The sequence below is a fragment of the Lagenorhynchus albirostris genome, chromosome 21, assembly GCF_949774975.1.
Source record: "Lagenorhynchus albirostris chromosome 21, mLagAlb1.1, whole genome shotgun sequence".
NCBI lineage: Eukaryota > Metazoa > Chordata > Mammalia > Artiodactyla > Delphinidae > Lagenorhynchus > Lagenorhynchus albirostris.
In genome coordinates this window covers 29,911,195-30,055,373 of record NC_083115.1, presented here as the reverse complement: position 1 = coordinate 30,055,373, position 144,179 = coordinate 29,911,195, and the positions used below count along the sequence as shown (strand labels likewise).

Below are 144,179 nucleotides of genomic sequence, written 5' to 3'. Positions count from 1 at the left end.
ATTGATTTTCTGGTCCTCTTCTTGACATGTTAATTGGCCAAACACTAATACTACTGACATGATTGTTATTATGCCATAGTGTATCTGGAAATACAAACTTCTCAGAAAATACTTTTTAATTTCCTTGCTAAGTTCCTCTTTGCACATTTTTAACCTATTACTCATACTCATGGAAGGAGCAATAACTCCACTGATGAAGCAAACGTCACTCACTGCTATTACTGCTTCATCATGTATCTTCAGACAACTGATTCTGACTTCGGCATTTAGAGCCTCATATGAATAAGACGATAGCCAATAGCCAAGATACAGTTGGAAAACGGTCAGTCTTGAAAGCAGAATGAGAAATGCTCCTATCAGCACTCTGAACTGATGGATGCAAATAACATGTCTTTAAGGCTGTTCACTCTAGTCCTAAGTACTAAGTAGTTCTCTCACTGATCTTGGTTTAGAAGTTTTCCAAATGGGTGCTATTTAGCCCATTCTCTTTATCCATTTTTTTTTTAAATCAAACAGACAGCTGAAATATTTAGGCTTTCCCTCTAAATAATTTCCTCCACTTTTTTCTGTTTTTTCTGGAGTTATTTCCAGTTTTCCAGGGTCCCTGTGGTCTTCCAATATATGTTGCTCACAATGGACAGCATATCCTCTGAGTATCCAGTAAGGCCAGGCAATAAGAAATCGTCCTTGGCATAAAATTTGTTAAAATTATAATATTGTGGCAGAAACATTCCAAAATTAATGATTGCAGTTTGTTTGTTACATCTTATAGATCTGAACTGGAATTATCCTTTTTTAATGATGTCATCACATTTTTATTGGGGGGATAAGGAGGGAAATGACTTGTCTCACGTGAATATAATTTTGCAGAGGACATTTCTCTGGGAAGGAAAAGGGGGAAAGTATCTGCAGCATCCCTACTTTGTCTGGGCACTGTTAATCAATACTCATTGCTTTTTGACTCTGTATATCAACACTCACAGTTGTTATTACAGGTCCATAATCCCTTAGAGTGAAACCCCTCAGGCTACATATGTCTCAGAATTCAGAAATCTTCAAGTTTTAGGGTCTGAGGTATCTCCCAGTAATCCACAATATTAATACTACCTCAGTGAAATGTATAAATTCCTACACAGAGCGAAATAAGGAAAAACTATCAATAACCTCATGTCAGTTCTGGTCAGGTTTGCTGACAATGGATTCAGGTCAGGCCAGGTTTCTGCTGCCAAATAAGAAAAAAAAATTTTCTGTGGTGTTTGGGTTTCAGAATTGCAAATAAGGGATAGTGCACCTGTATCAACCCAACTTTAGGAGGAGGAACTTGGCATCTCGAGTGGTTGACGCCAGTCAGGGGTACAGAAGTTAAACACAGGCCTGTCTTGACCCAAGGACCTTTGCTGTGTTGCTGCTGAGCCTAAGCTGGGGTAAACGATGCAGAAACACTCTCTAAGAATAACTGCACAATTAGATGCTCCAAGGGGCGCGAAAAATAAAAGCCTTCAACGATTATCCATCACTGAATCAGCATTTTAAACACGTGTGAACAAGTTTTCCACTGGGATCACCAATCACAACACCACGGGGAAGGTTATTTTTCCAAGCTTTAGAAGTGGATTTATATTCAATAAAAGGAAAGCTTATGTGCTCTCCTTAACTCATCTAATTTCAAATTAGCTCAAGTGGCTCTCAAGAGGTTGCTCTGACACTGAAAGTTTGCAGCTACATCAGATTTGAAGGACCCATGAAGCTATTATTTTTCATGCCAATCCACGTGGGCTATTAATTAATTATAGTTTATGTTCACATCTATTCCCAAGCTACAAAAAAAGGTCTCACCTTTTTCAAGCCTACAAGAGTGTGTAGGCTATTAACAGGTATTAACTGGATACCACTGGTGTGATGACAGTGCAGCTTTGCCTGGGCAAGAAAAGCTGGCAGAAGTACTGCAAATACTCTGGGATGTTACTCAGCCAGAACTTTGACAAGGGTTTTTAGAAAAACATGATGTTATCCTGAATACCAGATGCTGCATGCTAAAACTTTTGGACCAAGTAATCCTTTATTGGAAGGCCAAATATTGTCCCCAAGTGTTGCAATCAGCCACAATTTTCTACACTAACTACTCTACCTTAGGTGAACTTCCCATGATTATGCCACAAACAAAGAAACAAAATAATTCTAGTGGAATGCTTTAAGCTGGAAATAAGTGACATGATTATTACTGTATTCAGTGAAAGCTTAGGTGCAATTCATGCCATATGTTCTAAGAAGTGGGTTCTTAATCACTGTCATTCTCAGTTATGGGAAGCCATAACTTGGTTTCAAGATAACCCTTCAAAACAAAATTTTACATTATGGTCAGATTAATTAAAGATTTGGCAAGCAAATTTTTATCACATCCACAAATTTGATATAACTATTAGTATATAGTATATTAGAATACTATTAGTATTCTAATAATTGTAAGAACAAGTTTTAATCAACTATTTCTAAAGCTTCACTAACAAATTTTGGAAACTCAAGAAATAAAGCGGTTAGAAATGTAACACTGTGTAACATTGTGACCAACATTCAGAAAGGTAGAGTCATTACACACTTTAAAAGATGTCAAGCATATCACGCCTAATTTCCTTTTTTTTTAAATATAGAAAGTCGCAATTGGCAACTACGCAAAGGTAACCTAAAACTGAATTTATCTACATGAGAGAATTGTTAAATAAAAAGACGTAAGGGCTTCCCTGGTGGCTCAGTGGTTGGGAGTCCGCCTGCCGATGCAGGGACACGGGTTCGTGCCCCGGTCCAGGAAGATCCCACAGGCCGCGGAGCGGCTGGGCCCATGAGCCATGGCCGCTGAGCCTGCGCGTCCGGAGCCTGTGCTCCGCAACCGGAGAGGCCACAACATTGAGAGGCCCGTGTACCGCAAAAAAAAAAAAAAAAAAAAAAAAATGATGTAAAGCAGTTAATAATTTAGATTCTACTTTTGATCCCTTTTCGAGCCATTTGTGATATACTCCTTATGCTGGACTAAAATTGTAACGCTTTGGTATATTTAAGCATGAAAAATTCCACAGTGGGTTTGAAATGAAAATAAACAATCCTTTCCTTATATTGGTGATTCAAGCTTCTAAAATGATATCATTCTTGAGATTCAGTGGATTTTTTTTTTTAATGTGCTGGCAAAATTACCTTAGTCACAAATCACTGGCCGCATTCTCTCATGAACAATGTAATGGTATCCATACTACTCAGCATAGTTTTCCTTTGACTCCTCTTCTAATAGCTGGAATAATTTATATTTCTAGTGTTTTTAAACAATGCCTGATATTCTCCACAAAGTTGCTCAGTATCTAACGTAATGTTTTCATGGCCATTTATGGATACTTACATAAATACCTGTAGTCTGTTTAGAACACTTTCTCACTAAGTAATAATAATTCCATTTATAATAGCACAAAATTAGCATTCACAGGGAAATTATTTCACTGGCTTTAGATATGGACGCCCCTCACACTGCTCACGTGTATAGCTGAGATAGAAAATACATAATTATACTGTCCATTATGATAATTACTCAGGCATAGGAAATGAAATCTATCCAGAAAAGACATCAAAATACACAAAAAGAAATTGGAAAATCACAACGGTCTTTTTGTTTGCTTGTTTGTATCTGGCTAAAGATAAAAATAAAGAGAACTGAATCAAATAAAAATGGATTAACTATACTTGCATTTCATTTCCTTTCAGTTTAATCATGATATACAACAACTGGCTAGCCCAGAAAAGGGAGAACCTCAGCATGCAGTAAAATATTTTCAAAGCAGAATGAGATAAAGATTTGTTGTTGTTCTTTACTGAACCATATCCTTAATTACAAGAACAAATTAGATAAGATGGGACATGTAGAAAGGAGGAAGAGTTAGCTCCTTTTTAATACCATTCCAGTAGCTTGTGACATGTTTACACATACTCTTCCAAAGTATGTATAAATTCATAAAATGGTTTTGCCCTCTGTGTTTGTTCTGACTCATTATTTATTGAAACAGTAACCTTAAAGCCTCCAATATCAAAGATCCAAGGCCCAGGTTGTAGAGCAGATGAGCATTATGCATTAGCAATCGTTTTGGAATAACAAGCAGAATAGTTGTATATTAGTCAAGGTTCTCCAGGGAAACAGAACCAATAGGATAAATTCCCATACTGATTTATTATAGGAATTGGCTCACATGTTATGGAGGCTGAGAAATCCCAGGATCTGCTGGCTGCAGCTGAAGACCTAAGGAAGCCAGGGCTGTAATTCAGCCTGAGCCTCGAGGCCTGAGAACCAGGCATTCCTTTGTTTGAGGGCCATAGACGATGGACTTCCCAGCTCAAAGACAGAGAGAGAATTTGCTCTTCCTCTAACCTTTTTGTTCTACTGGGGTCCTCAATTGGTTGCATGATGTCCACCCACCCTGGTGAGGGCAGATCTTCCTTACTCATTCTACTGATTCAAATGCTAATATCTTCTGGAAACACCCTCACAGACACACCTTGAAATAATGTTTTACCAGCTGCAATGGGCACCCCTTAGCCCAGTCAAGTTGACACACAAAATTAATCATCACAGCTGTAAGAAAAAAAAAAACTGTTTGGAAACTTCTCTATTTGAAGACTTGATTATTGTAGAGAAGAAAGAGGAATTCCTATTATTCAGGTATTTACGTCTTGGCAAGTTAACATGGAGCCAGTATCCAGTCCTTGGTTTCACAGGATGAGAACCTGATTACTTAAGTTACTCTGGTTCAATAGGAGGAGGTGATCCAGTGGCTGGAAAACCTATTTATACTATTCAGACAATCTCACTGGAAAGAGAAGATAGAGATCAGAAGGTCAATTTGTTAATTTTCCAAGGGAAATTTACAGAGACAGAATAGCTCTAATTAACCAATTATACATCAGAATATCATTTCCTTAATCAATGTGTCTCTATAACCCTAGAGCCCTAAATTAATGTATTCGATTTCTCTAACTTACTTAAGGTTGGACAACACATTTTACTTCTTTATTAATGGCTGAAACACCTGGAAATGAATCAAACATCTTTGTTCATAGGATTCACCAAACCCAAATTACTCTTTCCCACCTAGTTGACTCCCTTGAATGGGACATATGCTTGTTGAGTAAGATATCTGACACAATAGTCTGTGCTTAATTTAAATGATTTCTACCTTGGGCCTTCTCCCACAGTTTAATTCAAATAAACTAAATATATGTTTATTGCAACTCCACTGTGCGCAGCAAATGAATATAATCTGGTGTGTTTCTTAAATGTGATCACGTGGAAAGAGCAGGGAGCTTCGAAAAGAGACTTTCCAGGCTGTTTCTGCCCATCAGTGTCCATCAGACATTGAGTAACTGACCTGGCCGCTACGTCTCTTTTGTCAGCTTTGCATTGCATAGTTACATATTATGTATGTTACAGATTTAAGAATCAAGTCACATGAGACAAGTGTATACAAATGCTTTCTAAAATATGTCTGTGTCCTATACTACAAAGCTACAGTAATCAAGACAGTATGGTAGTGGCACAAAAACAGAAATATACATCAATGGTCACATTATTTTTGATAAAGGAGGCTAGAATACACAATGGAGAAAAGACAGCCTCTTCAATAAGTGGTGCTGGGAAAACTGGACACCTACATGTGAAAGAAAGAAATTAGAATACTCCGTAACCCCATACACAAAAATAAACTCAAAATGGATTAAAGACCTAAATGTAAGGCCAGACATTATAAAAGTCTTAGAGGAAAACACAGGCAGAACACTCTATGACATAAATCACAGCAAGATCCTTTTTGACCTGTGTTCTAGGGAAATGGAAATAAAAACAAAAATAAACAAATGGGACCTAATGAAACTTAAAAGCTTTTTCACAGCAAAGGAAACCATAAACAAGACAAAAAGACAACTCTCAGAATGGGAGAAAATATTTGCAAATGAAGCAACTGATAAAGGATTAATCTCCAAAACATACAAGCAACTCATGCAGCTCAATATCAAAAAAAACAAACAACCCAACCCAAAAATGGGCAGAAGACCTAAATAGACATTTCTCCAAAGAAGATATACAGACTGCCAACAAACACATGAAAGGATGCTCAACATCACTAATCATTAAAGAAATACAAATCAAAACTACAATGAGGTATCACCTCACACCAGTCAGAATGGCCATTATCAAAATATCTACAAACAATAAATGCTGGAGAGGGTGTGGAGAAAAGGGAACCCTCTTGCACTGTTGGTGGGAATGTAAATTGATACAGCCACTATGGAGAACAGTATGGAGGTTCCTTAAAAAACTAAAAATAGAACTACCATATGACCCAGTAAGCCCACTACTGGGCATATACCCTGAGAAAACCATAATTCAAGAAGAGCCATGTACCACAATGTTCATTGCAGATCTATTTACAATAGCCAGGACATGGAAGCAACCTAAGTGTCCATTGACAGATGAATGGATAAAGATGTGGCACATATATACAATGCAATACCACTCAGTTATGAAAAGAAACGAAACTGAGTTCTTTGTAGTGAGGTGGATGGACCTAGACACTGTCATACAGAGTGAAGTAAGTCAGAAAGAGAAAAACAAATACCATATGCAACACATATATATGGAATCTAAGAAAAAACAAAAAAAGGTTCTGGAGAATGTAGGCACAGGACAGGAATAAAGACGCAGACGTAGAGAATGGACATGAGGACACGGGGAGTGGGAAGGGTAAGCTGAGACAAAGTGAGAGAGTGGCATGGACATATATACACTACCAAATGTAAAATAGCTAGTGGGAATCAGCTGCATAGCACAGGGAGCTCAGCTCGGTGCTTTGTGACCACCTAGAGGGGTGGGATAAGGAGGGTGGGAGGGAGTTGCAAGAGGGAGGAGTTATGGGGATATATGTATATGTATAGCTGATTCACTCTGTTATACAGCAGAAACTAACATACCATTTTAAAGCAATTCTACTCCAATAAAAATGTTAAAATATATATATATAATGTCTGTGTCAATGAAAGATACTGTAAGAAAAAACACTGGCAGAGCTTGATCGGAACACCTATCTAAGGGACTCCAGGCATCTCCCAGAGTCAGCTTTTTCTTGATGTCCTGAGCCCCTCCTTGGAATGGTCATAGGAGATGGAGCTCTGCTAATCACACAACATGCAGCCAGCTGTGCTCCACAGTGGGAAGTCATCAAAACATGAGACCAGGGAATTAGAGGCTCGTTCCTAATAATAAACTAGGAGAGTAGAAAAAGTAGAAAATGATTTCAATTTCTTTGTTGATAAATTATGAGCCCTGTATTAGTTTGCTAGGGCTGCCATAACAGAATACCACAGACTGGGTGGCATAAACAACAGAAATGTATTTTCTCATAGTTCTGGAGGTTGGAAGTCCAAGATTAAGGTGATAGCAAGTTCAGTTTCTCCCGAGGCCTCTCTCCCTGGCTTGCAGATGGCTATCTTCTCACTGTACCCTGACATAGCCTTTTCTTTGTGTATGTGCTTCCCTGGATCTCTTTCTCTTTTTACAAGGACACCCATCGTATTGGATTAGACCAATATGGTTTGGCTTAGTTACCTCTTTAAAGATCTGACCTCTAAATGCAGTCACACTGGGAAGGGGAGCTTCAACATGCGGATTTTGTGGGGACAAATTTCAGTTCATAACGAGGACTTTATACAAATAAAGTGGCGATGGGAAGAAAGGGAAATAACATCTGAAAGACATTTCTGAGATAGAATCAAAAGCATCATTTGATCAACTGAATGTATGAAGTGGGAAGAATGAGAAAGAAGTTAAAAAGGCTTCTCTGGGCATTTGGTCCATGCCAGACATTTTGCTACTGTGCTGGAGATACACGGATGAACATAAGAGACACAATCCCTGAATTCAAAGAACAGATGCTCATTTTGAAGTAGCAAAATGAAATCCTATATTCTAGTACTACCTTAGTACTACCTTAGCTACTTTGCTTTATGCTTAAGCTTCAAACTATATAAATCCAAAGATTTATCTTTGAGAGAATGTAGGCATTGGGATTTGTTAGATCTGATTTTAAATCATGAATTTATAATTCACCAGTTTTGTAATCTTGTAGCAGTTAATCTATCTGAACCTCAGTTTCTTCACATGCAACATGTGAAAAATTATATCCACCTTACATGGCCGATACAAGAATAAAATGAAATGATGTATAGAAGGTGTATAGCCCATGGCCAGGTCTGCAACAGACATTCTATAAATACTGTTGGTAGAAAATTTAGGTAACCGTCAAAAAATAAAACTAAAGTTTGTTTGTTTTCCTGGTGGGAGAAGGAAGAGAGAGAGACAGGGAGCGGGGGTGTGACAGATGAGAATAGAAGCTAGAAGAAAGGTGAATGGGAGCAAAAGAAGCTTTGTTTTCTTCAGTTATGATTAGGATAGGTCCTTTCCTTCTCCTCAGATTTCTCTGCAGCCCAGAGACCCCAACCAGGATTCAGTGCAGTGGTTCCCAACATTTTTTTCATATGAAGATTCCTTAACATCAAAAAAGGATCCAGACACTATGGCACTGATTTTATCTTTAGTAATTATTGCTTAAGAAATACATAATAATGCAAATTTATTCTAAAGCCAATAGTACCTAAAATAAATTTGTATTTTATTTATCATATTGAAAAATACTCATAAAGATATCATTATAATATTTAATTTAAAGATATGTATGTGCGGATATGAACCTCTTTGAAATAAGTCTACAGAACTCCGAAGGTCCGTGGCCCATAAATTTGTATCTGCCAGCCATTGGTAGATCACAAATTCCAAAATCAGCAGATGTCTGCTACTAACCTAGTAAACTTGATCAGGTAATTCAGTTAACCTCTTAGAGACTCCACTGAAATATCACTGATATTACCTGCTGTACCTCTATCATTAAGCAATTGTGAAGTACAAATGGGATCAAGCATTAAAAAGTTCACAAGGAAAAGTCTGGTTCTTTTTCATTACCACAATGGAAGCCATAGAAGCTATGGAAAGAGAAACTGTCATGAAAATGTGAAATTATACTAGTAGTAGTGGCAGTAGGAGCAATCTTCCAGGGAGGTGACCAAGTTATTTTTCTACACTCCAGTCCTGTTTAGGACCTACACCCTGCATGGCATATGTGAACACTCGAAAATTCATGTGTTCTTCAGCTATCAAATGGAAAACAAATTCTTAAATTAGTGAAAAATTTCTATCATACTATGTGATATTTTTTACTAGGGGAAATCACACAGTAATACTGGTTAAATGAAGTTTGATATAGACTTTCTCACCTTCTTATAGAAAAATAAAACCCATTAATGTTTTCTAGAGGAAAGATCACCTGACGATGTGGAGTCACCACTGATGCTGCCCTTTTGGTAGCGTCAGGAAAACCACCCAACATTCGGTGATGGCAAAGGATGCAAAGGAATAGATGCAAGAAATAAATTTAGAGGACTGATTAGAATGAATGAATGAATCTACTTGAAACGGGAGTTCCACTTGCATTTACACATAAGTTAATGACCCGTAAGTAGTTCATGCACTTTCAAGGAGTTGAAGAACATAAAGAAGAGAGATTCAGGAGATCTGGAGTTTGATGAGAAGCCACAGAAAAATAAACAAGCCTTATTTTTTATTATAAATTCTACCCTAAGTAAAATGATTTATATTTTGGATAAAAGTATTCTCCAAGCACAAAATCAATGCTCAGTAAGGCACAGCCTTGTAAAACTTTCCAATAATGAAGACTATTATTCAAAAGTTAGTGGCTTTTCAAATTAAAGGATCTAAAGCAGCTACAGAAGCTATTTGAAACTGTCTACAGGAAGCACCAGAAAATTAAAAAGGCTATAAACTATTAGACACCTTATAACAGAAGATCAAGAGAAAGAGGCAGCCTGACGGATCCCAGGGAGAGATAAGAAGACCAGGGAAGGATTCCCAGCAAGGCAGCAGAATTGGGGGGAAGAGGGGGAGGCAGTGATAAGGCTGCAGGGGAGGAGGAAAGGGAAGACTCCATATATGCAAACATCTCTCTCAATCCCTTTACCTGCTCCATCCACAGCCCAAGATGCCACATCCAAGTAAATTTCATCTCTGATTTGCCTACTTTCCAGCTTGCTATTATGGTTTGCTTACAACACGTCATCAAATGTTATCTTTTCAGTCAATCTCGAGAGCTTCATTTTCTAAAGATTTGCTCAGTATTTTCCTCAGAGACACATTTCCAGACAGCCTGTTTCTCATTAGCTGGAATAAACAGGAGTGTGTTTACAGCACAGCACCAGACTTAAAAGAATTCTCCTTTCCTGGGGAAGCTGGTCAGGGAATTAGCAGTGCTATCACCTAAAGGAGTGAACTTCAGTGCTCAGCTGTGACGTAAAATAGAATATTGATTCATTGAAATGGTCTTTAGAAAGCAAATTGCGTAGCTCTGTGACATAAAAATAGAGTTCTGTTTCGAACACAATTTTAAGCAGTTCTAACATATAAAAATCTATTTATGCCAAACAGACATGATATGTAGTGATTATAAAATATTTCACTTGTGCTCAGCAAATAGTGACGGCCCACTGTGGGCAACAGGGAGAATAGGAAGATGAGTGAGACCTTCTTAAATAGTTTACAGTCTAGTAACTAATCTAACTTAACTGTATGAATAAAACCCTTAGAAATCACTCTTTAATACCATGGGCTTGCTTAGAAAAAAATGTTAGTTAAGTCAATTACAAATAATAGGGATTTTCCCATGGAAGTCAATAACAGTATCAAAAGATGTCATTGAAAATATTTGCAAATACGTTGATGAAAGAGAGTATCTGCACATATGTTTACCACTGTAAACTACTTCTCAAATGTCTTGGCTAGCAAAATCCATAATCAAAAGCAAGAGCAAACCCACTCATACTTACACAATCACACTGTATTTTCTGACCTATCTTCCCATCCGGAAGGTAGTTTCACTATCATGGTGGTCCCATTCTACCAAGACCCATCAGTGCAGTGAGAGTGAGACATTTAGACAAAAGATAACGTAGATAATTTACACATAAGTAATTGTGAATGTTGTATTTGATAAAGAGCCAGTAGAATATTATTCAGAATTGCATACATAGATTTTGCTCTCTCTGGGTTTACATGTAACTATTTAACGTAATACTCCTACAACAGCAGTAGTAAGTATAGAATATTAGAAATAAGTATGTAATGCAGTTCCTTTAAATAAAAAACATATACAGGGGATTTTTTTTAAATGTCACTTTATTATTGACTGTGTTTAATATTAAGCAAAACTCTAGTCCCAGATGTTTTCATCAATATTCTGGGACACTTCTGCTTCAGTTACTAAAAGATGGTATTGAACTAGTACAAAAAGAGAATATTCAGTTTAAGAACATCATTTATCTCCAAAACAGCTCGTTAATTACTTAAGACTACAGGCTATCCCTAGATAGTCATATGACATTTAACTTTGTTATTCTCATTACTACAGTATAAATTAAATTTCAAATCAAACAGCTATTTGTCTTCATAAAATTATTTTTTTAAAGGAATTTACTAGTATTTCTTTTCTTGGTAAGAAAAAGTAAATCCAAATCCAAAATCTTATAACTATAACCTGCTTCTTGATGTGTCAATAAGTTTCTTTGTGGGATACAAAATACACATGTTTTTAGAGAGGACCGAATGTGTTGTAAAAAAAAAAAAAAATTGTTGTGGCTGTTTGGTGTAAAGAGAAAGGCTTATCTGGTGACTAAAATATTTTATACTAATTATTATAATCCTTACTTCTTCTAACTATTGAGAAAAATATATTATGAATCTACACTATTAATAAATTTCTACTTCAAACAGCGGCAATTGTGTCTCAAGATAGAAAAAAAATTCTGCAAAATATTATGACATATTCTCAAGAGGGTGTAAAGAGACTAGAGAAATACAAGTGAGAAAGGAAAGATAAACAGAGTAATCTGTTCCATTAGAATGGAGCTAAAACACAGTCAGCGCAATGAACTTGAGATATGATCATCTGGAAGTCACCCAGCATAAATTGCTCAGAGTACTGTGGTGAAGATGCAGGACAGTGTCTACTGGCTAAAACTCAAGTGACCACCCATTTGGAATGTAGCTTTTGAGCAGAGCCACTAGAAGATGACAAGGTCTGATCAACACTGCAGAGGAAGGTGTTTTGGAGGAGGCACAGACACACGCATTTTGTGAATGTTTGTCAAACGGAGTCCTTTGTTCAGAAGTTGGAAAGAAATTTTTTGCTAAAAGAAACTTTGAGGAAGTTATGGTACAGAACTGGCTAGTCTGGCAACTACCACAAAGAGCAAATTAAACGGATCCAACTTCAGTCATTCACAATTTTCCCTGCACTTAACCAACAATAAGGTCATTATTTTACAATAATTTATTCAGAATTACTTAAACCTACTTCTTTTTCACAATATACCTCAAACTGATTCAAAGCACAACAGGAAACTCTCACTTCCTTGAATTTTAGCAGAATGATATTTGGAAAAGCAGTTTGTTTTTCGAAAGTTATTTGTAGGAAAATGTCAAATAGTGAGGAGGAGACTGTGGGCACCTTGGACCTAGAAAGAAGACGGAACGCCTGAAGCCAAGGTTTTTCTTCCGAGCAGAATACTGTAGGTTTTTCTTTCTCTTTAATTTGAGTTAAAATTCACATAACTTAAATTCACCATTTTAACATGTACCATTTCAGTAGCTTGTAGTATATTCAAAATGTTGTGCAGCCATCACCACTATCCAATTCCGGATAACTTCCGTCACCCGAAAAAGAAACCACGTATCCATTAGGCTGCCATTCCCCATCCCCTCTTCTCTCCGGCCCCGCGCAACTACTTTTGTCTCTGGACTTCCCTATCTCTGCATTTGCCCATTCTGGATGTTTCATGTTTCTGAAAAAGTCTTAACTTCTCCTTCAATTTAAAAGGATAATTTTACCAGATAGAGAATTCTTTGTTGACAGTTTTTTCTTTCAGTACTTTGAATATGTCATTCCATTGCCTTCTGACCTCATGGTTTCCGAGGCAACATCAGATGTTATTCTCTTATTGAGGATTTCTCCCCTTCATGTGATAGGTTGCTTCTCTTTGCTGTTTTCAGGATTCTGTCTTTGGTTTTTGACAGTTTGAGTATGATGTGTCTTTGTTTTTCATCATTACCTCTTCAAATATTCATTCTGCCCCCCTTCTCTCCTCTTCTGGGACTCCCATTATACCTATGTCAATAGGCTTGATGGTATCTCACAAGTTTTTTAGACTCTATTAATTTTTCTTCATTCTTTTTATATTACTGTTACTCAAACTAGACAATCTCAACTGACCTATTGTCAGGCTCACTGATTCTTTCCTCTGCATGCTCACTGCTGCTGTTGAACCCTTCTGGTGAGTTTTTCATTTCAATGATTGTATTTTCAACTCCAGGGTTTCTATTTGGTTCCTTTTTATAAAAATTTTTATCTCTTCATTGATATTCTCTATGTGGTGAAACCTAATTCTCATGATCTTCTTTAGTTCTTTGGCCATGGTGTCCTTTATCTATGAGCAAATTCAAAATAGGGGATTTAAAGTCTTTATGTATTAAGTTCAATATGTGGGCTTCCACAGAGACAGTTTCTATTAATTGCTGTGTATTGGTTACACTTTCTTGTTTCTCTGTATGCCTCGTAATGTTTTTTGAAAACCGGATATTTAAAACATTATGAAATGACAACTCTGAAAATCTATTTTCTCCCTTTCCCAGGGTTTGTTTTCTACTACTTACTATTTGTTTGTTCGTTCGGTTATTTTTCTGAACTTATTTTGTAAAAATCTGTATTCTTTGTCATATTTAGCCACTGAAGTCTCTCTTCTGTTAGCTTAGTGTCAGCTAGTGATTGGATGGTGCTTGTAGACCCACTCTGTGTTTGGGACATGACTTTAATGCTCAGCTAGTCTGAACTCTGCATTAGTCTTCACTTCCTGCTTGTGCAGAACTTGAAGGTCAGCCTCAGGTGAGAGCTTAGGACCTCCTCAGGTCTCCCCTGAGTAAGTGCACAGCCCTAGGCACACACATGACCTTGTAGATCCCCAGGAATATGTCAAAGATTTTTAAAGTTCTTATTCCCCCAAATATCTCATTCCCCAGACTTTGCTCCTAAGCTCTTTCTTGCCCCAACTTTCATCCACTGCCCCAGGCAGCAGCAACTAATACATTGATTGTAAATGATTTTGACAAACATTGCCCTTTTAGCCAGGCACCACACAAATCAAAACAAACAAAAACAATCCTTTGCAAATGAGATCCATTCTCCTCCCTCCAGAACTGGCATCTGTACAGGGAATGTGGGTTGTTATCCTCAAGGCCACTGCCAAGGTGGTGAGTAGGAAATGGGACCTGACTGAATTAAAACACAATGCTCTGTGTTCTTACTGAGATTCAGTTTTGGTTTTTTTGTTTTTATTATTATTATTATTTAAGCATTTCACTGGTTGCTGCTCTTGGTTAGATTCCAGATTTCTGAGAATGCTGATCTTGACAGTTTTTGCCAGGATTTTGTTACTTTTATGGAGGGATGGACTTCTGAATTCCCTACTGCACTATTTTCTCTGACATACTTTAAGCAAATTCCCTACACATTTCTGAACAAATTAAAGATTTCTGTGAGCTAGTTAAGGTTCTTTTTTTTTCTTTCTTTTTTTTTTGGATAACATTATATTATTTCATTTACTTGTTTTTTAAGTCAAGTGAGGATGTTGAAATAATTTTATAGAACACTTTACAGAAAATAGCAATGTGTAGGGCAATTTACCTCTTTTTTCTAAAATCAGTCACCGACATATTCTGAAAATTAAAAATATATGACAAAGTAAATAATTCTAGCATGAATGTATGTAAGGTATGCAATAGACTCTTGTCTCAAAAACATGCCAAAGATAACTGGCCCAATTATATTCCCAACCAGATTGCTGACTACAGTAGTTCATTGTGAACAATCTTTTATGGATAGAAAATAAATGTAACATGTTGGTATGAAAATATAAAAGTGATTTTCAAGCCAATTTTAGAATTCCAGTAATTCAGTTCCTGTTTTTCCATTATCTCATTATATAGTATGCTATAAAATTGTTAATAATGAAGAAGTTAAAACTATGATCAGACCCAGTATTATAGGTATTTTTTTTCATTTTTTCAAAATTGTGCATTGTGATACTTCCATAAGTGGTTCTCTGCCTTTGTGTTTTTGGTTCACATCTTTGATTAAAAGCATTTTTGGCAAAGGTTTACATACATTTTGGTAAAGAATCTGACAAAATTAAAAACACTAAAATCAGAAGAACGTACACTAAGTGACTTTCCTAATGGCTAAAACAACTATTTCATTGTGTTTGCACTACGCACTTGGTGCACTGTAGTTTGTAGAAGTGTCTATTGACCCAGTAATAATGATCTATTATCTTCTATGATCTTCTATACTCATGAAGGAAAATGTTTACACTTTCTAGTAAGAGTTACTTTTTCTTTCTGGGAGCCTGAAGGGGAACGGTCAACTTAAATTAACTATGTCTCATACCCGTAGCTAGATACGACTTGGTCTAGAGATTGTTATAGGACCTGAAATTTCTCTTTCTCTTGATATTCTCCTGGCTAAATATCACACTACAATTATATACATATAATTTGTATATATATAATTTTTATAATAGAAAACATATTCTATGCATCATATGCATCAAGACGCATGTGTTGTTGCCTTTGGCAGAGGGTATCCCTGAAAAGCATCATCTCCTGGCTTATTTCGTGCCTGTAGAACAGGCAGAATTTGGCATTTTCCCCAAGTCCTGGGCCTGCTTTCTAGAGCTCTAACAAATACCCATGTGCCTTTGACATCTTGTTTCAAGTCTGGAAATTCCTTAATTACACAGAAATTGGCCTTCTTCTCTTGTTTCTTTTCAGACTAAGCTACTATACCACAGTTTTACCAGAATTTGGGCTCCACACACTTAATCTGGGAATACCTTCTTGACTGTAAGTTTAATTTGTAATCTGCTTATGCCTAAAAGGAGAGAACATCTTGGGGCCTTAACAGATACTACAAGCAATTGGGAGTGGAAGCACTTACTTAATATATTCTCTGAACATTATGAACTCTACTTTGTTTTTTATTACTGGGAAAGAAACAGGAATATTGCTCTCTCCCAACAGACATTCACATTCAATAATGAGCACTCACACACCATGGCACTCCCACCACACATCCTTTAGAAAGAGGAAGGATGTAGGGTGGCATCACAGAATGAAGAAAATCCTGTAAAGTCATTTTCTCACTCAGGCGATAACCCTATGTTTGATTCCCACTCTAGACCTCTAATCTATCTATATGCCATAAATCTAAGCCCCTAGATTATGTTTCCTCCTTTGTATAAGGGTATATTTTACCTTCTATTATTTTGGTTAATTTATATTGAACAAAGTACACCTAATTCTGAAAGATATTATTTCTCTGAGATTAAGCTGTTCCTAAAAGTTCAAGGCAGTTACTCTCCAATAGACTTTCCCTCTAGTTGTAGCCTTTACAAGACAGTAATTATCTTTAGCTGAATCAACATACGATACTGTACACAGGATACCCATAGATGACATTGACAAATCTAATGCCTACCAAAAAAAGACATATTCTACAGGTGTTCTACTTATTACATGGAATCCTGTAGATAAGTTACTTAGCTTTCTATGTCTCAGGCTAATCATCTGCAAAATGGGGTGGTGCGGTGGCAGAGAATGTTCATTATCTAGCCCAGCACTTGTATCCCCTTGCTTCTCAGTAACAGAAAAACAGTTTTATTTGGATTAGTCATGCACCCAAATACAGACCACCGTTCCAAGCCTCTTGGCAACAACTGGCTTCTCAAACATCACTAACATAAAAATCAAAGATAGATAGAGCAGTGTTGAGTCCACTGCTTACATGGTAAGGGAGAATACCACCTCAGTAAGCTTTGGCAGGGAGAAGTGAAAGTTTGATTCAAGGCAGATCTTTCAAAGCAGGGGTTTGATTACGATTGGGTACGAATCAAGACGCAACAGTCCAGGATTGGTGAAAACAATAAGACTAGGGTTTTTAAGGAGAAGGATCCAAAGAATCTTAACGGGCAATTTGTCTCTTGATGCTTTCCACTGAAGAACTGAATGGTCTTTAGGAAAGTTCCTATAGAAACAATCAAACCATTTGTTCAGGGAGTTCTAAGAGAGCAAAAAAAAGCTAATGAAGACAATGGAATAGGAAAAATCACGTTCACATAGTCAGCAAAGTGTGATTTCCATTGTCATTGTCCAAGCTGAGTGTGTGAGTAGATTTGATTCTCACTCCCTTGTGACCAGCTGTGGTGCTGTAACTACTCTTTTGTAAATCAGAGGCACTCATAAGTGCTGTATGGCCCTTTGGAGAATTGTCTTTAAATGGAGAAGTCACTGCATCTTCTGACCTGATGCCTAGAATGCAGCTGTGATGTCTGAAACTGGAACAGCCATCGTGGTCTGTATGGTGAAGCACAGTGGAAAGAACGTGTTCTCTACACTATAGTTACTCACTCTCCCAGTTCTGGACCACTTACGGTTCCCGGTGAACGTGAGGTTCTTGATGTCTCATCGCAGAAAGAATTCAGTGAGAGACAAAGTGATAGGTAAGAAGTAGATTTATTTAGAGAGAAACACACTCCACAGAGTGTGGGCCATTTGAGAAGGGGAAAGAGCCCCGAAACATGGCGTGGTTAGTTTTTGCGGGCTGGGTAATTTCATACGCTAATGAGTGGGAGGATTATTCCAATTATTTCGGGGAAGGGGTGGAGATTTCCAGGAATTGGACCATTGCCCACTTTTTGGCCTTTTAGGGTTAGCCTCAGAACTGTCATGGCGCTGGTGTGTCATTTAGCATGCTAATGTATTAAAATGAGTGTGTAATGAGGCTCAAGGTCTACTGGAAGTCGGATCTTCTGCCATCTTGGACCCAGTTGGTTCTAACCAGTCTTTTGTCATATCCTATGGCTATGTCATTCTTTTAAAGGTTGTGCCCCGCCCCCTTCCCTCCTGTTTCACTACCTCTGCACATTTTCTACATGAAAAAATAAACTGTTACATGTTTAGGTCATCCTTGTTGCAGTTGTTGTTGTTATTAGTTTTGTTTTAATTTTCCGATATATACCGCAAACACGACCCTGATACAGGGGTGGTAACATACTTCTATCGCAGGACTGTTGTGATGACTAACAGATAGACACATGTGGAACACTTAGAGCGGCACCTACTTTTCAATAAGTGTAATACTATTGTATTACCTAGTTCCCTCCTTAGTTTCAGAATGCAGGAGTTAGGAAACAAGCTAGAATTCACTACTAAGAAACCTAGAAAAAAAAGTAGAAGTCAGAAAGAGAGGCGATTATTAACAGAAATAAGAAAAGACAAGTAAAATATCGAACCCATTTCTTCAGAAACTCAGAGACTTTTAATTCTATAGTACCATAATAAAGAATTTAACTGACCTTTGTCCCCAGTTCCTAGGAGGATGCCTTAAACTCTTGGAATTTTCCAAGTGAGTGGAGTGTCTTTGTTATTCATGCTGGGTCTCTCAACCCATACCCTAAGGCCATACTTGATAGTTGAGGCTAACAAGATGACTCAAGACAGACGCCTAGATAGTTCAGGCTAATGAGATGACTCATGAAGGGAGAGCCAGAAAGATCAACCCTGTGGTTAGAAGGTTGGGCCATCACAGCTGTGATATCAACCTAATAGGGGAGGGGAGGAAGGCTGGAAACTCTTATTTGGCCAATTCCATCACTCATGCCTATGTAATGAAGCCCCAGTAAGAACTGTGGGCAGTAAGCTTAGGTGAGCTTCCCTGGTTGGCATCCTCTCGAGTACTGTCACCAATTGACAGGAGGTAATGCCCCCCGGGGCTCCACAGAGAGATGATGAGGCGGCTTCATGTCTACCTACTCCTCAGCCCCCAGATCTCACCCTGTGATTCTCTCCCTTTGGCTGGTTCTGGTTTGTATCCTTTTGCTCTAATAAAACTATAATGGTAAGTACAGCACTTCCCTAAGTTCTGTGAGTCATTCTAGCGAATCTTCAAATGTACAAGGTAGTGGAAACCTCCAAATTGGTTGCCATCTTGTCACAAGTGAAGATGGCCTGGTAGCTGCTGGTGTCTGAAGTGAGAGCAGCTTTGTAGAGATGACTGGGTCCTTAACCTGTGAAGTACGGCTCAGCTCCAGGTAGCTGGTGTCAGAAGTCACTGCAAAGACAGAAGCCGAACTGTCTCTGTCAGCCTTTGGGAAGCAGGGGTTTTGCTCTGGGCTTGAACCCTTCCTGTCCTCAGCCCCACTCTGCCCAGCTGCCCCTGCACCATGTGCATGTCTTCATCTATCGGGTATTACGGAGTCACAACTCCCTAAAATCCAAGAAACTGGGAGTCTTCTTAAATTTTACCTCACACCATGGGTCCATGCCAGGAAACTTGATCGTGTGGGTGGGGTCCGATTCGTAGGCAAGGGGTCCTTTAAACCTAACAGGCAATCTAGGGAGCAAGCAGCAGGGTGTGAGGTCTGAGCTGCAGACTAAGTCAGACCAAAGGCAGCAGCTCCAGAACTACGATGGGGTTTTCCAACTGCTCCATTATCCCAGGCTCAGAGGATGGTCAGTGGTACCCAGAGTCCTCAAAACCACCTGGTGGAATTCATACACTCTCTCCCTTCCTGGGTTTCAGATGGTGCCACTCCGCATCTTTCCTGATCCTAAATTTCTCACTCATCGGCTCAACTGTCCCCAAAGCTGACCCACCACTCTCTATACTACACTCAGAATTTTGGGTTAACCTACTCTAAACTCTGTTCTGATCACAATCACATCACCTCAGCCAGAGTTAGGGCTAAAACAGAATCAGTAAGATTCAAGTGTACCACTTGGATGACTTCTAGACATCCTGAAGTTGAATGTTTTTATCTGGTTTTTACTAACACTTATAAAGCTCCTACTATGTGTCAGGCACTATAATAAGTGATTTACAGTTAATTAATAACAGCATTAGATTTAGTTTCACAATAATCATTCCCAATTTACAGATGAGACAACAGGGGCACAAAGATGGTTAAATACTTGTTGAATGTGACCCAGCCGGCAAATGGCAGCATAGGAATTCAAACCCAAGCTTCCAAGCCCCAGATTTCCAAATGCTTTGTTCTGCTGTGTAATCATCCTAGACTTTGATAGGACTTTTTTAAGGCAAAGCATTGGGGTCTATTAGTTATTTTGATAAGAGTAACATACTTTGTATATCCTTTGACAATCTTTACACTTATACAAGATATTTTTACACAGTAGTTTTACAGTTTTATAAACTATATCGTTATTATGCCAAGTAAAATGATGTTTTACTTGATAGAGCATTATTAAATATTTTCATGTTGAAAACATTTATAACAGCACACTAGCATTCCACATGATCACTGATCAACAGTGTTTGGTGTCTGAGTCTGTATCTTTGAAGGAATAAGCAAATTTTTTTTTCTTATGGGATTTATTTGGTAAGAAATCATAAAACTATAAGTGAGTTCTTAAAACCATATTTTTTTCTTATTTTTACATTACATGTATATTCCTATATGTTCCTATACTGAAATATAACCTATGTATAAATGTATCACTGTTTCTCAAGCTCACCTTACTTTTTTGGTCCCTTAAAACTTCTCACTCATTCTATTATTACTGCAAGAATAATATCAATACCTAGGTTTAAAAGTTAAATCTTGCCCCATAAAACCTTTTTTATGATTACCTCAGCCTTCAGTGTATGTCCTCCTATAACATTATGTTCTGTCCATTTACTTTGACTTTAAGGGAGGTACCAAAACTCTATTTTGAAATTTAATTTGTCAGTTAAATTTTTATATTTTTGTCACTATTTTTGTTGACGTCTGCGTTATATTGCAAATTTCTGACGTCAGAGACTTTATTGTAGAGCTTCCCTTTTCCCAAACCAACACTGCATTTTGTTCATAGTAGATACTTAATCAATGACGTGAGAGGAAAGAAGCTACCTTTATCAAGGACCAACCTTGCATCTGGTACCATTAGGCACCGAGTATATGCCATTTGATTTAAAAAAATCCCTGCTGTCACGCAGCTTACATTTTAGTGGCGAGGGACAGTTAGTGATCTTTGTGTTAATCCTATAATTGAAACTGAATTTGCAGCTAGGAAGCGCAGGTGGTGTCACCATGAGATCCAGGTTTGGTTTAGCCGACGTGGCCCTAGATGGCCACCAGGAGGACTAGAGAAGTACAACAGGAGAAGGCACCAGACACGCAGGAACCCTACAAAGAGAGCTCTACAACCAGCCAAGGCAGGCGTGGGCCTCGTGCAGCTCATGAGTGGCGGAACGAGTTCAGGAGTCCGGGGCCTGGTCACTGGGAGGGAGAGTGGTGGGCAAGGAGTCTGGAAGGTACTGGGTCAGATCAGAGGGCTCTGGGGATCAGGGAAGGGGTTAAACTTCTTCTAAGTGTGATGGAGTATTTTAAACAAGCCAATACCAATCTCATTTTCCTTTTTAAAAGCACCTTGGCTACAATGTGAAGAAAGTTTATAGGTGGTTCTCTTAGACCTTTTGGGCTGCTATCACAAAATGCCCCTGCCTGAGTGAGTGGCTTATGAACAAGTTCTGTAGGTTGGGAAGTCCAAGATCAAGGTGCAGACACACCGTCTGGTGAGGGACACCTTCCTGGTTCACAACTGGCTTCTCCTCTCCATGTTCTCACGTGGAGGAAGAGTCCAGAGATCTACATGGGGTCTCTTTCGTAAGAACACTCATCCCATCCATGAGGGCTCCATCCTCATGACCTAATCACCTCCCAAAGGCCCCGCCTCCCAATACCATCACCGTGGGGAATAGAATCCCAACATATGTCTTTTGAGGGCATACACACATTCAGTGCACACCAGTGGTCATTTAAACTGGCCTCAAAGGGTAACGTTTTCCCTCCACTTTCTCAAGAGAGAAAACAAATAACATCCTTAAATTCACAGCACCAGTGACAGGCAGAGCTCTGATTCAAGTTCAGGGATGTTTACTCCAAAGCGTCTGATCGCTGATGAAAGAGGTCTTAATGTTCTCTTAAATCAATTGCTCACTCCATGTGATCATTCAGCTTTAAGGGAAAGATGGAGTTTTTACCTTCAGTCGCATTGAAAATGTTCTTCATCCACACTGTGTAGACAGACACAGGATTCAGGGAAACACGCAGCTCAGTGAAGTGTGAGCTCCAGGCTGGCTGGCTGACTCTTTCAGAAGCCTCCCGGCACGTACCTGGCAGCTGGGGAACCAGGAGCCCCCAGTCTATGGCCACCAGTCAGTAAGGAGACGCTTGCTTATCCCTTGATCGGATATTTAACTATAAGCAAAAGTGAGTCGAACCTAAATTTCAATGGAACATCTCTAATGCCCCTAAATGTTTAAGGAAAGACTGCCTTTCCTATTTTTATTCTGGAAACATCTTTCCGTATTCCCATTTAACATGGCTGTCTTGTGACAGTTCCTATAGATAAAATATCAGTGAGTTTGTCACTAAAATTGTGTGCCTTCTGCCACCTGGGAGGAAGGCATTCGGTGCATGCTCTAACTTCTGAACACAATTACTGCGACACTGATATATTCAGGACTGTTGTATTTGTATCACTAAAGAGTCACTTTAAAATATGATTTTCTTTTTAAGAGACTCTCAGGCAAAATGGGAAGTAAAGATGCTTAGGAAAAAGAGAGCTAAGTGTCTAGAAAACAAGACTAGCCTTCCTCACTTAACCTTTGGTTAAAGAATTGAGCTGAGATGTTTCAGTGCTGACAGTTTTAGAGAATTCCACTTTTTCTTTGCCTTTACAAACTTGAGGAGCAAAGACCACCGGGATTTCTGCTCTTTCTTTGTCTTATGGTTCCACTGTTTTACTACGCATGTGGGAAATGACCTAATGTGAATATAACAGGTAAATCCAGCACCCCTAACCTTGATCGTGGTTCGGGGGAAATGTCCTAAATTCTATCCTGGAGCCATCAGATAAAATGCACCCTTATGACTGACCTCAGGTGACATTTTATCCGTTCCTTCAGTGTACGTTAAGTGTGAAAAGTAAAATACAACAGGCATTTAGAAGGCAGGCACAACACATTCACATATTTTGCTGTTTGAATTATCCCATGGCATGGGTACTGATGGCAGGTACAATGCTTCCAAACACTTATGGCAACATTTAGGGGCCAACATTAAAACTATTCCTGCTTTAGCAGTCCAGTGGTTGCTTTTAAAGACAAGGTGTAGTAGATGCTTTTGTTTAAATTCATTTTCTTTGAGGTAAAGTCCCATTTCTTACTTTAGAATATTTATTTAAAATCAGTAAGAAAAACCAAATGTCAAACTTAATACTCAATCTTTTTGAATAGAAACGTCATGCCCACATATGGACTATAAAGTGTATACTATATTGTGCATAGTTTCCAAGCACAGACTGTCAACAACATTTTTTTAATATATTGCAGGTAAAAGAACATTAGTAGGTAAATAAATTTTCTATGTCATTCCCTAATCATTAATAAAATTTATCCTTAAACCTGATATAGACTTTATTATTAATTACATTTGTCAGCTCAAGTTTGAATTCATTTTGTCTATGTAAATGAAAAAGTACATCTGGTCTTTTTCTTTAGCACGTCCAATTGGGTCAAGTATGCTCGCTCTTCTTGCATAAACTCATAATAAACATCACGGTCCCACACAAGGATAAAACCCATTTTATGAGAACATGTGCACAACACTTATGTCCTGCTTCATGACATGGAAGACCAAAACAATCACATTTCTTTCACTAACGAAAATAATGTGACTGCACTTTCTAAGATAATTCCACTAACTTGGGCGTGTTCCTCATATAATTCAGACATTGTTGCTCCTGAATTAGAAGCGTTATTAGAATTCAGGAACACCACCTTGATGCTGAAGGACATTATGGAACCATCAGATGCTGGTTGGTGACTTTGGAACAGGTACTGCCACACTAAAGATCCAAAGATGGTCATTAGCCAAGTCCAGCTTTAGGTACTACTATTCACAGCAGGGAAGCCTCAGAGAGCCATCCTGGCATTGCCATGGAAACCTGGTGCACAGGGAAGTACTGGTTCCACATTCCTCAGAAGAAAGATCCGTAGGAAGAGTCACCATTGCATGTATCGAGTATTGCATGTGGCTCCCCCTCAGTGCTGTGCAATTACGGTCATCTCACTGCTAATCTAGCAAGACCTTTTGAAGGTAACCCTGGGAGAAGAGAGGTAAGCAGGTCTCCTTGCTCTGCCCCCTTCCAAAGTTATACTCAGTTATGATCACACTATACTTTTAGATATCTGGACTCCTACCTTTATATTTTTTGAAAACCATTTGTGCATGGCTGTTAGACACAAAGAGTGCTCTTAACGTCAGGCAAGTGGATTAAGACTGGACCCAGAGAGATTTCTGGCTTCAGGAATATTGATTACACAATTGGTGCTTCCCTACAACAATCTAGGTTTTGACCTTTTGCCTACTTGCCAAGTTCAACCCCTCTCTATCAGGCTAGAATCTCCCATGAGAAAAATCATAGCGTCCTTTCCTGCCTACTAATCTCTGTGGGGATTTCCTCGAAAGGAAATAGGATCTTGATTGCTTTTTTCCACGGGCAGTTCCTTGCTCTTTTGCAAAGTTTCCCAGCTCTTTCCCAGTAAATCTTGAGTTGCTCTGTAATCCAAGGAGTGGAACAGCCAGCAATCTCTGTCAACACCCAAAGTTTGTTCCTTTGGACTGACTGATTACAGCTATAACAACAATAATAAAATAACTTTTAAATAAAGTGACTTTATATTAAATTTTTTCAATGAAATACCAGCTGAAAACCAAATATGACTTTCAGAAAATCTACTCCTATTCCTTTATCATCTGTGTGTTGCCAAGAACATTTCAGAAGAAACTCTTCCCTAACTAATTCTACATTCATACTCTTTGTTTTTCCTTAAATAAGCACTTTAACCGTAACTGAAACTGTCAGGGGGAAGCAATGAGGTCAATTTAAAAATTAACATGAATTTCTAACATAAATGTCAACCTTTAAAATTTGAAAATGTCTGTAACTTCATATTTTGTTTTTTATTTATTTTTGGCTGCGTTGGGTCTTCGTTGCTGTGGGGGCTTTCCCTAGTTGCGGCGAGCGGGGGCTACTCTTCGTTGCGGCACGCGAGCTTCTCATTGCAGTGGCTTCTCTCGTTGCAGAGCACAGGTTCTAGGCGCGCAGGCTTCAGCAGTTGTGGCATGTGGGCTCTAGAGCGCAGGCTCAGTAGTTGTGGTGCACGGGCTTAGTTGCTCCGCGGCATGTGGGATCTTCCCGGACCAGGGATCGAACCTGTGTCCCCTGCACTGACAGGCGGATTCTTAACCACTGCACCACCAGGGAAGTCCCCAAAAATGTCTATAACTTTGGCTCAACATTTGTAATTTTATATAGAAAACAGTTTCTTTAAATTTTATCTATTTCAGGGTATGTATCTAGATTCTAAATTTTTATTAGAAAAGATTTCTTATTTGGAGATTTCCTTTTTAATGGAAATAACTCTGCAAATTTAAAGCTTTCTAATTCTAATATTGTCTACTTTCACCATTGCTGAGGCCATTTTGATAGTTCAGTCAATGAAAACAAAATCAAACCATTCAGGCAAAAAACAATTTGAAAGATGGTGCTGACAGACATAATCATACTAAATTTTTAAGAATCTATGACTTTTCTTTTCCATGTAAGTTTAGATGTTTCTCAAAATGTTTTCAAAGAATAAACAAACATGAAATACTCTTAGACTATGAGGAGATATAGTAATTTCAATGTTTACTAAAAATAAGTATGAAAAAAATTTTAAGTTTATCATTACAGATAAAATATTTACCCTTTCCTAGAACATCAGGGTAGCCTCCTAAGGGTGGGGTCAGAATTGCTTCTGGATCTGCTTCTCAGAGGGCCAGTATTCATAGCCCCCTTATCTCCTGGCAGTCCAGTTAGGAGTCATATTTTCCTTTTAAAGCAAAAAATTACAGAAGACCTAAAATTACATGTTATTTCCAGGAAAAATAGGTCCTATCGCCCTGCATTCATCCTTCTGAGTGAAACTTCCTTCGCTGTTTCTAGGATCCCCGTCTCTCCCTCCTTCTAAAGCATCAGTGGGATGCTTTCAGTGAATCACAGACACTTTCTGGCATGGTCCTTCTGAAAAAATGGGGCAAGGCTAGAATCTCACAAATTCAGTCTCTTGTGAGGCTCCCTGATACATCTGTTTTCCTTTGTATATTGCGAATCACTGTTAATTTCATTTCTAAAAATGTTTCTAAAAGTTGTTCTGCTTTAAAATAATGCCTGTGAAAACCTGATACAGGTAATGGAGAGATAATAAAATGTTTCCAGCATGAGGACAACAGGATCTAGCTTTCTAATTTACAAAGAGTGTGTTCACGGCAGCCTGGAAAGTGGTTTGCCATCTGGACCCACAACAGCCAGTACCGATGTTATCTGTAATAGTCTACAGGTCAGAACCTGAACCAAGACACTGACTACGGATGAGCAGAACACAGGAGAAATTCGAGAGAGATTTCTAAAGTAGAAGTGCCAGAATTTGGTGACTGATTTGGTCACTTCATTTAAAAGTTATCTTATTGTTTTTGTTGTAGCTGAAATCAACCAGCCCAAAACCAAACTTTTGGTGTTGGCAAAGGTTCCTGGCTACCCTACTCCTTGGTACCCAGAGCAACTCGAGATTTGCTGGGAAAGAGCTGGGAAACTTCACAAAAGAGCAAGGAACTGCCTGTGAAAGAAGCAATCAAGACCCTATTTCCAGAGGGAAACAGTTCTGGGTGTACTCTGATGCTTTTGCAAAAATGTTCCTATAAAAGGGTTTCATCTTCAAGGAATTCATGGAAAAGACTCTGACAAGTACAGATTTCTGGTAACTGACTATACTGCTGACCTGAATGAATAAGCATTTTCAGAACTCTAGTGGAAAACTGATGAATTCATAAAAGTGCTAACAAAAGATCAAGATGAAAAAAAAATTAATTACATGGGACTGAGTGAACTGATGAGGATGATTATAAGTTTTGTGACTTTCTGTTTGAATAATGAAAAAAACAATCCCACAAGGACTCAGAGGCAAAAAATATACAAATCAATATTCACTGCAAGTAAAGAAGCTGTTACCGTGGAGGATTCCTGGACTGTATGTCAACATTATGACATAGTATGAGTGTATTTCGTGTTTGGTACTTGCAATCATTGTTGCTTTTGTTGTGGTCATCCAAAATAAATAAATAAAAATGAAAAATAAAAATAGAAAAAAAAAAGACCCTATTTCCTCTTAGCTTAGAGGAAATCCCCACAGAGATTAGTAGGCAGGAAAGATGACTCAGATTTCCTCATGGGAGATCCCAGCCTGAAAAACAGGGAGTTGAAACTAGCCATGAGGTACAAGACCAGGGGTGAGGGGATAAAGTTGTCAAAGGATAACTCCTAATTTTCTATTTGGGGAGCCTGATAGGAAAGACATTAAACCAGGGAGAAAATGCAAGACGAGGAGGCAACAACGACTGGAGAAATCAAGTAGGAGACAGAACTATGTGAGCTAAAGAGATAAGACAGGACTGGAAATGTTGACACTTGAGCTAGCAGGGTACGTGATATTTAAAACGTTGGGGCAGATGAAATCACCCTGGAAGGGTGTACAGAGGCATGTGGCAGCTTGAGAGGAAGCTGAGCTAATCCTGGCATGTAGAGATGTCTGAGCACCTTTGAAGTAAAACAGTGTGGACAGGTCTATTAGGGGTCTGATAGTAAAGAGGAAACAAGACAACACAGGCAAAGCACCCATTCTGAGGGAATGCCACATTATGAGAGGCAATTTTTAGTCCTGCAAGACATCTGTTCCTCAGACCATCCTCAGACCTGGCTCTTTGAACTTGGACCACCCATGCTCAGTAAATACATGCGATGAGGCAGAAGACAGGGACTAAAGGGAGGAAATGGAGGGTTTGAGGGGCTGTGTTCTCAACGTGGCCAAAGAGCAAAGACAAGCGACTGGCCAAGATGGGAGGCTGTGGTCTGAGAGAAGCATTATCAAAGTGCACGACTTCAGAGGTGTAACAGTTTCCCTGAACATAGAGTCCAAAATGTAGCCCTCAGGGAGAATGATGCAAGCGGAAGAGAGATGAAATGAGTTTGATTTGAAGAGATCAAGCAACTGAAAATTGGAATGTCAGTTGCTCACCCACATAAACATTGAAACCTTGTAACTACTTCAGAGTTAGAGTAAGAGAAGAAACTGTGAACTGGGTTATGGGAGCCACCAGCTTCACATGGCTATTGAATACTTGAAATGTCGCCAGTCCTAGTTGAGATATGCTGTAACTGTAAACTACACACCAGACGCTGAAGACCTAGTATAATAAAAAGGCTATAAAATAAGCATCCAATTAATAATTTTATATTGATTTCAGGTGGAAATGAGAATATTTTGGATGAGTTGAGTCAAAATATATTATTAAAATTAATTTCACCTACTTCTTTTACTTTTTTAATAAGATGGCTGTGTGAAAATCTAAAATTACCTTTGTGGCTTTCATTATATTTCTAAGGACAAGGGTTGACCTAGAAATTTAAATGGTTTCAGGTAAGCATTCTATCCCTTCTTATTACTGACTGCTGATACATGAAAAAGCGAGGGCTAGTTTATTTACAAAGTTTTGATATGTAGTCTTATGATTTAGTAAGAAAATATAAAGTTATTAAAAGTAGATGAGGGCTGGCTACAACAGAATATTGGGGATAAATTTCAGGCCCACTCCTTCCCAGATTCTGGGTTTGGATTGGGGTAGGATTATAAAAATCAGATAGTGAAACTACAATTAACATTATTCTACTGATTTCTGTTCCTGCTTCTACAGCTCCAAATAAGTTCCTACTTAGATTCTTCCTTTCCTAGGAAGAGGACGTCAACCTAGGTCATACATCATGTTACAGATAATTTTAATATTGAGATTTAAATTAAAAAACCTAAATTTTTCAATACTATATATTACTAAGTATACAGCCCCCAGTTAATCGATGCAATAGAATTCCTGTGTCTGATTTGAGATGTGAGCTGATTTGTAAGTTGCAACCTCCAATACGACCAGTGTTTTTAAAACAACTCCCACAACTATTATAGAAAGTGTTCCCTTTTTAATCACACAAACTTGTTTTTTCTTTACCTGCCCTCTTCCATATTAAAAACAAAAGTACAGTTTCTAAAGATAATAATTTCATAGAATATTTTCTTAGAAGCAGCACTTTTTTTTTTTTTTTACTTTTAGACATAATTCCTCTTTAGAGATCAATATTGATAAAGTAAGACACGGTAAAAATCTAAAGTGACATATAGCATTAGTTTGGGAGCAGGCCAAGGAGGACCACTGGCCAAAGAGAAAACAGTAATAGCGACATAACATGCAGCTAAGGGAAAGCTGGGCCAATACGACCTAATTTACTTCATCGCTGCAGGAGGCAGGCCAAATATTTGTCGATGAGCTTGAGAGCAGACAGACAAAAGGGAGAAAGGTAATCTGATGAAATATTCAGAGTGACCAAAAGAATAAACCAGTTACTTTGGCAAGCTATGTCTTTTTTGCAGGAGTGAGCCTGAGGAAAACTTCCGGCTGCGGTTCTCTAAAAGGAACATAGTATGTGATATGGTTTATTGAGTCCAAGAGGAAATTTAGTTTTTAAAAAATCTGTAATTGGGCTTCCCTGGTGGCGCGGTGGTTGAGAGTCCAGCTGCTGATGCAGGGGACACGGGTTCGTGCCCCGGTCCGGGAGGATCCCACATGCCGCGGAGCGGCTGGGCCCGTGAGCCATGGCCGCTGAGCCTGTGCATCCGGAGCCATGCTCCGCAAAGGGAGAGGCAACAACAGTGAGAGGCCCGCATACCGCAAAAAAAAAAAAAAAAAAAAAATCTGTAATGGAATCTCTATATTTTTGTGTACAAACACACACACACACACACACACACACACACACACGAGTCCCCCTTAATCTTTTTCTTACCCTTACCTGGCTCCACAGATAATTCTCTGATTGTCCAGTTTTCCCTATTACGTACTAGAGTCGGGCCAGTCCTACCACAGCTTTTCCCATTAAAAGTTAACTTTCTAAGCTAATTTTTCAGCACCCTGATCTCTCTAAGTAACAAACCTGAAAAACTGAGTATTTCCTGGAAGCAATAAGTGATAATAGGTTAATAGGTTACGTCTCCTGAAAACTGTATGTAATTTAATGGCTTTTGTTTATATGCAACACCAGAGATGTTTAACTTTCCTTTATTTAGCAGAAAATGGTATTTTTCCCCCAAAGAAAGCGTAAGTGGAGCTCTAATATATCAGAGGGCACAGAAGGAGCTGCCCAGGGTGAAGCTTGGAGCTACCTGCCTCAGCGATGCCTTTGACCTTTCAGTGGCTGCTGGGGACCCGCAGCAGGACGCCAGCATCTACAGGGCATGGTTTCAACACCACTGCCTTCAACAAAATGGATGCCAAATTCCTATAACGGTAGTGGGGACATTCGGGGCTTATTAACCCCTCAATTCCCTCCACCTAGAGAGCAGCTACTCTGCCACTGATTAGAAGCACCCCTAACTCCCATGTGGCAAAAAGTGTCTCAGAAATATAAAGTCAATACGATCACCAGGAGGTATCATGTTGGTAAGGATACATAAGGATGACGGAGAGGAAATAGGGTTGGTGCTGCACAGGACAGCCAGGCAACCCTACGCCAAGAGCTCAGAGGATTCTCAAGGGGCAGTATTTAAGAAACAGCTAACGTGGTATCAGTCACCCAAGGAATCTGGTTAAAATGCAGATTTAGACTGAGTGGGTCTGGGGTGGGGCACTGGACCTCAAATTTCTAACAAGGTCCTTGGTGATGCTCAGGCTCTTGGTTGGAAGACCACCCTTTGACTAGCAAGGCTCTAGGGAACCTCCTGGTAATACCTTATCTGGCGGTAAGAAGTTCATTGAAACATACTCTTACGATACGATCCATCAATCATACTTCCTGGTATTTACCCAAAGGAGTTGAAAACGTGTCCACACAAAATCTGCACACAGATCTTCATAGCAGCTTTATTCATAATTGCCAAAACTGGGAAGGAACTAAGATGTCCTTCAGTAGGTGAATGGATACATAAACTGGGGTCCATCCAGACAATGGAATATTATTCAGTGCCAAAAAAAAGTGAGCTATCAAGCCATGAAGATGTAGAGGCACCTTAAATACGTACCACTAAGTGAAAGAAGCCAGCCTGAAAAGGCTACATGTTGTATGCTTCCAGTTATATGACATTCTGGAAAAGCAAAGCTATGAAGATAGTAAAAAGCTCAGTGGTCGCCAGGCGCAGGGAGAGGAGAAGGATGAATAGGCAGAGCGCACAGGGTTTTTAAGTCAGTGAAAATACTCTGTATGGCATTACAATGATGGACATACGCCATTATAAATTCGTCTAAACCCAGAAAGTATACAACATTGAAAGTGAACCCTAATAAACTATGGACTCTGGGTAATTATGATGTGTCAGTTGGGTTCACCTTTAGTAAAAAATGCACCACTCTGATGAATGATGTTACTAATGGGGGAGACTATGCATGTGTAGAGGCAGGATGTATACGGGGAATCTCTGTACCTTCCTCTCAATTTTATTACGTACCTAAAAATGCTATAAAAAGAAAGTATTTTTTAAAAAGAAAAAGTTGATTATAGACTACTGCAACCCATATAGGCAGAACCAAAAAGGGCTCAGAATTTGCAGGACTAAAAGTTCAGGTCATACTCTCTGGTAACAAATCCTGACCAGCTGGGGTGCTACCTGAGGGCAAAACAAATATAAAATGCAGAGAAAAGGAGGAAGTGACAAATAATGATCACGACTCACAATGTGCTGCAGAAATGAGGACCCATTAATTTTTTCTGGTACTGTTATATGCCAATTTATTTTTGATTCCATCTTGTGTCTAAGGTGGGTCATTGGCAGGTAACTTTACAATTTAGTCTATAAATTCTAAAGTATCAAACAGTGATTGTGGCTGAAGCATTAGAAATCAAAACCATACAACATACTCTCAAATTTTGCAAACTGGAATTATAGATTCATTTGACATGACCTTTAATAGAATCAGACACTGGGCAGCAATCATTATGAATTGTGAGGAACAAGAAAGTCAGTGTAATCTAATTCACTTTTATAATAGAATGAAACCCCCAGAGGGCTTGGGTGATGGTGATAAATTTCATAATTCTTGACATAACCATTCACAATGGTTATATTCCTGTATCATATACTAGTCTCTACAAAATGGAAAAAAAATATAATAAAAAGTTTACTCCAGAACTTTCCCAAGGGTCAGATTAGCTTTATGAAATATTGGGTGAAGCAAAGATGGATTTGTATTTAATATGTATGTGGTCTCTTCTGGACTATCTCAACATAATAATTGTGAACAGTTAATCCTTAGATTATTAATTTTATTTTTTATCGTTATTATTGAGATTTTTATTTCAAATCACTAGTAACGAAACAGCTTCGTGAAACAAAGCAGAAAAACACCCAGTGAATAAATTTAGGGGAAAAGGACCATTAATGTTCCCTTGTGCTGATTTTGAGAATAGCTTTCTCAAACGGTATACCTTTTCAGAAATACCTTTCTCATGATCTAATTACTGAATGGTGTTAGAAAAGTCTGAGATAGTCACTATTTACATTTTCTCTTACTTTTTAATTACAGAAAATATCATACACATACAAAGAGAACAGTATAATGAAATGCCACCTTCCAGTACTCAGCTTCAATAATTATAAAAGTCCTTTCTTACATCTATACCTGATTGACTTCCTACTTCTCACTCAATAACATTAACAATAATAATTATAATGACAATTACTTTACGGGTATGAATAAGGACTATTCATATTATTATTATAGGTCTAATTTGGGTATAAGATATACAAAAAGGCTTTGGAATCTCAGCAGTAAAATTTTGACAAATGGTTACAGCTATGCAACCCAAACCCATCAAGATATGGAAAATTTCCATCTCCCTTTATAATGTATTCACATTATAAATCCCTCAATATGTTACAGTTATTGCTTTGCCTAAGAAAATAAAATATGGGTGTGTATTTACAGATTTTTAATTTTTAAAAAATATTTAACTACATATTCACACTTTTGGTGATTTTCATTCCTTCCTACAGAGCCAAGTTCTACCTGTTGTGTAATTTCCTTCTAGCCTAACAAGCTTCCATTAGCATTTCTTACAGTGTAGGTTTGTTTCATTTTGCCTTTCGAGAGCAGATACTCCTCCAGTTTCTGTCTGATTTTGGCAACTTTCTCACTGACTTCAAATAGTCGGAAGTTTTGGGGGAGGAAGGGAATGAGACAGATTTTATCATTGTTATCTGTAGCTGGCTTAGTCCACCGTTACCAGAAGCTAAAACCCCTCACTGTTTATATTTTAACACACTAAATGGTAGTCCCGTTCATTCATTAAAGACACACTCATTAGAACTTAAAAATGTGCTATACATTAACAAAGGCAAAGCTTATTCCAGGAATTCCAAGTGATTTAATATCTTAGAAGATAGAACATGCTGGAGAGCAGTCTATGGAAAAACAGCTACACAAATACGCATGCATTTTAGCTCGTAGGTGATAAGGAGCTGTTGACGGGATTTAAGCAAAAAAGAAACATAAGCAGATATGAATTTTTGAAAGACCAATAGTATGGATGAAGAAATTTATAGAGTAAAACCTGTGGGTAAAAAGACAAGCTGGAATGGAATTCATGTGGGAGAAGAGGAAAATCAGAGACAGGAGGTAGAACCTGGGGACTCGTTGGTTACTGAGAGTAAGTAAAAGTGATTTGATGACGGGTGCTGATCCCAAATCTGATCATTAAAATTAAGTTCTGAGTATTTCTTTTTCTAAGTTTTACTGATACAACTGTCTGAACACGTAGTACATGTTCCCTGATATTTATAACAAGAGCTCCTGTCATCCGCTGGGTGCAGAGGATACTAAGCAAACAGGGACACAGATATACCATATGATCAGAAGCCCAGTATCTCAGACTTTAGGAATTATTTCCCAGAGTAGTGGTTCTTAATCAAGGCTGTACAAAAATGCCAAAGGAGTATTGTTTTTGAATTTTTTAATTTTATTTTATTTTTTTAACCATGCCATGAGGCATGCGGGATCTTAGTTCCCTGACCAAGGATCGAACCTGCACCCCCCTGCAGTGGAAGCACAGAGTCTTAACCACTGAACTGCCAGGGAAGTCCCTCAGGGGAGTATTTTAAAGAACCTGATATTCAGTCCCCACCCCCAGAGACTCTGATGGAACTGGTCTGGGGTTCAGCATGGGTATTGGGATTTTAAAATTAGTGATTCTCAAACTTTACTGTACGTCAGATTCACCTGTAAGACTTGTTAAAGATTGCTAGGCACCGCTCCCTGAGTTTCTGATTTAGCAGGCTTCTGGAGCAGGGCTGAGAGTTTCCACTTCTAACAAGTTTTCAGGTGATACTGTCACTGTTGGTCTGAGGGCTGTACTTTGAAATCCACTGTCCTAGAGAGACTTAAAAGTCCCAATAGACAGTTAAAATTAAATAATGACATAGGTGCTGTACTATTAGAAATAAAAATTGCTTTGGCTGATAAGACAATAGTCTGACCAGTTTTGAATTCACTTGTAAAAGTTTAAGCGATATAAGCCATAAGGACAAAAACAATACAGGCCCAATAAAGATACAGAAGGATCAGCTAAATAATAATAAATTCAAGAGACCATAATTAAGAAGAAGTTGAATGTAAGCTATCCAGGCGATTAAGAGTGAGTTGAGTAAACTTTCTTTAAAAGAGTGTTACTTGGAAATAAGATCATACCTAACATTTTTCTAGATTCCACATATATGCATTAATATACGATATTTGTTTCTGATTTGCTTTGCTCTACAGTACAAACTAACATAACATTGGAAAGCAACGAGACTCCAATAAAAATTAAATAAAAAAACAAACAACAACAAAAAAGTGTTACTTGGTGATCTTATCTTCTACGAGGGCAATTCAAGGTGAAATTTATTTTACGATGCAGATGAATGATTTAGACAAATGTAAGAAATCATTCTTCCCAAGGGTGGTGATGAAAAAAAGCTTACCAAAGTTGCTTCTGAGGCAGGGTATTTATGTATCTCAATTCTAGAATGATTTGAATATAGATTTTCCCCAGAATCCGTGCATGTGACATCTGCAGTTTCCACCTGTACTTTTGTCCACTGCTTGTTCTTTCATTCTATCTACATGAATTTAGGAGCTCAGATTATATAGAGAAAAGAAGTGAGAAGGCACAAGCTAAAAAAATTAATTCAAAATTATGAAACTCATGCCGTATTTTTCTGCCAATCAATAATTTTAAAGGAATTTTCTTTTGCCACCTTGACTTTTGCTTTAACTAGTTTACAGACATTCAGAACTATTAACACCTTCTTAGATACGATCATCATTTTTAAACATGACAACATTAGGTGAATTTCTCTCAGAATAAATGTTATTTTACTAAACAATAGATTACTGTAGAAAAAATTATTCATGTATGCTGTCAACTCTAAAGGACCTATTCAATGCAAATAGCAAGTGATGTTATCTATAGCACTTTACAGTGTTCTTTCAGAAAAGAGGCATTTCCTGTTATTTCTTTCGCAGCTTATCTGTATCCTAAAGTGTAATAACTATGGATGAAATCATTCCACTTCTAAAACAACTATATATTTATGTGCATGCCATTTTGTTATAATGAAATTCCCATAAATATCTTGTTTTCTTTAAAACCAAAACCTCAAAAATAACCTGTGAAAAAACGGATGGTTAAATATATTCTGTCATGAACTTAAGGTTGTATTTAAACACAAAGAGCCATTTGGCTGACTATGAATAATGATCATTGATAAAGTAATTCACTCGTCTATGTGACATTTATTTCACATACTCTTTATTTCCTCTTTAGTCCTTCTTCATTATATTTTCCTAAGCTTATTATCCTGTTAATTGTTTTTAATTTATATACTGTTTAAATATTACAAACTGACATAAATTCTGCAGGAAAAAAGTGAGAAAAATAGATAATAGATGGATAGATGGATGTCTATCCAGATGGATGGCCATACAGAGACAGATAAGAGATGATGAGTTACAGAAGAGAGAAGGAAAGAGGGAAGATAGGAAGGAGGGAGGGAGGGAAGAGGAAGGATGGAAGGAAAGAAGGAATTTCTATTAATAATTTTGGGTAATAAAGTCTTTGGATTGGATTCAAGAAATGTCATTTAAAACATTACAGTTGTCCCTCAGTATCCAAGGGAGATTGATTCCAGGACGTCCGTGGATAGCAAAATCCATGGAGGCTCAAGTCCCTTAGATAAAATAGCTTAGTATTTGCACATAACCTATGTACACCTTCGCATATACTTTATTTTTTTAGTAAAGTTAGATTTTAATTCCAAACACTTTTAGACATTTGCATTCCCATATCATCTTTTTCCCTCAACTTAGCTTTTTTTTAAAGTTTTTATTGGGGTATAATTGATTTACAATGTTGTGTTAGTTTCAGGTGTACAGCAAAGTGAATCTGTTATACAAATACGTATACCCAGTCTTTTTTAGATTCTTTTCCCCGATAGGCCATTACAGAGTATTGAGTAGAGTTCCCTGTGCTATACAGTACAGGGTCCTTATTAGTTATCTATTGTATATATAGTAGTGTGTATGTGTCAATCCTAATCTCCCAATTTATCCCTCCTCCCCTTAACCCCTGGTAACCGTAAGTTTATTTTCTACATCTGTAACTCTATTTTGGTTTTACAGATAAGTTCATTTGTAGCCTTTTTTTAGATTCCACATATAAGCAATATCATATGGTATTTGACTTTCTCTGACTTCATTCAGTATGAGAATCTCTAGGTCCATCCATGTTGCCGCAAATGGCATTATTTTTTTTTCCCATGGCTCAGTAATATTCCATTGAATGTATCTCTACATTGTATACAGTCGACCCTTGAACAGCAGAGGTTGGGGCACTGACCCTCAGAGCAGCCCTATAACTTTACGGTCAGCCCTCCCTATCTGAGGTTCCTCCGTATCTGAGGTTCCTCATTCTCAGATTCAACAAGCCACTGATCGTGTGGTGTACGAGTGTAATATGAGTGATCCTACTGTACTTCTATTTTATCCTGAATGTTTGTCCATGAAATTCCATATTTCTTGAAAACACAATTTTAATGCATACATAATATTTAATTAGAGACGAAGGTAGCAAAATTTGACCTCAGTTCCCCCTCTGGCTACCCCTGAACTCTCTCTTCTCTTTCCTCCACACATTTTCCACAACATTTTCTATACTCACTGTCTCTATCTCCTTGTTTCCCTTTGTCTTTTCAACCTACTGAAATAAGCCTTATGCTTCCAACATTACACCAAAATGCGTCCATCAGGTCAGCAGTGTTCTAGTGCGTGCTCTTGAGAGCCCATCTTACTTACTCTCTTGGCAGGATTTGACACTGCTGGTGGATACCTCTATGTTAATACACTCTCTTTTCTTGGCCTCTGTGACAACCCCGTCTCCTAGCTTTCCTTCTAATTCACAGGTCACTCCTCGAGCTCCTTTGCAGGCTCATCCTCTTCTTCTTGACTTTTTACGATCGTGTCCACCGAGGCTCGGTCTCAGAGTTTTCCATTCTCACCTAATACTTTCTCTGGAAGGGATCACTTTTCACTCTGACAGCTCTAATTATCAAACACTGATTGCTCAGAAATGTATATTTTGAGCCCCAGGCTTCTCTTCTGGGATCTAGTCTTGTATATTGGCTAAGTATTCAACATTTCCACGTGGATGAATCACTGGTGACTGAAACTCCACGTATCCGACATGGAACTTAAAATCTTCCTGCGTACACCTGGTCCTTCCTCTTCAGCTTTTAGATCTTGCTGCGTGACATCATCACCAATCCAATGGTAAGAGCCAGAACCTGAGGTTTAGCTCTAAAACTTTCTTGTTGCTCATTCTTCTGTCCAATAAAACCAAAGTATTGTAAACTTTACCTCTCTTGAATCAGTCCAGCTACTTCCATTTCTATGCACTATCCTAGTTAGACTTATGTCCTTTCTTGACCAAACTCTCATTATTGTATCCTGACTCTTATTTGCTCATAAACTCTTCCATTCCATTTTCAGCACTGTAGTAAGGGTATTAATTTAAAAGCAGAAGTCTAATGATATCACTACATCATCATGAATTCCTCCAGGGCATTATGGGGTCTGGCTGAGAACTAAGTCATCAGCTGTCAGCTGGAAAGTTAATGAGTCCATGCAATTCAAGCAAACTGCAGGTGTAACACTCCTATTGGTACAAGGGGTTTCAAAAGAATAGCAGTAGACAAAGAGAGTTAGCTCCTAACATATGCCAAGCTCAGAGTATACTGAAGGTAGACTATCAGGCAAGTAAAAGTCAGGAGATACTTTTCTTCCTTCTATCCCCATACCTCTCTCCTTTTTTCCTTTCCCTTACCTTCCCTTGACATCAACGCATCAAAACCTTCAGCTAGCAAGGAGGCTGAGGAGTAGCAACCGTAACCACCCCCTTCCTGCCATTGGTAGTGAGGCGGCAACAGGATCAGTAGTGGAAGAAGGCTGCAAGTTTAACAAATATAGGAACTCTTTTTTTTTGCGGTACGCGGGCCTGTCACTGTTGTGGCCTCTCCCGTTGCGGAGCACAGGCTCAGCGGCCATGGCTCACGGGCCCAGCCGCTCCACGGCATGTGGGATCTTCCCGGACCGGGGCACGAACCCGTGTCCCCTGCATCGGCAGGCGGACTCTCAATCACTGCGCCATCAGCGAAGCCCAGGAACTCTTTTTATAGATATTATTAAGAAACTGAATTACAGCAATAAACTACAAAATTCAGACTGTTTCTATGTCTAGAAGGAACTGGAAGCCTTTTTATTATCTAAAAATGAGCCGAAAACTCTTTGAGCCCGCCTTAATTTTCATGCAACGGGCAGGAGTAAGTGTAAGCACGTACCCGTGGAAAAAATAGGGATTTCTAATTATACACTGTGACTCTTTCTTGTTCAATGCACCAGTTTGAGCAAGTAAAATATGCAGAACTCTGTAATGTAATGACCAGTGAGAATGAGAAATCAAGGGCTGAGGGCATGAAGCCTGAAGCTCTAGCTCCTATCTTGTGAGCAATAGGACAACCTTGAGATAGAAGCCTTGAGACAGACAGCAAAAAGCAGAAAGACAGAGTGGCTCTGACCTTAGTGAAAATGCAGCCACCACACATCAACCCTGTACCTCCCACCTACGGACTCATATTACATAAGGAAAGAATAGATCTCTGTCACTTTTTAAGCAGATTGAATATATGTACCAGTATTCCCAGGACAACTGAGGTTTATGTCTATTGTTACAGTGTAATTATTATCAGAGCCCCTTTTTACCCTCAAACGTTTTTTGGATAAAATATAGCACACAAGAGAGAGATTAAGGATACATGAAGCAAAAATTGATGCAACTGCGAAAGAGATATGGACAAACCCAGCGGGAGGTATCAATGCTCCTCTCTCAATAATTGATAGAACATGTAGACCCAAAGTCAGAAGGGATACAGAACTGAATAACACTATCAGTCAACTTGACTGAATTGACACTTATAGAAAATTCCACCCTACCATGGAAGAATATAGATGCATTCTTTTCAAGTGCATGTTGAACATTTACCAAAGTTGATCACATTCTGAGCCAGAAAATAAGGCTTAATAAATTTAAAAAGATTCAAGCCATACCATGTTTTCTGTTCACAATGTAAATTAGACATAACAGAAAGAACTCTAGAACATCGGAAAATATTTGGAACTTACGAAACACAATTATAAGTAACCTATTTGTCAAAGAAGAAATCAAAAGGCAAATTAGAAGGTCCTTTTCACTGCCTGAAAATAAAAGCACAACATATCAAAATGTGTGGTAAGCTGCTAAAGCAGTACTTAGAAATTTATAGAACTAAAACTTTATATTATGAAAGACAAAAAGTCTCAAATCAGTGACATCTTTTAGTTTAGGAAATTTTTAAAAAATACACTAAACCCAACCTAGACAGAAGAAAATAATGAAGAGTAGTATCAATGGAAGAGAACTTAAAAATTGAGAGAAATCAAGGAAATAAAGTTGGTTCTCTGAGACGATCAATGAAACTGATTAGTCTCTAGCCAGACTGATCAGGAAAGAGAGAGGGAAGGCGCAAGCTATTAATATCTCAGGAATGAGCCCCATCATGATGGACCACACAGATTTATTAAAAAGGAAGAAGGTAATATGAAAACTGTTATGCCAATGAATGTGTGACAACTTAAATGAAAGAAATCCTTGAAAGGTAAAAACTACCAAAACTCATTCAAGAAGAAATCATTAATCTGAAGAGACCTGCATCCACTAAAGAAACTGAATTTACAGTTAAAAATTTTACTACAAAGAACACTTGAGGTCCAGATGGCTTCAATTGTGAATTCTACCAAACATTTAAGAAAGAAAGAATACCAATTCTATACAAACTCCGGGGGTTATTCCAGCAACAGAAGGTTAGTTTAACACTCAAAAACCAATCAATGTAACTCACCATACTAAGCAACTAAAAAAGAAAAACCATCTGATCATCTCATGAAAGCTTTTTTGTTTGTTTGTTTTTGTTTTTGTTTTTGCGATACGCGGGCCTCTCACTGTTGTGGCCTCTCCCGCTGCGGAGCACAGGCTCCGGACGCGCAGGCTCAGCGGCCATGGCTCACGGGCCCAGCCGCTCCGCGGCATGTGGGATCCTCCCGGACCGGGGCACGAACCGTGTTCCCTGCATCAGCAGGCGGACTCTCAACCACTGCGCCACCAGGGAAGCCCATCTCATGAAAACTTTTGTCTTTTTGTCATACAAAGATCTGTATATGAATGTTCATATAAACTTTGTTTGTAATAGCCAAAAATAGGAATGCAAATGTTTATCAACAGATGAATGGATAAATACAATACGGTATCTCTGTCCATACTATGGAATACTGATCAGCAATAAAAGGAATGAACTTCACATGTCCTCAGCAACATGGATGAATCACAAAATAATCATGCTGAAAAGAAGAGAGGTCAGACCCAAAAGAGTACATACTGTGTGGTTTCATTTACATGCAATTCTAGAAAACGCACGCTTATCTATCTGATAGAAAACAGATCAATGGTTGCCTGGAGATGAGAAAGCAGAAGGCAGTGACACACAGAAACCTTTGAAAGTGATGAATAGGTCCACAATCTTGATCGTGGTGATTATTTCATGGGTGTGCGCATATGTCAAAATGTATCAAATTCCACAGTTTAGATATGTTCAGTTTATGGTATGTCACTTATATCTCAGAAGAAAGCTGTTAAAATAATGAATCAATCAATCAATAAATGGATAGATGGATAAATAAATAAATAAGTTTTTGTTTCAAATTCCTTGCTCACTTTTAATGACATTCAACAAACCACTGCGCTAACGTTACAAGGAAGACCATGATGAGTGAGATCCAGTCCCTACATTCAAGCTGGTTACAGTTAAATGCAAGGGCTAAGGCAGAGGCAAATATAATTTTATCAGACTGTGATTTAGAGAAAGGGGTGGAGAGGGAGGACGGGAAGGAGGAGAAGAAGGAAAGAAGAAAGAGAAAGAGTCGAAAAAGAAGAAGGAACGGTGCTTTGGTCAATCAGAGAAACAAGAGACTCACTCACCGTTCAAGCTTTTACTAAATGTTTATAATTTTCCAGGCACTATGCCCATCATTGAGAAAATACCTTTAAGAAGTAAGCATCCGAGGAGAGAAACGTACATGTAGATCATGGAATACACACCAAAGATGAAGATTTATATTAGAGTGCTCTAGTGACAAAAGGAGAAAAGAATTCACTCTGATGGATTAGAAAGAAATATTTCACCGTGACCTTAAAAAAAAAGTATTTCAATGAATCTCAAAACTGGAAAGAATCTGGGGGCTTCCCTGGTGGCGCAGTGGTTGAGAGTCCGCCTGCCGATGCAGGGGACGCGGGTTCATGCCCCGGTTCGGGAAGATCCCACATGCCGAGGAGCGGCTGGGCCCGTGAGCCATGGCCGCCGAGCCTGCGCGTCTGGAGCCTGTGCTCCGCAACGGGAGAGGCCACAACAGTGAGAGGCCTAAGTACGGCAAAAAAAAAAAAAAAAAAAAGGAAAGAATCGTTCCTCCTATGGAAATAGCTAAAAAATTCCCAGACGTGAGACAGTTTATCTGGTGTGATTGGAGAATGAGAATTCTTCAAGCAGTGCTGGCAAACAGGACACATAAAAGGAAAGTAATAGGAAACTAAGCTAAAAGGTGGGGCTGTGATGATATTGTGAAAGAAACTGCATCCCATAGGAGGCAGTTTGGAACCAATTCTATAAGCACACGGACACTGAAAAGCAGTAGCATGACCACCTATTGTTCCAATCAGTTATGAGATGGGCCACAAGTAGTTTGTTAATTATAATGATTATACGACTCATGTTTGTAAATTATATGCTTTTAAAAAGTCACTCAAAATTTTCACTCTCATAACATCACACTCATGAACTGGTTTTCCACTATTCTTTCTTGAGTGTGAGTGTAGGATGTACGATCACAATTGGGGAGTGGTGGAATTTCAATAATCCTTTAATAATCACAGGAAAGTGTCAAAAAAGTGATTTATAAAACAGGTGTATTATGGCAGGAAAGTTACATATGTATATATACATAGAAAGAGAAGAATCATTGACACAAACCATGGAAGGTAAGTTCAAAATCAGATGAAAAATTCTAGAATGCCTGAGGAAAGGATGAATAGATGGAATAAACACAAGAAAAGCCAACACACATGAAAATAGAGGTTAAATGTCAGTACCTGTATACAATAAATCCTAGAAAAATATAAGGGGAAAATGTAAGCATTTGCGTAAGTTATCTGAAGACATGTGGTCCATAATTTCACAGATGTCTCACACACAAACACCCATAAACAAACATAAACTCAGACTGAAAGATCCCAAAGCATGCCAGAGGTGATAAATAAATCACTCTGGACATACTACAGTAAAACTTCATATCAAAGACAAAGGAAGCACTCTAAAAGTTCCCAACAAGAAATGGCAGATCATGAAACCAGGAAAAGCACCAAATCAACATTCTTCAGGAGGCAGTAGGGGGCAGTGCTCGATCTCCTAGATGCTGCGTCGAGTACTTAGAATCTGGCAAACGCTGGCTCTAGCTCTAAAATTAAACAAGACATCTAACTTCCCCATAGCTCAGTTTCCTCATTTATATAATAAAGATAATAATGATTTCTATGTCATAAGATTGTTGGAAGTACTAAATACATTAGAATATGTGAAACCCGTAAAAATACATTAGTAGTCACTATATGGCTATAAATGATTATTTTTCTCAGATTTCTTGGTAGCATTATTTGATGGAGGAATACCACAGGATAGCATTTGAAAGGTGCTTAAGAAAAGATAGTCCATGTTAGAATTTTATATCTATTTGAATAATCATTTAAATACAAGGATGAAAAAATATAAGAAAGAAATCAAGATAAATATATCAGACGTGACATTAATAACTTACAATTATATATGAATTTGTAACTATTCATGCTCTATCCAAAGTTTATTGAGGGACTGTTAAATGCCAAGTATTATTTTAAATTGTTTACATATATGAACTAATATACTATTCGCATAAGCCCCATGTGGAGAAGAGAGGTTCACCAAGGGTCACGCAGGGTAAATCTGATAGGCAATCAAGTTACCGCCGTAGTAAGCCTTCTTTGTAAGATCTGTAAATGTGAGACAGGTCTTAAATACAAACCATCTGTTCCTTGTTCCCTTTCTGAGTCTTTCCTCCATGAAAGTTTGTTTATAGACGTTATCTCTGAGAAATGCTCCTTGAGTATGGTTTCAGTGGTTGCAGAAACTCTGTTTCTAAGGAGTTTTTAATTTTGGTTACCTGTCCTGTTGTGTTCTCTTCCACAAAAAGAGCCAATCTGTCGTTGAGTCCAATTATGGATAAAACCAAATACTTCCTAACAAAGGATTGCCACTAGCTGGTTGGCCCTCACAGGGAAATGTGTGCAAAACAGAGAACTTTACTGTTTGTTTGTTTGTTTGTTTTGGACAAAACATGCACACATTTCTCCCAGTATGTGAGTTATAGCAAGGAATGACTACAGAGAGAGGAAATAATATTAAAGTTAGAGACCTTGACTTTTCACTGGTTAAGAAATAACAGTGGTTGGTTAACTACCCAGAACCTCAAGGCTACAATCATGTAAGAAAATAGCTAAGGAAAAACAGCTTAAAAAAAAAAGCATGCAGATGCAAGCATAGCCACAGTCATCTAAATCTAGTTCTGTAGGTCTGGAGTGGAAGCTGGTCATGTCCTACAACCACCACCTTGACACAAAGCCCTGCGGTGCAAGCTCTTTCCATCTGAAGACCATCTGCTTCTAAAAAATTCTTAAGAATCCCTAATTTTAAATGTCCTAAAGGGATGTCAATTCTGTTGTCAGTGGGTTAAACCCCGTGTCTTTTTTAGCTAGGACACATGAATATAGGTTTTCACTTTCTGGAGTCTAACTGCGTTCTAGTGGTCAAAATTACCCTACAGTTCCTTTCCATTGTGGGTCCTAGGCCTTTTTTTTTTTTTTTTTAATGGTGTCTTTTCCAGATGACAAAGTCTCTGTTTTTTAGGGCATGTAGAGGCCACTTGGGAGAATGTGAAGGAAATGCAACTCATACTTCCTCGTGATAAGACTGGTTTTATTGCTTGCAGGAATCCCTTACAGTGTTTTGCCACATCTGCAAGGTAGACCCCCAAACTTGGGGGAGAAATACACAGCCTTAAAGGAAGACCTGTGATGTGTTTTTATGACGCGAGTCAACGAGTACACATTTGAGCTTAAAAATACCACTGACTTTCTCTGCTTTTCATGAGGATTGGAAGTGATAGGGACAATACGATTTCTGGGTAAACAGCGAGGATTTGCAAAGTTCTCCAGTAAGTATCCCAGTAAAATGAGTGCCTCTAATGGTGGAGAGATAGGTTGGAATTCTCCAGTTTGGAAACACAAAGTCAAGTTAACATTTTTGCTACCGTCCGAACCACACCTTTCCAGCAAAAAAAAGTTTTGTTCCACCTTGAAAATTAGCACATATTGAGTAGGACGTTCAAACTCCATAACAAGGTGTAATTGTAGAACCCATCTGTAGGTGTTCAAAGGTATCCTGAGACTTGAGTTCTCATCCATGTCCCATCTTTACAGTTTTGCCGGGGTTAATCTGGTGCAGGTGAGACATGCAAACAGCGATAGCTTCAGCAACCTTAATGCAATCTTCTCAACGACACTGAGAAAGTACAGTGATCAATGTGTCCTCCTCGGGGTTTGGCATAAAACTCTTGCAACATTCCAGCTGAAGGCTTCTGGTGACACCAAGCAGTCACTCTGAAGATGACAGAGATTATCCTCATGTGATGTTTCTCGATAACTCTTTTCATCCTCCAAAACAGGTTGTGTCGCAAAGAACACTCTTCAGTTAGTCTTTGGGATTTGAAGGGTAAATGGGAAATTTGAGTGCTTGATACTACACTGGAGGAGTTTCCATTGATTTCTCTTTTTTTCCCCTTTTGTTTTGCTCATCAAAGTTTTGGAGGTCTGGCAATAGGACTATTTTCCATTCCAGCTTTCGCTTGTCTATTAAATCCCCTATTTCTGACTTAAGGCCACTCAGAGAAAATGGGGAAAGAGCTGTGGTCACATCATCTCCAAGACCTACACCTGAATGTTTTCTGAATGCGTTAAAGAGCCTATCCTGAAAGTCTCCAACGCATTCATCTTTTTGTTTGCTTGTTTTGGAGCATGTCCTCCGAAAACGCTGTCTAATAATTTATAGTTTTCTAAATTCCTCTGGTTTTATTATGGAATTTGAGGATTCTAAAGTCACACTCAGGGTATTCACAGTGCCTTTTCCATTCAGTTTTATTGCACATGTGGTTCCTAATAACATATAAATGACTTGATGTAGATCTGGGAGCCTGGAATTACATGTTCCTAGAACTATTGCAAATTGCTCTCTAAATTTCTGCCGACCCGGCTAGGCTTTTGGAAAGTCTTTGAAAACCACTTTCAGGTCAGACCATGACCAGAGCTTAAATTCCACCATAAGGGGCTTGTTCTGATCTGGGTAACTTTCAGAGCCAATTCAGCTTTTAGAGTTTCTGGCTGGCCACAAGGAAAGGGAAGCTAGTCGGAAAGAGTATAGGGGCAAGGGATAAGAGAGGGCCACGGCATAGAAGAAGAGGGGTAGTAAAATTAAAGTTTTTATAACAGATTCAAGTTATGATTTGGGTGGATCTAAAAGAGAGATAGCCTTTTGCATTTTTCATTTGTCTCTTCCACAGACTAGAGAGGCAACTGTGGAATCTGAATTTCTCTTGCAAGCTTCCTTAAACAATTTAAAAAAAATACAGGTCACTGAATGTTCAGAGATCTACTCCATGTCCACTCTAAGGCACTGCTCAAAGGAACCATTCTGTTCTCATGAAAAGTTTCCCCGAATGGCCACTGAAATGCTATATAACTGTTGGGAAAATTATGCCTTTTAGAAAGAGGCTCACATGTATTAGAATGTACCTATATGTACAGGGCAGGAACCTGGCCTGTAGGAGACAGGAACTTGGGTTTAGTCTGAGACAAACCCATGACAGTCCGGCAACAGTCGGTCCAATCAGTGGTTTGCTCACCTTATGTCCTGGGCTCTCCAACCTAGTGGCTAGGCAATCTCCAAAGGCAAACCTGACAAGTCTTAAGCTCTTGGAAGGTTTGGACATGAACTTCCTGCTATCAACTACCAACAGAAAATAATGAAGAGTAGTGACAAAAAGCAACGTTGTAGTAATGAGGCAGCTTTCGACCAAGGATACACTGTTTTCAAAACTGATCAAAGAATCAAAGCATTCCTGAAAGGGATTCTTAGGGGACACAATACACTTAGCGTTTGGTAGCCTGATGAACAGAAATTGGAACTGAGAGCCACTGTGAGACTTACCCCCTCACTGTAGGCCTCCGTGGTTTCCCATGTTTCTGAATTGAAGGTCTTAGGCTTCAGCAGCAAGGGAAGTGTCAATAGGATCTTGGTAGGACGTCCAGGTTGTTGAACTTCCCAAAATATCACCAGCAAACCTTTGAACAAACAAAAGTCACAGTTAGTATAACTTACTGCAGTACGAGAGAATACTGTTTTGACAGAGTCTAAGCCGTGTTTCAAGAGAGTTAAGTTAGAAGTAGAATAATTGTAGGACTCTGGGATCTGGACTTGAGTAGGTTAAAGTGGGTCTGCAAAAGTGGAGAACTGTGTAGGACTGGGCGAAGTTCATGATGTAGTAGTTTAAGACTGGCTGACACAGGGGAGTGAGGGTCTTGATGGACAAAATGTCATTGACAAGCAGGTTGTTTGTCACAGTGAGATTACTATCTTCAATATACAGATTTGTGGGCATTTCCTGAAGCAAACAGTGGACTTAATTATTAGTTTACAATCTTATCTTTCCCAGGCTAAAGCTTCCTAGAAGGAACAACTAAATCACATTGACTTTAAGTCTGCATCATTTTATCTAAGTCATGATCACAGATGGTCTCAATTCTCAAAGACTAAGATTTTAATATTACAGAAAGTAGAATTTCAAATAAAATCATCAGAAGTTACAAAAATGGACATTATACACTAGTAAAAGGAAAATTATATCAAAAAGATACAGTCATCATGAACCTCCCGGACTTAGCAATATAGAATCAAATTATATAAAGAAATAACTGAAAGAATTAGAGTTAGAACCAGAAAATAAAGTCAATAATTATAACTGGAGATCTTAACAAGTCACTTCCAAACAAGATTTGAATACTATAATTAATAAGCTCAAACTCAATATCCAACAAAGAGAGCACACAGAGAATGAGTTCCAGTAACTGACCATGTACAAAGTCACAAAGAAAGCCTCAATGCATTTCTAAAATCAACATAATCTGTAATACAACTAAATATAATAAAATTTAAAATTAATAACAAAAATTCCATCAGTCTGTAAACTAGAAAAAGAAAATAAAATAACTTCTCAGGTAAAGAAAAAAATCATAAGGAAATTAAGATAAATTTACAACTGTTCAGCAAAGAAAGCACAACAGGCCAAAAGTGGCAAATATACAGGTAAAGCAGAATTTAGATGGAAACATATTTTTAAAGTATGTTCATCAGAAAATAGAAAGACAAAAGAAAACCAGTCTAAGAATTCAACTAAAGAAGTTTGAAATACAGCAACAAAGTAAAATTAAAGAAGCAAGAGGGCAGAATAACTGAAATCAGAAATAAATGAACTAAAGAAGATGGTCCGAATGGATACTGGAGGACACAGCACGAATACAGTATTTTCATTATGTGCCTTCAAACAAAACAGAAACCCAATACATAAGACAGACAAGAGGTGTCCCTCTGGCTGGGGTCTGGGGAGAGGACAAGAGGAGCCCTGCTCCCTAAGTCCCCTTCCTCAATTTCCTTCCTCTGAGGAACACTCTTTGAAAAATCATCGTTTTAGAAGCCCGGTTATTAAATAGGTCCTGTATGAAGCTAGTGCTGGACTCACAAACCAGGAAAAAGGCCCTTCTTATGCATCAGAGTGTGCTGGTGGTAGGAAACATTTTCTAGGGGGTAAGCAGGCAACACCAAAACATACAAACAAACAAAGAAACAAGCCCTGAAACAACTAACGCAGGACTGTTTCCTGGGATTTTTTCTTTTTCCCCACTCAGGTACACTTTTTGCAGGATTTCCTTTACTTAAAATAATAACTGTAGTAGGAAGATAACATTTTTGAGAGGAAAAGAAAAAGTCTGTATGTGCTTACTGCTGTATTTCAAAGAAAACAAATAATATACTCAATATGACACATTCTGATTCTGCTGATTTCACAGTCCTCACCCTGTGCTAGGCTCCAGGAGTGGTGGAAACACTTGAGATTCTCAGCTTGGTTGCCTATAGGGATCCTGACACTCACATCTTACCCCAGGCCAATCAAGCAGAATCTCTTACGGTGCACTCAGGCATGCGTGTTTGTGAAGTCTCCTTTTGGTATTCCAGGCACAAAGTTGAGAACCACTGGAATAGGGAATGGTTAAAAGGAAGCTCCAGCGTCTACTTGAATCCCACCCAGATCTGTCCTTAGCTCTTCCCTTTGCAGGGCTTTATCGGTCTCTGAAGACAAATACGGCAAATCAATCAAACAGGCAGATAGCAGGAAGACAGCGGGAACACTGCTACCCTGAGAGCGCCAGCATCCTCGAACACCTCAACAAGCTATGATGATGGACTCGCTCCGAGAGGACAGCACCTGACCAAGAGAAACAACGAAGCTCAAAGCTTGAGCACAGTAAACCAACTTCACAGATGTAGGGTAACGTGGACGTGACTAAACAGTAGTACAGGTGAAACATTTTTGAGGAATTCAGCTGACTTTCAACGTAGTGTGACTCAACACTGATTTGGCTGCCAGAAAATAAACTCCATCCAAGGCGGCGTCAGCAAATGTATGATGTCTGGACAAGGAAGACCCTTTCTGCAGGCTTGCAGGAACCCTTTCAGTACTGAGTCACGTTCTGGGGCGTATACTGTCTGAAGAACATGGAGAACTAGATCATGGTGGATGAGGGAACTTGGAGCTGTCTTTAAAAAGGGGCGGGGGGAGGAATAGAGCGTAGGGAGAACACGACAGATACTTTCAAAGTATGTGAAGAACTCACATATGGAAGTTAGAGTCGCTTTGCGGTGTAAAGTCCAGAAGTCAGAGCAACGGACAGATGGGAGGAAGCACTTCGCAGCGATGCTGACCGTCAAACGGGCAATGGACAGGCGCGCAGAGCGGGGGCTCCCGTCACGGGCGGTACCGAGGCTTCAAGTAAACCGGGGGGAGGGGAGTTTCAGAACCTGCAGCGCGTTACCTCAGATGGGAAAGTCTCTCCACCCCGGGCAACCGGCCCCGGGGTGCCTTGCCAACCAGGAGATGCTGTCGCCTTCGGCAAATGTCGCTTCCGACGACAGCGTGCTTAACACGTGTCTCTCCGTCACCCCCTTTCTCACTGAAAGCCAACGCCGCCCCTAAGCTTCTCCGTGAGGAGCCAGTTGCTCCTTCCGCATCTGCCCCGAGTCTGCGCTCCCGGGCCTTCCCCACACGGCCTGCCCTCATTCGGCTGCCCCGGGCCCCCGCGTGGCCCAACAGGCGGGGGTTCCCGGGCCCCGGCGGGGTCTCCCCCCGGGGTTGACTTTCTCTCGCCCCTTCTGGAATCCGGGGCTCCTTCCACCCCTCGAGCGGGACTCCCAGGGCCGGGCTGCCGGGACTCGGACCGGAGCCCCTGGCTGCCGAGGACAAAGGGCGGGCTCGGTCCTCCCGAGCCACCTCCCGGCTCCCGCGCCCACCGTGCCCGGCGCGGGGCCAGCGCCCCCGAGACCCCGAGCCGCCAGCGCCCCGGGCCGCGCTCCGCGAGCGGGCGGGGGGAGGGGCGGGGGGAGGGGCGGGGGGCGGCGCGACCCGGAGCGCGGGGAGCCGCTTCCGAGGAAAGGGCGAGGGGAGGGCGGCCGGGCTCGGCACGCTCCCTCCCTCGGCCGCTTTCTCTCACATAAGCGCAGGCAGAGGGCGCGTCAGCCATGCCCTGCCCCTGCGCCCGCCGCCGCGCAGCCCCGCGCCCCGCGCTCCCCGGCCTCGCCGCCGCTCCCGCCGCCCGGCCGCCCGGCTCGCCCCGCCGCGGGGAAGGGGAGGGCGGGGGCACGCGGGCTCCGGGGGCGCCGCAGGGCCCGAGCCTCGCGGGGCGTCTCGGTCTGCCCCCCTCGCTCCCCGAGGCGCGCGCCGAGCCGCCGAGCGGGGCGCCGTCCTCCCGCGCCCTCGCCTCAACTCGCCTCGCCTCGCGGGCCGCGGCCTCGGGCGCTCGGATGTCCGGTTTCCTGTGAGGCTCTGCCCTGACCCCGTCGCTTCGCGGGCGCTGGCCGGGAGAGCGGCTCGCAGCGTCGGGAGCGCCGAGCCCGGACCCGCTCCCGCCGCCGCGGCTCCGCGGGGTCCCCGGGCGGCCCTCGCGGACAGGGCCGAGCCGCGAGGCAGCCTCGCCGGGGCGCCCGGCCCCGCGCGCTCGCGGCCCGTCCACCATGCACTTGCTGGGCTGCTTCTCTCTGGCGTGTTCCCTGTTCGCCGCCGCGCTGCTCCAGGGTCCGCGCCGGGCGCCCGCCGCCGCCGCCGCCGCCGCCTTCGAGTCGGGACTCGGCTTCTCGGACGCGGAGCCGGACGCGGGCGAAGCCAAGGTGGGTGCGCGCCCGCGCGCTGCGGGGTCGAGCCGCGGGGGCTTCGGGGTCGAGCCGCGGGGGCTTCGGGTCGCTGAGGACCCGGAACGGGCTCAGAGGGCGGGTTCGTGTTTCACCTTGTGTGCCTGGGCTCCACAGTTACAGCGCTGAGGGTAGGGTTTCTGGGAGGAAGGTTTTCACGGAAAATAGGACAGCAAGTTAGGCGAGCGAAGGGTCCGGAAGGTGGCTGGTGACAGCGATCATGCAGCCGCCGGAGGGCGGCCCCCGCTGGTGCGCCGAGCGCGCCTGGAACCCGGCGCGGGGAGAGCCCGAGTTCAAGCCGTCGGGAGGGCTCTGCTCTAACCTGGCAGGTTAGCGGGACTCCAGCGGCTCCCGGGCTTGGGTGAGCAGCCCTCCGAGGCTTGCTTTCCTGGAGAATTCCTCCGATATGGCATTTAGTAACCGGGCTTGAGGGCCTCAGACTGCAGATTCACTCAGAGCAGTTGGTCGAGCTGGAGATGCAACAGGATCTCCCATCACCATCGCGCATGGCTTTTCAACTTAGTAAACGCTGCGTTTCTGAAATTTGGTCGTCAGGTACTGAAAAGTAAGGTGGATTTCCTTGTTGGTTTTTTAAATGCGATGTTTAACTCTTTGCCTAAAAAATGTTGCCAGGAGACTGTTGAGACATTGGGATTTTCAAGTGTCGTATCGTACTGGTGCTCGCTTCTCCCTTGATCTCCTGAAAGAGTATCTATTTACCTTAAGAGTTCAGAACTGACCTAAGGATGGAGAGTATGCTTAGAAGAGTTCTTAAATTCCTGAAGAAGTTTTATATTCCACAGAAGACTGGAAGTGTCGGTTCACACACTGGCAGTACCCCTGGCTGGAACTAGATTGCAGCACTTTATTTTACCTGACGGCAAGTGAAGGGCCAGGGGTGTGCAGTTGCCAGCCTTGAGTGGACTTTATTGATTAGCATTTATCGCATGTGTGCAAATTAAATTGCCTTCCCGGTTTTATTTTGAAATACGCTGTAAGACTGAGAAGACTGAGTTTTGAAGAACCAAAATACCTTTGTGTTTAAGTTTTGGGAAAAAATTGAAATATTGGAATTTCAATTGTGGGATCAAGGGGGGAAAAAAACTATGAAGTAGAAACATATATATGAAAGTTCAGAAGAGAGCGCTCTATGTGCACTGTGAAATAATTTTCAACACAGATATTTACATTGGTGTAGTTATTGCCCTGAGAAAGTCTTCCTATCCTCAAATGCCACAAAAATGTAACCTTAGACCCACTAACACTTCCTGTAATTTAAATGCCTTGGATTTCATGGTATCCATTCACTTTGTTTCCTCCAACGACTTATTCAAAGTATGACTTAGGAAGGCAACTCCTCCCTGTTGCCTATGTTAACTCACTTTGGTTTACGGCAAGAAAGCGTGAAATAGGAGGTGAAATGAGCAGCCTGTCCTGATAAGCCTAGAGCCTGTGTGAGAGTCGCTGCCTGCTGGGTGGATCCTGAATGGATGGATGGGCCCGTGTGTGCCTGTGTTTACGTCTGTGTGGCTAGAGGATAAAAGTTAAGGTGTTTTTAGTTTTCAAAATTGTCTTCATTGGAGATGTAATGAGAGTTTCCCTTTGCCATGAGAATCTTTGTGCATTCTTGTTGGCTTTTCATATTTGACTGTCTCTTATATATTCTGTATGGTGAGTATGGGTTGATAACTCTGTATGCGGTATGGACACTTTTCCACACGTGACAGCACTTCGTTCTAAGGCTCTGAGTTCCACAGACCACAAGGCAGTGTTACTCCCGCACCGAAGTGTTCCCCAGTGGTTGAGTAGCAGCCTGAGAGGGCATGTGTCATTAATGCCTGTGGCGAACTGCTGTGTCCTTGCCAGGAAAAGTCCAAGACACGTGGTCCAAAGACTCCATGTCTCTCCCTAGTGGACAAGACTAGTCCCTCATTTGGACGTAAGCCCTGGACGGGAGCTGATTGTTAATTTTCTGTGCGTTACATAAACCCCAAGAAGAGATTAGAGGAAGGTTAATAGAAGATGCTAGATATACATAATCCCCAATAAATGCAGATTTTTGTAATTTACGCTTCAGAAGTGTTTTTTAATATTAAAATAAAATAGAAAACAGCTCACAGGCTGTGAACCAATGTTAGCCATACTCTTCTTCACCTCATCCCCAAAGCCATACAGAAAATTGGAGGTAAGATCACAAATGGAAGTCAGATTTCCTTGTTTCTAGACCTATATTTACTGTTATTAGGTTCCTCTTTCTAATTATTCATGGTTGTAGACTTACTAAAAACTTCTGAAGTGTTTTTCCCAAGGATGTTAGTGCAAGCAACTCAACATCAGAAAAGTAAGGCAAGCAAAGTATTGCCTAATTATATAATTAAAATTAACCACACATGATGGGGATAAAAGAGGAAATATTTAAAATTATCATCAAACTAAAGAAACCTGCAAAACCTAGAAAAAGCACTAGATTACTAACTACAGTCGTTTGCCAATGTGAGATTAGATAGAGTTTTTTTTTTTTTTCCTTACCTGAGAACAACCAGTTCACTGTGGTTGGTTGGAGTTGAGTGTGGTTTTAAGAGAAAGGTTGGTTTATGATTAACAAAAGGAGGAGTTACTTCATTACTTCATATCATGAAATATGCTTTTATTCCAAAAGGTGGGTTGGACTGGGAGTTTAAATACCTAGATCCTTACAGGTTGTTAGAGTAATAAATGCAAGGAGAGCATATCTTACATTGCAAATGCCTTTGTTAATAAAGATTGAACTCAACAAAAGAAAGCTTAAAGATTTACAATCTTGTGTCAATTAAGTGAATGATCAAAAAGATCAGGGCTTCCCTGGTGGCGCAGTGGTTGAGAGTCCGCCTGCCGATGCAGGGGACACGGGTTCGTGCCCCGGTCTGGGAAGATCCCACAGGCTGAGGAGCGGCTGGGCCCACGAGCCAAGGCCGCTGAGCCTGCGCGTCCGGAGCCTGTGCTGCGCAACGGGAGAGGCTGCAACAGTGGGAGGCCTGTGTACCGCAAGAAAAACAAAAAAAAAGATCAAATATTATTACATAGACAAATGTAACTTATCTAATTTTCTGTATTACATAAATAACTTTAAATATCCCTAAATTTATAGTTTAAATGCAAAAAAACTGATTAGCTCAGTATTAACACTAGTTGCTTTAATGAGAATAGCTATTTTCAATTAACATAGTAAGAGTGCATATGGTTTATGGTGACTATCACAAAAAACACTTCCTAATGATGGCAACTATTTTGTAACATGCCTTATTTTCTTTCTCATCATTTATAATTCTGCACACTTTTGTATTTGTTTTATTTTTTTATTTACTGTTTCAAAGTAATCAGTGGCAGTGTTTCTCAAAATACCATCTTTGTGCTAACTGCATCTGAACTCCCTACAGGTCTTTAATTTTTTATTTTTTCCTTACCTGAGAACAAGCAGTCTCTGGACTTGGGTCTAGGAACATACATTTTTAACTAGCATCCTAAGTCATTCTCATGCGCAGTGACAGTCTTACACTCAGTATCTCTGGTGTGTAACAATGACTAATTTCATTGGTTTTATCGTATTCATTACATAGTTTTTGTGTTTGCAGGGTAATCTGTTAGGGATGGGGCATCTTAAAAGACAGAAGCCATTTTCCTCTCTTCAAGGAGCTTGCAACTCAGGTAGGAAAAATAAAGCCTGAAGCACAAAAATACTGTGAGTTATTGGAAGAAGAGTACCAAAGCATTGTCTGTGTCCTCAGGTTTGGGCAAGAGAGTCATCCATGTGGCCTAGTTGGTCTGGGTGCCTTGACTTAGGGCAGAACTTGAGCTGTAACTTGGATAGGAATTTCCAGCAGATGACTACATCAAACATCCCTTTCAGGTCTTGGATGGAGTGAGGAAGTGAGAGGGCAAGTAGAAGTGTTTGATGGCAGCCAAGGGGTTATATAGAGTAACAGTGAAGACTCTTAAATAAGAATAAGCTTTCAAGGTGGATGGAGATCACAGTGTATATGGCCTGAATCAGTTTAAGGAATTTGAATGCTCTGAGTCTTGCTGTGAGTCTTGGAGGGTTATTCATGATTTAAGCACCTGAAAGACATAGGTAGTAAGAAGGCTATCGGAAATCATTTATGGGATTGATTAGAGGTCCGACAGACTTCTGCTGGGGGCCTGATCTAGTTGAGAGGCAGCAGTAATAGTCTAGAAGGGAAGTGACAAATAGAGCAGAGTGAGGACAGTGGAGACAGAAGAAAGAGATGTTACAGAGGAAGAACCCATAGGTCTGGTGACTGATTAATATGAAAAGTGAGGGAGTGGGAGAAATTAACCTTGGCATCAGTATTTTAACCATAGGAAAATGTTGGTCCTACTTGTAGGACTACAACACTTCAGAGAATAGAAGAGACTGGTTTCCATTGATGTATGCTGGAAGCTAAAGGCATTATTCCGTAAGTCACTTAAGATTTTACTAGACTTAAGACTCTTTGGAGAAGTAAAATAAGCTTTACAAATTTACATCCCATAAAAGGAAAATAACTGTCTAGCATCAATAGGACTTAAACTTTCAAGAACTGTTTGAGCTCTTGACAAGTATTATTACAATCCTGAAAGGAAAATTACCAGTGTGCATATCCTATTACGCTGCATTAGAAATGAGAAGGTAAATTTTATTCAAATAAAATAGGCCATAAATGTGGCTGTAATTTTTAATCATTTACTTGCAGCCTGCTCTGTGCTTCTTCTTGCTTCATGATATTTCTCTGATGTACTTCAGATACCCATACTTTTTCGCAGTAACCAACCATCAATCTCTAGAAAAGAAGTTCAGTATTAGGGACATGTGAAATGTTTGTGAAAGTGGAAACCTTTGAACCCTCTTCCTCTCTTTACCTCACTCTGCATCAATTCATGTTAGAGGCTCCGAGTCTGACATAATTAGGTTATAACTGTAATGTCCTGAGTATCTGTAAGTTAATTTCATTTTGTTTTTCACTACATTCCCCGGAGATGGATGTTATTATATTTTATTAAAGATGACGAATCTAAGACTCAAGTGACTCAACCAGGAGCTAGAAAAGAGCTTTTTTCTTTTTGAAAAACTTTTGCAGCATGTATTTTAGAAAAGCGTGGTAATGGGTTTGAGCCTTTGGGCTTTGCTAAAGAGACCCACTGTCCATACTCCCTTCCTCCTGTAAGCTGTAGCGGTGTGCAGGGGGGCAGAGAGAAGTATTGCTGTACAGCGAGGACCCCCTCATTACTTTTATTTCGGCCACATTCCCCACAATGGAACAATCTGAAAGAAACCTGGACTTTCTTCCAGGGTTCACCATATGGTGCCCTCTGATTAAAGATGGATCATAACTGGCCTAATCCATGGTACTGTTGTAAGAATGGCTGCAGAACTGGAGGCCTAACCAGGCCTCCTGACGATAATTGAACAGTTTTTCTAAGTTGCACTAATATAACTTCTGTGAAACATTGTGATCTTACTATGTCAAGTGACCTCTCAGGATTAATTGGATTTGGAAAGAACAGACTTTAGTTGCAGAGGCATGATACTTCCTCCAACGTCTAAACATTACCTTGTCCCCCCTTTCACCTGTTACATCATTCCTGGCGCATAAAAGCATTCTCTTAAGTACTACACAGGCCTACTTTTTGTTGCAAAACACATATTTGTCACTTCAGATTTGCACAAGTTGTGAATTAAGGTATCATTTATTTTTCACATTAGAAATATTAGTGTAGCAGAGAACTTTAAACAGTAAGAGGTAATAGTTCATTTGATTTATAATGTAACGCTAAAATTTACTGTAAATATTTTAGATTTGTCAGTGTAATCGTTTCTTCTGAAATTAACTCAGGCAGATTATTCAGGTGCTTCCAGCCCTCAACTGATTTACTGTTTTTTCAGAGTTCCTAGTTTAACTGTTGGAGAGAGAAGAAGTTGTGTTGATTTAATTCTCTTTATTGGGCATCCATGATAGAATCAAATAGGCGCCTTAAATTAAAATACCTTTTGCCGGTGGATTCTTACCCTTTCCTGGTACTGATAGCACCCTAGTAGCTTTCAGATGTTAGAAGGGATTCCTGATGATTCCTTTTCTGCAATTCTGAAACCCCAAACCTCATTTTCGTAAATTATTTGGTGCTATACCTTGATCTGATCTGACATAAAGCTATTTATAGTCTTTATTTATCCTCTAAGTTTGGATATATCTGAACTTCATTGAAGAAATAGTGATGTATTTATGAGATGCTGCCATAGACCTTGCTGGGGGTTGGGAGAGAATTAAAATGTATATGGACTGGGTTTCTTGAAAATTCTGGGATCTGAAGTTCATGCAATCCCCAGGGCTTATGGTAAGGGATTGGACTGGAGAGCTGTTCTTTTCCAAAGGGCTTCCTTCCTCAGTCACCTGTTGCCTCAGTGACAGCCTGGAAGGGAAATTGAAGGACTCAAGAAGGAGGCCCTGTGGACACCCTTACCTCCATTTTACCCATTAGAACAAGGTTTATGTACTTTTCACTCCAGATTCTCATAGTTAAATCTACTTCGATTCAGGGGCATTTTAATTAAGTCTCACTAGCGGCAGCTTCAGTTCTAAGCAGGAAATTACAATGCAGTGAGTGATACAAAAAAATGTAGAGTGAGTGATTCCTGTCTATGACAGGAATCAAGAAACTTACTCATTAAAAATACCAGAAATGAGTTCAACTATAAACGCAGACAGTATAAGGGATTTTTTTGGTAAGAGTCTCCTGCTTTACCGGAAGTCGTTGGCTAGGCTTCTGGGGTATGCATGGGCAGTCATGGGAAAGGTGGGGTGATGTTGAGTCAGCTGTGAAAAACGGGTAGATGCCGGTTAAGGAAGGGAGGGAGGGAGGGGTATTTCAGATATTGGAGTGTGAGAGCAGAGTATAGAGGCTAGTAATGCCACTGCGGTCAGGGGGTTTTTGGGCAACTGGGAGCAGACCCCTTTGGCTGGAGAGCCCAGAGCTTCGCGGGAAACAAGGGAATATTATGTATTACTGATTTTATTTTTAAAGGCATTTGCCGTTTATTCAGTGTTCTAAAGAAATAAGGTTATCTTCATAAGTGAATTTTCTGGACTCCCGAAAAGTTAGCAGTTTTAAGTATAAAAACTCAAATTTATCGCGTTGATTAAAGTATACTATACATAACTTCATTTTAATGACTCAGCTATAATGAAAACAAGAATTACTGCATTCCTCCATTGCCCTTCCTGCGACCATTATTTACCACCTCTGCTATGTGCAGTCACTTCTGCACGTTTTAAAAATTTATGTTTATTCTTCTCTCTTTTGCCTCCTTTCCCCCAAGGCTTCTCCTATACTTCTGTTCTTTGATGCTTGGGAGGTGTTTTTGTTTTTTATAGCTGTGACCCCACCATTAAAGAATTTTATTTCAGCCTCTGGTGATCTCACCAACTACTTCAAGAATAGCATTTGAAATGGGATTTGGTTGTATGTAACAAGAATCTAACTTCAGTGTCTTAAGCAAATTGGAGTTTATTTTTCGTGCCAGTGGAGTTAAGGGCTGGTGCCATGTGAAGCTCTCTTTGGCTATCAATGTCCCAGACTCTCCCACACATTCTTCCCCAAAGTTGCAACAAGACTAATTCCTCTCCAGCATTATGTCTGATTTCAAGGAAGGAGGAATTAGGAGACAGGAATCTGGTGCCTTAACAGGAAAGCAAAGGCTATCTTGAAATCTGTAGTAGATTTGCACTTATTCTTATTGGACAAAACTGTCTTTTGGCCATCCCTAGCTGCAAGAGAAGCTGAGAAATAAAGCACAGGCAACTTCGAACAAGATTGGAACTTCCTTTATGTGGAAGAAAAGGAGAATGGATTTTGAATAGCCTGTGTTTGGTTTGTAACATTGTATCAATATGGTTTCTAATTTTGTTTTCTTTCTCCCACAGATTTCTCACTTTTTTCTCATGCTTGCAAACTTAGTGCCTTCCTTGTATACTCATGTGAAAGATTAATGTTATTGAAGGATTAAATTTTAAGTTATATGAATGTTATTATGTAAGACCTTTTTTTTTTTAACATCTTTATTGGGGTATAATTGCTTTACAATGGTGTGTTAGTTTCTGCTTTATAACAAAGTGAATCAGTCATACATAAACATATGTTCCCATATGTCTTCCCTCTTGCGTCTCCCTCCCTCCCACCCTCCCTATCCCACCCCTCCAGGCTGTCACAAAGCACCGAGCCAATAGATTTCAAGTTTAGTTTGGAGAGAGAGTTCTTACCTGAAACATTTGTAGAACATGAGAATTTAAACTTACTAATTTTGTTGTGTCAAAAGTAGGTGTAGTAACAGAAGGGGAAAACTTGGGAAAGCTAGTACCCTTGAAAAATATTCAAGTTATGTAGATTTCTGTGTAAGAAAAATCAATACCAAATCAAGCAAATATAGCATTTTTAATTTAAATTTTTTAATATTGGTGTTGGTTTTCCTTTTACTCTGTATTTTGTGTGAGGTTGGAAAGAGAAAATTTTCTAATTTTACTTGACTTCTTTTAATGGATTCACCTCCCTTGCTTAATGCTTAACTGTAATAGGACTTTCTTCAGCCAACATGCTCACTTTTTCCTCTCACTGAGCTGTAACTTTGTGAGACCAATTTGGTGTTTGTGGAGACTTCCAGTGTCTGTGTGGAAAGTGAGGGACAACTATTGTCAGATCACAGGCTACTCTGATAACAGATAATCCTGACCTTACTGTGTTGATTTTCAGATCACCAGCTTGTGAGAATGGCAAAAAAAGTACGCATAAGAGGGAGATGGATGATTAAAATTTCTTCACACTACCAATAAAACACCAGGTACAGATTCAGCTGGGTTGTCCTCACAAAGGAAAAGCAGGGGTTACTTCTCCCAGGTGGAGTGTCCACGGTCTTACTACCAGATACAAGAATCTTCACGTGTGTTCTGTGGTTTCTGCCTACACCTCTTCACGTGTCTTATACATTTACTGAGAAGGAAAATGGGAAACGGAAGCTCATAAGCATGTATTCAGTACATGTCTGATGCTCATGGAGCCCTTGGGCACAGTTCTCTGTTATTTCTTCATTACCTTTAATATTTTGCCATATTGATTTTATTATTCAAATTTGTAAAGCTATGTGTTAAACACATTTTTTTTTCCAGTACGCAGACCGTGTATCAAATGTAATGGGAATTTGACATGAAAAGACATTTCGAACAGAGAAGGAAATGACTATTATGAGTGTTTGAAGTTCAAGTATTTATGTTGTTTAATTTCCATAGATCATCATCTGATACACTAATAAGATTGGACCAGTTTATGTTATCTTAAACTTTTCCCCCTGCAACTGGATTATTTATCCTTAATGGTTTGAATTATTCTTCCTAATCTGCCTTAGGGGCAATTTTCATACGTGCTGATGTTTCAAAGTAGTCTCCATTAGAATTTAATTATTGGATGCCAAGCGCTGATTCTTTTGTTTTTTAAGTGCATTTTCTTGAGAAAAGTTAAGTTTTGCACGTTCATTGGTGACTTGCACTTTCATGTGAATGAATGATGAGAGTGTGTTAGGGCAGAGGGAGAGAAGGAATGGCTATGTACCTAGAGGTCACGTCACAATCGGCTACTCTGAAGGTGGAGGGGAGGCAGAGGAGAAGGTGCTCGTCATCAGAAAAGCCAGACCTTCGTGCGTGACAGCTGCCGTGGAATTCTCGTAACCGTTATTGAACTCTTTATCCTGATCACTTCAGACCAGCTTGGCAGGGTATTTGTTGCTCAAATAGGAGCTCAGTTAGTTTTTCAGGGGCAGTGGTCCAGAGGACACGATAATAGAAATACATAATTTCAAAGTTGAGTGTATGTTAGATACTATTTTTATTCTCTGTTTGGCAAGTCTGCATTGAGAATTTATTCCACTCTGCTTCCTCAGGGAAATAGACTATTCAGGTCGCTGGAAATAACATGTCAGGTTTGATAAGAGACTTCATATGTAGTCAACTAAACCTGCTAAATATATTTAGAAAATCATTCTAGTGACTAATATCTTAGTGTTTCCACAATAACAATGTTGGTAATGTTAGGATTTACCCTTTTGCTTTGGAAATGACTTGTCAAGTCTTCAGAGAGACTTTATGAGCAGCCAAATACACTTGCTAAGTATCTTTAGAAAGACTTTTACTAATATAAAGTTTTGTTTAACATAGCCTCTTAATTTTAAGCAGTCATACTGATTGAAATCATTAGGTAGCTGGGAAGAGAAGTTAACTTGGTTTTTGTTCGTTTAACATTTCTAAATATTTTCCATCTACAATTGGAGGTTTCAATGTGTAGGGGTACCAGGAAATAGGATTTTCAGGGAATGCAGGGGCCCAGGTTTGATTCCCAGATAATTCAAGTATGCCTTCTTTAAATATTCCATTTTATTTTATTTTTAGAGTGCACAGGATAGTGGAAACAGCATGGACTTTGGGGTGGGAGCTGTTTTTGAATGTAGCACTGCACTTGGGAGGTGTATGATCTTAACACTTCTGAGTCACTTTCTCAACTCTAAACTGGGGGAAAGAGTGTGTACCTTACTTACAGCATTGTAAACTCACGTGAAACGCTGTCTCACGTTAGCTACTGGTAAAACATTAGTTCTCCGTCGAGGGCCTGTCAAAATCATTCAGTGTGTCAGTGGGATCCCCACTCTTGTCTTCAGAGTCCCTACCTGAGGTTTTTTGATTCAAGGTCCACAGATGGAATAAAGTTCACCTAAATATCCGTTTATTAATGTAATACCTGCTAGCTCAATACATTTTAATAGCATATGAATAACACATTGCTCTTTTCAGCATAGCTGTGACCTCCCCATTGCCAAAGCCCGTGTACGACGGTTAGAACTCGTTGTTCTGTGCTCTTTTATGCAGTGGTCAGTCAGGTGTGGCCACAAGAGAGGCTCAAGAAAGCAAAGTCTATCATACCCGGAGGAACGGGTCGCCAGGGGAGGTTTTGGTGAAGAGGCAGAAAGCAAGAGCGAGGGGGAAAGCTGAGACTACATACAGCCTTCCTTGGGGTTTCCCAGGGAAAGGCGAGGCAGGGCAGCTTGGACAGTTAGGAATTGGGGAGTTTGAATAATTTCAGTGGCACTAAGCTAGAGGGGCGGTCCCTTGTTGCCTGGTACCTGGCCCTGGGATGGTTAAGGCAGAGGAACATTGCTTCCTGAAGTGTTTGGGCCAGAAGAGAAGGCCAGGCTCTGGATGGGTTAGTTTGTCTATCAAAGGCATGCTCCCAGCTGAGCGCTTCTAAGAACTGGCCAGCCTCAGAGCGGCAGTCTTTCCCCAACCAGAAAGGTGTTTAAATTTTCAGTTGTCAAAACATCAGAATATGCAGAAAATTTTAAATGTATACAGTGTGTCCTATTACTTGACTTGGCAACATTCGCAATAGTTGATCTTTCCTTTTCTTGATACGCTGTCTCTCTTGGTTTTCTTTGACTCAGTGGTTCTCTTTCTTGGCCTCCACTGCTGGCTGTTCTTCTTCCAGAATTTTTAATATTGAAGTGCCCAGGGATTCCCCCCCGTGTCCTCTGTTCTTACTGACAACCACTCACTCCCTTGGTAGTGTAACCCAGTCCCATGGTTGTAAATAGCCCCCAAATTGGGTCTTCAGTCCAGATCTCTCTTGTGAAGTTTAGAAGATAAAACCAATTCACTCTTCCACTTCCTGTTTGGCATTTCCACACTTCTGATCTCCTCCACCCCTGGTCAAATTTGCTCTTTCCACAGCCTGCCCTAACTCAGTCAGGGTGACAAATTTCCTTAATTTGGTCAAGTCACAATCCGTGGAGTCATCCTTGGCTTACTTCTTTCCTACCTCGTATCCAAATTCATCAGGGAATCCAGTCCTGGTGGCTAAGCCTTCAAAGAATAATCGAACCACTTCTACACGTGGCTTCTGCCCCTTCTCTCACCTGAGCCGCCATTGTCTCTCAGGGGATCACAGCCTGGTCTGCCCACTAGTCCCACTGGGTCTACCCTCAGCCACCTCGTGGAGTCTTCTCAACAGAGCAGACGCACTAACGCTTTTGCACTGTAAGTCACGTTACATCCGTCTCTTATTTAAGGCCTTAGAATAGCTCCCTATTTTACACAAACTAAAAGGCAAAATCTCTGCAAAGGAATAGCAGTCAGGGTCCTGCAAATGTTTTAGTTGAAAAGAACTTAATGAGTGGTCTGTTTTATAGAACTGTAGGTTTTCATGAAGCCCCCAGAGACCAGCAGTGGCGGGAAGTCCTAACCATCCTATTCTTGCAGGGCCAGGATGAAGGGAATGGTGTTATCAACCCTGGAAATTGCGGGGCACCATGGCAGAGGGGCTGCCCAACAGGCTCTGGAACCGTGGAATGCACACACTTTCGTGTCTACGGCGAGGCAGGCAGGAAGTGAGGGGAATATATATCCCAACCTATTTTTTGTTCACGTCCTAGTCAAACACTCGGTTTTGTTAGCCTTTTCCATTTTAGCGATTCTGGTGGTTCCATAATGATTTTTCATTGTGGTTTTGTTTTGCCTTTCCAGAGTGACTAATGAGGCTGGAGATCTGCTTATAAGTTTTTTGCCCGTTTGAATATTCTCTTTTCTCAAATGCCTGTTTAAGTATTTTGCTCATTTTTCTCTTTGGCTATATATCTTTTTTAAATGGATTTTTTAGAATTTCTTTACATGATTTGGACCCCAGATTTTTTTAAGATACATACATTACACATATCTTCTTCCATCTCCTACTGGCCTTGTTTTTATTTTTTCGTTTTTGTTTTTTTCTTTTTTTAATGATTGGAACTTTTAAATTTTAATGTAGAGTGAGTGGTTCCCTCTTTTTCCTTAATGTAGAGTGGTGTTTCTTCTTTTTCCTTTATGGCTTTTCATATCTGTTTAAGAAATCTTTGTCTATTCAGTGTCAGGATGATAGTCTTATAGAAGCTTTATTGCTTTACCTTTCATGTTTAGATTTATAATCAACCTGGAATTGATATTTGTATAGGGAGGAGAGTATGAATCAGGATTGTTTCCACTTAGATGTCTAAGTATCTCAGTGTCTTTCCCACTGCTCTGCAGTGTTATTCTTGCCATCAGTGATCTCTCTATACGTATACAGTTTTTTTCTGGACTCCCTGTTTTATATTTCACTCTGCTTGTCTTGCATCAGTATCACACTGTCCTAAATTCTGTAGTTTCATAGAAAAACTTGATGCATGGCACAAATACTTCTGATTTGTCCTTTAATATTGCCTTGACAGTATATGGTGGGATTATTGCATTGAATCTAAAGATTGATTTGGGGAAAACTGGCATGTTAGCAACATTGAGCTGCCTTTTAGGTCTTTTAAAATTTCTCTCAAATAATATTAAAACATTTTAAGTTTTCCTTTTGCATAGAGGCCTTGCACATCTTCCTTGTTGGTACCTAGGTATTTGACATTTCTGAAGCTATTGGAAAGGGATTTGTTTTTGTATTTTATTGTCTGTTTTTCTAGGTCAAGTATTCTAGGTTGGCATTTATTTTCTTTCCATACTCTAAAGATTTTTTCCATCATCTTCTGACCAATCTTATTATCACTTCTTTGAACAAGAAATGATTTTCATTGTTGGCTTTTAAGGTTTTTCTGTCTTGGATTTAAGTAGTTCTGTTACACTTTTAGGTGTAGCTTCCTTTGTATTTAATCTGCTCGGAGTTCATAGCAGTTCTTGAATTTATAGCTTGGGTTTTTTTTTATTACTTTGAAAAATTCTAGACTATTATTTTTTCAAATATTTCTTCTGCCCTGCAGTCTCTATCCTTCAATTGAATGTATGTTAGCACTCTCCACTGTCCCCTCTGTGTCTCTGTGTCACTTTTCTGTGTTGTCTATGTCTGTTATGCTTTTTCTCTAGTTTTCTCTGAATGTTTTCTACCGATTTACATTCCAGTTCACTAGTCCTCTCTTTTGCCCTAATACTATCAGTCCAATCTGCTGAGATCTATTTTTAGTTATTATATTTTGCAGTTCTCAAATTTCAATTTTTTTAATAAATTCAGTTTCTTTGCAAACAGTCTTCATCTTGCCTTCCATTTTCTTAAACATACTAGTCACCATGTTTTACAATACCTGTTTCAATATCTGGCTCATCTGTGGGTTTATTTGTATTGTCTATTTTTTCTAGGTTTTTTTTCCTCTTAGTCTTATTTGTAAGTATGGTTGAAATTTTTTATTGAGTGTCTCACATTGTATATGAAAAATTATAACTGTCAGAATTATGCTGTTTGGGTTTTTTGTTTGTTTGTTTTTCCAGAGAGGGTTTCCGGTATCCTCTGGTAGTCAGGTAAATTGGGGACAGATCACTCCAATTCAGTCAGAGTGTGACTGAAGTCAGTCACAAGTCAGAGGCTTGTCTCCAGTCTTTGTGAAGGTCATTCTGCTCTGGTTTACCCGCATTGCTAGGGAGTTGTCATTCAGAAGAACCATTTGAGAGCTTATGGGTTTATGCAGCCCTTCTTCCTTGGCAGGTCCTGAACTCCGATTTTGGTTTTCTCAGCACCGTGATACTGTTGAAAACGTCCTTGTGCTTTTCAGATTTTTGTGTGGTTACTTTGCTTCTTGCCCTGGGCGCTTCAGACACTAAGCCAAGTGCCTCAAGAGGAAAACCATAAGTGTCAGACTTGTGTCTCTTGTGTTACCTTCTCTCCAGGATCTGAGCCCCTCAAATCCTGGCTACTGCAGCCTCAAACGTTAGTGTTTTACCTGTCCATCCAGGGTAGAAAGTGTGCCAGGCAGATAGAATGCCAGAAGTCTCACCTTTTGCTTTTTTTCTTTTACCTCTTTGACCTTTTCCTGGACTCTCAGCCTCTTTCCCATCCATGGACTGGCGTATTACCCGAGGGAAAACGTAGCCCTCAAAATGTCAGTTCACTTCTTTGAGTTTTTTTTTTTCCTACCCAGGATCTCAGCCACTGAAGCCTGGGATGCCTCTACAGTTTTGTCTTCAAGTAGGTGTTGGCTGTTTTTAATTTTATCTCCTGTTTTCTAATTCTCAGCAGGAGCATTGTTTTGTCACAAGGTGCTCCATCATGGTTAGAAGTGGAATTCACTAAATAAGCCACATCTGAGTCATGATCGTGAGGTTAGCATGGCTTAGTGACTGAGGGAACAAAGCTTTTGGATAGGCTCATGGTTTAAATTCCACTTACTGTGTTTGAGATGCTTACCCACTGGAAGTTCAGTTTTATCTGTAATCAGAAAATCAGACTTTTTTCATAAGATTTTTGTGAGGATTAATGGGAAAAAATGCACATAAAGAATTTGTTGCCCAGGGTGAGTACAACTTGAGTGCTTATGTAATCTCTCATTTTTCTCTTTCACTTCATTTTTGGCTTCCTAAAAATGCTTACTTTCTTATTAGATCTTCACTATATATGGAGACACACACACACACGCACACACGTGTATATATATATATATATGTGTGTGTGTAGATAAGTAGATGGAAAGATAAATGGATGGATTCACTTTATCAGAAAGAATCTGTTCTACCAAACTGTCAGAAACGTAAGTAACTAATTTATAAGAGATTTTAGGATTGTCCTTAAGACCTGCTGACTCGAGGACTCATGTTCTGAGTCTGCCTCTCACCTCAGCTGTAGTGTGCAGATGCCAACCGCACAGCCATGAGCAATTTAATCATAGATACAGGGTGAAATAGAAGATTTTCACTCCTCTCTGAGCGTGGCTGGCCCAAAGGCATGGCAAATTGCTTAGTCATAGTGAATAAATTTATGCTACATAAGGCTAATAAACAGGTCAGAGACAGCTGGGTCTACTACCTGTCACTTTCTAAACTTTCTCTGTCTCTGACCAGATTTTCTTCTCAGACAATGATTTCTTCCAATTCAGAATGAGTTCTAGTACTCTCTGTCATCTCATTTTACATTCCATGTCCTTCTTTCTCCCCGTGGATCTCTCCGACTGCCTATGAGGAGCCTATATGCACTTTGTCTTATTTTTGTGTCCCATAAGATACAAGTAACATAAGTGTTAAGTATATGTTTATTTTTCTAGTGTTACATGGGCTGTATATAATGTGCACGGGGGAGCAGATTGACCAAGGCAAAGAGTGTACACACACACACACACACAGAGTAATTCATTATTGTCCTTGAGGCAATATTCAACAGTAGAAATCCTACAATCTTCATAAATCTGTGACAGTTTTGGGGGGATTTATTTGTTTTTTAGTTAGCACCTACAAAAACTGTATATTTGTTCTCCTGAAAACTCACATGTGCACATGTCACTAAAGAGTTTATATCAGCTGTTCTTATATTCACGGATATTAGGTTAAAGATACTTATATTAGAATGCCCACTGATATTTGAGGGAAAAGGTTTAGCAAGAAGAGGTAAATATATTTGCTTATCAATTGTATTATTTAATTTTCTAGCAAATTTAGGACAATTCCATAGAAGATCAGTAATCATAACACTTTTTAGTTTGTTTTGGATTGTCATTTGCTTTTATTAGATCAATAGCAGGAATCTACAGAATATTTTCACCTTAGGGAACAAATCACATGAAATTCCTAGGATCCCTGACCTTGCTCTCTGGGCTGGGCTTGCAGGGTTCCAGACTTCTTTACACTGACCTTGAGTGATTTTACCATGTGCAAACCACTGGTGCTGGTACTGTGAGTAATAATAAGCTTAAATGACATCTTAACATTGATGCTGCTTGGAGCTGCCTCAGTGTGGTGTTTGTTCAATTATTTAAAATATAATTCTTTGGTTTGGAATCAGCAGATTATTAATGAATGGCATGTTTCTGGGGAATAAATAGGACTTTTTGAAAGCCCATGCATGGGGGAAAAAATGGCCAGAGAAAGGGCTCTTTCTTCCATTCCGTGTTTCACACAGAAGCTTTAGGTTGTATGAGAAAACTTCTGGAATAAACTTCTGAAGTGTTGGACAAGAAAAGGAAACAGTAAAAGTTTGTTACAAAGTGGAATTCTTGTTACATCTCCTTGGTACCTGCTACTCTGGGGACCCTTTAGTATGTTGGCTTATAAATGTTTATTAAAAATGTATAGACAGTATAGCCTAAAAACATCAGAAGACATTTTAGCTAGACATAATTAAGTCAGATTAATCCTGCGAAGCACTGAAAGATGGTTTTGCCTGGAGACATTTTTTATTCTTTGGCAGTAACTGTTAGAGAAAAGCCCATTGCTTAGTAACCTAATTGAAATGTCTGCATACAATTGAATTAAAAATAGCTTTTATTTTAAATTATTTTCCTAAATATAGAAAAAATATAAGGGTCTTTATAGGTAATTTTTTTAAAGCAGAAATATATTAAAATAATTATCTGTAACATTACCATCAGAACCTGCCATGCTTTGCTCTATATATTCTCAAACTATATTCAGAGAAAATAAAGTCATGCTTAAAATATTATTTTATAGCCCACTTTTAAAGTATAATATTCACTATTATTCATATCCTGGACTATTCCTTAAGAATTTTAATGACTGCATTTCTACTTATGTTTTGTATCCTCCTTGCTGTTAACTATTTTCATTTTTCTCTGTAAATACAGTTATTTCTTTACATATTTTCTCTAGTAATTGGAGAGGTATGCCTTCTTCAGTGATATTCCTGTTTACCTTTTAAGGTTTAAAAAATACCTTAATCTGTTTTACTCTGACAATACCAGTAGTAAAATTTATTTCTCTGGCAAAGAGATATAAAACATTTGCTGCATCCATCCTCTCCAAAAAAGCATGTCTAGTTTTGGTGATGTAATTGGAGAATCAAGACATATTATTTTAATATCTTATTATATTTTACATTTATCTCTTCTTCATGAAAAATTGAATAAGTGTTTACAACCACATTGCACATGTATTTCATGCACATGTAATTTACAGCCATGCAACCCCATATAATTTACATTCACATGTAATTTACATGTCGGTGCTTTTTACAACCATATTGTACATGTATTTACAACTACCTTGAGATGTATGTAAACCCAGATCCCTGTGAAATGATTTCCGAGCTCACTATCAGTTATTTTATAATGTAAGTGCTTTATTTTGATTTAGTTTTGAGTCAGCTGAATGATGTCTTTTAAACAAATGCCAGGAAAAAGTGTGGGAGTCTATGGATTGTATTCCTATACATATGAGGATATCATTTCGTTCTGCTTTATTCACACATTAATGGCAAAATACTAGGCAGTAGAATTCATAGCACACAGTATCCCCTACTTCATCCACGCCCCTACCCCCAACTACAAGAACAAACTCTATAAACGTTCTTCAATTGCTCTTTGGCATTTATGTTATGGAAGAGAAATATAAGATATCAATAGAATTTTACCTGTGTCATTATTCTATTTCCAGGTTTGGGGGGATTCTTTTTATTTATTTTTATTTGTTTATATATTACAGAAAGCTTTTCTTATCCTTAGAGTTTAAATATTTCATTGGGATGTGTCTGCATATTATTCAGTTCTCACAAATCGTGACTGGTGCTCAGGCTGGTAATACGTGAGCGTTCTGCCACAAAGCTTTCATGCACTTGGAGCTATTGTTGATGATACCATTATTTTCTTTAATATTAGTCCCTCAGATGATGCTTCTTCTCTAGCTCCTCTTCTTTTCTATGGAATTCCAATTTCCTGTATTGATTCTCCTGGAATTGTTTTGAAATTTTATAATTTTTCTTGTTTTTATAATTTTACCACTTTCCTCTGAATTCTGAAAGAATCTGCAAGGATTATCTTTTAATTCACTGATTTTTTTGTCACAGAGTGCCCCTTTAGCAATTTTGAATTAAGTAGTTTGATGCTTATCTTAATTTCAGCTTTCCTCATTTAAGGGGTTTTTTGGGCCCTTTCTTGTGGACACAGTGTGATATTTTGAAATAATCTCCTATGTTACACAGTTTTATAAAAAGTCGTTTATTCTAATTTTCAAGGTGAATTTTTTGAAGCTGTTTTATACTTTCACAGCTGATCGTTTTTCTCTGATCTCCGGCCTTATGAATGAATGAAAATTACCGCATAGTAGAAGTTGAGGAGGGTTTTGTTAGAGGATATATGAGTTCCTGTTAAATAGAATATTTTAGGTCCAAAAATATAGCTATAAGAGTTTTGAATTCTTTCAGCTTCTGTCCCTTTTTTTATGCAATTAAAACTCCCTCTCTCTATACTTACATTCAATGAGAATCTTGGAGGAATGGGGTTAGAAATATGCAGTCAAGTCACCATTTAGATTGTAAAGTGAAAATAAAGCAAACAAACCCAGATATCTTCATGTATGAACTGTTTCAATATGCTTCACTCATTTTAAAATAATGTTCAAAGTATCCTAATGGTTAGATTTTTCTACAAGTGTCTTTTATTTCCCCCGCTCTCTTAAATGAATTGGCTCAGCCCCCAAATACCAGGTGTAAGAAGTCTTTCCAAAAGGAGGCATATTAAATTTAATTTCTAAATATAAATTGAGGAATATTTATCCTGACAATTCTAAATTTCAACGAACAGTATAGTTACTGAGTTTTTACTTTGATGAGACATTATTTTAGCTTTTTCTGTGTTTATGAATTTTTACAATTCAGTTGTGACTTTTTACTGGTTCTCCCTTTCACGAAGGTAGATAATTTTCATAACACTGAAAATTGTCCTTCCAGTGGGAGTTTCTTAGTGTTTTGGAAAGTCCCCTAATCATATCAACAGGACACTCTTCTAGTGCATTTAAAATACAATTCAGTAACAATGGACCTGAAGATGAGTTACCTTGGCTCTGCTATCACTGGGTTTGGATGACAGTGGGATGAGCTTACAAAGGCTGGGGTAGCACTCAGAAAACGCCAGTCAAGACTAATACATGGAAGAACCGGGGTCTCTTCTAGGGATGGCCATGGGATAGTGCCAAGACATATGATACATAGTTGCAGATTTATGAAATACAGGCAATGTCCTGGAAAATTATGCTTTCATTTGTATGGAGTTTTCTTATATAACTATGAATATGTGTGTATCAGTGGCATCGTGTTACTTCTGAGTGTCTTAATTTGGGCTTCCATAGAAGTAGACTTTAAGGTGGGGATTTGAGGCAAGGAGTTTATTTGGGAGATGATCCCAGGGTACACTGATAAGGAAATGATAAGAAAAGACGGGATAGGAGAGGACCCAGTAAATGGCCCATAATCGAGGAAGCTACCACTGTGAGTATCTGGAGTTTAATTCCACTGCGGAACTCTGGGAATCAGCATAGAACCAGCACCTCAGTGTGTGGTGATCTACTCCAGCAGCAATGGGAAAATCATGGGCTACCTAATCAAACACATAGCTGCTTCTGTCACTTGGAGTAAAGAAAATGTTGACCACCATTTTAAAAATCATATCGATTTCCAAATATATATGTGGTGATAAATGCTGTGTTTTGAATATTGTAAAGAATTTGGAATTTGAGAAAACAGAACTGGTTTGGAATTCTGCCTAATTACTCTCTATTTGATCTCAGTTAACATTTAATTTCTCTTCGCTTTAAGTTCATCATCTGGAAACTAGTGACAATAATAATATTCTTGCCTCTCTCAGGAGTCTGTTGTAAGAATCAATTTAGGCAATTGACATGAAAGTACATTCTAGACTACAAAATAGTACATGCAGTCTTTTTTTTTTTTTTTTTTTTTTTTTTTGCGGTACGCGGGCCTCTCACTGTTGTGGCCTCTCCCGTTGCGGAGCACAGGCTCCGGATGCGCAGGCTCAGCGGCCATGTCTCACGGGCCCAGCCGCTCCGCAGCATGTGGGATCCTCCCGGACCGGGGCACGAACCCGTGTCCCCTGCATTGGCAGGCGGACTCTCAACCACTGCGCCGCCAGGGAAGCCCAGTCTTTTTTTTTTAAACATCTTTATTGGAGTATAATTGCTTTACAATGGTGTGTTAGTTGCTGCTTTATAACAAAGTGAATCAGCTATAAATATACGTATATCCCCATATCTTCTCCCTCCTGCGTCTCCCTCCCACTCTCCCTATCCCACCCCTCTAGGTGGTCACAAAGCACCGAGCTGATCTCCCTGTGCTATGCGGCCGCTTCCCACTAGCTATCTGTTTTACATTTGGTAGTGTATATATGTCCATGCCACTCTCTCACTTCGTCCCAGCTTACCATTCCCCCTCCCCGTATCCTCAAGTCCATTCTCTACATCTGCATCTTTATTCCTGTCCTGCCCCTAGGTTCTTCATAACCATTGTTTTTTAGATTCCATATATGTTAGCATACGGTATTTGTTTTTCTCTTTCTGACTTACTTCACTCTGTATGACAGACTCTAGGTCCATCCACCTCATTACAAATAACTCAGATTTCGTTTCTTTTTATGGCTGAGTAATATTCCATTGTATATATGTGCCACATCTTCTTTATCCATTCATCTGTTGATGGACACTTAGGTTGCTTCCATGTCCTGACTATTGTAAATAGAGCTGCAATGAACATTTTGGTACATGACTCTTTGAATTATGGTTTTTCTCAGGGTATATGCCCAGTAGTCGGATTGCTGGGTCCTTTAGTACTTCTATTTTTAGTTTTTTTAAGGGACCTCCATACTGTTCTCCATAGTAGCTATATCAATTTACATTCCCACCAACAGTGCAAGAGGGTTCCCTTTTCTCCACACCCTCTCCAGCATTTATTGTTTCTAGATGATGATGGCCATTCTGACTGGTGTGAGGTGATACCTCATTGTAGTTTTGATTTGCATTTTTCTAATGATTAGTGATGTTGAGCATCCTTTCATGTGTTTGTTGGCAGTCTGTATATCTTCTTTGTAGAAATGTCTATTTAGGTCTTCTGCCCATTTTTGGATTGGGCTGTTTGTTTTTTGATATTGAGCTGCATGAGCTGCTTGTAAATTTTGGAGATTAATCCTTTGTCAGTTGTGTCATTTGCAAATAGTTTCTCCCATTCTGAGGGCTGTCTTTTCGTCTTGTTTATGGTTTCCTTTGCTGTGCAAAAGCTTTGAAGTTTCATTAGGTCCCATTTGTTTATTTTTGTTTTTATTTCCATTTCTCTAGGAGGCGGGTCAAAAAGGATCTTGCAGTGATATATGTCATAGAGTGTTCTGCCTGTGTTTTCCTCTAAGAGTTTGATAGTGTCTGACCTTACATTTAGGTCTTCAATCCATTTTGAGTTTATTTTTGTGTATGGTGTTAGGGAGTGTTCTAATTTCCTTCTTTTACATGTACCTGTCCAGTTTTTCCACGATCACTTATTGAAGAGGCTGTCTTTTTTCTATTGTATACTCTTGCCTCCTTTATCAAAAATAAGGTGACCTTATGTGCGTGGGTTTATCAGTACAGGCAGTCTTAATTGGCTTTGTTAGCAAATGGTAGTGCCAAAGAGTTAATCTCAGAAATCAAAAATGCAGAAGATATGTTAAGCCACATAATTTTAGTCAATTTACAGATTTTGTAGTGTTTCTGAATAAATATGGCAAGTATATGTTATATTTATATTGAACAAGCCATAACTGTTAAAAGATTGACTGTTTCCTGAGAGTGAAAAATCTCATTGTTATTTTTCTGTCATACATTTCAAAATTGCATTGTTTTCTATCCCTTCGTTAGAAATGTTTTAAACCAATTCATTTATGTGGGAATAAAAACATTTCCGTGGTCTATCAGACATTGAACTCTGCATCATCTACTCTGGAGGGGTTATAAGACTGTGTTCTGATTCTAGATTTTCTAAAACTTTGGCAAAATCGGATTCTGAGTCTTCCTTTGCATCTGTGTTAATATTAGCAAACTTTCTTTGGGGGCTCAGCGAAGAACGAACCGTCTTTGATGAAAGGGTCATCCTAGCTGCCAGTGACCAAAAGCGGTGCCTGCTGAGAAGCTTTGTGGCAATACTCCAGACAGACAAGGATTCAGGGGTGAGGAATCCACACACTAATGAATTCCAGAAGGTGTGATTGCTGGCTTCTCTCTTCTTAAGCCCTAGCCATAACGCATTGGTGCTCAGGTTTTTTATCCTGTAGGCCATGCTTCATTCTTTGACATCCCCTGCCATTTCCCACCCCTACCTAAAAGAAGCCCCAAACAAAACAATAATAAACAATTTGCTGTTTGATTTTTAGACAGCACTACCATCATACAGCCCTTAAGAATGCCACAGCTGCAACCTGTCACTTGGTATTTCAGCAGGATCAGGCTGGAGGCAAAAGAAAGGGGCAGGGAAGGCCAGGGTGTGTCAAAATTTTTCCTTCTTATAGATTTGAGTTCATTGCGGTCACTATCAGTGAGCTGTTTTGGACCTGTTTCTATGTGTTTAGTTCCTGCCCTTCATCAATAAATTGTAACTAACCCATTCACTGAACGCTGTATGCCTTGCACTGTAGTTTTTGGTCCTTAAAAATAACATCCGACCATAGGTATTACTGTTCTCATTTTACAAATGAGGAAACTGAGACTTCTAAGTCACGAATCTAGCTTGTAAGCGACAGAGCTGATGGACTTGGATATCTTAGCTCTTTCAGAATACCACCTCTCTTTTTATTAGCCAAGCTTCGATTCTTCTGTGAGAAAGTCATGTTTCTTACTTATGTGTGAGGGACACCCTTTTTGGCTATATAAAATGTGCACATTTATATCTTACATGGAAAACTTTTTTTAGAGGATGTCCTCATCTTTGCAAGACTGTTGAACTAACAAAAGACTCAAGAAATTTCCATTTTAATAGTGAGTAGAATGAATGATTCTCTTTGCATTTTTCATCCCTTTATATCTAAGTGACTTTGCTCTGTCAAAAGATATCAGAGTGAAGGAGAAGACAGGTTTTTGTTGGCAGTGCCATTTGTATCTTTAGAGCTAGAAGATCTTGTCTGTATTACATGCAGATTATGGAAAGTCAGGAGACCATTACAAATGCCAGTATGAGCTATGTCTAAGCCACACCACCAATAGGAGAGGACTTACTCTTCAGGCCTCTATTTTCCATATAAATTTTGTCCTGCTTTTTCCTGGCATTTACAGGATCCTGGACAGTCTGATGTTTTCTGTTTGTTTAGTGTATTAAAATTTCTAAGAACTTCTTGATTAAATGTGTGGAGGTCTCCACTTTAATATTGAGGAGACTGAAGTATCCAGCCCAGGAAAGATCCATTTCAAAAGTTTTAATGCAACTTAATGGAAATTTAAATAAAAATTATTATATTTAGCAGTAATTTTGTATCACACTTTACAGAATGCAAGTTAAATTGGGCTTTTCTTGTTGGTCAGATTTTACAGCTGAGGAAACCAAAGCAGAAAGATGTAACATGAAATGTGAAATCAGTTCATCTTATTCTCTCTCTTTCTCTCCCCTCTCTTCCTCCTCTCTCTCTCTTTTCTTTATAGCTTTCGATCTAATGCTATTTATCTAGTACCTAAATATCCACTTTACTAATTGCTCTTCTGTATTTAATTCACAGACCATCTAAATATATGATATTATTGTTCTCAGTTTATAGCTGTAGTTAAAGAAACTGAGAATGATGTTCGGTAACAGCCCCAAATATTTTGTAGCATAACCTTGTAAAGCTCGAATTTGGATTTAGGTCTTTGTTTATTGCAGAACCATGCTCTATCTACAATGTCGGTTTGATTTGTTATTTTATAGCAAGGTAATTATTCATTACTTCAACAGCTACCTAAGAACTGTTTTTAAAACACAGAAAATCTTATTTTACAACAGATTTTACATATGTCATCACATGATAACGTGACCCATTTGAGGTCTATACAAAACTAATCTAGTGCAGTGTTAGTATAGTCTAAAATTTCCAGGATTTTTTGTTCACATTTTAATGTCTCGATACATACATAAAAAGCCTTTGCCAACCCCAAAGGAATTGTTTTAATATTTTGAGAAATATTAGGCTAAACCCAAGGTGTATCTAGGGAAAGTAAATATTGTTTGGTCTAAGCTGGCTTCTCCCTGCCTCCTGACCATCGTTTCATCTGCTCTCCTTATAAGCTGCTTAATGAAACAGAACTTGATCGTTATTTGCATGGTGTACTTAACAAGTCCCATCTTTGCTTCTGACCCAGAGTTTGCAGTCACATTCTTTATAGTTTTTGAAGGAAGACTGATTGTAATATTTCTTTAAAAAATGGTGGATTTGTTTTTATCTAATTTATCTCTGCTTTTATTTTTACTGTTACTAATTACGCAAAATAAGATTGGCATCACCATTCTTGTGTAAATCATTCAAATTAGTCTTTTTTTTTTTTTTTTTTTTTGGTGGTACGCGGGCCTCTCACTGTTGTGGCCTCTCCCGTTGCGGAACACAGGCTCCGGGCGCGCAGGCTCAGCGGCCATGGCTCACGGGCCCAGCCGCTCCGCGGCATGTGGGATCTTCCCGGACCGGGGCACGAACCCACGTCCCCTGCATCGGCAGGCGGACTCTCCACCGCTGCGCCACCAGGGAAGCCCAAATCAGTCTATTTTAACGCAGCGCCCTAGTGAAGAAGATCATATTCAGTTCATAACTTCAATTTGTATCCGTCTTGATTAGTTTTTAAAAAGTAATTTTAAAAAATGCATCTTATTTCCCTGTGCTTCCACTTTCAAAGCATATATACCCATGCTGTTAAATTTCACACATGACGTCACGGGATACAATCCCATGATACATTTTCATGATGTCAAAGCTTTGAATTATGAAATGGGAACCATGAAGCAGAAGCATATGCCTTATTCAGTGTGCGGTGCCATGCAGCAGTGAAATGATGCTGTGTATCCCCCTATTTACATATTCTTAAAGTGCATGTCTCCCTGGAAGCGAACCGCTCAAGCAGTAAGTAAATGTCTACATCCGGTTAATCAATTAAGCAAACAGAAGTTTATCAACGTCTGGCATCTGCCTTACTTTACTAGCTTTATGTGAATAACCGATGCCTGGTGACCTTTGATAATTTGGGGGGTTGCTTGGAATTTCGGCAGTGGTTTAATAGTGTCAGTGTGCTGTTGTGAATTTTGATATTGTAACCAACATCCTCTTGGTTGCTTTACTCACACTGAAAATCACAGCATCTTCCAACCAAAGTCTGTGTAGCCTTCTGTTTTAACACAGATACTCTAGCTTGCGCAACTTTCCAAAATATGAGCACCAAGAGAGAAAACAAGTCAAAATATAAGAATGATTATGGGAAGTGGGAGATTTTCAGAAGTACATTATTCAGCAAGTAACACACACTGAATCTTAGTAACTGCTAACTTAAACTTAGTTAAAAGGGAGTTTTTCCCCTTAAAAAACCTGTTACTGGTAAACTGCAAAGAACCAAGTAAAAACTGCCTAGTCAAGAGTCTGGAAGTTTCCTGGCTGCTTCTGCTTTTCAGCAATAGAACTTCATCTCTTTCCCTGACATATTTATGTTCAGATTGTTCGGTTCCAAAGACTGTCCTCCTCTGCATTTTCTTTATAAGTTTGGAATTCCCAGAAGGGGGAACTTACGGGTGGAGCATTGGTTGCTCTGATGCCAGCAACACTGCTGTCTCAGATTAGGAGACACTGTCCACCTGCCATCTCTAGCACCTGGCCCTGTTCTCGCCAAATAAATACTTGTTGGAATAAATTGAATGTTTGGCCCTTCACGTCATTATAAGCAAGACTTACACCACCAATTGTGGAAAAATTTGAATAGAATTGACGAAGAGTAAAGTTGTTTTTAGAATTTTACAACTTAATAATTAGTGCCAACAAAATGCATGAGGATGATGACATGCAATTATGGAATACACTGAACGTTTAATCTTCAGAGTAACCCTGACGATAGTTATTAGGGAACATTTAAACCTAATAAAACTGTAACTGAGGATGATTATTAATAACAATTTGGAGATATATGTGATCCCAAATTCATGATCTTCCCTTAAACCATGCACTTAAAGATAATGAAGGAAGAGAAGAAGAAAACAGAAGGAACACTTAACTAAATAAGAGAATTAATTAATACTACATCATTTATAGCTTTTCTTCCTAAATTAGGTGGTTTCGTGCCAAGGAAAAGCATGAGGATCACTCCAGTTCACCTTTACTTTCCATTATGTAGGTCTTGGGTACAGTCCAGAGTTTTCTTCTTCTAATGAACAGCATGATCAGTAACAGTTGCACCAAACACTTCAATTTAAAATACACATTAAATGACTTTTCAAGTAAAGGTTACACTTTATCTTTTTTATTCTTCACAGCACAGTGTGTTTTAGGATGTATGGGACACTGCACATTCTTATTAGTTTACAATTAGGAGCTAGAGGTCTAAGGCATTCAGTAGCAATCTGGCAGTTTCCCAATTTCGGTGCTACTAAAGATAACCGTGGCAGATAAATCAAGCCCCAAAGTAGACCCTGGCCTGGATTTCTCACGTTTTAATATGCCTACAGAGTGTCCAAACACAGTCTTCATCAGTGTTGATTGTTCAGCTGGTACAGCCCTGGGCACTAAAGAGATTTACTTAAACTAAGTCATTATTCCAACAATTAAATCAGCTGGAATTAGCATAAGAATTGTTTTGTTTTCTGTTTCTTATATTAAGGATGTTTTTATGCTACAGTGTTAGGATTGAAGTCAAATGAACGGAACCTTCCCTGTGTTCTATAGCTTTCCAATTTACTGTTAGAGGATTTCTTTTTTAACATCTTTATTGGAGTATAATTGCTTTACAATGGTGTGTTAGTTTCTGCTTTATAACAAAGTGAATCAGTTATACACATACGTATATCCCCATATCTCTTCCCTCTTGCGTCTCCCTCCCTCCCACCCTCCCTATCCCACCCCTCTAGGTAGTCACAAAGCACCGAGCTGATCTCCCTGTGCTATGCGGCTGCTTCCCACTAGCTATCTCTTTTACATTTGGTAGTGTATATATGTCCATGCCACTCTCTCACTTTGTCCCAGCTTACCCTTCCCCCTCCCCGTATCAAGTCCATTCTCTAGTAGGTCTGTGTCTTTATTCCCATCTTGCACCTAGGTTCTTCTTGACCATTTTTCTAAGTGTCCATCAACAGATGAATGGATAAAGAAGATGTGGCACATATATACAATGGAGTATTACTCAGCCATAAAAAGAAACGAAATTGAGTTATTTGTAGTGAGGTGGATGGACCTAGAGTCTGTCATACAGAGTGAAGTAAGTCAGAAAGAAAAAAACAAATACTGTATGTTAACACATAAATATGGAATCTAAGAGGATGATTTTATATGGACAGTACATCAAATGGAGCTTTGGGTTTAAAAATGAGTACTTAGACTTTTCTATGTGGCAAAAACAAGATCCAATTTATAATAGATATTGGATAGTGACATTGATAAACTAAGAGTGTAAAGCTAAATATTCATTAGCTTCTTTTTTCATTTTTTGGTTATCTCTCAAATTCAGGGAGTTCTCATTAACTCATTAATTAATGGATTAATAACTATACAACAAACATTTGTTGAGAACTTGCTGTTTATTCCTTGATCATTGAGTTATTCATTTAAATCAATAAGTATTAATTGAGGTCCTACTTATACATAAAGAACTGGTTATGGTGCAATGAAAAAAATTACCTGCAGTTGGGACAAATGAGAAGTTTTCTTTTGCTTAAGACATTTTTGGAATATTTACTTTGGAAAATGTCTCCATGAGCTATAGAGTTTTTTTTTTTCTTTTGAATAATCTAAATGATGCCAAATATAATAGCAGCCAAATCATTTGGAGCCAAGTCTGGTAATAGTGTAAGTGTTCCAATTATTATGGAAGGCTGGTTTTGATCAAAGTGTCTATATAACTATAAAATGATGAGATGATTTTTTCCTTTGTATTCTGAAAACCATTTCAAACCGTTGGTTGTGGCTTGTTCCTAGCCCTTTTCACAGCCTCTGAGGACAAATCCTCCAGACAACTTATAAGAGGAGGAAGCTGATCCTAGCTTAGGGCTCCTTACATTTTCTTGCACAAGACTAAGGGATCTTGGGGTTGATTTCTTTGAGGACCAGTCTAACCATCATCAAGCTATAAACAGATGGTTGGTGCCATAAATCAGTGTGGAAACTAGCAAGTCACCATGTAATTTAAATGTGGCATTTATGAAAACTCCTGCCTCTGATTTGTTTTGAGAAGGTGATCCGCAAAGTGACTTTAAATTCTTGAAAATCTGGTTTCAGCTACAGCAGAGGCACTTTGGCCCAGAGCCAACTTTGTGCAAAATATCTTCTCAGTCACTTGTCCATCACAAGTTATTAAAATTACAAAGCATAACCACATATTAGCCTGCCATCTAGAATCAGAAGTTTCAACCCATTACTTATCCTGTTCTGTTTTATTTCTTAAAATATTTTTTTCACATCTTTATTGGAGTATAATTGCTTTACAATGGTGTGTTACTTTCTGCTTCATAACAGTGTGAATCAGTTATACATCTACATGTATCCCCATATCTCCTCCCTCTTGCGTCTCCCTCCAACCCTCCTTATCCCACCCCTCTAGGTGGTCACAAAGCATGGAGCTGATCTCCCTGTGCTATGCGGCTGTTTCCCACTAGCTAGCTACTTTACATTTGGTAGTGTATGTATGTCCATGCCACTCTCTCACTTCGTCCCAGCTTACCCTTCCCTCTCCCTGTGTCCTCAAGTCCATTCTTTACATCTGCGTCTTTATTCCTGTCCTGTCCCTAGGTTCTTTAGAACCTTTTTTTTTTTTTTTTTTACATTCCATACAGATCTGTTAGTATACGGTATTTGTCTTTCTCTTTCTGACTTACTTCATTCTGTATGACAGACTCTAGGTCCATCCACCTCAATACAAATAACTCAATTTCGTTTCTTTTTATGGCTGAGTAATATTCCATTGTATATATGTGCCACATCTTCTTTATCCATTCATCTGTTGATGGACACTTAGGTTGGTTCTGTGTCCTGGCTATTGTAAATAGAGCTGCAGTGAACATTGTGGTACATGACTCTTTTTGAATGATGGTTTTCTCAGGGTATATGCCCATTAGTGGGATTGCTGGGTCGTATGGTAGTTCTATTTGTAGTTTTTTAAGGAACCTCCATACTGTCCTCCATAGTGGCTGTGCCAATTTACATTCCCACCGACAGTGCAAGAGGGTTCCCTTTTCTCCACACCCTCTCCAGCACTTATTGTTTGTAGAGTTTTTGATGATGGCCATTCTAACTGGTGTGAGGTGATACCTCATTGCAGTTTTGATTTGCTTTTCTCTAATGATTAGTGATGTTGAGCATCCTTTCATATGTTTGTTGACAATCTGTATATGTTCTTTGGAGAAATGTCTGTTTAGGTCTTCTGCCCATTTTTAGGTTGGGTTGTTTGTTTTTTTGATTTTGAGCTGCATGAGCTGCTTGTAAATTTTGGATATTAATCCTTTGTCAGTTGCTTCATTTGCAAATAGTTTCTCCCATTCTGAGGGTTATCTTTTCGTCTTGTTTATGGTTTCCTTTGCTGTGCAAAAGCTTTTAAGTTTCATTAGGTCCCATTTGTTTATTTTTGTTTTTATTTCGATTTCTCTAGGAGGTGGGTCAAAAAGGATCTTGCAGTGATGTATGTCATAGAGTGTTCTGCCTATGTTTTCCTCTAAGAGTTTTATAGTGTCTGGCCTTACATTTAGGTCTTTAATCCATTTTGAGTTTATTTTTGTGTATGATGTTAGGGAGTGTTCTAATTTCTTTCTTTTACATGGACTGATGTAAATCAGTCCAGTGTTCCCAACACCACTTATTGAAGTGGCTGTCTTTTCTCCATTGTATATTCTTGCCTCCTTTATCAAAAATAAGGTGACCATATTTGCGTGGGTTTATCTCTGGGCCTTCTATCCTGTTCCATTGATGTATATTTCTGTTTTTGTGTCACTACCAAACTGTCTTGATTACTGTAACTTTGTAGTATAGTCTGAAGTCAGGGAGCCTGATTCCTCCAGCTCCAATTTTCTTTCTCAAGATTGCTTTGGCTATTTGGGGTCTTTTGTGTTTCCATACAAATTGTGTAATTTTTTGTTCTAGTTCGGTGAAAAATGTCATTGACAGTTTGATAGGGATTGCATTGAATCTGTAGATTGCTTTGGGTAGTACAGTCATTTTCACAATGTTAATTCCTCCAATCCAAGAACATGGTATATCTCTCCATCTGTTTGTATCATCTTTATTTTCTTCATCAGTGTCTTATAGTTTTCTGCATCCAGGTCTTTTGTCTCCTAGGTATTTTATTCTTTTTGTTGCAATGGTAAATGGGAGTGTTTCCTTAATTTCTCTTTCAGATTTTTCATCATTAGTGTGTAGGAATGCAAGAGATTTCTGTGCATTAATTTTGTATCCTGCTACTTTACCAGATTCATTGATTAGCTCTAGTAGTTTTCTGGTAGCATATTTAGGATTCTCTATGTATAGTATCATTGCATCGGCAAACAGTGACAGCTTTACTTCTTCTTTTCCGATTTGGATTCCCTTTATTTCTTTTTCTTCTCTGATTGCTGTGGCCAAAACTTCCAAAACTATGTTGAATAATAGTGGTGAGAGTGGGCAACCTTGTCTTGTTCCTGATCTTAGAGGAAATGGTTTCAGTTTTTCACCATTGAGAACAATGTTGGCTGTGGGTTTGTCATATATGACCTTTATTATGTTGAGGTAAGTTCCCTCTATGCCTACTTTCTGGAGGGTTTTTATCACAAATGGGTGTTGAATTTTGTCTGAAGCTTTTGCTGCATCTATTGAGATGATCATATGGTTTTTATTATTCTCTTTGTTAATATGGTTTATCACATTGATTGATTTGCATATATTGAAGAATGCTTGCATTCCTGGGATAAACCCCACTTGATCATGGTGTGTGATCCTTTTAATGTGCTGTTGGATTCTGATTGCTATTATTTTGTTGAGGATTTTTGCATCTGTGTTCATCAGTGATATTGGCCTGTAGTTTTCTTTTTTTGTGACATCTTTTTCTGGTTTTGGTATCAGGGTGGTGATGGCCTTGTAGAATGAGTTTGGGAGAGTTCCTCCCTCTGCTATATTTTGGAAGAGTTTGAAAAGGATAGGTGATAGCTCTTCTCTAAATGTTTGATAGAATTCGCCCGTGAAACTATCTGGTCCTGGGCTTTTGTTTTTGGACGATTTTTAATTAATTAATTTTTTTTTTTTTCCGTATGTGGGCCTCTCACTCTTGTGGCCTCTCCCATTGCGGAGCACAGGCTCTGGACGCGCAGGCTCAGCGGCCATGGCTCACGGGCCCAGCTGCTCTGCGGCATGTGGGATCTTCCTGGACCACGGCATGAACCCGTGTCCCCTGCATCAGCAGGCAGACTCTCAACCACTGCGCCACCAGGGAAGCCCTGGACGATTTTTAATCACAGTTTCAATTTCAGTGCTTGTGATTGGTCTGTTTATATTTTCTATTTCTTCCTGGTTCAGTCTCGGAATGTTGTGCTTTTCTAAGGATTTGTCCATTTCTTCCAGGTTGTCCATTTTATTGGCATATAGTTGCTTGTAGTAATCTCTCATGATCCTTTGTATTTCTGCAGTGTCAGTTGTTACTTCTCTTTTCATTTCTAATTCTGTTGATTTGAGTCTTTTCCCCTTTTTTCTTCATGAGTCTGGCTAATGGTTTATCAGTTTTGTTTATCTTCTCAAAGAACCAGCTTTTAGTTTTATTGGTCTTTTCTTAAAATATTTTAAAACCTTCTTCTCAAGCTGAGGTGTACTCCCACCTTTTGCCTGAGTTGAGCGTCTTACTCTGTCAAGTGGACATTATAGAGACTTCTGTTCAATTTATCATCCTCAAAATCAATAAACTTAATTCGGCAGCCACAGAATGTTTAACAATATCTCTCAAAGTTTGCTAAACATTCTGCTCATTTTCTGCTTTCCGCATCTGCAGCTTATAAAGATACAGAAATATGTTCTGAACTAAATTTAGTAATATAATGTAATTACATATAATGGAACTCATGGATTACTTTTAAATAGCCACTAAGGAATAAAATGTGAAAAATAAATTATAAGGAATTAATGTGATTTCCCAGGGAGTGTTTTTTTTGGGAAAAAAAGCAAAGCTATCATATAAAAGTTTTATAACTAGACTATCTTTATGATTATTCTGTTCAGAACACTACATTGTTATTTGTGGCCTTTTTTTTTTATCAGATGAAGGAAGGTATTTCTCCTTTTCAAATAATTTTTAATTATGAGTATTACATGGATACTAAAAGATGAATTCTTTTTTTAGAAACACAATAAATTCTGGATTAATCTAGCTCTTATTGATCTGAAAAACATCTCACATTTAACATTTTATGTTAAATTAACAATTACAGAATACTTTCAAACTTATTTTATAATAATTCCCTCCCCTTTAGTAAATTTTTATATTCATTTACATTTCTTTTTCAATGTTGGTTTACATGTCAGGGTGTTTATTAGTTAATGTAACAAACTGTGTGGTCTTTTAATTAATACTACCACTCAGGTTTATAAATAATACGTTTTGTATAACCATTTAGAATTTGTACACTGATACATTAGATATTTTTTTAAGAAGAGTTTTTTTTTAAAAACAATTATCATTTGTTGAACTAGTAGAATCATTATTTTAAAATGCATCCTTAAAAATAAAATGAGTTATGATTCACTGTGTAGCTTACTAATAAATATTTAGTCTATAGTTTTCTTCTTTGTGTTTCTTCTATGTCTGTGTGTTTAGCTAAGAATTGTTTTTAATTTGGTTAACAGTACCCCATTTAGGAATATGAAAAATGTTGAAGCAATTACAAAATACTTAACAATTTTGTAAAAGAAGCAGCATTTTAAAAATCACAGCAAAAGATATTCTCATTGAAATGAATTTTTATATCCAAGATAATCTTTCATTCCTTATATGTGTGTAAGTTTAACTTTAAAATAAATACTTCTCTCGCAGCCTCAGAGAAAATAGTTTCATACTTATACAGTGTTTATTATGTATACCAAGAATTACACTGAATTCTAATGCACATCATCTCTTTTAATCATCACAAGTCGTGAGGCAGCTGCGTTTATTATATCCTTTTTAGAGTAGAATTAATTGAGGCACAAAGAGACTAAATAATGTATATGCAGCTGAGTTTTACCTCTAAGGCTAGATCTAAAATCTAGGCTTTTAACTTATATATTGAGTGCATAGACAGACTAATAGTTATTTAAAGTTACAATTTGAGAGAAAACACCACAAAATCTATCTATAGGCTAATTAAAGAAAATATGGTCACTTTATTATGAAAACCTCACTTGAAATGTGGGTGAACTTTAACAAATAATGAAATTCAAAGCTATCTATTGTCTAAAAGCATGCAGTCTTTTATTTTTGTATTAGTGATTTAGGTGCAAATTATTCCAATATATTTCTTCTCATTTCAGAAAAAATTTTCAGAGCTGGAGCCTTTACAGAATTCTCTGCTTACAAGAATTAAGGCATAAATCTCCCTGGAGGAGATGATCCTCAAAAGGGGAGAGGGTGCCTTTGCTCTAGCAGGAAAGAATGGAAGTGAATCCATTTTTGAATAAACAGGTACCCCTTTTTCAATTAAGACCAATTAATCTCCACAGCCTTCGCTATTTTCCATAGTACAGAGAGCTATTAAAATGTGCCGGATTACGTAAGATAGATTTCAAAAGACCGTGAGAAAGAATTTTACATACCTCACGGAAACAGTAGTCTTTTCAAATAGTAATTTTGGAACTGAGCCAAATGGCAAGCACCTCCTGAAGCAGTAGGTGTGATGCTACTTGGCCCAATGTCCCTTCACACTTGTAGGTCAGTATTAGGTCCCCCAAGATTAAACCTCACGGTATTCTATTCAAAGTGTCAGCATTCATAAGCCTGCAGTTGCAAGCTCTTATATGTTTCACAATCTCTTACTCCGCTGAATTCCTATGCACCAAAATAGGCAAAGATAAGAATTTAGTTTCTGGGAAGATTTCCTTTAAGAGCCTCTGTCCAAAGCATCCAGTGCTGAAGAAAAAGAAAAGGTAGTGGTGGTGTGTATCTACTAATATTTTGTTTCTTTTCCTTTTCTGTCTTATAATATATAAAGAATAGAACTGGGTCAAAAACCTATGAGTCAGAATTCTATCTTTTTACATGCAAAAGATTTTCACTGTTCTGAATAATGCAAGTTATTTTGTACTGTTGAAATTTAAATTGTTAAAGTAAAAACACATGCAGTCACCAGTTTTACCAAGGTGAAGTAGAAAGATTACAAAGCAATCTTATTTTTGGTCCTGAAAGTGTGGATAAAAGTGTTGGATAAGAGAGAATGATGTTTGAAAAATATGTGAAGAAAAATAAAGAATGAAAGACAGATTTTCATTGTACCCGAAAGACTAGTTTTGAGAACTGTTAATAGAAGTTGGGGAATTGAAAGGTGTGTTTGAATCTATTTAGAGTTAGTATGTGTTGTAGGAAGAAGCTCCAAGAGAAGAGAGAACTGAATATTGCCAGAAAAAAGATTCCCTGTAGATTGAAAAATAAACAGCAAAATTCCATTACAGAAGAATCCACTGGAAACTCTTTCCAAGCAAGGAATGGCCCCTTCAACAGCTATAGATGACATCTTTAGCAAAATCAGAAATAGTTGCCTTGCCAATAGTTTAAAGGAAAAAGAAGAAACTTCTGCTTTTGTACAGTCATAAAATGATCATTGTCTTTAATATTTTCTTAAAATTATTATTATAAGTCCACATACTTAGAAGTTGGGTAAACGTTTCTCCACAACCATTTTATTAATGACATCCTAAACTTTGCATGTGAGTATATAATTTATAATGAATATGTTTATATACATATGCATACAGACAACATATTATATTTATTTTAAACATTTTCTTTTCAAATAATTTTATACTCCTTTAGGTTTCTCCTACTTTTGCAGTTTTTACCCGTTTCTTATAGTCTACAAATTCCTTTCACTCACTTTTCCTAAAAGTAATTAGTCAATGCTGACTACAAATTAGGTTTTGTAAAAGTAGTTGTTTTTATTTAAAAATATAACCATCACGTTTGTTTTAGAAATTGTTGTGCATTTTTTGTTACCAGTCTAAAGATGGGTTTTCTAACATAAGAATGTGATAGTTCCTTCTATTTATTGAGCGCTTGTATTGAGCACAATATAACTCATTTATTGTAACTATTAAATGTTTTTAAATTATAAAATATTTGCTAAAATTACAGATGATAATGTAGCAGACCACCATGTAGTTTTCACCTAAACCTGAAGTAGACTTGACTTTCTTATTCAATCTTTTACTTAATCGTACTTTGCATGTGTCTATAAAAACAAATCAATAGAACAACTTTGTATACAAGTATTAAAATCAGTATCTTTTTAATGGGAAAACAAACTCAGAGAATTTTAGTAACTCTTCCAAAGTTGCTTAGCTAGTAACTAGAAACAAAGCCCAAATTTGACCGCAGTTTACCACTTTTCTCAAATCCTGCAAGATAGTACAATATTGCTCTCAACTCAGAAGGTAAAATCATACTATTTGAAATGAAAAAAGAAGAGGAATCTCATGAAGTTCCTGTGTGTACCAGTTTTTTCTAGGAAAAAGCTAAATTATATATTTAACTTTTTAAAGAAAAAAACAGTAGTGTTAAGGTTGTTTCCGCTTTAAACTGACCTGTTAGTTTCTATTGGTGTAAGTACTTTGAGGATGTTTAAAATTTTACTTTAGCCTTCAGTTTACATATATTTAAATTTTAGTTAGATTTGGGTTCCGTTCTTTTTAATTAAGATATAATTACATATAGAGAAATTCACCCTTTATAGTGAGTTTTGATAAATTGTATACATGTGTTAACCATTGACACAGTCAAGATGTAGAGTAGTTCAGTCAGCGCCCTCTCCAAAAATTGTTGCCTTGGACCACTTTGGAGTCCACCTTTTTCTCCACCTCCAGCCGTTAGCAACCACTGCTCAGATCGCTCCCTGTAGGTTTGCCTATTTCAGGATGTTATATAAAGAGAATCATACAGCAAGGAGCCTTTTGAGTCTGGCTTCTTTTACTCATTATAATTCAGTTGAGATTTCTCTATATTGTTGCAAATATCAGTAGTTCCTTTTTATTGCTGAAATAATATTCCGTTGTATGGGTGTATCATAGTTGTATCCATCTACTCTCTTAAAGGACATTTGCATTGTTTTCAGTTTTCATGATTATGAATAAACTCTCTATAAATGCATGTGTACAAATTTTTATGTGAACTTAAATTTGCGTCTCAATTAAATAAGTATCTTGGAGTGGGATGGCTGCTAAGCATATGTTTAACTTTATAGGAAACCACCAAACGGTTTTACAAAGTGGCTGTACAGTGTTACATTTCCTTCTGCGATATGAGATTCCAGTCTCTCCACATACTTGTTAGCACTTAGTATTGTATTTTTTTAAATTGTATCCATTCTAATGGATGTGAAGTGGCATCCTGTGAAGGTATAAGGACCATTTCCCTGATGATCCATGACGTTGAGCATTTTTTCATGCAATTATTTGCCGTCTGGTAATCTTCTTTGATTAGGTGTCTGACCAGATCTTTTGCCCATTTTTGTCGTTGTTTTCTTACCATTGAATTTGAATGGAAATTTTTATATTTTGGAATGAGCTTTATCAGATATGTTTAAGTCACGTATTCATCCCTTTTTCAGCCACTTTCATGGATTCCACTAGAAGGTGAGGCGGTTTCAAAGTCTGTTCTCAAAGACTGGAGAATCTTGGATCTTGGATTTTGTGATTGTTATTAATATTTGGCTCCCTTGAAAACCTCCTGTAGGTGCGTTTTTAGTAGTCTCTTTCTTGTCAGGGTTCCTCAAATCTGTATCTCAGAGACCCCCAAACCCAAGTTCATTCTTTTAACAAATTAGAAAGAACTGGTTAGGAAAATTCTCAGTCTCTTGGGTTAGACATCAACCAATGACTCACCACCTCTCTGTCTCATCCACCTGTTCTCTGCCCTGCATGCTGCTAGACCAGTCACCACCCTCGCTCAAGTGCCCAGTGACGCAGCTTTTCGGTTGTCATCTTACAAAGTGTGCAGAAGAATTAGACTTCCTTTTTTTTTTTTTAGCTTTTTAAATTTTTATTTATTTATTTATTTATTTTTGGCTGTGTTGGGTCTTCATTTCTGTGCAAGGGCTTTCTCTAGTTGCGGCGAGTGGGGGCCACTCTTCACCGCGGTGCTCTGGCCTCTCACTCTTACGGCTTCTCTTTTTGTGGAGCACAGGCTCCAGACGCGCAGGCTCAGTAGTTGTGGCTCATGGGCCCAGTTGCTCTGCGGCATGTGGGATCTTCCCAGACCAAGGCCCGAACCTGTGTCCCTGCATTGGCAGGCAGATTCTCAACCACTGCGCCACCAGGGAAGCCCTAGACTTCCATTTTAAACTATTCCCTCCCTCCAGAAACACTCTCTTATCTTTCGGTTCCATGACCATACCTCTTTCTGCCTCTCCTTTGGCTATTTCACTGGTTCATCCTCTGGATTCTGAATGTCAGGTTGTAGCTCCCCAACCTAGGTTCTGTGCAGCTCTCTGCTCACTCTGTACCTTCTTAACCGCACACATGGCTTCATTTTCCAACCAGACACATAGACAGCTGTCATTTAAATTTACAGGATAGGCTTCTCCTGATCAGTAGAACCATATATCCTACTGCCACCTCATTTGCACATGGATGTCTTAAATGCTTCCCAACTAGCATGTCTAAAATGAATCTTTTTTTTTGTTTCTCTTTTATTATTAACTTGGAGTATAGTCGCTTTACAATGTTATGTTACTTTCTGCTGTACAGCAAAGTGAATCAGCTATATGTATACACATATCCCCTCTTTTTTAGATTTCCTTCCCATTTAGGTCACCACAGATCACTGAGTAGAGTTCCCTGTGCTATACAGTAGGTTGTCATTGATTATCTATTTTATGCCTAGTAATTTATATATGTCAATCCCAGTCTCCCAATTTATCCCACCCTCCCCCACCTTGGTGTCCATACATTTATTCCCTACATCTGTGTCTGTATTTCTGCTTTGCAAGTAAGTTCATCTGTACCATTTTTCTAGATTCCACATAAAAGCGATATTATACGAGATTTGTTTTTCTCTTTCTGACTTACTTCACTCCGTATGACAGTCTCTAGGTCCATCCACGTCTCTACAAATGACCCAATTTCATTCCTTTTTATGGCTGAGTAATATTCCATTGTATATATGTACCACATCTTCTTTATCCATTCATCTGTCGATGGACACTTAGGTTGCTTCCATGCCCTGGCTATTGTAAATAGAGCTGCAATGAACATTGTGGTACATGACTCTTTTTTTTGTTTGTTTGTTTGTTTGCGGTACGCGGGCCTCTCACTGTTGTGGCCTCTCCCGTCACAGAGCACAGGCTCCGGACGTGCAGACTCAGTGGCCATGGCTCACAGGCCTAGCCGCTCCGCGGCATGTGGAATCTTCCCGGACCGGGGCACGAACCCGTGTCCCCTGCATTGGCAGGTGGACTCTCAACCACTGTGCCACCAGGGAAGCCCACATGACTCTTTTTGAATGATGGTTTTCTCAGGGTATATGCCCAGTAGCGGGATTGCTGGGTTATATGGTAGTTCTATTTTTAGTTTTTTAAGGAACCTCCATACTGTTCTCCATAGTGGCTGTATCAGTTTACATTCCCACCAACAGTGCAAGAGGATTCCCTTTCTCCACACCCTGTCCAGCATTTATTGTTTGTAGATTTTTTGATGATGGCCATTCTGACTGGACTCGGTATTCGCCCTCAAAATGGGTCCTCCCATAGTCTTCTCTTTTCATCCTTTGTCGCACACTCTAGAAACTGGGTTTTCACGTGGACATTTTCCCGTCTCCCTCACTGTGCAAATATAAACGAAGTAGTCCAGGTTTCAATGCCCAATAGCTCTCCAATTACCAGACTCCATGTCCACAAAGAGAATAGTCTCGCATACACAATAACTTAAGTACTTGTTGAATAGTGATAACTGCAATTGCCACATGTTAAAAAAGTGAATAATCAGGAGCCAAGAGACGAATTTAAAAATATTGCTTAAATGCCTGAAGAAAAAATACGCCTCTAAGAAATTGTTTTGCCTGTATGTGTTTATCTCACTTTGGTGTCAGTAATAACGGCTTCATCGAATAAGATGGTACGTGTATTTTTCCTACTTTATTTTTTCAAAGTGTTTGTGTAAGTTTGGTATTATTTCTTCTGCTGTTGATGTTTCATAATGTCTTCTCTAATAATATCTGAAAATATGATAGGGTTTTTCTTTAAGGGTTATTCTACTTCCTGTATTTTCTGTTTTTGTTAGATTCCATTTGTTTGTTTTATTTCTCTTTTTGTTACATTGGAGATTTCCCTCAAATTTCTTACCTTCCTTTGCTGTTGTTATTGTTTATATTTAAGGCTGAATCACTGAAAAAAATCAGCAGAAGTTCCCTCTGGGTGTGGAGCTAGTCAACTGATAGGATTTAATACAGAGTGAGTGGGTAGACATCTGGGGTTTTTTTCCCTCACTGGGGGAGACATCTCTGTAAGCAACTATATATCTTTTCCCTGTGGCCACAGAGACCCTCCAGAGAAAAAACATTCTATGACTTCGGTGGGCGGGGCTAGGTGTGCACGGTGGTGGACGGCTATTGAGGGTGTGTGAGTCCGGCTGCCAGCCAGGATGGGGACCAAGCAAAGTAAGGAGCTTGAAAATGTACTGTTTTCTGTGTAGGCTTTTCCTTAGTTCTCTCTTCTTTTCAGTGAGTCTTGTCCTGCTTTTCGCTCTCCTAGTGACCCTGGGTCTGGAGCTGTCTCTTTCAGTTTCTCCCTGGAATGAGCCTCTAGGATCAGGCTAGGATTTCAGAGACTTATCTCCTTGACTGGGTGGAGGGGATAAATGGAGTATCTGAGGGCTCAGTTTGGGCTTTACATTAACTTCAACCAGTCTCCCCGTGTTCACCTGTTTCTTCACCTCCGTTTAGCCAAGTACCTATGCGTAAATACATTTGTGGATCTGAGGCATAAAATGACTTGCTTCTTCCCAGCTCTAGGCACATGGTTTTCAGCTCTGTCTCCTCTGATAACCCTTCTATGTATTTATCTTAAAATAAACATCAGTATCTTTCATCTACCATGCTCTCCTATCCTGTTCTTTTTACCTCTGTGCTCATAATACATTACCCCTACTTTAGGGTGAAGCTCTAGGGAGGAAAGCAGAGCTGTACGATTGCTTTGAATTTGCCAAATTCAACTGGAAGTTGAAAGATTAATTTTTCATTCATGACCGACTTGGTTTTAGCTCTGATGCCAATAAATATCGTTAGTAAACTTTAAAAAATGTTTGTAGAAGCATCAGCTCTATCGGAAAAACTGAAACCAACTAGATGACAGGTTTTGATGTTACTTCATCATACATTTGTCATGACCCATGACTGCTTATGCTCATTGACTGATACAAGAATCGACACATTAGAAATGTTATGTCTAATGATATTTTACCATCGCAAGGGGAAGGCTATATAAATTAAATATTTAATTCTCACTGATAGTGAACTCATGGTCCTTACCCCTAAATTTTCTGTGAACTTTGTGGTTGTTGATTTTGGTTTTTCGTTTGGTACCCTTTTGCTTTGGGTCTTTGGCAAGCACCTCTGTCCTTATGTCCTTTTCACATTTGTTTTCTGGGTGGCAGGACTTCCATTTTGATGAAATGGGGATAGTTGTAAACTTCTATTACTTTTTCTAGCCAATAAGAGGTTAGGGCCAGACCGGGTACGTGACAGTCCAGTAAGGCTCTGTGTCCTAGAGATACAGAGGTGGTGAAAGGAAGATCATTCTCCAAGGTCCTGGACTTTAGATCCCTGAGTTTGAGGAATAAAATGAATGGCAGCCTTATAGAGCTCTGCAATGCTTTTGATAACCTTTATGATGTGAGGCAAAAAGGAGCTAAAAGTGTAATGTTTCAGTTACAACATAATTCTGTGTTTCCTGTTCATGCCCCGAACTACTGACTTCAGAATGTATTTCTGAGGCCATGTGCTTTAATTCACTTTGCATTACCTCAAGGGGGAACATGCAATTAAGTGCTTAAAAAATTTCCACTTAAAATATAAAATGAATAGGGTCTTCCTTAATCCAATATTTATTTATTTATCTTTTCATGGATAAACACTTGTTTTGTGACTTTTTATGAAGTCTGTGTGGATCAGACTTTCTTTTTTTCCTTCTTTCTGTCTCCCTTGTATTCCTAGATTTAAAATTTTTTTCCTATCCATACATGATTTTTGAGTATGAAAATAAGATAGAGAAAACTATTCAGATTAAAGTATTGTGGATTTCCTATGTTTACTATCTACCATTGACTTAACCTTGTCAAAGAGTTTAAATATTAAATGTTGAAATAGTTAAAATAAAAATCTTGTACTGTTTTTCAATATTATTTTTAAAAAGAAAATTGTGTTTATTTTCTTATTCCTTGATTCAGTTTAAACAGGAAACTCTTTCCTAAATGATACCTTTGTCATCTTAAGAAAAAAAAAATACATCATTATCAATAATTACTTTGGGGCCATTTTAATAAGATTTGAGTTAAATTACATTTAAATATTTTTCTGATGTTTCTCTTTGGGTTTAGGAAAGCATTATTTATAGAGTTCTTCCATGTCATGAAAAATGACAGGAAACTGATTTTAACCTATCCTACTCTTTCATTTATTCTTTGACTAAATTCCATATGCCAGCCTACAAAGGTAGTAGACAGTAGGCAATAAGATAGGCATGCAAGGGAGTAAATAAGAGTAAATAAGCTAGTGTTTGCAATGTCTGAAATAATATGGAGGAAACAAAAAGGTGCTGAAATAGTTTATGTCAATTAGGATATCTAGTTACAGTGGATGGAAAGCTGCAGTAATTATGTGACCTTACAGTTGAAGCCTCAACGAAGAGAAAGCACCACCCGTGTGTGGTGCCTCGACATACGATTTTAGGAATGGAACAGATTTTTCTGAGATTTTAAATTTGAAAAAAACTTGGCATTTTGGAGATACCAATGTTCTATGACTGAGGGTGGGAATGGTATGAGATGAGATTGGAGCATTGATGGGAGTCAGATGATCAGGGCCTTAGACTGGATTTTATCTGATGTCTAAGCCACCGAAACCTGGATGAGTGGCATCATTCCATCAATGAGTGTTTTTCAAGGATTCTTGTGATTTGTGGGTGGAGAGTCCATTGGAGGGGTAAACAGGGCACCTGAGAAGATCAGTTACGAAGGTAATGCAATAAATCAGGCGAGATATTGGTGGCGGAAACTAGGAGGTCAGCAAAGGACATGGAGAAAAATTGCTATATTTTAGAGGTAAGATTATTAGTACTGGCTGATACATTATATTTAGGAGTAAGGGAAAGAGAGGTAAGTGTTAATTCCCAGACTCTTGAATGAGCAATAGGTTAGTAAGTTTTAATGAACTGGGAAAAACCCGGGAGGAAATGCATTTGGAGAGGAAATTCATCAATTCCGTTTTGGATGTGTTAAGAATGAGACCTTAAGAAACCTAATCATTTTTTCAGGGTTGGGAATGGATGACGATACTCAGAAAGGAGTGTAAGGAGGATGTAAGGGAACTATTTCTGAGCCTTGAGAACACAAACATTCAGGATTATGTATCAGAGAAGTCAGCAAAGGTTACTGATAATAACAGCCACTAAAGGAGAAGGAATAGCAGAAAAGTGTGACTCAGGGAGAAACAGAACTCATGGTTTTGGAATAAGAGCAGGTGATCCGCAGGACGGAGGTGTGAAGTATGGTGGGGTACAGAGGGTTCGCACAGAAGCTGTGGGAAGCCAGTTCCAGTGGGTTAATTGTGGGAGCCTTGACAAGTGATTAGGAGGTAGGAAAAGCACAGATACAGATAGAACATTCCAGAATGGAAGCTGTGAAGGAGAACAGAACAATGACAATAGCTCAGTAGGGATGTGGGCTTACACAGGGTTTTCTTCTGCTTGTTGATGCTTTTGTTTGTGTTTATTTTTTAAAATCTGGGAGAACCACAGTTTCCTATGCTAATAGGAACAGTACAGTAGAGAAAGAGCGAGAGAAAGGCTGAACAAGAGGAGTAGTGTTGCTAGAACAGGATGGTTCCAAGCACCTGTAGCGTTGCTAGCTTTTTGGTTTGGTTTGGTTTGGTTTGGTTTGGTTTTTTTTGCGGTATGCGGGCCTCTCACCGTTGTGGCCTCTCCCGTTGCGGAGCACAGGCTCCGGACGCGCAGGCTCAGCGACCATGGCTCACGGGCCCAGCCGCTCCGCGGCATGTGGGATCTTCCCGGACCGGGGCATGAACCCGCGTCCCCTGCATCGGCAGGCGGACTCTCAACCACTGCGCCACCAGGGAAGCCTGGGTTGCTAGCTTTGGACAGGATGAGGAGAAACATTTTACTCGCTTTGTGTCTGAGTTGCTCTTTAACATGTTTCCTTTACGAAGTGTGAGGTAGGTTTGTCCACTGAATGCAGGAGTGAGGGAATGGAAGTAAGTGGAGATGGTTTGAAATTAGCATGGGAATAAACCAGCATGGGATAAATGAACTGGTGGTGAGCACTGTTAAAGGAAGACTTATTCTGACACTGGCTAACACCCTAAGGAAGACTACTGAGAACTTCATCAGGGTTGAGCGGAGTTGTTTCTGAAGTAAGCAGCTGGGGATCTAGGAGTACCTGGCTTGATAAGGGAATGGCTGTGGTTCCCCCAAAACTGAAGGTCCTGCCCCCAGAAAACATTCCAGATCCGGAACGCTGAACTCCACATGGCAGCAGACTCATCATTCTTCTAGCTCGGTTACCTACTGAGTGTGTATGCTCAGCATACCCCACCACACACACATGCACTCACACACACACACACTGTCACACAGACTCACACACACACTCACACACGCGCACACCCCTTTCAGAGCCAGAGTGCAACTGTGGTCCAAAATCAGTACCAAAGAAAAATAAGTAGTTGAGTAAATGAATTTATAAATAAAAGCATGCTTAGAATTTATGCTTTTTCTATTTTGAAAAAAAATCCTTGAATGGGTTTTAATTATAAAGAGAAATTTAAGAGCTCAAAGGTTAGTAAAAATGCAAAATGAAATTTTTGTGTTTTCAGACACAGTACTTCTGGTTAAATAAGTCAACTTTGCTTTACTCAGCATTGTTTCATAGCAACAAATTCCCCCCACCCCCGCCGACACTTTGGTAAATAATCTGGAATCTTTTAGACATAGAAGCGCATAAGGAACAAAAAATTTAATCTGGAAGTAATTGCAATATACAAAACAGGTATGCCTTAAAATTATCAAATTCTTTGGGAAAAAAACAAGTTTGAGGATCTTATAATTAATATTCTCAGCCCTCAAAAAATTATATATCATTTCTAGCAGGTAAACTCAATGAAATCTTGGTTATAACTCGCATGCCTGGAACAGTCTTTGGCACAGAGTAGTCATTCAGTAAAAAGTTGTAAAAGCATAAAATTTTCCCTTTGGTATTTATTTTAAACATCTTATTAGGGACAAGTGACTGCTTAGTGCACCAGCCTTCTTCCTATGAGCTTTACCTTTCCAAATACTGTCTTATTTACATACACAGAAGCTTTGCACAATACATTTTAATATCTACATTTATAAATGGGAAACCAGAGGCTTGGGGTATTATTAATATCAGCATTTTCTACACTTATGAAAAACCTACTATAAATAAGCACTGGGCTATTTACATACTTTATTTCAAAGTAGCTCATTTTTACAGCAGTCGTCACATTTCACAGGGGAAAATGAGCCTCAAAGGTCACACTCATAGTAAGTGGAGAAGGTGAGATTCAAACGCAGGTATATCTGTGCCCCAAACACATGTTCTTAGTGTTATTCTATATGAGGTATGTGTGGTTCTCCAAAACATGATCTGTCCTAGAAAAATCAGAATTCAGTTAGATATTTTGTTAGAAATGTATCTCTGTGTATGCATTATGTGATTTTAAGTACTGTGTAGACGTGGTGGGAGAAAACGAGATTTCACAAGGAACACAGGTTTTAAGTGAATAGGAATTAATGTTAAAGTATGCTTTGAGAACTGAACCTTTTATGGAGTTTAATGAATATCCCTTAATATAATTATTGCCCACATGTTTACTGCTATTACCACCACTACTACTATTACTAAGCTATTGCTATCCTTGAGTGCCTAATGTAAACCAATGCAGGAAACACGGGTTCGAGCCCTGGTCCGGGAAGATCCCACATGCCGTGCAGCAGCTAAGCCCGTACGCCACAACTACTGAGCCTGCGCTCTAGAGCCCGCGCTCTGCAACAAAGAGAAGCCACTGCAATGAGAAGCCCGCGCACCGCAGTGAAGAGTAGCCCCCGCTCGCTGCAACTAGAGAAAGCCCGCGCGCAGCAACGAAGACCCAACGCAGCCAAAAACAAATAAATAAATAAATAATAAATAAATAAATTTTAAAAAAAAGAAAAAGGACTAGTGGAACGAAAGTTCCAAAGCAGACCCAATGTGAATAGTCACATGATTCACAACAAAGGAACTAGTGCAGTGCTGTGGCAGAAGTGTGGGCTTTTCATAAATTGGATGTGGGAAAAAGGGAGTCAGGACCTCAACCTCACACTATACTAAAACAGCAAGTCTAAGTTAGTCGGAGGTCCACGTTTGAAAAGTAAAATAATAAAGATTCTAGAAGACAACATAAGATAATATTTTCATGACTTTGCGGTAAAGATTTTTTTAAATACACCAAAAGCACTGACCGTAAAGAAAAGTTCAAACATCATTAATATTAAGAATTTTACTTCATCAAAAAACACCATTGAGAGAGTAAAATTACAAGTTTCGTAGTGGAAGATGTTTGCAATACACATATTTGACAAAGAACCTGTATCCAGAATACATCTTACTCTTATAAATCAACAACAAATAAAACAGCCAACAGAAATGGATCAAAACCTTTCAATTGGCACATCTTAAGAGAGGGTAACCCAGTGTCCAAATAAAATGAAAGTGTTCAGTGTCATCAGTCCAGGCATTACTCATTAAAACCACAATGAGTTAGTATCCCATACTTATGAGAGTGACTAAAGTTTAAAAACTGTTAGTTGAACAGCCCTCGGAAGTATAAATTGTCAGTTGGTGCAGTCACTTTGGAAAATGGTTTGGCTGTATTTATAAATACATACCTCCTAAACTGTCAATTCTGTTTCTAGCTATGAAGTCCCCCAAATGCATACTTTGTCCATCAAAAGACAAGTAGGGGGCTTCCCTGGTGGCGCAGTGGTTGGGAGTCCGCCTGCCGATGCAGGGGACACGGGTTCGTGCCCCTGTCCGGGAAGATCCCACATGCCGCAGAGCGGCTGGGCCCGTGAGCCATGGCCGCTGAGCCTGCGCGTCCGGAGCCTGTGCTCCGCGACGGGAGAGGCCACAACGGTGAGAGGCCCGCATACCGCAAAAAAACAAAAAACAAACAAACAAAAAAACTAAGTATGTATTTTACATTTTAATTGTGGTATTTAATTTCATTTTAATTGTATTGATTCAAATTAAAAGATGAATGTAATTTTACCAAGAATAGTTAATTTGGGGAAAATTAATATTTTAATGGAAATTTAGCATATATAACTATATATACATATATATTTATACATATATAACAAGCCTAAAGGTTTTCTAATGCATATATTATGTATATATATATATTTTTTTATTTATTTGTATAGGTAGATAGACAGATATAAAGCAAGGCTAAAGGTTTTCTGGTGCATCTGTCCCACATGCCTACTCTGACAGGTAACCGATCTTGCACGCCACTTTGACAGGCTTATGCAGGCAGAGAGCTGGAGGAGCAGCTGCGGTCGGCGTCCAGTGTAGACGAGCTCATGACTCTGCTCTACCCTGAATCCTGGAAAATGTACAAGTGTCAGTTAAGGAAAGGTGGCTGGCAACACAGTAAGGAGCAGGCCAACGCCAATGCGAGAACAGAAGGGACTCTAAAGTTTGCCGCAGCACACTACAACGCAGAGATCTTAAAAAGTAAGTATGGGAAAGAAAATATATAGTAAGCTTCACATGTCAACCCAGGGAAAGCTGTCACTCTGGTCCTTTAATTTCAGCATTTGTGATACCACTGAATACCTTTAGGGCCGAAAGTAAATAAAACAACAAAATAAAGAATTATTTTCAAACTACAGAATTTTATGATTTCACTGTGACTGGTTAAGATGGTTTCTTGAAAAATAAAGACAGGGAGGTGCGTGCATATCAACACACTGTAATTTTTTTTTTAATTGAGGTGATGTCCCATCGGAAAAAATTTTAAAACATACAGATCAATTTTACACACTATACCAGTTTAATCACTTAAACATTCTGCATCATAAAAATAATTGCGCATAAATTTTCTTTAGCTTTGGATATAGAAACGTTTAACTTCTAAATCATCCAAAATCACCTTATCAACTGCTACTTGCTTCTGTGTTGCTTCGGGAACTTGCTTGAGAGCAGGACTTTGGTAAAGCTACAGCCACAAAAAATTACGATGTTGCTCAAAATGCCATAGCATAAATAGGTGGACACTTTCAAAACGTTAACTCCTTCCTGTTGTTGGATGTTAACTGCTGTAAAGGTTTGAGATTGCAAATTATTTTGAGAACAAAAGCAAACAAGCAAAATGGTTTTATGGTTGAATAGCAGTAGTTTATATCTTTTTTTTCCCCAAAACTTTGAGGGGAAATAGGGGGAAAATAAACTAGAACGTTTAAGAAGTACATCATTTTTAATGCAGTCTTTAAAGAGTCAGCAGTGTTATAGGTAAAGCACTGACTCATTGGGAACAGAATTCCAAGAGAGAGCATGAAAGGACTAGATTTTGACTTTCTTGAAAAAGCTTAAGTTCAGGATGCATGTCCCAGTTGCTGGAAAATACCCTCTCACTTCAAGTACCTATCACCAGGACACTACCGAGGTTGCCAGATCGCCTGCCTGAAAATGAGTTGAATTGAACCCCAAACCAAAGCTGTCCTCTCATTTACATCTCAGTTTAAAAAAGAGAAATTAAACACATTTATGTTTGCTCTGAGACGTCAAAATTGCTAGGTATGATAGCAAATGAGCATGAGTCTCTGTGGGTTTTATAAACATCTGTATATTAAATGTTCGTTTTCTTAAGTAAAGAAAACCAAACATAAGGGCCGTAGAATCAATATTCTATTCTCATTTTGAGAAAGCGTCTGGATGTTAGCTGTTTTTTCTTTTAGAGAATACCTTTAGCTGCTCTGTTAAAGATGATATCCTATTCCAATTCACGGGGCGATGTGGGACCCCATCAACTATTCCTCTAAAGTTATGCATTGTACTTAACTCTTCACTCTGAAATCAAATGTGAGTGGCTTCCAGCTGCTGTGGGTGTCTCCGCCTTGGCGGCTTCCGTGCGACTCACGGCCTTCCCTGTGACCCGACAGGTATCGATACTGAGTGGAGGAAGACCCAGTGCGTGCCGCGGGAAGTGTGCGTGGATGTGGGGAAGGAGTTCGGAGCAGCGACAAACACCTTCTTCAAGCCTCCGTGCGTGTCCGTCTATAGATGCGGCGGCTGCTGCAACAGCGAGGGCCAGCGGTGCACGAACACCAGCGCCAGCTACCTCAGCAAGGCGGTAGGCCGGGCTCTGCGTGAGCCCTGCACCCGGGCGCCTTCATCCCTGCGGCCTTCAGAGGGCCTTAATCCCGCTCACGCTTGCTTGTCTTGTCTCTGGGGAACGAAGTTAACATCCCAGTAGTTGGTGCTTTCCATGGTAGACCATCACCGAAAGAGTAATTGATGCTTCGTGAACTCTCTTTGCAGAGTGGCATCCAAGCCACGTTTTAAAGGTCAAATAGAAATACTTATGCCAGTAGCGTATTCTGCAGAAAGTAATATTCATTTTAAAAAGATATTAAGATTTAAAACCATGATGCTGTTTTTATATTCAAGCCAAACTCTATCAAAGGCATGGCGGCCTTCTGAGTCTCTTGAAAAGAAAACGCTATCTTTTTCAAAGTTAGAGAAAATAAACATGAGGGATTTTGGAATTAAAATAAATTTTTTTGAATACCTTTAATTGTGTATATTTTAAAATAATTCAGTTCAGCAGTATGACATGTGTCCTAGACAATACTGTTTATTATTATGGTACTTGAGCTGTATTTAATCTTCTTTCATCTCCATGCTTCACAGAATTTAGGATTACTTTTATAATACATTTATGATGTTGCTATGATTCATTTTACCTGCTTCCTCCCAATTACCTGCTCATATGAAAAAAAAATCGGGATTTGCCTATGCCATTTTTGAAGTCTGTCTGGTTTCTTGTTGGTTTATGTTTTCACATTTTGTTTGGATTTTTTCGATAGACTTGATACTTGCGATAATCACAATTCTTACAAATTCTGATCTGCATAGCAGTGGCTTTAAAATGTGTAACAACGGAGTAGTTTTCATTTTAGCATTTCAAGTTTTTAAAGATGTGCAGAATTTTGGAGTTAAAAGTTTGAAGTCAGTTGGGAAGGAAGTACTTAGTCTTCCGAGTTCCCCTCCGGACACCCGCCTCTGACTCTACACACCCTCTTTCCTCACCTTCTCTTTCTGCCCTTCCTGGTGATTACTCCCAAATCTTTATCTCCAGCTCAGACCTCCCTCGTGGTTTCCGCACAACCAACTCAGCCTCGTGACTCAGCTTTCCCCAGACAGGTCAGAGTCAGCCTGTGTCACGCTGGAGTTACAGCCTGTCTGCCACCTCCACCCACCCTCACAAATAAACAAAAAAGTCAATGAATCTTTTTCTTTTTCCAGCGTTCTCTTAGTAAATGATGCTGTTCTTTTAGTTGGTCAGTCTGATTATTCTTGCTTTCACCAGAAGCCCAGTCAATAGTTCCTGTTAACTCTGCCTTCCAAACGTCTCTAGAACCCGTCTGTGTCTTCGTTCTGCTGACTCCACTCTGATCTGGGCTGCATGCGTCCATCACCTGGGGCATGACGCATGGACCAGCCCACTAACTGAGGTCATACCTCCTCCCTACTTCCCTCCAATCCCTTTGCCACATTATAAGCAGTGAGTTTTTTCTTTTCTAAATGAGAAATCAGATGCTGCTCAAAACTCTCCTGTAACACTGCCCGTTGCGACGGAGCCAGCGTACCGCGAGGGTATTGATAAGCTGGCCTTCTCTGATTGGACCGCTCAGGCTAGCATCTCTTCTGATCGGTTGATACCAACCTTCTGAGTTGTGAAATGCTTTGAATGACGCTCCTCTTCAGGTGTCTTCTTTACTTTAAATCCTTTAACTGGTTTCCTGGGCCCTCCATGATCTGGCTGCTACTTAAATCTGCAGCTTCAATCGTCTCTGCTCTTTCCCGCAAAAACTGCTTTCCACAAATACCCCAATTCCTTTACTCTTTAAATTATGTCAAAATCTCTTACCTCCAAGTCATTCCAGTACTGCATCCTGGGTTTGAAACACCTCCTTACACATCACCACCACGTCCCCACTTATCGAGCTGATTTCTACACATCCTTAGGCCCAGACATAAACGTCGCCTTCACAGCATCCTGTCCTGTGCTCCGATAGCACCCTTTATTACCCATACAATATGGCATCATTACCTTATCTGTCTGTCAGATTATTTTATTCCCCAGGCTCTAAACCCCGTGAAAGCAAAGGCTGTGTTTGGTTATTACCGTGGGGCATAATAGCGCGGTAGGTGGCACGTAGTGAACACTGGGCGCTAATTAAATACTTAAATGAAAGGGAACAGATTTGGAGTCAAAGGCAGAGTTTCGAATAGGCTGGTTTTGAAGCATCTGAGTGGTATTTAGGTGGAGATACCAGAGGAAGACTGGGCATATAATTCTAGAATTCTCCAGCAGTGATTGGATCTCCAGCTATAGATTTGGGAGGAAACCTCATATTGATGAATGTGGTTTGAAGCCGTTACGTGGTTGCTACTGCAGAGAGAATTCTTGTCTCAGGAGAGAGATCGGAAGCTAATACCCAGGGAAAGCCAATATTCAGTCATTGATATCCCGCCCATTTCTCCCTTTGATTTTGTAATATCATGCCCTTCTCCCACCCAAAGAATCCACTCAGATTTATTTTTTAAGGTAAAAGGGATCATTTGAATTTAAATTCAATTAAGCAAATGTGGTGAAGCACCTACTAAGTAGTGTTTATCAAGGAGGTTTACAAACCAAGGAGAACAAGACACGAATTCCTGATGGCACTGTTTTCATTTGCCTTTGACCTTTTTACTGATTTTTGCAGCTTGTAAAAGCTTGCACTCAGGTAACACTCTTTCCTGAGTTTATCTGTTTTTTTATATTTTCCATATAGTACAAATGGGAGCATGTGAAGATGGCTCTCAAACATAAAAGGAAGTTTCTTACCGATATTTTCTGAAGGGGAAAGAAAAAAGTGTTTTGTTCCAGAAATTCCAGACACATCTTTTGGCAACAAGTCACCAGCTAGAATCACATAACAATGTACCTTAAGTAATGTAAAACCCAAGTTTTTAGTAGGAACTTCATAGAAAAATTTTATGGGGTTCCATGAAGGACAGGTTATCAGCGTGTGTGAGGAAGCCAGCCGTGAGCTGAAAAGTAAAACCACATGCACTGAGCATTCCAGAGTGAGCTAATCCGTAACAACCACTCCGAAGTCCTTCCCAACTAATACCTAACTGACTTTGAAAAGTTACCCAGATCGGATGTCTTCTTGACCTCTTTCCTAAACATATGCTTTAAGTGTATTTTCTCATGAGAAATTGTACGTTTAAGACACATCACCAAAAAGTAGAAAGTGGATTTTGCAGAACGTAAATTATTTGATGGCCAAAGTAGAAGCAGAAGAAAGTCATCTGTTTTTGAGCCAAACATATGGACAAAAAGTTATTTAAATGTTGGTATTGTTGTTGAATAGTGTCACTGAAGATAGGAATGAAAAGATAACTGCTAAATCTATGGGCTTTCCTTGGACATCTTGGAGTTAGAACTGGAGAAACTGTATGTGTTCATTAGTATCAACTGAAGGAGCAGCTCAGTCTGGGCCCTAAACCTCCTTTCCTCATTCTGACGTACATGAACCACATTATTTAAAATTCTGTGTTGCTGTCTTAGAAGTAGCTGTTCTATGTTTGTGTTATTTTATAAAGAAATCATATGAGCATATAGACTAGCAAAAGCATGCCAGATCATATTGGAGTTCAAGTGTTTCCTAAAATTGTCTTTTACTGCAAGATTCACTTAAACCTAAGTAAAATTTACAACTCTGGAATGAAACTTAGAAGTATTATTTTGCACTGCCGACAGGGATAGTTCTTCCATTAATTAAACAGAACACCAGCAGTCTGAAGGATTACTTTATTACATTCATATGTATTTAACAAGTGGAATGCGATTTGTTCTGAATCTTTAGCTAAGTAATATTTGGCAAGCATGGTTGTTGGAAATCAGGTTTTATCCAGATGTGGGAAAAGAACTCTATACCAATACCAGTTATCAGAAGTTAATGCATCTGTTAAACATACCATTTTTTTCCAACTTAATGTACTGATCATGTCCACAAGTTTTATTCAGTATTTCTAAAACTCCTGAATTGGGGTTTTTATTTTAATTGTAGCACTGTATGTACATTTTATTTATAAAAACATGTAAAATGAATTCAATACCAGATGTAAATCTGTTAGGACCTGCTGTCTTCCCAGACCCAATTTAAGTTCCATAGACCCTTGATAGCTGGCCATGTGGTTAATATACTCAGTTAAAAGGTTAAAATAAACCCTCAATTTTCATCTTTTCACATGTTTAGGGATTATTTCTTTAAATGTTGTACAGTTTTTCTGTCTGACTTTGCAGTTATTAGCCATGCTGTCCAGGGGCTACAGATGTGTCTACACTTAATTAACGGACTCAGGGTTGGAATATTTAAATTACATATGGTAGTGAAATATTATTCTCTGGAGAGAAACTGGTCATATTTTGAGATAAAAAGTTGTAAAGGAAGGCACTTTTTGTGTCATATTTTTATCCACTCAAACATTCTCTTGAATTTGGTACTAAACTGTAATCCAGGATCTTCTCAGAAAGGAAGTTCTACACCTTTTTCTTGCATAGCCTGCAAGAGAAGTAGAAATAGGAATTGTTGTTTTACAACTGTTGCTATGCTGGTGTAAACGACCTATTGTTTCAAAATGTGGCTTTATTTGAAGTCCATTCTTGTTGGTGGGAATGGACTGTTAAATATTCTTATTAAAGAATTCCAGTAGATAGCAAATGGGGACCTGTCTGTTGGAAATGTTTGTCATTTCCTCTTGTTTATTACAGTTTTTACTGAATACACAATCAAAAAATTTTTTCAATTTCCATCTTTGTTTAAATGCCATCTTTATGTAAATTCTTTTGATCTTCTCCAAAACCAGCAACTCTTTTAATAGGCATATGCTGATAGTATAGCATCAGTCTCCATAGTGAATTTTATTATTATTTAGATGCTTAATTATATACAAGCTAATACCATCTATTGTTCAACAACAATTCACTTTATGGTATAAAACTATTTTAGGAACATCATCATGTTCAAAATATCAAGTTATAATTATCACCCATTAATGATGGATGATGATACTAAATACATCTATTAGTATTTACTAGGTGCACGTATATACATAGAATTATTAGCTAAAGCTGAACATAGTACATAAATTTTGCACTCTATGAGTTTAAATTTAAAATAGAGAGTACAATTGTGCACACATTAAAGGACAAAACAATCTGACAAGAGTATAAGGTTTTTTACTGCATTAAAATATAAAGAATCTATTTATTGTTTCAAAGACTGATGTGTTTGGATAGACCTTAACTCTTTTGAGAGAAAATTATAGTCACTGTGTTGGTTTCAATCTTTATATAAATGACAAGCACAGATTTCATAAGGGAGTTAAACTGCAGGTTCTTGCTTAGCGAGAGCATTTGTGGTAAACTATTTGCTGTGTTTAAAATTCTAACCTAGTATCATCATACATACACAGAGATTTTTTTTTCCCTAATTCGCTCTCATTGTTAGTTTTGCTTAACTAAAACTAGGGACAAGAGTCATTGATTGATGACTGTTATCTTGAGATGACTGTTGGCTTGAGATGACTGGTGACGTATAGGTTCTCAATAAATAGTTATTGAAAACTGAACAAAGAAAGATTTTAAATAAGTTAAAAAATTGTAATTCCTCTAATGAAGGCTCAACTCAGTTTTAAAGAAGAGGAAAAAGAATCATCCAAACAACACTGCCATGAAATCACCACCATTATTACCCCTATTTCATAAATCATGAAACAGCAGCTAAGAGAAGTTAGGTAATTTTTCCAAATCACAGAAGTAGCACAGATGCAGGACTCTAATTAATGTCTGTCTCTTTTTAAGACTAAGATCTTGGTTATTCTTATATCTCTAGTAGAAAAGGGAAGTTGCCAGTTATTTGAAAAGTTTATTTATTTAGGGAAACATGTGAGTTTATAATGTGATTCTAATTATTAATATTTTTCAGCTCAAAAAAAGTTTACATTTTCTGAGCATACTATCTAATTAGGAAAAAGGGCTATAGACATTCTTAGTAACATAGGGATTAAACATAGCAATATAAAATTCACAAATTGGTCTGTAAAAAAGAAAGTGGAATTTATTATACTTATTAAAAAGGAGTAGAAACTGTATTTAATCATTTTAAATGAAAAAAAAAGTCAATCAATACTCACATTTAAAGCTAGTGCAGAAAGGAGGTGGGAAATGAGAGCGGCTCCTTTAATGTGTGACAGCAGCCGGCATTGGCACAATGACGTCTTACTGTCCACACATACAGCACATCTCAGTAGATGTTTCTGATTCTTCTGAAGTCAGCAGATGAATAAAACTCAATTATCAAAAATCTTTTTTCCCTTTAATATTGGTCAAAAGCATCTTTCTCTGGACCCTTAAATTTTTTCCACACTGACACAGTCAATTAGAAAGTTAAGGAAACTGCCTGAAAATCTCAGGTCAAAATTTGGAGGTGGAAGGTGTGTTTCAAAGAGAAGAAAAGGGTTTTTACTTTAATCTTCAGCCTGTTTCTTCCTTTTGATCAAATTAACTGAATTGAGCTGTCAAATTGCCTACTTGGACTCAAACAAGAGACATTTCTATGACATCAATAATTAAATATTTATTTTCCTTAATTAGAAATAATTTTTCTCTCAAACTGCACCACAGTTTTAATGCCTATGAAAAATCTTCAACTTACAGGAAAAAAACAGTTCTCTGAACAGTGATTTGTTTTTTCAGTGCCTCTTTACCTGTCCCTTTATCCTTTTAGTCAGTGTATTCACCAACACAAATCCCTTCCACCCTTTGAAAGTATAGCGCCAGGCTTATTTTACCAGGAAGATGCCTCTTAATATGCATTTGACTGATCTCCATCTCACTAGAACATTCTTCGAAGCCCTAGTTCCTGAATACACACCTGGTGCTTTGGGGCAGGTCCTGAATGGGGACACTGTCCACCCAGGAATGGCCGAAATCTGTCCACGATCACTGATAACACTCACTGTGGTCTCTTTCCCCTTTGGAAACCATGCCAGGGTGGAACCTGGAATGGCAGCAGTCATTGAAAGGAAGGATGCCGCTGAGGTCTGGGGGTGGGAAAGCATCACTCACTCTTCTACAATAGCTGTTATCTCATAGTGCCTTATCCGTCGCTCTCAGGCCCTGTTCTGCCTTGAGTCACTTGAGACGATGCCCCATCTTGCAGTGGTTATTACACGCATTCTGTAAGCAGAAATGCCCTCATGGCCTGACCCGTCTCATCCCTTTCTTTCCAATCGCATGAGGCCACCCTTCTTGTTTCTTCATTCCCACCTGCTCCAGCCCTCAGACTCACTCTGGTACCCAGTTATCTCCACTCAGTCCTTAGCGCGCTTGAAGACCTTTGACCCTGTGACCACACCCACCTTCTTGAAGCTCTCCTCTCTTTGTTTTTCGTTTGTTTGTTTGTTTGTTTTTGCGGTTCGCGGGCCTCTCACTGTTGTGGTCTCTCCCATTGCAGAGCACAGGCTCCGGACGCGCAGGCTCAGCGGCCATGGCTCACGGGCCCAGCCGCTCCGCGGCATGTGGGATCCTCCCAGACCGGGGCACGAACCCGCGTCCCCTGCGTCGGCAGGCGGACTCTCAACCACTGCGCCACCAGGGAAGCCCTCCTCTCTTTCTTTTGCTTCCCTTGACTTAACAGTTCCCCTCCTGGTTCTCCATGGAGGGTCAGACTTCTTCCCAAACATATTCACTGGTTCACGTGCCTTTTTTCACCCCTTATACGTTCCTGTTGCCCAGGTTTCTATTATTAGGCGTGTTCTGTTTTCATTCAGAATGAGCTCACCAAGTATTCTCATCAATGCCCAAGAATTTATTTCCAACTTTAATACCGCTGGCCTTTAAGGGGCTCTCCTAAGCTCTAAGTACATATATCTAATTGCCAGTTAAACATAAATTCTTAGGTTTTTCTGAGCTGACCTGTACATCTTTCTATCATTTCCACTATGACAGAGTTTAATTAAGTAATTTATAAATATATAAATATGAAAATGAAATAAGCAATTCTAAACCACTTTATATATCTTCTATAATGCTGGTTCTTAATGTAGGGTCGAGAGATGTCATAAGAAGTAGAAAAACTGTAGTATATATAGGTAGTACAGAATTCTCTCTCTTAAAATAGTTATACATTGTGCAAAAGATTTCTGCCAGTGTGACATTTTACCTAATAAAAGGCTTTCATCCAAACTGCATAAACAAATGTCTTTTTAGAGAAGAAACTGGTCAACATGGTAATACTGGGATACATTGAGGCCATACGTTGAGATTATCTACATAGAGTAGGAAGTATTCTGGAACACATCTAGAATCCTGAGAATATATGCAAATAATAATAACTCACATCCACACAGCAATCAAAATACATATCACAATCGTATACGTTAGCGTACACAATTTTTAAAACAGTCCCATGAATTAATGGGTCAAATGTTACCCTGAATTTACTGGTTGTTAAAGAAATATACAGCTTCGAGAAGTTAAATGACCTTTCCAAGTTCACCTAACTTATAAGTGGGGTTGCCAATAAAGGTGCCCTGTCTTGTGCCCATTCCTCCTAAGGCACTTAGGCTAAGAAAGTAGCTGAAGTTTTACGCGAATATATAAGAAATACATTTCAAGTGAAGGAAATGTGCATTTATAATTGAGATATTTCTATATTTCATTCTTCAAAATTCATTTCAGTGAATCTCCCTGTAGGCATGGACAGAATGGGCAACTAATTCTATTCCCTAAATATCTGCAGGGATCTTCAACTGTTGGCATGAAATTACAGCAAAGGGTGGAATCACAAGGCTCTGGGGTGTGTTGTCTTTTTTAGCACTACACAAATGTCTGTAAAGGTAGCAAACAACACGTGGTTTAACTACAATTAAATTACTATGAACTGATCTTATCAAGCAGGTAATGGTCAGGATTTCACTTTCACCATTATTACTGATCATAATTTAGATTTTAAGAATCTTTGGCATTTAAATCCTTTTAGTTTTACTTAATCACTAATTTATTTGTATATTCAACTTAAAACATTGTTTTTGTGGAAGGAAGAGGAAAGGCTGAAGTTCTCCACTAATGAGGCATTCAGAATGAGGTTTTAAACGAAATGTTAAGACTCTAATCCACCATCATGTATAATGTCCTACCCTGTTTTACACTTATATTCTCATAATGCCTTCGTCAGAATAGCAGAAACGATCCTTTACTAATGAATGTATTTATTTTTCTTTTAAACATAATAAATTCATAAGATATCTCAGATAAATGTAAAACTACTTTGAGGTTGAAGTTTAATTTGGAATGAAAGTCAGTTTTACATCTATGTATTTTATGTCTGTGTATTCAATTTACATAAAATAGGACTTAACCAAACATTTCAAGGTTGTGTGACCAATAGATTTGCTCTTACATCACAAAGATATTTATATCAGTGCCATTTTTTTAAACCCCTGGAATAATCTAGGACTCTGAAACAATCCTTTTTTCCTTGAACATGTTGATTTGTCACATCTCTGCTCTGTAGTCATTAGTTGGTTATCAGAATTCTAATATGCTTTATAATAGTGACATGAGATAAGCATATGGACTGTTTACTATTCTGATAAAGGATACTTATTAGACGCAAAACAGTTTTTACATTGTAATCATAAAAACTTTAGCATCCTGAATACATTATGCAGCACTACCTAATCATGAAGAGTTAATCTCACTCTTTTTGGACTCCAACATGTACCATAAAAATGCTTTATAGCATCTATATAATTTTTCTTCTTTTGTCCCTTCTTTGTAGTTGTTTGAAATTACAGTGCCTCTCTCTCAAGGCCCCAAACCAGTAACAATCAGTTTTGCCAATCACACTTCCTGCCGATGCATGTCTAAGCTGGATGTTTACAGACAAGTCCATTCAATTATTAGACGTTCCCTGCCAGCAACACTACCACAGTGAGTATGAATTAAATCTATTTTTTTCTTCATCCTCTACTAATATAAAATTATTTCCAAGTAAACACAGTTGATTGAAAGAATTTTTGTGAAATTTGCGATAATATACTTCTGCATCAAATAAAAAGAAGACATTCAACATTCGTGAAATCAACTGTGCAAATTCATAGATGATGCTAAAACTAAAAATATTTGAGCCTAAGATTTTTGGTCCAAAACAAAAAGTAAATATAAATACATTATTTTCCATCTATTAGCATTCAGTTGCCTCTCTTCAATCTCAATTAGTTTTTCTCTATATATCGATTCATATTTTTTATTTCAGCAAGGATTGAATACTGAAATTTTGATTAATACTTGAAATAATTTTTCTTAATATTACTTCAAATTAACAATCAAAGTAACATTTGTTATTCACATTTTTTTCGCATCCTATTTTTTAGTTTGGTATATGGCAACATATGCTTCATTAGATCTTATAAAGGGCCTGGGTAGAGCATCACGTAATGACTCTATGAACAGTTTATAATGAATCATTATGCACTGCCATCTGAGATCTAGGAACTTTTTGCCCCCAGATTAGGATGCAGCTCTTTGTTCTTTAGTATAGCCAGGGAATATGGAATGGGCGTGTAAATAAACCTTAGATAATTCCAACATTTGTAACAAAAGTATAAATAAATTGATGGGTAAACATATACATTTACCAAAAACCTTTTTAGAAACCTTTCATTTTCGTGGGCTTGACAATAAAAGTGATGGGCTAATAGCAGTTTTCCCTGTTAGAGCTCTTTGTGCTGCTTTACTTAGTGTGACAGATAGGAGGCGTTACCTTTCCAGGGACACCGTAGGAAAAACTCAAGGGTAGCCTAATTTGACTGACAGAAAGAAAAAATCTTACAAGCATCTGTGAATAAATTCATACTAATGCAAGTGGAGACAACGGCCCCCTGAAGTAGTAGGTGCGATTTCATTTCCGCAGCCCTGGGAGCTCTATTCACCTGTGTCCCTTGGCAACTCATCCATTCTAAGCACTTCAGTTGTTATCTCTGTATTGATGGTTTCCAGAATTACAGTTCAAGATCTGACCATATTGATGACTTATAATATTTTAAGTCCCTTTTATATAGCTGTGTTTATTATTATATTAGACGTAATAGGTACAAAGTCAAAGATTTATTAAGTCCGTTTATTTACCTCTACATTATTCACAGTAATGGCCTTTCATATTCTTTGAGGCCTTGAAATCATGCAGTTGTCATTAATTCCTTCTTTCCCTTATATCACACCCAAAAGCTATTGATTATTTTGGGGGAGAGGGGAGATATCTGCTCCAACGTAAACTTATTATTTCATTTCCAACACTGTCACCCTGATCCACTTCATTCTGCATGGATTTCTGATTTAATGCGGTGGTTTCAGTACTAGCTTTCTTGTGTCAAATGTGTCTCCAACTCCTGTATAATGTCACAAGTAAGCTTTCAAAGGCATCATTTCATTCATCTGACCAGAAACTGTCAGTGACTTTCAACTTCTCAAAGAATTGGGCACCGATTTTCCACCTCTGTCTTCTGGTGTCAGCCTTCCTTTCTTGTTTTGCTTCTCATTCTTCACCAAGTCTGTGTTTCACAAAGTCTGGTTCCCTAAATACCACGCTTATTTCCTGCTCTGTAACTGTTTCTATTCTGACCTGGCTTAAAATAAATTTACTTTCTTTTCTGCCTTTCCAAAGCCGTATCTATTTCTCAGAGTTCAGGTAAAGGTCTTTCTGCTGCCTTTGTCGTGTCCAAATACCACAGTCACCTTTGCTTCGTGAATTCCCATAGCAATTACTATACTTACTTTATCCTTGCATGGGTTGTTTAGGGGTCTGTAACTGTTGCATGTGAACCTGGATCACGAGAGTATTTCAGGTAGGCTTATGTCTTCTGTAATGTCCAGCTAATAACACTTAAAAATAATTGAGCTGTTAACTACTTTCAGGCCCTAACACACATTGTCTCATTTAACACTGACAAAAGCATCTGTGAAGTTGGTGGTACTTAGCCTTATTTTACAGTTGAAGCTGGTAATCACGTTCCAAACTTGGGAGCTAAACAAGTATACTGCACTCATCAACAAATGTTTCTTAAATAAATAACTTATTTATCTGTATATATCTCATAGCATTTGTGTATTTTACTCATACTTTCATCATTACTTATTCTTCTAACTACTATACTGTATGCTGTTGGAGGTCAAGAAGAGACAAATGTTTGAGCAAAGAGAGCTTGGGTCTTAGTAAGCAGAGCTGAGTTAGGTCTGCCGTTAATTAGCGTTTTAACATTGGGTATTTCATGTCTCTGAACCTCAGTTTGCTTATGTGTAAAATGTAAAGATGTAAAGAGGATTGAAGGAAATACTGAATGCTTCCGCAGTGCTGACTATAGTGTCCAGCATCTAAGAGATAGTCATTAAAGGGCAGATTTATTATTATCATTAAGATTCATGTTGGATTCATTTCCTTGTCTCTTGTGTTTTTCAGTGTGTTTCACTGTGTACAATAAGAAATGTATTTTATATTCCAAGCCAGTGGGCACATAACTGTGTATATGTAATATCCATCTATGTATGTGTGTAATATTTATAATATATATATAATTTTAAAGTAGATGACTATATATAACTTTACATGTAGTTATATACCCATATATAGCTATAAAAATAAAACAAAGTATTATTTTAAAATATTTCCTTTAGAGTAGTGCTATTCAACCTTTGTTTTTTTCCATTATCACCCCCTAAGGATCCTTTTATAGGCATTTTTTCCTAATCACCTCCCCCATGAAATCTGAATACCACAGACACATTTATATCTCTTTATATACCTTAAGTATATCTGGGCTTCATACATTTAAAAGGAAGTAGAAAGCTTACTTTTTTATTCAGCGTAGGATTAAAAAGGACAAAATAAAAATGTTATAGTGAAAAGTTAAAAATGTAAAAGCTATCAATATTAAACGTAACATAACTATTTGCTGAGAAATTTTAAAAGTAATTTATTTACTTATAAAAATGGTAATATGTCAAATTACATATGGAAATTAGCAATTTATATAAACTAACAATACAAATATAATAATTTTTAAAACATTCAAAATAATCATGTTCCAGCAAAAGTAAAATAATTTTTAAAAATAACTAAAAAATTTTTAAGAGAAATTAACTTTAACTTCGGCTTCATATGAGAAAACAATGTTTAACCTATATAACTACTAGATATTCATTTAGAGGGTATCAACAATTTTTCTTCTCGGCATATGACATACAAATGTTTTGATTAACATTTAAGCTCAAACATTATTTGAGCTTAAATACACACAATATGATCAATAACTTCCCACCTAGGTATTTATCCAAGAGAAATATAAACGTATTTCCACACCATAACTTGTAGACAGACGTTCATATAAGCTCTTTAGCCTGTAACTGGGAAGAAACCAACATCCATCAAAGATGAATGAATAAACAAATTGCAGTCTATCCATACAGTGGAATATTACTGCGCAGTCTAAAAAGAATGAACTGTTAATACACACAACAACATGAGTGGATCTCAAAAATGTTAAGCTGAGTGAAAGAAGCTGGACTAAAAGAATGCATACTGTATGATTCAATTTACATGAAACCCTAGAAAAGACAAAGATAATCTAGGCTCAGAGAAAGCAATCAATAGTTGCCCAAAGATGCAGGGGGTGGGGATTGACTGGGATTGAGCAAAGGGAACTTTTTGTGGGTGATGGAAATGTTCTGTATTTTGATGGTGGTGAGCGTTACACAGGTGCACAAATTTGTAAAAAGGCAGTGAATTTAAAATAGGAGCATTTTGGGACTCTCCTGGTGGTCCACTGCACTCCCAATGCAGGGGTCCTGGGTTTGATCCCTGGTCAGGGAACTAGATCCCGCATGCTGCAATTAAGAAGTCTGCATGCCGCAACTAAGACCCAGACCAGCCTAAATAAATAAATTTTTTCATAAAACAAATTAAAAAAAGGAGCATTTTCTTATATGCAAATTATTCCTCAGTAAAATTGATTTTTGAAATGCCAAGAGAAAAAGACCCCTTTCATTAACTATAATTTTGAAATTAGTTGAGGTTCAAAATGGTAGATGTCTTAACATCTTTATGGTGACACTTTAAGTCAAGATTATAATGATTCCTTCGGGGGGAGGGCTTCCCAGCACTCCTTCCCGTGGAGATGAAATCCCGCTCAGTGCTGCCAGGAGGAAGATGAGTCATGTCTTTTCCAAACTCTTGGTGTTATGTTTACATTATTATGAGGTTAAATAAGTAGCATATCATTCGTTTTACGTTATTTAAGAACAGATTAAGTAATTGAGAGAATCATTCACAAAATGAGCCATTCATAAAATAATTCTTGAGTCTCTAAAAAGGGCAAAGAATGTTTCTAGGTTCTGTGCGAGAGGACAGAGATGGGCTTGGTTGCCCCTAACCTCTGTGCATTCAGAGTCAAGGGACAACGTGTGTTATGTTGATATTATTATTGTTATTATTTATTTTCCTAAATATTACTGTGCACCAAGCCACTCTTGCTCGTAACTAGTGCTGCCAGGTGGTGGCCTTGATGACACACACCACAGAGCAGAGTGTGCTCGCTGTAGGTGCTTCTTGGTTTGAAAATTCCTCCTCTGCTCACTAGCCCTTTTGAGTTCTGCTAAGTTCTATAAACTTTTTGTGACACTTTTTCATCTTTAAAACAAAACAATAAAATGTTACATATAACACAATACAGTATAAGATGTATAACCTATAGTCCTCACAATCTATTCAATAACATGACACTATATTACATATTAATCTAAGATTATAATACCATAATAGAACAACAATTATGATGATGATAACATCTAACCCACAAGGGTGTAATGATGTTTATTGTCAGTATTCATGTGAAATATTAGCCCAGTGCCTGACACACAGTAAGCGTTCAATAAACATTGGCTGCTATTTTTACTGACATTTTACAAATGAGAAAATTGAGTCTTAGAAATGTAATTAGCCTATACAAAGCTAAAAACTAAAAAAAAAAAAGTGTCAGAAGGAGATAAAAAGTCAAGTTTTCCTTTTTCTTAAGCTCTCCCCCAATAGCATAGAGCATTTCTAGTATTTTCAAAACAAAATTCAAGTCTCAATAGCAGCAGCAACAAAAAATACCATAAATTCAGAGGTGGAGGACAGTATCTAACAGAAAGGGTTAGTTATCATGTTCATATGGATGTTCTCATAGATTGTTCTCTTTTTTCCAGTTATTCCCTCTTATATTTTCCTTCAGATTAAATCCCATGAATTTCTATGGCCCCGTTAATGATGGAGACTCTCTTTTTATGGAGGGAGCCGTTTATGCTTAAGAAGCGATGCCCAAGATCTTTCTACTTGGTGTTTATTCATTCATGAGTATTTATGTTGAGCCTTCTATGTGCATAGCACTGTGCTAGGAAATGTAGGATTTTTATAAATGGATTATGTAATTTCTTAACTAAAGCAACTTATGTACCAGAGGACAAACATACACAAATATATCTAATATAATAAGTGTACAATACACTATGCTGTGCTTCATTCAGCCATTCAGCAGACAGTTATCATGTGCCCTCTAGGTACTACTGTTGTGCTAGGCTATAGAGATAGATAGGATTGCTATTCCAGAAGAAATCCCATAAGTGAGTCAGACATGTAACCTTAGGACTGGAATGGGTGTAGGAGAGGAGGTGACGGTGGATGCGTGACTGCAGCAGAGTGTGTGATGGAGAGGGTCTGCAGAAGTGCAAACGCCATTCCAGGGATGGACTTCTTCTCTCTTTCCCTTCCAGTCGCTCAGGAACCACTACAAGACACATGTAGGGACGTGATATTTACATCTTATATGACAGAATGAACAGCCTGGTGGCAATGTAGTACGTGAATTAGAGAAGCAAAACAGGAGTTGGAAAATGTGGAGAGGACACTTCTGAAATAATCCAAGAGAGAAATAATAAGAGTGGGTACCAAGGCAGTGGAAGTGGGGATGGAAAGACATTTGAAATATGAGAAAGTATATGACTTGGCAACTGCGTGTGTGGGACGACAAAGAGGGAGAAGTTGAAGATGAAACTGCAGGTATGATATTCAAAAAGACGGGGAATACCTGTTCACGGGAAGAACGGGTTTGTGAAGGAGAATTTAGTATTTACGTGTGCACTTTGAGTTTTTGCAGCATCTCTGAGAAATCAGAGTGGAACGTTCAGCAGACAGTGGATCTGGGGCTGGGGAGACACTGGGGTCGGGGGGCATGCCCGTTGGGTAGCTGCCAATAGGTAACTGGCACTTAGAGCAATTGGAAGAAATTAAACCAGCCAAAGAAAATATGGGACATAAGCAGGGAAGAGGGGCAGCAGATGACACCATGGGGAATATGAATGTTTCAGAAACTTGGAGAAATCATAGACTAGCACGAGACTGAGAGAGACCAATCAGAAAATTTAGGCATAAAAACTGGGCGAGAAATATATTACCAAATCCAAAAGATATTGCAAAAGCCAACAAGAGTTGAAGGAAAGAAGTGGTGAGAGGATCAAATATCAGAAAAAGCTTAAGAGTGGTTAGGACTGACTCCATGACCTGAAGGATACAGAGATAACATATGCATTTATTAATGACCTACTATGTGCTAGGCGCAGAGAGAGAGGGTGAGAAAGAAAGAGGGTAAGCAAGAGAGTGAGAGAGAAAGTCTCAATTACGCATGAGAAGCTGAATCAGAGGGATCAAGTAACTTTCCCCAATGTCACACAACTAAAAATGTAGGAAAGCAGAGATTCCAACTAAATTAGGAGCCAATTCATCCCTTTGGGGGTGCAGTCATTACTGCATTTTTAACTTCTTGAAATTAAAAACAATAACTTCAAGCATACAGTAAAGGACAAAAAATGACATCTTTCTGCCCCAATTCAAAATTTGACAAACATTTTGTCATATTCACTTAAGATACAACCCAAAGCCCCAGTCACCGTTCTTCATCCTTGATTCCCAGAAGTAACCACTACGCAGAAATTGTACTATTCTCATTCGTGCTTTGCTATTTTTATAGCAGGTGGATGTATTAACATACCATGAGAGATTATAGGGTACACCTTGGTGTGTTTAAATTTTTGTGTTAAAATTGGGCCATTAGTTTTAGTCTCAACAGTATGTTTTATAGATGTAATCATTGATTTCTGTAGGCCTGGTGTGTTCATTAAACAGCTGCATAGTATGCCATTGGATGAATAGATAGGTAGATAGATACAGATAGATAGATAGATAGTTTTTTCATGATTATTCTATGACATTATACTATAGGGAAGGCAATATTGAAGCATTAGGAAAAGAATAAAATCAAAGGAGAGAGATGTCACATTTGACAGACAAGTGCCTTGCAGTTAATTTTACCCACTGGTAAATGTATTGGTTAGTCAATTGGTTATCATTAACAATGTTCCTAAAGTTATCCTAAAGAAAATAACACGTTCTGGGACCAATGAATAGAATCGAATAATTTAACTGGATTTAAATCTGTAAAAGCAGTAGAGATAAATTACAAAGGCAATGCTGAGACTATGCTTCTGGAGCTTTGAGCACAGCCTGCGGTGTTTTGCCTCTGTACAGGTATTGGGGAAGCATAGGGAGTTCTGTGAGTAGAGAAATGACAAGACATTGCTCACCATGGCCAAGGTAGCTTGAGTTGTTTTAATGGTTAATAAAGATGGAGGATATGTATTATTTCAGCCTGATAAAGAGGCTGTATCATGGGGGAGAGGCATGTTATGGTGAGAAAGACAAAAAGGAAGGGTGAAGAAAGGTGCAAAAATTGACAAATCTAGCCTGAAGGCTAATTTGTGAGTTTGTTTACTGCCTTTATTTCTTTTACAAAAGTGTTAACAATGTTTACTAAGATACCCAGTAAAGCATACCTGCTTCTAAGAAGTTACAGTTATTCAGGTTTATTAGGGAAACTTCATTCTTGTGACAGTTCATCTGTTCAACAAACAGAGTAGATTTACAGCCACGAAAACCTTTGATTTAGAATCTGAGTGTCTTTGGACTGTTCATCTATTACAATGGATCCTTAGTCCTAATGCTTAGAAACTTGAATATCCATGAGTTTTTCTTTTTCCCCTTTTAATTTTTCATTATTTCCCTTTTGATTTCAAGATTGTACATTGTTGCTTTACACAAAATAGAGATAAACAGAATAGCATGTTGATTTTAATAAACTATTTCAGAGCAGAAATGTGAAGATAATTTACCTGCCAATTAAACTGTGACATAGTCTAGCACCAGTAGATCAGAAACCACCCTTTTTTTCAGCATTTTAAAACATGAATTTTTATTCTTCCCTGAAAATATCCTCTTCGCAGGTCAAGCCCTAGGTTCATACGCAATTATTTTTGAAATCTTAATTCATATGTCTATTCATCCTCTTTCCTACAAAGCTCATCATCTAAATATTGTCAAACACCTTCAAATGAGCACCTATGATATGAACTCAGGTAAGAGATTCCAGACCCTGAAGCGTATTTTTTTCCAAAAGGAAGCCAACCATGCTGTAGAGTGTGCCTGTCTTTGGGCTGTCTGTTTCTGCTTTCTAAAAGTTAATAATGGAGAGCACAGCATCCCTGTGGCTTGCTGATTGACTGGTAGAAATGACAGCAAAATGTATATGACTGAGAAGATTTCATCAGTACATCCTCTGCGCTAGGCTGTTTCTGTAATGTTACCCATAGGTAGGGGCTATTAGATCAAAGATTTTGTGACATTTAATGTCAAGTTTACCCAGATCACATTGATGATTATTTTTAATAAATGTCCATATTATTAGACCACATCTACCAATCATCTTCTAAAAAATCTGTAGACTTTTTTAGAAATTTTAGGTTTATAGAAACACTGAGCAGGAAGCCATTGCTCTCCCCCAACTAGTTCCCCTATTATTAGCATCTTTTTTTTAAAAAAAATAGGTCTTTATTGGAGTATAATTAGTGTGGTACATCTGATACCATTGATGAGCCAATACTGATACATTATCAACTAAAATCCATAGTTTACTTTAGTATCTTTTTGTTGCACATTATATGGATTTTGACAAATGCATAATGACAGGTATTCACCATTATATTGTCTTACAGAATGTTTCACTGCCCTCATAACCCCTGTTCAGCCCTACTTCCCTTCCCCGAAACACTGCCCTCAACCAGTCATTTTGATGTCGTAGCGACACTCTCATGCCCTCAACACATGTTGTCATTGTTTTGGTTTTGCTTTTTTGTTGAGATGTGACTGTGATGAGACAATGAGACCAGTGGCTATTGAAGGACATTTTTACTGAATTCCTGGTTACTATTTTATCATTTCTCTGTTCTGATTCTGTTAGTTCGAGTTAAATATAGCAATAAAAACTGACAAACTGACCAATAGAGTAACTGCTAGATTTCCATTGTTTCAACCTACCATACCTCTCTCAACCTTGTATATCCAACCAAATCCAAAAAGTTTAAAAATTGAAAAAAGGAAACCACCTAGGCTTCTAGACTTATCCTAGCATCCTGTGCTGCTGTGCTCCGGTTCTAGTGACCATCCAACTCAAAAACAAGCACTCCTGCACGCAGCTAGCCAAGCAATGACTACATGGCATAACCCATGCTTTATACCCAAGTCTTATATGGTAGCTGGGTTGTTGTATATAGCAGGTTACTGCTTTAAAACAATCATTTATATTCGCATAAAAAGTGAAAGATTAGATTTCTAAGCCCACTTTTTATACTAATGCAACGATTGTATTAGCCTTTCACTTATTAAGTCTAGAAAAATTAGTAAAACTATGGATTTTCATTAATCAGACATAATTACTATTTTTTTTTATATCTTAACAAACCCAACTCCACCCACTGTTCTTCCAATCACAAGCAAAATAGTAACATAAGCAGACGTAAGCACGAATGAGCATGAAATCAATAACAATCAATACCAGGTATGATAAATATATGCGTTTTATTTAGATATATTTCTGTTAAACATGTTCCTTTTTTAAGACAATTTATATAGAGCCTTTAAAATGAATATAATTCTGATTTCTACCCATAGTACTGAAGAAGCTACTTAATAACATTCACGCCATTTTTACTTAACCACTTTTCATCTGATATTTACCACTCTTACAAAAACATAAGCAAATCAACATCTGTGTAGATTGCTGAGTGTATTCAAGGGCCACGCATGACGAACTCAAGATGAACACAACAATTCAAAGACTTTTGGAATAAAATTGTTGAAACCAGGGCGCTGGTTTTCCCCAGGGCTCTGTGGCTCTGATAATGAAAGAATATATTTGCCCCCCCACCTCCTATGCTGAGAGCAATCTTGAGCAAAAAGGGTCTAGATTGATATTAACCCGTAACGTATTACAGGTCTGAGTGATGTTAATCATAGTGGGCGAAGTTCAAACGACATCAACAGTTGGCCGTTAGGAAATCAAAACCCTATTTTGATTTTTTTCAAAATTAATTATGTAGTCAGAGTTCCCTTACGGTTTTCGCAATGGAGTACAAGAACATCTTATTGAATGTCCAACTGAATGATGTAAAGCTCCTTGGAGCTCGTAGTACATGCTTTCAAACTAATATTACTGGATCATACACCACTTTTAACAAGATTTAGCAAAGAATAGCTATTTGAAGGACACACCTGTGGACTATAGATGCCACATGATCAGCAGAATTTTAATCTGCTGGGTTGTTGTAAAGATACCTTATTAAAAGAACTTCCAATGAGATTAATCGATTAACAGCACAGTTCATCTCCATAGAAAGAATTTGCTTTTTAAAGAAGTCATTGAGTGCTACAAGTTGAATTAGTATTCAATTAATGTCAACATTCATTTTGAGCAACCCATGAAATATTTTTAAAGAGATACTTAGTAAATTATATCAATAAGCATTTTAATATAAATCAAGATGCAGTTCATTTTTTCCACTTAGAAATATATTACCAAGATGATAGTTATTTGAAAAAGAATAACATTTCAGCTCAGCTCTAACTAATGCCAAATAAAGGTGGTAGTATATCTTCATTCCTTAAATATTGATTTGGAGAGTCAGGGAATTTCAAGTGTATAAAAACCCGAGTGACAAAAAGTAGAGATGAGAGTCCAAAACATAGGATGCACAAAATAGCCTACTACAATGTTCAGTGCACAAGAGCTAGTAATTATTACCCAATGTGTAGAACTTAACACATTTTGGAGCAGATTAATCTTTTAGCATTTCGAAAGGAAGGTCAATGGCAAAATAAGATTGATTTGATCATTAAACTTGTTGTTCTCTAACGCACAAACCGTTAAATTTTTGTTCCCCGGTTTTTTTTTTTTTTTGGGTAACGCTATTTATTTATTTATTTTTTGGCTGTGTTGAATCATCGTTGCTGCACGCGGGCTTTCTCTAGTTGCGGCGAGCGGGGGCCACTCTTCATCGCGGTGCGCGGGCCTCTCACTGTCGCTGCCTCTCTTGTTGTGGAGCACAGGCTCCAGACGCTCAGGCTTAGTAGTTGTGGCTCACGGGCCTAGTTGCTCCGTAGCCTGTGAGATCTTCCCAGACCAGGGCTCGAACCCGTGTCCCCTGCGTTGGCAGGCAGATTCTCAACCACTGCACCACCAGGGAAGCCCTGTTCCTCGGTTTTCATTAGCAAAAAGCAATAGCTACCAAACCAGCCAAGTGAAGTTTTGAAACAATTAATGAAATAATTCTTAGAAAAGCATCTTTATCCTCCATACAAATGATAAGCAGGATTGTGGATGTGTTAGTGTGTGTAGGGATGAGAAAGGAAAAGTAGGAAAGTTAACCTATTTACATATGATTCTCAACATAAATTACTTCACAAATAATTGCACAATGTTCTGCTTTTCTATGCAAACAAAATGTGCCTTTGAATCAATAGGTTTTATAAATACAGTATACAAGATAACTGATTTAAAAAATTTTTAAATATGTTTACACACATTAATATTCAGAACTCAAAGAGAAATTTCAGTAGGATAAAAATGCTTTGGAAATTAAGATGTGTAGAAGGTAAGTAAATTGTGCTAAATCTTTTATCCACCATGAAAACATTTCCTTTCATTCTAACATAACAATATTTTGGAAATTGTGTCTCCCATCTTTTCACATGAGAAGCTTTAAACACTTAGAAGATGCTATTCACTTTTAGAGCAGGGAACTTGAAGTAATTATAAAAATATATTCTATCCAAATATGCTTTTTTTATTGAAGTATAGTCAAATGTATGTTTCTTTAATTAAGTCGTATCTTACCAGGATTCCAAATTTCAGCATTGAATTGTGTGTTAACACTGATGAGTAGAAGTTGTTTTTATTTTTGGCAAAGCTTCTGAAGCTATAGTTTTCTAGAAATTTAAGTTTTAAGAATATTAGAAATTAAAATATTTAATTCACTTTGAGCAAACCATAATTAGTTGGCAATAAAAGTTTATGTTGGCAAAACATTTCAGGTATAACATAATTGAAAGTGTTATTCTGAAGGCCGTATTTTTATCATGAACATTCAAAAGCAAAAGAACTATGAAATCACTATTTAATTCTATAAAACTAGGCAAGGCACCTTCTTGTTTTTTATGACACTTCCAGAAATGTCATTTCCTACATTCATTTCTACACACAGTCCATACTTTTGAATTCATACTTCTGAAGATGTGAAATATTAGAAAACTATATTTTTCCTCACTACATAAGAGAGAGGAAATTGTTTTTGCTTCATACCTGTTTGGGATAAGCAATTTTGCATACATATTTATACTTAAGCACAGACACATTAACACATACTCCTGCAGTTGAAGATTTTATCTTTCACCAACCTCCCTTAGGCTAGTGATGGAGATTATTCTTGACACTTCCCATTTAAATAGCTTAGATGTGTTTTGTCTACTTTAATGACTGTAACTAAAACAAATACATCTGGCATTGCAACCATCTATACACAAACACACATACACCACACATGTGGGAGACAGGGAGGTTGTGTGTGGGGGGTTGTATATGCATATTTATACACACGTATCTGTCCATGCACATTACATACATTTCAAAAATATTTATATGCATATATATATATAATTGAAATTAAGTTGCAGAAAACATTCTTTACCACGTGCACTCTAGTAGTTCATATTTTATCATATGCTATTCTTTTATATTTTAAAAATGCATTTCCCAGCCCATATAATTGAGCTCAAGATCCACTAATGGGTTGCTGCTAACAGCTGGAAAAACACTGGCTTAAGCAACGGCAGTATACATCACATATTGGCAAAATTAAAGATGCTTTTCTACTGCGACCACAACAGCACTGTACCCACCTGATACCAACATGGTATCAGGAATGTATTACTTAAACGACATATACGTCAATGTTGGGACAGCGTAGCCAGAATGGTTTCATCATCATTGATAGAAGAGTGACTTGAGTTTCATGAGCCAGGATTAATTGCATTGCTGTTATACACTTACACATAACTGCTTCTTATTTGATGGAAGGCTGCTAAAGTTTTGGGTAGGATGTAAATTTAAAAACACGATACTATTTTGGCAAATTGATAAATACTGTCTAGATTTTATGTGGAACAGAAACATGTTCATGACTTCCCAAGAAAATAATGACAAAAATATGTAATGAGTAGAGATTTGCTCTCAGGGATACCTCAAATTATTAGGAAAGTATAATGTTCTCCAGGAAATATTATTCAGTGAAAAAGCAAGGTCTGGAACAGTGTATAAGGGATGCTATCTTCTGTGTAAAAAAATAAGAAAAAAATACATACATATAGACTTACATCTTTTCTTTGCAAAAAGAAACACTGACGATATAAACCAAAAGCTACGAAAACAGCATGCTGGAGATATGAATCCAAAAGACCTCTGAATATACTTTTTCTCATAATTTTAACTCTGATGATCACATAAATGTTTTCCACTTTCAAAATAATGAGTTGAAAAGAAAAAACATGTAGTATTTGCAGGATAAAGCAAATATCTCAATATATACTTACATTTAAGCAAAGATGGTTAGAAACCAAGATTTTAATGGAAGTTGAAGTCAAAGGACTAAATTTAAAACCCTAGTAATGTTCAACTGGATTTGGAAATAGCACTATGAACTTTTTTCCCTAAAAATATGTACAGGTATTTCTTGCTTAAGATCAATAACCTATTCCCCCAAATGTAATAATGCTCTTCTCCAAAAAAGAGAATTAGGGCTCCCTGAAGGGATGGCTGATCCAGGCACGGGGGAGAAATCGGGCAACATGAGTGTATGGCATCTCTTCATCCCAGAAAGCAGAGAAGCTGGAAAAATAAAGGGGTCATGCCAACACGAAGGGGTCCCAGTTAGGCAACAGTGAGACAATTGGCACATCAAAGGAGCATTTGAAGCCCATATGTTCAGATTTTTAGTTAAATAAATAAGGAAGACAGAAGGAGGAAGGGAAGGAAAAACTAGAATAACAACAAAGAACATGGTCTTTGATTCCTTTCTGTGGAGCGAGGAGTGGGAAATCTGTATTAATGGACGCTTTACAGCTATGGGCATCTGTGCTTCAGAAATAAGGCCGTAAAGGTGCATGTATAAGGATGTTTCCTGTAGAACTGTTTGAAAAAGCCGTAAATTGGAAGAAACTCCAATGACTACCAATAGGAGATTAATAAAATAAATAATAGTACATCCATTTATGGACTACGATGCAGCCAGTAAAAACGATGGAGCAAACTTCATAAAGTGACATATACAGAGGTCCATAATATATCGTTTAATGGAAAAAGGAAATTTCAGAATAGTATAAAAGGCTTTATCCCATTTTTTCATGAAGTAAAACAGTATGTGATTATACAAATAAATGCATTTGCCTTAAAAAGATAGAAATCTGGAATGAATGATATAAGACCATTCCACTAACAGTGGTCACCTCTGGGATTAGAATTTGACAGCACCTGTGGCTGGGAGCAGTTTGAGAGGGAATGTTTGCATTTCATTGTATATATTCTAACGTCATCTTAGTGCTTTTTTTTACAAGCATTGTTGATTTTGTAACACGTAGGTAAGAAAAGAGATGATCCCTTCCATGTAACAATTATTCTCTTGCTTAACCCATCTCTCCCACAGGTGCCAGGCTGCAAACAAGACCTGCCCCACAGATTACATATGGAACAATCACATCTGCAGATGCCTGGCTCAGCAAGATTTCATTTTTTCCTCTAATGCTGGAGACGGTAAGCCGAATGCTGTATTAAAGACTAAATGTCTCTGTTTTGATTAACAAATATTGTAATATTAAAATCACATGTACAATATTCATTTTCATGCTTTGAAATCACTCACTACAAAATAGGACACTTTCTGCTTTGTATTGGTATTATTTTGAAATTCTTTGTAAAGAAACCTACCTGTGTGTGTGCACAACCCTTTAATGAACAACATGGAAATGAACACACTTTTAAAGGCTTTTTATTGTTTCCCACCACACCCAGCACCAAGTAAGGGATAGTAAAGATGTCCTGACTGTGTTTATCTAGACTCTGCAGACGGATTCCATGACATCTGTGGGCCCAACAAGGAGCTGGATGAAGAGACCTGTCAGTGCGTCTGCAGAGGGGGGCTTTGGCCTTCCAGCTGTGGACCCCACAAGGAACTGGACAGAAACTCATGCCAGTGTGTCTGTAAAAACAAACTCTTCCCCAACTCGTGTGCGGCCAACAGAGAATTTGACGAAAACACATGCCAGTGTGTATGTAAAAGAACCTGCCCAAGAAATCAACCCCTAAACCCTGGAAAATGTGCCTGTGAATGTACAGAAACTCCACAGAAATGCTTCTTGAAAGGAAAGAAGTTTCAGCATCAAACATGCAGGTAAGAAATCTTCATAAACAGCATTCATTTCTCTTACTGGAAATAGTTTTCTCAACGCAAAGCAGTTTTCTCAACCAAGATATTCGTTCTTTGTTAGAATGGAACTAGTTAAGTTCTGGAAGATGAATTCTGATATTTGTAACCAATGCTAAATTTTTGTGAGACTTTGCCCCCCAAAAATAAGGTGGGAGTCCTGGGAACCAAAACCAGATCCAAGCTCAGAACGCACTAAATCCTTGTTCCAGAGACTAAGGTAGTAGCTCTCCACATGAGTTAGAGAACAGATGCAAAGGACAGTCACTTGTGGAGCATTTTCAAAATATATCCAGGTAGCGCACACCTGCCCCCAAAAATGATGAATGCCATCAGATGTAATTTTGTACAGCTGTTCTAAGTGCAGAAAATGTGCAAGCTTTACAAAGGATAGGATGATACCGTTTACTGTGGAATTGTATCTAGAAATGAAATAGTTAAGCTAAGTATAATATTTAATGGAATCAGAGAAATAAATTAATACGTTGTTCAAGGTTACTCAAGACATTCCTTAAACCTGATTCTGCTCCCTTCTTCACCAGAAAAAAATGAGTCTCTTGGACTCAAACACTTTCAGTGTTAAGCCCTGAACCTCTTCCTCTTTGATCTGAGAATAAGCCAGACCTGTGCTTTTGACATTTGCTCCCACTCTCCTTCGGCATCTCGCTCCACCAATCACGCCCTCTCCCTTCCATACCTTCAATGTCCTCAACTCTAGTGTTCGTCCCCCTCAATTTTTTCTATTTTATTGGCATCTCACTGCGATTTTGAGCATTCTGTAGCAACCAAGCTCTGTCCTTGTCTTCTGAGTTGCACCAAGACCAGGCATTTGGCATTTGTCTGTTCACCTCTTTCATCTCTCATTTATTCAACCAACTGGAACCTGGTTTATGCCCTAATATTCCACGATCAAGTTCAGTAGACCCTGCATTGTCAAATCCGATGGACAATTTGGTCTTTCTATAAAACTGTCCTGTCCGTAGTTTCTCTTTAGGCTCTCCTCTGTTTTGAGTGAGACAACATTGTTCTTTCCTCGTTGTCCTTTAGGTTTTCTGACCACTTGCTGTCCATCACTGGAGTTCTCACTGGGTTCTCTTTTTCCACCCACTCTTTACAGATGGTGATAACACCCTTTCAACAGATGATTATTCACACAACTTAAAACTTTATTTACATTTATTTATTTATAATTGTAAATAACTACGATTTATTTACATTTATTTACAATTTAGTATCTGCATGAATACTTCCATTTATGTACAGTTTAGTATCTGCATGAATGTTCATCATTACCTTTATCTTCAGTAAATAAAGTATCCTTCTTTTTGATTCTCAAGAGTTTGTATTCCCACTTCAGTTTATCTTTCTGATGATTTGTCCACACTAACATGTTAGCTAGTGCATGAGGAGACTACCATGAATCTAGGTATCTCATTAATGACTTTTATTTTCTTCCATTATCATTTCAGAAGACCTGATAGGAATCCTTGTTTTTCCTCTTTAGAATATTCTGGGCAATGATATTCCAATTTTACTTGCATATCCTACTCTAATCACCAAAAGGATATTTCAAAAATGCAGAATATAGATACTAAATCTTATTAAAGATCATGAAACCATTTTTTCATATTGAATCTGAGTGAACCCAGTATACATTGAAAAACCTGAAATTTTTGTTTACATAAAACTAACCAGCTGGGCTTCCCTGGTGGCGCAGTTGTTGAGAGTCCGCCTGCCAATGCAGGGGACATGGGTTCGTGCCCCGGTCCGGGAAGATCCCACATGCCGCGGAGCAGCTGGACCCATGAGCCATGGCCGCTGAGCCTGCACGTCCAGAGCCTCTGCTCCGCAACGGGAGAGGCCACAACAGTGAGAGGCCTGCGTACCGCAAAAAAAAAAACCAAAAACTAACCAGTCATATTTGTCTACAGAATTCTTATATTAACTTAGTAGAAAAGATTTCTGTCATTGTGTTTCTCCTCATCGCATACACTGTTCCTTAATGGCTTTCTATTTACTAACTCTCTCCCCATGTTCATTTTTCTAAGTGTATAATTCCAGGTTTTATGCATATACTGAAGCGAAAAAAAAGATAGTTTAATATTTTGAACATATATATACTCCTCATTTTCTCTTCATATTTATTCCAAAATTGTGGCAGGCAGAGTGTACATTCTGTGGTTCGCTGCCTTAATCAGCAACTTACATTGATCATTGAGAATTGTATCTCTTTAGTAAAGGAATACCAGTGGCCTTATAATAATGTCATTGTATTTAGAACTGAAAATAAGTAACATTCTAACTAGATATGCTTTCTTTTCTGGAGTAAAAGAAATGCTGTTTCAAAATCACATCTGTAGTATTTCTGTGGTGCATGTTTGATCTCCAGGTCACCTTGCATTTTTCTTGCATTATATCCATCCCCACTGCCACATGTTACGTATACTCATCCTCCAGAAAACTCCTTCAAAGATAGCTCCCATTCACTGGAGCAACAGGGCTGCTGATGTGATTGGCTGCTGGGTCGTTTGTCCTTTTGCCACTACTAGAAACTGGACATCTGGGGTAGGAGGAAAGGGACCCTCACAGTGAATACTGTCCCTCCCAGTGCCTTCCCCCAGACCGCACTGTTTTCACATGGAGCCCAGGTGGAGGAGGGAGGCTGAGCCACTCTCGTGCAGCCAGCCAGCTGCCAGTCTAGTCAAGTCAAGAGTGAGGATGGGGCCCTCACTGTGGACCACAGTCCTGCCAGAATGGCTGGGTTTAATCGCTCCAAAGTCTGGGTTCCAAACGAGTCCCAGAGTCTTGTGAATTCTGCCATGCTTACGTGATCACGCTAAATCGGCAGACCTTGAATATTCACTTCCAAAATTTCCGTTTTATGTTACTTTCATCTACGAAGCACAGAGCACCTCAAAAGAACTAATGCTAACAACACCTCATTCTTCCATTCGTTATTTCTGCAAACAAGACTCTTTCTTTTTTTTTTAGGTTTTTCCATTCCTCTTAAATTTGGTAATTCCAGGCACAAACTTCAGCAATTTATAAACTGGAGAACAATTTTATGATAAAATGAGTAACTCTGTTCTAGTTTGGAACTTAGAAAAACACAAAAGTGCATTTGTAGCTTAACAAATTCATCTCCTTGGTCTTTAACAAAAGTCTGTCCTTCTTTGTTCCCCTAGTTGTTACAGACGACCGTGTACAAATCGAGTGAAGCATTGTGAGCAGGGACTTTCATTTAGTGAAGAAGTATGTCGCTGTGTCCCTTCATATTGGAAAAGACCACATATGAACTAAGATTGTATCTTTTCTAGTTCGTCATTTTTCTATCATGGGAAAACGGTGTTGCCATGTTAGAACTATGAGCACAGAGACTTTGTGGGACTGAACCATGTGGATAATGTTACAGAAATGGACTGGAGCGCATCTGCAAAAGACCTCTTTAAAAGACTGGTTTTCTGCCAATGACCAAACAGCTGAGGTTTTTCTCTTGTGATTTTAAAAAAGAATAATGACTATATAATTTATTTCCACTAAAAATATTGTTTCTGCATCCATTTTTATAGCAATAACAATTGGTAAAGCTCACTGTGATCAATATTTTTATATCATGCAAAATATGTTTAAAATAAAATGAAAATTGTATTATAAGCTGGTAAGTTGAGTCCATTACCATCTTACGCCATCAGCAAAACTCGATATTATGAAAACCGTCATCTCCCCCTGCCCTTTCCCCTTTTCTCTAATTGGATGTCAGATTTTGATTGCTGTATGATCCTGTAAAAGAAAGTTTCAGAGGGACAGCGGTTGCTATTAATTTTATTTAAATTCATCTCTTAATATATTTAATGAGTAGAAATGTTTTAGCCCATGACACTTTTGAATTTATAGCCAAATGAATCAATAGAAAACATATCATCTTATAAGATAGTCTGCTTAGCATGGTTATGCAGTTGAAAGTTATTCAGTGCCCTTGGAGCATTCAGACTCTTAACCTGATATAATAGCTCTCAGTACATATTAAAATGGCTTTAAAATATTTTTCTTAAAAAGAATCTTTCCATATATTTAATTTCTTCTGACCAGCTAAATACTTTTTATAAGCTGAAGCGCTCCTACCCAGTACGTATAAAATAAATTGGAAATGACATTTAAATGCTCATATGTGCGAAAAAGGAAACCTTTCAGTCACACAATTAAAGCACTTGTTTTGTTTTTTTTAAAAAGGCAGCACACTAAATTTCTTTTTCTGGGAACAAATATTTTGCCTACATAAATGCAACCACATAAGTGGTTGGCTGGTTGACAGAGTATTGATTATTTGCTCGTAGGACATGGCTACTAGCAAATAAAAATACATAGCTACTAGCAAATACATGAAAATAAGTAGTCCTGAAAGGAAAAAAAAGAATCTATAAAGTTATGTAAAAATGGCTTTTAAAACTTGCAAATTTAATATAACAAAAACATTTTAAATGGTATAGGTGACTCCTCAGTACAGTACAAAATATTAGTATCTATATGTTTTGCTACAAAATAATTTATTTTTTATAATATTTGATTAGAAGGTCGATGCCCTAAAAATGTTGAAACACTATGTTCAATACTGACTTTTAAAACAATGTTACATGCAAGGTTTACTGAATTACAGGTACGTACTCTGCACAGCTTTAACATCTCGTTCATAAAGTCAGATTTTTTTTTACGTACTGGGAAAACGAAGTAGTCTTTTGAAATTCTCTCATTATACATTTATGGATCATCTTTGTATTTTTTAAGTAAAGATGAATCTGAAGCCTGTAGGCAGAAAATATATGAAAATATGCATTGTACAATCTATGAACCAGCTACGGTCTGGGTAATTTTCAAACTTGAAAACAGCAAAAACAAACAAACGAACACAAAAACACAACAGCAGTAGCAACAACAATAATAATGAAACAAAAGCAAAAGATAAGTATATTTGACAACAGCTATAGTTTTATCAAAATTTCCCCAACAGAACAAATTAGGGAATCATTACAAAAGGAAGAATGGAATCATAATAAACAATATCTCTCCACCTGCTGGGGAGGCACAATCCCTTGTTGCATAACATGGTCTCCAGCTATACAATTTAACTGAGATCCAGTTTAATACATTTTCACCACATTTCAGCCAAGAATGTAAGCAAACAAACATTATATAATCTGTTATGCTGATCTAGCATCAATCATTTTTAGTCTTGATACATTTTAAATATATTAATTTTTTTTTAGATAATGCAGAAAAAGTCTATTCTAAGTTTCCAGTGAGCCCCCTGAGGCCATGTAGAGAATATTAGGATCTGCTATAATGACCATTACAAGTTATCAGCTTAAAAAAATCTAAACTATGTGTTGACAATTGGTTTCTCAGAATATATGGGTAAGCCAAAGAAATCACTAGACCAAAATATAAAGCGTGAGGCATGCCAGAAAAAATAACATTTAATTTGTCCCTGGAGATGTAGTAATTTTGATGAAAGGCGAAAGTAACATCAACAAAGACAATACTTTGCCAGAGAATCTTGCAAACAATTTTATATGGACCATAAAAATCTCACTTCACTACATTATAATAATTGAGATTCTGTGGTACTGGTTAAGAAAGTGGACTAGAGATCAAGCTAAACGGTGATTTAAAATATTAGCAAATAGGATTCAGCAAGAAGCTAAAATAGACAGCATTTTCATAAACTCTGCAAGAGTCTCCAACTACAAACTGGTCAAATCTCAAGGATAAAGATGAGAAAACACTGGAAGCTTGCAGCAACAGTTACTATATCCAAATCTTGAAAAGTTTATAAACAGAATTTTATGTCTAGAAACCTAACACTGTATACTTTGTTTAAAAGACTCACAGAACAAAATATTTTGGTAAGCGGTTATAAGATTTAGCTTCCATATCCTTTTTTCTTTCTTTCTTTTTTGGAAGTGGGTTTTGACATTTGCTAACTGCTTGAGTGAAACAGACTCCATTATTAGAATTTCTAAAAATAAATTTTGTCCTCCGTACCCATACTGCTCAAAGCAGAAATCTGAGGGGTGACCACCAGTGGCATACCCCGGGTACACTTCTTTAAGAGGAGGGATAAAGGTCACTCACTTACCTCCACACAGTCCAGGCTTCCTCCAGGGGTACCCTGCTCTGCGGGAATTTTATTCAATGAGTGTGAGAGAGAAACAGACCCAACAGGTGACAGAGATCACATTGAAGCACTTGTTTTGGCATTTTGCCAAAGTTTATGCACCTCCTTATGTGCTCAAGTTTCTGTATTAACCTCCCCAGGAAGTGCTGTGGCAAAGAGCTGAACCAAGTTCCTGTGAATCCACTTTGTCTATATTTCTACACCATTTCCCAAGATACGAGCTCCCATTAGCAGATTTTTCAAAGGATGCTTTTTAGGGACTTTACCTTTTGAACTGAAAATGAGAATAACATAAAAAATAGTATTGCCCACCACTGCAACAGAAGAGAGTGTGTTGACGTGTCTGATTTTTTATCTAGAGGAATTGTAGAAAGTTCTGAATAAATCCAATGATTGTATCCTAAAGAAGCATAGAGTCCACCCAGAGAACTGTCTAAGGAATTCCATGACACGTACATTATAAAGTAAGTACTGGTTTGTATGTTCGTGTTTGAATTTTTAATATATTGGCTATTTTTTTAAGTGGAGAATAGCTATCTGTTAACTTGTGGAAGTGTAAATGGGGTTTGATGGTTTGAAAAAAAAATTTAAACCAAAGTTTCACACGCTCTTTTATCTTCATTCCATAGCCAACAACTAATTGCTTTTAAAAAAAAAGCATTCTGTAAGAAAAGGGTCACTGGACTGGGAATCGAAACCCAGGTTTTTAATCCTGACTTTTCTGCTTTGTCCTTGAGCAAGTCACCAAAATCTTCTGAGTCTCAGCTTCTTAATCTGTGAAAAGAAGGAGTTGAATTAAATTGTGCAGGATGTCCAACTCTGAAGTTACAAACTTTGTGCTAAACTACATACAGAGTGGGGCAAAGAAAAAAAAACATTTTAGAGAACTTCAGGGAAGCCCCACTCCTGTGATTAGTGACCCCATTAAGAGGAAATATTAATCTTTTAAAAGTGTTTCATAGGGCTTCCCTGGTGGCGCAGTGGTTGAGAGTCCGCCTGCTGATGCAGGGGACACGGGTTCGTGCCCTGTTCCGGGAAGATCCCACATGCTGCGGAGCGGCTGGGCCCGTGAGCCGCAGCCGCTAGCAGGCACGTCCAGAGCCTGTGCTCCGCAATGGGAGAGGCCACTACAGTGAGAGGCCTGCATACCACAAGGAAAAAAAAAAAAAGAATAAAATACCTAGGAATAAACCTACTTAAGGAGACAAAAGCCCTTATGCAGAAAACCGTAAGACACTGATGAAAGAAATTAAAGATGATACAACAGATGGAGAGATATACCATGTTCTTGGATTGCAAGAATCAACATTGTAAAAATGACTATACTATCCAAAGCAATCTATAGATTCAATGCAATCCCTATCAAACTACCAATGGCATTTTTCACAGAACTATAACAAAAAACTGCACAATTTGTATGGAAACACAAAAGACCCTGATTAGCCAAAGCAGTCTTGAGAAAGAAACACGGAATTGGAGGAATCAGCCTCCTGGACTTCAGACTAAACTACAAAGCTACAGTAATCATGACAGTACAGTACTGACACAAAACCAGAAATACAGATCAATGGAACAGGATAGAAAGCCCAGAGATAAACCCACACACATATGGTCACCTTATCTTTGATAAAGGAGGCAAGAGTATACAATGGAGAAAAGACAGCCCTTCAATAAGTGGTGCTGGGAAAACTGGTCAGCTACATGTCAAAGAATGAAATTAGAACACTCCATAACACCATACACAAAAAAAAACTCAAAATGGATTAAAGAACTAAATGTAAGGCCAGAAACTATAAAATGCTTAGAGGAAAACATAAGCATAACACTCTATGACATAAATCACAGAAAGATACTTTTTGACCTGCCTCCTAGAGAAATGGAAATAAAAACAAAAATAAACAAATGGGACCTAATGAAACTTAAACGCTTTTGCACAGCAAAGGAACCATCAACAAGACGAAAAGACAACCCTCAGAATGGGAGAAAATATTTGCAAACAAAGCAACTGACAAAGGATTAACCTCCAAAATTTACAAGCAGCTTATGCAGCTCAATATCAACAAAACAAACAACCCAATCCAAAAATGAGCATAAGAACTAAATAGACATTTCTCCAAAGAAGACATACAGATTGCCAACAAACACATGAAAGGATGCTCAACATCACTAATCATTAGAGAAATGCAAATCAAAACTGCAATGAGGTATCACCTCACACCAGTCAGAATGGCCATCATCAAAAAATCTAAACAATAAATGCTGGAGAGGGTGTGGAGAAAAGGGAACCCTCTTGCACTGTTGGTAGGAATATAAATTGATACAGCCACTATGGAGAACAGTATGGAGGTTCCTTAAAAAACTACAAATAGAACTACCATATGACCCAGCAATCCCACTACTGGGCATATACCCTGAGAAAACCATCATTGAAAAAGAGTCATGTACCACAATGTTCATTGCAGCTCTATTTACAATAGCCAGGACATGGAAGCAACCTAAGTGTCCATCGACAGAAGAATGGATAAAGAAGATGTGGCACATATATACAATGGAATATTACTCAGCCATAAAAAGAAATTGAGTTATTTGTAGTGAAATGGATGGATCTAGAGACTGTCATACAGAGTTAAGTAAGTCAGAAAGAGAAAAATAAGGACTGTATGCTAATGCATATATATGGTATCTAAAAAAAAAAAGGTTCTGAAGAACTTTGGGCAGGACAAGAATAAAGACATAGATATAGAGAATGCACTTGAGGACACGGGGAGGGGGAAGGGTAAGCTGGGACAAAGTGAGAGAGAGGCATGGACATATATACACTACCAAATGTAGAATAGATAGCTAGTGGGAAGCAGCCGCATAGCACAGGGAGATCAGCTCGGTGCTTTGTGACCACCTAGAGGGGTGGGATAGGGAGAGTGGGAGGGAGACACAAGAGGGAGGAGATATGGGGATGTATGTATATGTATAGCTTGTTCACTTTGTTATAAAGCAGAAACTAACATACCATTGTAAAGCAATTAGATTCCAATAAAGATGTTCAAAAAAATGCATAAGGATATCAAATCAAATGTTGTACATCTGAAACTTACACAAAGTTATATGTCAATTATATCTCAATAAAGCTGAGAAAAAAAGAAACGAAATTGAGTTATTTGTAGTGAGGTGGATGGACCTAGAGTCTGTCATACAGAGTAAAGTAAGTCAGAAAGAGAAAAACAAATACCGTATGCTAACAGATATATATGGAATCTTAAAAAATGGTTCTGAAGAACCTAGGGGCAGGACAGGAATAAAGACACAGATGTAGAGAATGGACTTGAGGATATGGGGAGGGGGAAGGGAAAGCTGGGATGAAGTGAGAGAGTGGCATGGACAGACATACACTACCAAATGTAAAACAGATAGCTAGTGGGAAGCAGACGCATAGCACAGGGAGATCAGCTCGGTGCTTTGTGACCACCAAGAGGGTTGGGATAGGGTGGGTGGGAGGGAGATGCAAGAGGGAGGAGATATGGGGATATATGTATACGTATAGCTGATTCACTTTGTTATAAAGCTGAAACTAACACACCCTTGTAAAGCAATTATACTCCAATAAAGACGTTTAAAAAAAGAAGATTCAACTTTCAGGTGATACTTTTATTTTACTGTAACCGTATAAAGCTCTTCTCTAATGACTCACTCTGCACACATCAGGGAACTCAGCTGGTCCTGAAATAAAACACTCATCCATATGAATTTCAATCCGGCAACCAGAAAACCTTGCAGATTATATTTCCAAGTTTGAAGGTGGCTGGATACCCAAAATTCTAAGAAATCTTATCATTTTGGAAAAATTCCTACATGTAGGGATAACAGTATTTCAAAACTATATTTAAATAATTACCAAGTAAATTGTACATATCTCATTTTATCAACATAAAATACAAAAAATAATAGATTGATCAAAATCAACCATCCTAATGGAAGTTCATTTGGTCTAGTAGTTTGCATCTTTACTGTCCTCAAAAGCTGTAAGACCACTTGACCTCACTAAGCCGCAGTTCCTTAATCCACATTGATATCAGTGTTGCTGTTCAGATTCAATGCAACAGTGTATGTGAAGACCATAGATTTTGCATATAACGTGTGCTCAGTAAACATTTATTCAATATCATTCATTGTGTGTGTATATGTTTTGGAGTTAGGCATATCATAAGGTGATAATCTACTTCATTTTCCCCATATTTGTTTACTCCTTTGCAGAAAGGTCAATTCCATTAGTCAGATTCCACAAGATCTTTCCTTTTAGAATCTGCGCTTGCTTTAGGTAGGTGCAAGGTGGGTGAGGAAGGATCAGAGAAAAAAATCACAATTCTGGATTTTGAGGAGCAAATTTTATGTTGCAGGATGGAAGACACAAGACTACAGATAATATGAAATAAAAATTCACGTAAAAATATCTATTCTAAGCTATTATGTCTATCTATAACACAATTTAGGTGGCCTGTTATACTGTCCAAACATAATCATTATGGTACACTGTGTATATTTTTATGACTATTTTCATGAATATACAAAACTGGGATCATAAGATTTAAACATCTGTTTCATAGATTTAGTGCTTAATTTTTGTGTATACTTTTTTCTTCTACAATGTTTCAAATTTGTATGACTGCATAACAGCACAGCTGAACAAAAATTTCTTTCATGATTCTATTACATTTGAACATTAATTTGCTTATAATTTTCACTCTTACGATTACAATCATTATCTGCAATTCTTTATGCATTTTTTGTCATAGCTCTATTTCCTTAGGCTGCCTCCTATTTGTAGAACCTATGGGTCAAAGGCATTAATCTTTTAGGGATCTTGATACATAGTCCCAATATTGCCTTCTGGAAATTGCCTTAGGAACTCTCACGACCATTTTGAGAGCTTTAATAAATTTCCATCACAACTCAACTAATATTATCTTTAAAAGAATCTCAGCTCATTTTTAGGTTAAAAGGATAACTTATTTTCATTTGTAATTCTTTTGATCAATAGTGAGGTAGAATATACTTCCCTATGTTAACAAATCATTTCTCTGTGACAGTGAAGGACAGTGAAGACTGTCCTCTTCAGTCTTTGTCAGTTTGTATCAGGTTGCTCTACTTATCAAATTGTGTGAACTTTTAAAACAGTAATACTATTTAAATTTTTTTAAAATTTTCTTTATTTTTTTGGCTGCGTCAGGTCTTCATTGCCGTGCAAGGCCTTCTCTCTATTGGTGGCGTGCGTGCTTTCTCTCTCTAGTTATGGCGCATGGGCTCTGTAGTTGTGGCACATGGGCTCCAGAGCACATGGGCTCTGTAGTTTGTGGCAAGCGGGCTCTCTCATTGAGGCATGCGAGCTCAGTAGTTGTGGCTCACAGGCTTAGTTACCCCGCGGCATGTGGGATCTTATTTCCCCAACCAGGGATCGAACCCGCGTCCACTGCATTGGAAGGCAGATTCTTTACCACTGGACCACCAGGGAAGTCCCCTATTTAAATTTTGACTTTTCTGCTTGTTCACATATTTTTTTTTTCCTTGTTTGCTGTTGGCCTGGTCATGTAGTTTATGTTGTCTCTCTGTACAAAAATTTTATGGAGTCAAACCATTTTTTTCTATCTGCTCTTTTCATTTCATTTATGTTAAGCCTCCTTCCCTCTGCTGTTGTCAGAAGATATTTCAGGATTATGAAAATGATGGAGAAAATGGTATTGTTAATCACACAGAGGAATATCTACAAGGCACCGTAAGACTGGAGCTGGGATAGGAGCTAAGTCTGTGCTTCTTCTCAGAGAGAGGAAATTCACTACAGACAAGTCTGATTTCAAGCCTCTTTTCTTTCCGAGGTTCTACAAGAATGGCATTTGATTGTCCTGGTCAGCGCGTTCAGATGCTCCTTAGAATTGTAACTTCAGTGCTAATGTCACTGGACATTCTTTGTTCCTAGGATATAAAATTCCTAGGGTAGTAGAATACCTGGTAGAAGGAAGTAAAACTATCTAGAGGAGGAAACAAACTTACAAGTAAGATTGCAGAGAATCTATGACATAAATGTTAATTATTTCATCTTAGAAAAAAATCTTATTATAAAAAACTAAATGGTTCCTTAATGGTAGCATTTACAAAAGTTAACTTTTTAAACCATCAGAAACTTATCTTAGTGTGTGGCTTAATTTAACTTTTGCCCCAATTATTTAGTCAATTGCCCTACTGATATTTTTGAATAATTATTTCCTCGGGAGGAGTGAGTGTGTAAGTGTGTGTGTGTGTGTGTGTGCATGTGTGTTCTTATTCTATGTATCCGTTATATATTTTCTTATGCACTCTTGGTTGCTTCTAAGGCCACTGACTTTTTTTATCCACCTGTTTTTGATTCTTTCATCGGTGCTCTGAGAGTTTAGATACAACAGGTGTCTCTCCTTTCTCTTCCTTTGCCTAATTTTCTTAGCTCCTGAAAATGGCAGGGATTCTATCTCCTAAGACATACTATCAACCACCCCACAACTTCCCTGACTGGTATTCTGGAAATTATAATCTCAGAAAGATGTATAAAGATGGAGGAAGGGGAGAATATTAGCCTAGTCACCTCGAAATTACCATCAAGATGTAAGAGGAGAGCTGCCTAGGGCCTTGGTGATCTCTCAAACCAGCTGTCACACTATGGGGTAATTACAGCATGACTTTCTATTTTATTCAGTTCCACCTGACTGCATTATTTCAGAAGGCAAAAGACAGCTTTTTTTAAAAAAAAATCTAACTATTCAACCCGCTAGTTTGGGTAAATTCTTCCCAGACACTACCTATCATGTGTCATTCTTTAGGGTCTTCATAAGAATGTTATTACAAAGTTGAGGGGAATGATGAACTCCTAGAGGGCAGGTGGTATTTTATCCCCAAGTCCCACTGCCTCTTAAGACCTTAATGTTCATGGAACACAATTATTGGAAGAAGTCACATCTTACAGTGTGTCTTCTTGACATGCCGAGGATGAGCATGCCTGAACCTGGAAACGGCCTTAACCGCTTCTGTACGGGAGGGACGCTCGCAGGTGGTTACAGGACTGAAACCAGAGCTTGTCACCACCAACCAGGTAAAGCTCAAGGAAACCTTGTGAACACCTTTTCTCCTAAGAAATATATAAGACTACTTCTTCCTCTCTAATGGCATTTTGGGTTGTTGGCCTTTAGACATAAATATAAAACCTCTCCGTTAAAGTAAAAACTAATTTGGGTGGGAGGAAAGTTAGAAGGAGTGGGGGAAATGACACCCTCTGAATGAAAATGTTAACAGAACCTCAACGGAAATGTTTTTGTCAAATTATACACACGCTTGGCATTAACTTTGGCAGTAGGTATGGAATGCATGAGGTGCATAGTTTTTATTGTTCAGATTAAAGACATTAAAGTAATAAGCGTCTTTAGACTCTGCCTGTGGTATAATTTGTGCCTCAGGATTGAAATCTGCTGGAATGGAAGTGTCTTACCACAGATAATCTTAACTCATAGTTGGTGGTTGGTTAATCTAAAAAGTTGGATCTAATCTAAAAAGTGAGGATCATTAAGTATAATATAATCATGATTTAAGTATAATTTTATTTTTTATATGCATGTATACTGATTCACTAGGCTTTGCTGTAGAAACAAGACCTTGTCTTTGGAGTTGGACATTCACTTTATATACAAACACTGCAATGCTTTGTTTGTTTAGCAGTTCTTATTTCATTATAAGGGATTGAGAAATTAAAGTCACTTGCAAAGCAATCTGAAAAAAATTCTTATGTTACATTTGCCCTAAACATTGATAGTTGGCTTTCCCAGACCTAATTGGACACATCTTTTTTTCTTTTTTTTAACTGACTCTTCTTGACTGAGCCTTTCCAAAGCATTCAGTTTTCTTAGAGTTTGTATCAATTTTTCCCTATATTATGGTTATTTTCAATTGGAAACATTGAATAAATACGCATTCATTCATTTCATGGCGTAAGTTACAATGTAGAGATGACCAAGTTTGGATCACATAATTCCATAAACTTGAGAAAAGCCATTCTTTTTGTAACTAAGATAGACCCTTGTATGATTAAAAGATTTCAAACTATGGACTGTGATGTTTCAAATACTTACTTTTTCACTTTTAAAGAAGATTGTCCCTAAGTAAATAAAAACAAAAACATCGAGCCAAACACTTGCAAATAGAGAACCTAAAAGTAACATTTTAAATTTGAAAGTGCTAGTGGTCTTTCTGTATTTTCTCATTTTGTATCTTTCCAGTGATTTTAGTAGTGCCCAGGGCATGCTCTAGATGAACGTGCTTACTTTCTCTGAAACTTTTAATTCCCAAGTCTTCTATTTCTTGCACCTGCACTCTCTTACATCAACCCCTAAGTGGCAGCTCGAAGCTTATCAAACCTAGGAGACTTCAAAATAATGTGTCTGCTTACAAGCTGAGTGATGTGTGTTAAAAGCTTATGCTACTCGGGATAAAAAATAATAAAGGAACAGGAATGTAACCTCTGACCTCTTTGAACCATGAAGTGGTTTTTCCAGTTACAATGCATTTCCCTTTTCCAAACAGAAGTCAAGTGTATTTAACAGTAAATTTAAAACATTATACCTGGCAGCCTTCCACATGTTTTTCTTCACCTGGTGTTATGATGATCTTTTTTTTTTTTGCGGTACGCGGGCCTCTCACCGTTGTGGCCTCTCCCGTTGCGGAGCAGAGGCTCCGGACGCGCAGGCTCAGCGGCCATGGCTCTCGGGCCCAGCCGCTCCACGCCATGTGGGATCCTCCTGGACCGGGGCACGAACCCGTGTCCCCTGCATCGGCAGGTGGACTCTCAACCACTGCGCCACCAGGGAAGCCCTGAGATTTCTTTTGTGCAAAGTCCCAGGTGCTATGTTTAGGCAATAATAGTAAATTAAATAGAACTGGGTGCCATGAAATGAAGAACTGCCAAAACAAACCCTAAACCAGGCAGAATTTGTCTTTAGACTATGTGTGATGTAGAAGTCTGAAAAGCCTGTGGTAAAGTGAAATATTGCCACTGAAAGACACCCACATCCTCATTCCTGGAACCTGTGAATATAACCTTATTTAAAGTTCTTTGCAGACTTGATTAAAGATCTGGTGATGGGGCAATTATAACTTATCCAGGTGGGCCTTAAATGCCATCACAGTGTCTTATTAGAGAGAGGCAGAGGGAGGTGTGACACACAGATAGAGAAGAAGGTCATGTGAAAACAGAGGCAGAGATTGGAGTGATGCAGCCACAAGCCACAGAAGCTAGAAGAGGCAAAGAATGGATTCTCCACTGGAGTTTTCAGAGGGAACTCTGCCCTACCGACACCTTGATTTTGTCCAGTAAAACTAATTTTAGACTGGTTCTCCAGAACCGTGAGAGATGAATCTCTGTTGTTTTAAACCACTCAGCTTGTGGTAATTCGTTAGCAGTCCTAGGAAAGCAGTAGCCCACAGAAAGACAGTCCATGAAGGCTGAAAGAGACTAAGGAGATTGTTATTGGAAAGTAGAGGAAAGGAAGCCCTCAGTCCTGGGGAAAATCAGAAAAACACCAATGAACTCAATAAGCTGGGTAAGGGGGTTTCAGGAGAGGAGCTGGGTACGTGTGGCTTCTCTAACTGGTTATGGTAGAAGGTTAGAGCAGACAGATGAACTGGAAAACAAACTATATTCTGTTTTCAGGAAAAACTACAGAGGGCTTAGGAAAGCAATTCAAGACAGAAAAATCTTAAATAAGAAAGGATCTTTGGTTCAAATATTGAACCCAGAGTGCTAGCAGGAAAACATCGTCACAGTAAAGATGAAACCTTATGTCTGACCATGAAGACCTCAGAGAGATTTACATTTATGACCTGCAGACACATTTAGATGGACAAACAGCTTTCTAAGGCTCTTCAGGGTCCACCTCTGCTAAGAAAAAATTAGGAGTTTTAAAAATCTTAATGATGTTATTCCAAAGAAGTCGCACAAGTGGCCAATGTAGAAATGGGCTTATCGCTAAGAGATTTGTGAGTATGGATTTCCTCTAAAGCATTAGGTTCATAAGTTGAAATATAACAAACCCACAAATGTCTTAAAGAAGTGTATTCACTGAAACTAAAAGGAACAGAGATAGTACAAAATGAAGAGTCTTTGAATCCCTGAACTTCTATAGGCAAAATACAGGATAAAAACAAAAATAAAGAAAGAAACAAACAAAAATCTGCTCGGCTGTAAACATAAGCTACAGCTTATGAAAAAGAAGAATGTCTTTGGGAGAGGAACGAAGAGCCCAGGATGGATCCAAAAGCCTCAGAGAGCATCTCTCAGGTTGTAGGTCTAAGCCTTCATCAGGGAACCAGTAACACGGTCCTGCTGGATTTCAGAACTGCTATGGAACAGTGATTCTGTTTTTGAACAGGAGGGTCTATTTTGGTTATCCTAAGTCTGACCATCACATATTTGCTATTTTGGGGACAGATAACCTGGCTCATTTGTTCTCAGATCCGATTGAGAGAAACCGTACTTGAGGA

The 144,179-nt window shown here is 38.4% G+C and overlaps 2 protein-coding genes across 2 annotated transcripts; one reads left to right on the top strand and one right to left on the bottom strand.

Annotated features, from left to right (window-relative positions):
* Positions 1-50,494: 50,494 nt before the first annotated feature.
* Positions 50,495-51,556, bottom strand: LOC132512641 (collagen alpha-1(I) chain-like). The gene has a single exon (XM_060136412.1). It carries the CDS (start codon positions 51,554-51,556, stop codon positions 50,495-50,497), a length of 1,062 nt encoding a protein of 353 aa, XP_059992395.1.
* VEGFC (vascular endothelial growth factor C) lies at positions 51,503-131,116 on the top strand. The gene is made up of 7 exons (XM_060136487.1): positions 51,503-51,707; positions 99,693-99,906; positions 101,334-101,524; positions 111,297-111,448; positions 126,686-126,792; positions 127,096-127,429; positions 130,648-131,116. The coding sequence occupies exons 1-7, from the start codon at positions 51,555-51,557 to the stop codon at positions 130,760-130,762; spliced, it is 1,266 nt and encodes a 421-aa protein (XP_059992470.1). The 5' UTR covers positions 51,503-51,554; the 3' UTR covers positions 130,763-131,116.
* Positions 131,117-144,179: the final 13,063 nt, after the last annotated feature.

Excerpts from the sequence above, each read along its gene's own strand:
- VEGFC (XM_060136487.1), top strand. The coding sequence starts at position 51,555 with ATGCACTTGCTGGGCTGCTTCTCTCTGGCGTGTTCCCTGTTCGCCGCC. Across the intron at positions 99,907-101,333 it reads CAACGCAGAGATCTTAAAAA|GTATCGATACTGAGTGGAGG; the intron begins GTAAGTATGGGA and ends GTGACCCGACAG. Across the intron at positions 126,793-127,095 it reads TTCCTCTAATGCTGGAGACG|ACTCTGCAGACGGATTCCAT; the intron begins GTAAGCCGAATG and ends GTGTTTATCTAG.
- LOC132512641 (XM_060136412.1), bottom strand. The coding sequence starts at position 51,556 with ATGGTGGACGGGCCGCGAGCGCGCGGGGCCGGGCGCCCCGGCGAGGCT.